Source organism: Fundulus heteroclitus, unplaced genomic scaffold (assembly GCF_011125445.2).
Source record: "Fundulus heteroclitus isolate FHET01 unplaced genomic scaffold, MU-UCD_Fhet_4.1 scaffold_59, whole genome shotgun sequence".
Lineage (NCBI taxonomy): Eukaryota > Metazoa > Chordata > Actinopteri > Cyprinodontiformes > Fundulidae > Fundulus > Fundulus heteroclitus.
The window spans coordinates 448,592-588,772 of record NW_023397022.1 but is presented as its reverse complement, the minus strand read 5'-3'; the positions used below and the strand labels follow the sequence as shown (position 1 = coordinate 588,772).

Below are 140,181 nucleotides of genomic sequence, written 5' to 3'. Positions count from 1 at the left end.
TCAAAATCCTCAGGTTCCTCAACCCGAGCTAACTCATCCTTTAACGACTCGTCTAGAGCCTGAAAGAAAGCTGCCTTTAACGGTCTCGGCTGCCAACCCGCAGCAGCAGCAAACGTACGAAACTCCACGGAAAAATCAGATACGCGTCGACCGCGCTGTTTCAAAGTGAGGAGATGACGAGACTGTTGTGCCGAATCCAACTCAGGTGAAAAAATTGTCTTAAATTCAGCAATGAAGTCCTGAAAAGTAATCCCAAACGACTGACAATCAGGGAATCGAGCCTCGGCCCACCTAAGAGCCCTACCCGTTAGTAGACGTAAGACATAAGATATCCTTACCTCATCAGAGGCGAAAGTCTGGGGAGAACGGTTAAACACCAGTTTGCACTGGAAAAGAAAACCACCGCAACTTCCACCGTCACCGGAGAATTTCTCCGGACAAGGTGACGCGCCCTCAAGTGGTGGAGTCCAAACCTGATTCTCCATGCTCGGAGCGTCGGAAGGCGGGGTCACGAGATCTTGAGTGACAGGTGACGTCTTCGCGGAAGTGACTGTGTCCGCAAGTAGGCTAACCTGAGCAGCTAATCTCTGAAGCTGTTCCTGAGTAGAATTGACAGCAAAACCTAGCGACTGCATTTGTTCCTGCTGTGCGGCTATCTGCCGCCCGAACGTATCCGCTGGACTCTGGTGGCCGGAGCCTTCTTCTGTCATGGTTTTCAGGTGACGAGTCCACATGCAGATACGAACGGGAGGCAATGCACAGTTTTAAGATTTTTATTAAAGGAAAACAGGCAGGTCTATGGACGGATCTACAGGTGACTCGGCTGGGTCAGAACGTCACGGCTGGAGAGTCTGTAAGAAAGAGCAAGTGAGTTCTTCTGAAATAAGAGCCAAGAAACTTGCTAGGAGTTGCGCTGCTTACCATTAGGCTGGGCGGACCTAACCGGGAAGAAGTAGCGTCAGGAGAACTCTATGTGACTACTCAGATGGAGATAGGTGGCTAGTGGCTGAGGGCGGCAGATGTAGCTGGCGAGGAATCCGAGGCGACCTCATCGGCAGCGGTTGACAGATGGATTGACCAGAGTGAGCACAGAACCAACAGAACCCGGGAAAGGGGATCTCAGGCCTCGCTGGGTAACTTCCAGGAAGTATGAGGGGAGCGCCAGAGCAAAATCTGAGCAGACAGGTCTGCTGGTCTGTTTCTTCGGACGGGACGTCAAGACAGGTGAGTGCATCCAAGCACCAAAATCTGGAGCAACAGAGAGGTACAAAAAATTACTCAAAAAAGAAGCGTAACAAAAAAACTCACAAGCTGGTTTCCGAGAGTTGGGACAGAGGCCACGTCGTACCACGACTGGTTAAGGCTCCGGCGTCTTCCATCTGCCAGTGCTCTGCTTAAGAAGCCAGAGGAAGCCGCCTGCAACGAGCTGCAGGTGTGGGCCACGCCTCCTCAGCCAACTAGACACACCTGAGGAGTAGAGTTAGAGCAGCCAACACAGAGAACCCTGACACTATCTATCTATCTATCTATCTATCTATCTATCTATCTATCTATCTATCTATCTATCTATCTATCTATCTATCTATCTATCTATCTATCTATCTATCTATCTATCTATCTTGTCTGTCTGTCTAAATTACAAACATATTGTAATCTTCAGGACCATCTCTGTTGCTGATCTTGTGGAAGGCATATTGGAAACAAGCAAAACCCTGACAGTTCGATTTTTGGCATTTGAGGCATCTGTCACAGGGATCACAAGTAAAGTAAATGATGCTCTTGATCATGAGGACTCATTCATCCTTACCGATGGTCAGGGAAAACGGATTTTGGATACAGAAGGAACCAGAGGTAAATTACTAAATATATAAAGGAGCATGTATAACTCTCTGATTTTAACTAAAATACTTTTGCATTATTTTATTTCTGAAAAATTTAATATATTTTATGTAATACAATATAAACTATTTTCCTTTTAAGGAGCCGCTTTTTGGAAACAAAATGCTAGGAAGGTGTGTGCTGTGAAGGAAGGAGATTTGCAGCAGTTACAAGGAAGCAAAAAAAGAAGACTGAGGTATTTAAACTTGATTTGTTAGTCGATGGCCTAGTATGAATGTTCTTAATTGACCAATTAAGAGGATGTTTTTTGTGAGAATTTAAGCCAAAATAAGCCATTCAAGTCTGTAATTTGCATTGCATGAGTTAGGATCACAATGATTATGTTGTATATTTGTGCACTGTTTTAAAGGTACAAATGGAAACACTAGCAATTAGGATTCTGTTGCTGTGATGTTGAGTTTTGAGCTCAACTTAAAACTACATCCTAAGCTTTTGTATTTTTTTATACCTTTTGTAATTCTAAAAAGGTTGAATAAAACAGTTGAAAGAAATACAGTTTTCCAAAATTATTTAACAAATCATGGCAGCTTTGTAACATATGAATAACTTCAAAGTTGTTAAGTAAAAAAACAAAATTCTTTGCTTTTCCAGTAAATCAAGCAGACTACAGGCTGTGAAAACACAACTAAATAATTTTATTTTTTCAGACATATCTTGCTGTCACATTCATTAAACAGATTAAAGCATCTTGGAAAGGAGTATCATCATTGTTTGCCACATGATTAAAAATGAGAGAGATGTCAGGGTAGTTCTCTGCAAAGATCTGCTCTGCATGGCATCTGTCTTCTTCAGATGAAAATGGATCAGCTCCAAATACAGACTCCCAAGTTAGTGAGGATCCCAAGTCTTGTTCATACAGGTTCAACAGAAGCACATGGCAGCAGCTCCTCAGACACTCTAGCCAGGCAGCCATCTGCTGCTAGTTCATTGGGTATTCCACGACCTAAAACATGTAATATCACCTAAGCATACCTGGTATCTTGTGTGCATTCCATGAACGCACAACTCTGTCAAGTCCAATTTGGCTTACTTGACATGTCAGATTTGAGATGCAGAATCTGGTGAGGTTATCCTCCATGTTCACAACCTCTTGGTCCAGCAGGTGCACCAGAGCCCGTTTAAGTGGGTAGTTACCTCTCCACCCGAAGGTTCTGTTGATAAAGTCCATGATGTTTTTAGGTTAAAGGTAAATATAAAAGCAGGAAATGTAACAACACATAATTGATTTTTCTTTTAAGATCCGTATGATCTTAATATTCTAAGTATGTGTTTGACAATAAATCATGTCAAGCCACAGATGGGATTATAGAAAACTAAACTAAAACACAAAATGTGAATAAAGATTAACAATAAAAACATACTGTGCACCATGGAAAGGTAATTGCACATGTACAGTAGTTTCAACGGGGTTTATAGAAGAGTTCAATCTTGTTTAATAATATTTAAAGGGAACAGTGCATGAATCACAAATAATTTCTATAACTTCTCACCCTTGTTGATGTGGTTTGGAGGTATGGTGGCCTGCTGAGATTGTGTCTGTATCTTGACAGTCTCTCCTGCATGTAAAGACACAGGTTGAACTCCCTGACGTGATCAACCCGAACTTGGTCCCACATGCCATGGTTCACGACCGCAGATCTGACATTAAAAAAAATTACACCACTGCATTGAATTTAAGTAATTCAATGACTGTACATGTTTTAAAGGTAATATACTACAGACAATAATAATAGTATTTGTGAATATATTCACCTATATACATCCTCGTAAATCACAAGGTTGTTTTTGATGGGCATGGTTGAATGTGCAACAATTTTGCTGCTGTAGCCATCAACAGCCAACACATGTGTAACTCCAAACATCCCAAGCTTTTCATTTTGGTCTAAATGAAGTTTATGGCCCATATATTCAGCATAGTACGGAGTAGGATTTAAATTACGAGCACCCTGGGAGGGGGAGATTAGAACACCATTTTATTAAAATGTCTTTAGAATGACTCAATTATACGTAACAATTTCAAAAATAACAAATAAACAAACAAATATTGCAGCTTTGTTTTAATTTGCCTAATTTAATTTAATGCATATATAAAGGGGAAAACAAAAACGTGTGCAGTTATTTACAGTAGAGACAACGAGCTCCATTTGTTTGGCTTCACAGCTGCTTCGCTGTCTCGGTTGCTAGGCAACATCAGTAACGCCAAGGTAAGGGTGAGTCGGGTCCATCCTTAGAAGGACCCAGTCTACGGGGGCTGCATCCTTCGTAGGACACGCTTTTGGGTCCTTCGAAGGATGCAGCCCCTTCACTCCGTGTGTAATCTGCTTTGCAAAGGTTTCCTTCACTCCGCTCATCGCTCAACTTGCATCACGCTCTGCAGAAATCACTTCACGCTTCACTGAGTCTGCACACTTCAAAATAATAAGAAACATGCACATTTATTTAACTAGAATGACGCCTTATTCAAAAGAAGAAATGGGAAGTTAAAGTAGGCTATTTGAACTGTGGCTTCTTCAATGTAAACTAACGTTTTCCCAATAAGAAAGCTTTGAGTGAGAGGTGGGAGACCCTGGCACGATTTATCCCAAGCTCCGTAGCATTTTAAAGTTCAAACATTAAGCCTATCATTACCAAATCTGTACCTTTTAAAGCACAAGAATTACCTGACGTCGGAATTCATGGTATGGCTGATGGAGCTCTCTTAGGCGTTTTCCAACCCGACCCTCTCCTGCATGCAGCCCCAGTGAAGACAGATAGCCGGTCATGAACTTCCTGCCATATGATGGTCCAGTCTGTCACAGAATAACACATTTACTATCGGTGTGTGATATAAATATAATATTTAAAATATACAGTGGAGATCTGGATGATTATGATAATGAAATCTGAAAGACAGCTTACCTCATATACAGACTGAATCAAAGCGCTGTCTAGCTCTGCGTCTGAAACGGATCCTTTTCTCCTCAGACCATGCATAGCACAGACTCTTCTGACGCTCATCTTAGAGCATTTCCTGATGCCCATCTGCTGCAATGTGCTGGAAATTTTAGTGTGTGTCAACCCGCTGTTAAACAACTCCTCAATCAACCTAGTGTGTGGTTCTAGCGCCGCCATGGTAGCCACTTCATTGGTCCCTAACCATAGACATAATATAAGAGTAGACGCGTCATTGGGCGGGTTCTGCCTGCTGTGATGCGTCAGAGCGTCCGCCATCTTAAATGTGGCAAATCTGCAGTTACTCAGTCACTTAAACAGTATCAGAGGGACTTTAATCTCTGAATATACTTTGTATTCGTAGTGTTTTTTTTGTAATATTACAAGTTTATTTTCGTATCCCTTTAGCTTCATTCTTCTGAATTTATTCTCCTAAAGAATAAAAGTATTTAAAATAATCTAACCTGGCCCTATTACTCCAGGAGTGAAATAATTCTGCAAACTGTGATTATTCTGGAAATGTTCCCCCTTAATTCTCATAATATGACGTTTTTATCATAACATTATCACTTTTGTGTTTGTTTGTTTATTTTTACTTTATTGACCACATTATTAATTTTACCTCTTTAATAATCCCCCCAAAAGTGTGTTCCTAAAGGTTCACATGTGACACGGTTTTATGAAATAATGAAGACCACAATGTTTAGACTTAACAAATTGATCCTTATATTCATAACACATACACACACAAATATATATATATATATATATATATATATATATATATATATATATATATATATGTATGTATGTATGTATATATATATATATATATATACATACATACACACACACATATATATATATATATATATATATATGTGTGTGTGTGTGTCTGTATTTATTGCAGCACCGAATGAGGCATCTTCTCTGATCCACGTTCACAATAACAGAACTCAACTTTTTTCTGCCACATACAATATGGCGGTGACGTTGACGTGCGAACCTGCGCCCTATGACGCGTCTACGTATATATGTCTGTGACCCTAACTGCCGCACAAAGAACTATTTCCGGGTCACGTAAACCCTACCGATTAAATATTAAAATCAAATTATTATTATTATTATTATTTTTTTTTATTATCAAATTCTGCCTGGGTGTCCGTTTTTTGATTTCGTATTTTCGATCTGAGCTTAGAATTGAAATATGAAAAACCAATTCGTTTTTTGTTTTTCGTTTAACCATAAAAAACAAAATAATCAGTCCATTTTTTGTTTTTCGTTTTTTTGATTTGCAATTGAAAATAGAAAGAACGGATTGTATGGGCTTGGTGAAACTCTGCGTCATTCACAAATAAGACCAACATGGATAGAATAATGATAATCTGTAGTGTTTTTTATTGCCTGGATGTGTATCTGATAATTCATATTGTGCCTTTTAAAATCAACTACAATATTTTCTTATTAAAGTCAGGAAAAAAAGATTTCTCTTACAGGGCCCAGTCAGCCACTCCCCCAGCCACGCCCCCGAAAATTAACACAATCTTACTCTTAATTTTTGATAAAAGTTGATTGGTCTGGTCAGGATTAATATTTTGGCTGGTAAAAAATATGCCTGGCCGGTTGATTTTTACATCTACCAGGAAGAACCAGGAAGTTAATTTCTGGTTCCAGACCTTCTCACCGCTCCATGGCCATTCACAGGCAGCACACAGCAGCAGTGTTTTCAGCTCTCTGCTGCAGGGAAGACACTGACTGTTCAGATCTACTCTACATAGCCTCACTATCCATGCCTACAGCTCATGCAACTGGCTCCTGTTTGAAAAAAGGGTACAGTCTGTTTCCTCACACCTCCTTCAGTTGCCTTCCCTCTCAGGACGGGTCCAGAGCAAATGTCCCAGAACTGTTAGGGCAGGAAAAGAGCTTTGGCACAAACAGAGTTACTAAATGGAGTGCAAGTCAAAAACAAGTCCAGATCCAGGAGGAAAACAAGTGTGTGTGTGTGTGTGTGTGTGTGTGTGTGTGTGTGTGTGTGTGTGTGTGTGTGTGTGTGTGTGTGTGTGTGTGTGTGTGTGTGTGTGTGTGTTGGACGCAGTTCGTTTCCTGTCAGAGAGACAGGGCGGGCGGGTGAATTGGAAACAGACCTCTCTCTCTCTCTCTCTCTCTCTCTCTCTCTCGCTCGCTCGTCTGGATCCAAGTCAGACTGAAGAGGAGCGCTGAGGAAGAGGAGATGAAAACCTGACAGAGAAGAAGAAGTGACAGAAACTCGAGGAGCAGCAGGAGAAAAGAGGAGCGAAGCATCATCTGAAGGTTTGAATAAACTAAATCTTTTCCTTGTTTAACTTCCACTGATTCTGCAGTTGTGAGGATCGGTTCCACAGGTTCTGCTGCAGATAGAGCCCGGGTTCTGCTGGGTAAACACTGGGAGCAGTTCTAACCTCTGCATTTCAGTTCCATGAGGTCACTGCGCTGCTGAGTCCAGGAGTCTGGGAGAAAAAAATCCCCCTGTGGAAAATCTCTGAGTGGAAACTGTGCGAGTGAAACTCTTCAGCTGTTTGGTTCCACCGAAGTTCTGATCCGTTTCTGTTCAGTGTTTGTCTAAAGCATCATGACGGTCAGCAAGTCAACCCAAAATAGCTTCAACATGAAGGGGAAACAGCTCTGATCATTAGCAGCAACTGGTACTGGTTCAGCCGTCACAACTCTAAACAGAACCTGCAGGTTCCTGAAGAACCCAGTGGTTTTTACAGAACCATCAGAGGCCCGAGCGTTCTGCCAGAATCACATCAGAACTGGATTGAACCTGGAGTAGATGGAAGACCCGTGAGACCAGAACATCTCAGATGTCCGATTTTGAAGACGAGCCTTCAGAGGAACCAGGTTCTCTGGATGATGCATGATGTTCGTTTTACTGAACCAACTTTATTAATAACGCTTTAGGCGTTCAGGGGGAGTGGTGGTCTAGTGGTTAGAGCAGCATGCTTCCACTCAGAGAAGGATGCAAGTACCTGGTTCAATCCCCACTGCCTGCACTCTGGGTCCCTGAGCAAGACCCTTAACCCCAGATTATTCCCCGGGCGCCGCACATGGCAGCCCACTGCTCCCCAAGGGGGATGGGTTAAAATCAGAAGTTAATTTCTGCATTGTGAGATCAATAAAGTTCTATTATTATTATTATTATTATTCTTAAAACAGGAAAACAAACACTGCTAAAACGGCAAACAATAAACATCCATTAAAAGATGGAAAAAGATATAAATGACATAAAACGCTAAAAGATTGCTAGAGGAGGTTCTGCCCCCTCTGAGCTTCCTGGTGGACCTCGGTACCTACAGGACCTCCTGCTGACCGAGAAGGAAGGTAGGGATGAAGGAGGGCTCGTCTCTGCATTTATTTATAAAACTCTTTAAAACAACCAAAGTGCTGCACATATAAAAGATGAAAGTTTTATAACATAAAAAGAACAAAAAGCAGTGATCCAAAGAATAAAACTGAGTAAAATCAACGTGTCTCAAGGACTCAAACTATGTTTTTAAAGCAGTTTTAAAAGTGAACGGTGAAGGACTCGTCTGTGACAGGAAGATCATCTCTTAGCTCTGAGCACTAAAAGCTCGGTCCCCTCTGAGCCTCCTTTGGACCTTGGCGCCGACCAAAGGTTCCCAGAGAGGGAAGACGGGGCAGGAACACGTAAAGCTCTAAAAACAAATAACAGAATCCTAAAACGGACTGTAAAATGCACAGGCAGCCAGTGGACTGAGACCAGAACCGGAGGATGGGTTCTGCTTTATGAGTACCAGTGAGAGGGCAAGGACCGACCCGCTCCACCATAGAGTCCATTTCAGAGATCCAAGCAGGACAAAATCAAAGCCTGCATGAGTGTTTGAAAGCGGAGGAGAGATTTCTCTGCAGCAGCCACCAGAGCAGCTGAACTCTACAGCTCCTCCAGTCTGACTGCAGGTTAAAAGCCTGTCATCATGTCACATCTGTAACTCCTGCCGTCTGGCCTGACACCGTTACCTCTGTTAATGACAGCGGTCAGGGCATGAGGACAGGTGAGTCCTCCAGGTAGACCTGCATGATGGATGTGGCCCACAGCCACGGAGCATCTCGACAGTAACGTCATGTGATGCAGACGTTGCAGACTGATGAGGGCCATATGCTAAGGTCCTTAGGGCCCTGCAGCATCTGTTGGCCCCATGAGGCCCTCAGGTCAGCTGTGGAGAGTGTTACCTGTCCAGGTAACCTGAGGAGAAGGAACTGATGACACTGACATCAGACGGCTTCCTGCTCCAGCTCTCTGATTGGCTGGAAGCTCGGCTGCTCGCCGCAGCCCTCAGGAAATACCTTCCTGTTTATTTTCTTCTTCTGTGGCTGCCTCACATTCCTCTTTCACCCAGAGTCTGCTGTGATTGGCTGAGCCTCCATAAGCACGAGCTCTAATTGGACGACTGAACACACAGAGTCACAAAGTGAGGAATTCATTGCCGTCTGTTTGAAGCATCAGTTTGAGCGAGCTCCACCGGTTCCACAGACGGCTCCCTCTTCCCTTCAGCTGAACAAACACCAGAACCTGAAAAGAGCCTCAGAGAGAGATTATTCTCCGCCTTGATCCGAGCAACATCAGCAGGAGCCCAACATGGAGCCCAGTTAGACGTTAACGTTAGCAGAGCTGTTGGCTAAAGGATGGATTCTGAGCCGGTTTGTTTAAACGGATCTGCAATCCCAGACTAACGGGAAGTTTAAGCCGAGTTTTCAGGTTGAAATGCTGCCAGAGCCTCACACCGTGGTTCATGTCCGTTAACTGGAGCACAGATTGATGCTCAGACCGATCAGATTAAGTTACTGAATAAATCTGATCAGGTTCAGGTTTAATGCTGACGTTTAACATAGATTTGAGGTTTAAAGGGAACCCAAGCTTCACGCTCTCGTTTGTCACCATGAGCAGACTGTTTCAGTCTGAACCATCAGAGAAACATCTTCAGCTTCTGATGATTGGACCTGTGGGCCCAGCTTCTCGTTCCACTTCACACCTGAATGACCAGATCCATGACAGACTTTTATTCTGAAATGTCTCCAGGACAGCAGCCATGGGTGCATCCATCAGAGGAGCGACAGGAAGTCTGAGCCTTCTGCACTTCCTGTTGGGTGAGTGTTGGAATTGGCCGGCCAGAACTCACCTGGCCGTCCACCAGGTGAGTCCAGCTACCTGTCTGTGACTCTTCCTGATGGTCTGAACCCTGAGGGACTCCAACCAGACTCCCATAATATGTTAACCTGTTTTTATTAAGCTGCTGTTAAACAGACTGGATTAAACTGATGGTGTGGAGCTCAGTGAGTTGTAGCTTCGCTCTTCTATGGTTTATTTTCACCAACAGTCCTGATCTGCAGCAGAGAGCAGGACTGCTGTGGTCAGGCTTAATCTGTGCAGCTGAAATCATTTTGCTGGGATTGGATTTCCTCTCAGCTCTGCCTCAGATATTCTGCACGACTAACAATGACACATAAAATAAACAAAATAAATGTCTAGATGGGAATTTGTCAGAATTTGGGAGATTTAAGCTGCAGACTTGAAAACCATCAGACTGTCTAGCTTCACTTTCACATCATTCATTAATCCGTGAACTCATGTGAACCGTCCTGACCGTCTGTGTCCAGGTGTGGTCCTAATCCGTCCTAAAGGTGGGGGGGCTCTGGAGCTGTTACCGTCCTCCTCAGAAGTTCTCCTCCAATCACAGTCCAACTTCACTGTGGTGAATATCACCTGACTGATTCTGACCTGATCTGCCTGAGTGTCTCTGTAGCGCCCCCTGTCTGTGTCCTCAGGTGTGTTCAGGGTGGAGTCAGGTGAAGTGGCGCTTACCACAGAGCTCTGATGGAGGTCCTGGGGTTGTGGTGGAGGATGAGGGCTCCAGCAGCACCCTGCGGTTCCTGAACGCCACCTGGAGGAACTCTGGCAGGTATACCTGTGAGGAGCCGTCAGCTGATCAGAGCAGGGCTGTGGACGTCTTCATACCTGGACAAGGTAACTGTCCTCTGCAGATGGGTGAAGAGAACACCTGCAGGTGGATCTGATAGCTTCCCTCCTGTGGTAAATCAGACCTGCAGGGTTCTGCTGTGGTTCTGAGGAGAAGCACCAGAACCAGTGTTTGAGTGTTCTTGTCAGTTCTGTCTGAGCAGAGAACATCTGGTTAACACCAAGCTGAAGCTAGAAGGTTCGCTCAGAGGATATAACAGAAGGTCCAGCAGATCAACTGAAAGTTCATTAGCTGGTAAAAGATCTGCCTTGGATTGAGGAAGCTCTGGTCCAGGTCCATCAAACCTAGATGAAGGAGAATCTTATGGGTGTCTAATGTGCAGGAGAAGGTTTGCAGGAACAGTCATCCGATGTAAATACCGCAGAATTGCTCTGAAAGTCCATCATCCTACACTAACCACCCATCACCGCTTCATCTGGAGTTTTATACTAAACCCAGATCTTCTGATGGTTCCCGGGCCTCCAGGATGGATCCAACCAAACATCAGACCAGCTCCTGGCCAGCTTCTCTGGTTCCTGCAGGAACTGCTCCCACTTTAAATCAGGAACAGAACTTTTCCACCATCCTGAAGGTTTTCCATACTCAGAAACTAAATGTTTATTCGGACTGGCTAAATCAAGTCCTTTGGTGTCACATGGTCCTCTACTTGGTGTGGCCATCTTCTCTGTCTGTTGGACAGGTCCATCCACTGAGCGGTGATTAAATGTCTCCACTCATTCGGGCCCAAACAGGTTGTTCTTTGGTTGGAAACGTAGTTGAGATGTGAAGAATCTGACGTTCAGTCCGGCTGTTCTAACCGTTGAAGTTGTACCTTGGTTCCCCCTCAGGTCCAGAACAATGGTTTGTCTCACAGAGTGCCTCCCAGGTGTACAAACATACAGAGGAAGGTACCATTCCCTGTGTGGTGTCCCACCCAAAACTCAACGTCTCTCTGTTCGAGCGACCCAGCAGAAGAGCGGTGGCCGAGGTGAGATATGAGCCAGCTCTGGGCTTCACGGGTCGTCTGAACGACGCAGGATATGTGTGCACGGCTGTGGACGGACACCAGGAGACGCAGTCCCAGGTGTTCCATGTCTTCACTCTCCTAGGTAAGATCACACTCACTCACCTGGGACAGGTGTGTTACGGCTGAATCGCTCTGAGCCCAGCCAAACGCCGCTCCTTCCTCTCTGAACCCCAACCATCCATCTGTCTCACTCTCATCTGTATGCCAGCCCCTGTCTGTCCATCCTATAGTCTGTCTGTCTGTGTCGTTGTCCTGTCTGTCTCTCTGTAACCCAGTCTCACTGAAAAACGTGTGATAGATTTACTTTGGCTTGCAACCAGGTTATGTGACTATCAAGTTTCCCCCCAGTGAAAAAGAGCATGGCTGCCGTTCCCGATGCTTCATGTGGAAAACTCAAGACCAAAAGAAAACAACTGAATTTATATGTATTCTGATGACATCTCTAGTGAGGAGTATGAATCATTTTTATAATCTTTGTTCAGGGAACCTAGAAAATCTTGCATTTATTGGTTTTGCAGTAGATTTCAGTGAAACGGCAGAATGTCACGTATTCTGCTGTTGGTGGCTGCTGCCATCATAGAAGGCTGCATTCCATTTAGTCCATGATCCTTCCTCTGCAGTGGGAAAGGCAACGTTTTAAGAGTCTAGACCTTCAGTCTGCCTCTCCTTCATTGTTCAAGACTCTTTCTAAAACACGCCTGTTTGACTCTCATTTATTATTTTAAATTATTCACATTTTTAACCATTTTTACTGTTTCAAACTATCTTGTTCGTCTATTTTAACTTATCTGTGTTTTATTTGTCTCTTAATCTTAGTTATTTTTAGCTGTATGTGTACAGCACTTTCTTGACCTTTGTTCTTGTAAAGTACTTTATAAATGAATATGGTATTCAATTCAATTCAATTCAATTCAATTTTATTTATATAGCGCCAAATCATGAAACATGTCATCTCAAGGCACTTTACAAAGTCAAGTTCAATAATATTATACAGATTGGGTCAGATTATACAGATTGGTCAAAAATGTCCTATATAAGGAAACCAGTTGATTGCATCAAAGTCCCAACAAGCAGCATTCACTCCTGGGGAAGCGTAGAGCCACAGGGAGAGTCATCTGCATTGTACATGGCTTTGCTGCAATTGCAATGCAATTTATTGCATGGTATTTGAATGACATTCTTGCAAGATGTACAAGGTTAAGGTGGATGATTAACAATATATGTCGTACCAGGGACAGCTGACAGTGGAATATTTAGAAAATGCTACAGGTGCCCTGGTCTAACAAAACCACGCTGAGGTTCTCTAAACTCCTGAGAGTTATCTCAGATAAAGTAGTTTGTAGACTGTCTGCACACCTGATTTTTGATTCTATACAACTTTTGCCATGAAAATGGTTAGAACAGCTGATTTCCATTATTTAGATGGGAGTGGGAATACTTTTGGCCATACATGTCCAGTTTTGGACTTTGGTCAAATTGTAGAGCCATTAGCCTGTAGCCTGGCAGCCAGACATGGAGCCTAAATCAGTTAGTGAGGCTCTACTTCCTTTGGCCCAATCACAGCGCGGTAGGCGGGACGTTACGATGCATCACTAACCGGCAGAATTACCCATAATGCAGCAGCGCTTTTCTGCTTCCATAACAGTCAAGATGCATACGCAGATTTATGTTGCTTGTTGTTTTGGAGGATTATGAAAGTAGCTGTGAGTTCATCATGTATCCTTTGATTTTATAGACAAAAGCAGCAAAATGTTGGTCACTGGAGAGTTTGCTCAACGGCATGCCGTGTTTCACGGACTACAAATTGAAGAAAGAGCCTGTCGCTTGGAGGTTTTTGCATCACATCCGCAGTTATCTGATTGGTTCTGACCTGATGATGCTGACTGTTAGTCCTGCCTTTGATATGGAGCTCTATCAGCTCCTCACCACACTGATACACCGTGCTCTGGCTACTGTGAGACACCTAGACTATCATGCTACCTTTTCCTCCTTGACCTTTAAGGTGGGCCTTTAACCATTTTTAGGAATGTGCAAGCAGATATATCCTAAATTCATCCTTTTCCCATATCAGGCCCTATCTACTTCATTCCTGTCAGGCGAGCCTGACGTCTAAGTAAACCCTCATATAAGAACATGTTGGCTCTCATTTGGTGTCTGTGTGAAGGCGTCCCAGCTACCACTGGCAGTCTGGAGTAGACTCTGTGCCACGGTTATAATGTGTAACACAGCTGGAGGTACTAATCAGGATTACAATGTAATGGTAACTTCAAAACAGGAAAGAGCTTCACCTTAAACTCTATGTGAAAACGTTTTCCTTTACAGAATCATTAATATGTGAAAGTGCAGTCAGCTCCACAGAGACATTTTGAATTAAGGACACATTTCAATCATTTATTGTATAAAAATAACATAATCACTGTAATGTGAATTTACTTTTTACATTTTTTATTAAATTCAATAAAAATATATTGTTAATCCCAAAGGGAATGGAAATGTTGGCATAACTCGTGTTATTGCAGCGTCTGCATTGAGCGGAGCATGGCTGCATGCAGGAAGGATCTCCTGCAGCCATCTGTCTATCTAACAGACTAAATCTTAACATGGATGTAATAATCATAACCACCCCTTATTTTTCTAGAAATGTGTTTTTGTCCCTTGCATCTTTACCTGGACATCTCATTGTTTAATTGCACTCTCTACCCATAAATTGACAGGTCAACTGGAGTTGATAGTGTCCATAAGCAATCAAGAAGAGAAATTTTGCAATCCATGGTAAATTTAATTTGGTGGATATCTGAAGAAGCATGCATCCGCACCCCCAACCCCCCCCCCCCCCCCCCCCCCCCAAAGAACTTATCAACCCACAGAAGACAACCCGGTCCCTTCGCTCCACTCCCTCAGACCTCCTCCAGATTCCCAGAACCAGACTGAGGACAATGGGAGATGGGGCATTTAGTGCTGCTGCCCCACATCTGTGGAATGGCCTCCCTGACACATTCAGGGCGCCTCAGTCCACTGAGTGTTTTAAAAAAAGCCTTAAAACATTTCTTTTTAGCAAAGCTTTTGGTCCCCTTTAAATGTTTTTTCTCTCTCTTCTAAAATAGCTTTTTTACTTTTTTATGCTTTTCTCTTTTTTACCTGTAGTACTTTGAGATCTTTTGATGGAAAGTGCAGTATAAATTAAATGTGTTATTATTATTATTATTATTAATGGTCTGGTGAAGGAGGAAATGACGTCACCAGTTATGCCCACGAAAATAAAAATAAACTTTATTAAAATCATTACACATCTTATTTTTCTTTAAAATATTTATTCTAAAATAAAACTGAAAGACAATAAATTAATAAAATGAAGGATTCTTGGTGGAATTAATCTTCTTTCTTCCATGCTATATAAAACCTTTATATGGAATAGAAGAACCCTAGGCTTTGCCTCTCCCTGCTCTGTGTCTTACAACTAAATTTAACTTGGTACTTTTGGGCTTCCCAGAGGAGAGCAGCGATGTTTTACTTTGTTAATGAGCAGACAACTGCTTGGGTTTCCTAACTTCTACCTTTATTCAGCTTACAGGAAGGTATTAAAAGACCAAAAATCCATTTTTGAAAAATACTATTAAAATTTGGTATGATATACATTACTACTTGGGGGAAACATTAAAAATGTATAAATTTACCCCGATTTTGACAAATTAACACCCCCCCCCCCATAAACCCTAGTTGTACTAACTAGGGTTTGAAGACAGTGTCTGATCTTTATTAAAATAACGCTCTAATGTCTTTTGAGCAACTTAAAACCATTTTTCTAACTCATCAAAGCATTGTTTCGAAAATCTTTAATTTTATTAGAACCATACAAGGCAACTTAAATCGTCCTTTATTTTTCTCTCTTGAAGGCGTGATATTTAACAACTTACGTGGTAAAGGTCAGGTCTGTGTATTATCTAAATTGCTAAGGAATACCTCCAAGGATCTTCTCTAAACATACTTGTGGCATGGAGGAATGTAGATATATCTGAGGATGAGTGGTTTGAATCATGCTCCCTAGCTCAAACTCAGACAATTAATGTGCAATCCAGACTCCTTCAATACAAATGGTTAACCAGGCAGTATATTACCCCCACATAATTGCTTTATTTTAACAGATAATGGACTTGTGTCTGTACTTGTCCTGTTAGATCTCAGCGCTGCATTTGATACAGTTGATCACAATATTCTCCTACAAAGACTTGAGCATACTGTAGGGATTAAGGGAAAAGCATTAGGCTGGTTTAAATCTGATCTGTCGGACAGATTCCAGTTTGTTTATGTTAATAATAAATCTTCCTCAAACTCTAGGGTCACCTGTGGAGTACCACAGGGTTCAGTCCTTGGACCAATTCTATTTACTATATATATGCTTCTGATTGGCAAAATTATCAGACAGCATGGGATTAATTTCCACTGTTATGCTGATGACACTCAGCTATATTTATCCATAAATCCTGATGAATCCAATCAGTTACTTTGACTGCAGTCATGTCTTGATGACATCATAAGCTGGATGACTTTAAATTTCCTGCATTTAAATTCTGACAAGACAGAAGATGTAATCTTTGGACCAGAGTCCTCAAAAAATAAACTTCTTAATCAATCACTTAATCTGGATGGCATTAACCTGGCCTCTGGTAATAAAGTAAAAAATCTTGGTGTTATTTTTGACCAAGACATGTCATTTAAATCCCATACTAAACAGATTTCCAGAGTTTCCTTTTTTCACCTCAGGAATATCGCCAAAATTAGAAACATTCTGTCCAGGAGTGATGCTGAAAAACTAGTCCATGCATTTGTTACTTCAAGGCTGGACTATTGTAATTCTTTACTATCAGGAAGTCCACAAAATGCAGTTCAAAGCCTTCAGCTGATCCAAAATGCTGCAGCAAGAGTTCTGATGAAAATCAACCAGAGGGATTATATTTCTCCTGTTTTAGCTTCCCTTCATTGGCTTCCTGTTAAATCAAGAATAGAATTTAAAATTCTCCTTCTAACGTATAAAGCCCTTAATAATCAAGCTCCATCATATATCAGAGCTCTGATTACCCCGTATGTTCCTAACAGAGCACTTTGCTCTCAGACTGCAGGTCTGCTGGTGGTTCCTAGAGTCTCTAAAAGTAGAATGGGAGGCAGATCCTTTAGCTATCAGGCTCCTCTCCTGTGGAACCAACTCCCAGTTTTGGTCCGTGAGGCAGACACCCCGTCTACTTTTAAGACTAATCTTAAAACTTTCCTTTGTGACAAAGCTTATAGTTAGAGTGGCTCATACCCTGAGCTACCTCTATAGTTATGCTGCTATAGGCTTAGGCTGCTGGAGGACATCAGGGTCTATTTCTCTCTCTCTGCTGAGTTCTCCTACTGCTCTACAATCTGCATTGTTTGTTGTTATTTCAGCTTTTAACTTTTTGCTCTCCCTCTTTTCTCTTCATAGAAGGTACACCTGGTCTGATGTTCTGTTAGCTGTGACATCATCAGGGGAGGCAGATCATCCTCTATTACCATCTACCATAGAAAGTACTCCTGGGTCAATGTGAGCTTCTGTGCTTTCTGTGTCTCTGCTCTGTCTTCTCTAACATAGAAAGTACTCCTGGGTCAATGTGAGCTTCTGAGCTTTCTGTGTCTCTGCTCTGTCTTTCCTCTCCACTGTCGCTTCATGCATGCTCAGTATGAGGGATTGCTGCAAAGCCATCAACAATGCAGATGACTCTCCCTGTGGCTCTACGCTCTTTCAGGAGGAGTGAATGCTGCTTGTCCGGACTTTGAAGCAATTAACTGGTTCCCTTATATAGGACATTTTTGACCAATCCGTATAATCTGCTTGAATTTGACTTTGTAAAGTTTCTCGAGATGACATGTTTCATGAATTGCCGCTATATAAATAAAATTGAATTGAATTGAACAGATACCTGTATCAAATGTGGAATTGAAAGGGGCTCCTTATTCTATTGTACGTGGGAGTGCTCAAAGGTGAAAGACTTTTTTTTTTAAAAAATATTGGATTTACTTAGTGAAATTACTGGTTCTACAATCCCTTTGTATCCTAAATTGTGTATTCTGAATATATACCCAAAAGACTTTGTACCGATTGCAAATGTCTAAGTGCTGTTGGAAATTGGTCTTTTGGAAGCCAAGTGTTGTATTGCAATGTGTTGGAAGGATCAAGGACTTTGTGGACTGTCTCACTGGTTCAGTGGTTTGACCTCTATTGTGGCTTTGGAGAAGATAAAATTTACCTCAAGGAACAAACTCCAAAAATTCTGGGACACTTGAACACAGCCTTACAGCTCTTTGAAAACTACAACCTTAATGCTGTTAATTTAACTTGATATAAATTAATCAACAAAGAACTTGATTTGAAATGTGAATTGTTTCTCACCCCCGTACTGTTTCTGCTTTGTTTTGTTCTTTATATACCGTGTTTTAAGAATAATATATAAAATATATGTTTAAAAAAAGGCAAAACGTACTGGCTGGCAGGTGGTGCAGGGTACAAGAACAAGGCAGAAACCAGAACAGGGGTTGCTTGACAGAGGACCTAACACTGAATGAGCCTGAACTGGTTGACTATATAGGTTGAAAGATGGCGCCTGTGGTGGCAAGCCGTCAGCCTCATCTCCTTCGTTTGCTCAGCATGCTATTTTCAGTTACACTATTGCTGTGTGTATTTTGCCAAGATGTTTCCACTTTGATTGTTTATAATCGCCAGACTCTTTTTAGCATTAAGGCTCTCAGTGAGTCGCTATTGTTAAAACCCAGATTGGGAAACCCACATAGTCTCCCACCTGTGTTTGCTGGAGTACCTGTGCACCTCCTGCGTTTCCCCTGTGCTCTTCCTCGGAAAAAGCGCTCTAGAAGACGCGGAAAACGAGGTGGCGTGATTGTGAAATTCAAGGCTTACCTGGCGACTTTTGTCGGAGGATCTGATGCTTGTCTAATCCATGACGGACGCTACTTCCCCGCGGTGCAGCGTGTACTGCATATGAGGGGCCGTTGGATTCGTCCTGTCCTCCCTGAGCTACTGACTACTTCAATCGCCGGCTGTTCGACAGTGCGCAACCTGTGCCCGGTTCTGCTGAAGTTTCCTGCAACTTCCTCCGTTCTGCCAGTGGAGGTTCCACGCTGGTGCTGTCAGCTCCGGGCCCGCAGAAGCGGCGTTACACCTGATCTCCTTAGGCCGCTGAAACGCGCTGTGTCACCGGCTACTGAGGAGCTCGATCTTCGCATGGCTTTACTAAATACCAGATCGCTGGTAAACAATACGTTTTTACTGAATGACTTCTTCACCTCACGGGATTTGGACTTTATGCTCCTGACAGAGACTTGGCTTCGGGACGGTGAGTCCACACCGTTTTCTGAACTTCTTCCTCCCGGCTGTTCATTCCTCAGCTCCCCTCAGAGCACCGGCAGAGGTGGCGGTCTGGCTTCGGTGTTCAAATCCAGCTTTCAGTGTCGTCTAATTCCCTCCGCTACCTACTCCAGTTTTGAACTACAAATCTTTGAGCTACAACTCTCCACTCTCTCTGCTATGTTTGCGGTTATTTATCGCCCTCCAAAATTTAATAAGGACTTCATCAGTGACTTTGCAGATTTTCTGTCAGGAGCCACTATGAAATATGATTATTTTCTTATTTCTGGAGATTTTAATATTCACGTCTGTTGTGAATCAAGACCACTGGTCACTGACTTCTTAAACCTCATTGAGTCTTTTAATGTTGTTCAATGTGTTAAAAGGCCGACTCACGAAAAAGGGCACATTTTAGACTTAGTTTTATCATATGATTTATCTGTGTGTGTTAATGAAATTTATGAATCGGCCTGTATCTCTGACCATTTGCCTGTGCTTTTTACTGTTTCAATCCCTTGTTCGCGGGCTAAAATCTGTGCTCCTATGCACCGGTTGCGCATAATTAATACTCAAACTGCATCACAGTTTTCAACTATGTTTAATGATGCTGTTCGTGGTGATCTTCTTGACACGTTAGGTGATTGTCATGCTTTTCAATCAATCAATCAATCAATCTTTATTTCAGACACAAAAGAGGTCCATAGTAAAAAACAAATGATAAAGAAAAAGAAAAAGACAAACAAGGAATAATATGACAGTCACTGAGCCACAAATAAATGATGACGCCAATGTTTCCACAATCTTGAGAAAAATCTCACTGTACTAAAAACAGGGTTCACTAAAATTACTATTATATTATTGTATGACACAGATAATCTACACATACATTTATACATGAGATTCCTGAGTGCAGCTGCACATGTGGAAACAGCGGTATGTACAAACATGTGGCTAGCACTGCTCCATCTAGGCACTTTAAGTAGGAGCCTCAGGCCATCATTGTATGCCACATAAAGTTTGTGCAGGCTACTTTTTTTATATCTTCGCCATAGATGGGCTGTGTAAAATGAAGTGCAAAAAGCTTTAAAAAGAGCTACCTTCACAGAGGATGAACACATACCAAACTTTCTGATCAAAATATTAGCCTGAGCATAAATCATGCAATACTGCCTACGAATGTCACGATCATCAAATAGGTCATCAGTTATGTAATGTCCCAGATATTTAATTTCATTGCGTATATTGAGGACAATGCCAGATAAAGAGAAGTCAGGGGTTATCAGATGCTTATCTGATCTACTTCTAACAATCATGATATTGCTTTTCTTAGCATTGTATTTGACATCAAAATCACATCCATATTGGGAACAGACCCTTAGTAATTGTTGAAGGCCAGCACTATATGGGCATAAGACTACCAAATCATCCGCATACATTATGTGATTGATTATGCGGTCACCAACTACACAGCCTGTTTTACAACAATTCAGGCGCCTTGATAGTTCATCCATGTAAATGTTAAAAAGGTAAGGGGACAATATACTTCCCTGCCTTACTCCATTACCAACATTAAACGAGTCAGACAATGAGTTACCCCATTTGACATACATTAGTTGATGGCCATACCAATAGGCCATTATTCTAATTAGATATTTGGGTACACCTCTGTTTTCTAACTTGCAAAACAATTTTTGATGGTTCACGCGATCAAATGCTTTAGAAGCATCAATAAAACACATAAATACTGTAGTGTTGTGCAAATTATACAGATCTAAAATCTCCTGTAGCACAAAAATACACATGTCTGTACCGTGTTTGGGTTTAAAACCGAATTGATTTTCAGAGGTCAAAAAGAACTCTTCCAGCCTATTTAGAAGGACTCTTTCAAAAACTTTCGATAAACTACTAGCTAAAGCTATGGGTCGGTAATTATCCAAGGAGCTAATCTTACCAGTTTTATCTTTAATGGTAGGTACCAGAATGACAGATAGCATTGAATTAGGTAACAGACCATGTACTAGACAGCTAGTGAGACACATAGAGAGTAATGCACAGAGTTTTTTACTTGCATTTTTCAAATGCTCAACGGAAATGTTATCCAACCCACAGGCCTTATTGTCTTTCAGTGTCATAATTGTATGATATATTTCTTGTGGGGATACAGTCACATTCTCATTACTGTGAATGTTTCCTATGTCAGGAATATCGCTTTTGACACAATTAAATAGCGTACTGTAGTGCTCTTTCCATAACTGAGTGATTTCTTTTACACCAGTAATACCATCAATAGTAGATGGAAGTGACGTTTTACAGTTGTTTACTTTCTTTATTTCTTTCCAGAAGTCCTTAACATTATTATTTCCTAACTTTCTAGCGAGAGAGTCAGACCTCATAGTATTTTCATGTCTCCTTATGATTCTTAAAGAATGTTTAAAATTAGCATTTGCTTGTTTTTTGTATTCAAACAAGGGACCATGTCTCTGTTTACCTGCGTCAGCCCATGCTTTAAGAGCCCTTCTGGCCTCTGCATGATGTTCTTTTACATAGTCGTTCCAACCCGGCTTGGTGCTATGCGAGATGGTTTTATGCAGTGGCTTACTTGAGATAAGAAGGGATTTCACAACATTCTCATACAGAGTACATAACTCAATACCATGTTGAGGGTCTTTACAATTCATATCACGACATGAGATTGCTCCCTTTGGTAAATATATATTGCTGAACATATCATTAGTTCGATAGCAATAATCTGATAGATCTTTTTCAGTCAAGTTATCCCATGCTATTTTTCCTGTACTTATATTATAGTCTACAGGCAAAACAGAAGGTATGCAATTCATGTTTACACATAAGGAGAATGGTATATGGTCAGTAGTGGCGAGGTCATAATTGACACAAATTCCCAGAATGGAATCATGAGCATCAGCTGAACAGATACAATGATCTAACCAGGAAGTTGTATGCCATGATTCACTAATATATGTGTAACTGTTGCTAGGCAAAAGTGCCTTACTAGAAAGAATTAAGGCATTACTGTGACAGAATTGCATTAAATGCGAAGCAAATGTAGAATGTTTATCTGTAACATCTGCATTTAAGTCCCCCACAATAAAAAAACAAGTAGATTGATTATCTTGCATAAAAGACATAATAAAAGCCAATCTATTAAGAAATTCGTCTTCGTTTTGAGGACATTCATAAGGTGTGTATATGTTTAAAACAATAAAAAGTTTGTCTCCACAAGTAAATTTTAGCCCTATGGCCCAATCCACACCCAGTCTAATCACCTCAACCAGTTGATCATATTTTTTGTGCCATAATATTGCAACACCACCGGCTATCCTTCCCCGAATTATTCTGGTGCTAAGGTCGGTAGTGGATTCACCAGCGCCGTAAAATTCTTTGTGTATGCAATTCAACTTCTCCAGGTCCTGTTTAGCTAAGAATGTCTCCTGCACACACAGTATATCACAAGTCTCCAGTAATTTGTCCACCACAAGGCGACGCGCTCTGTCTGTTTCACTGTGTCCAACACGCAGACCTCGCGCATTATATGACACAATATTAATACCAGTCATTTATTTATCGGGATCTGCGTGGCCTGTTGCTCATCTGCGGTGTTACAGATGCAGGTACGTTGTCTTGCTGCAGTCTACCAGTCTCTGACATATGAGCCAAACGGATGCTGTCGTTTTTTGGTCTGCGCGCCTCAAAGTAGCGACGCACATACACACCCAATGGCCAGAGTTTAGGATCGTATATTTCAGCAACTTCCGAGCACTCTGCAGTTATATGAAACGAGCTAAATCGGTTACGCATCGAATCTATCTTCCTGCATGTCACCGATTTGCCCAGTTTCTCAGTTAGGTAGGCACTCAGAGTATCAACATCAAGGTCGGGAGAGAATTTCGTAGCAAAGACACTTACCAGCTTGGTTCTAACCACTGGGATATTAGCCGCTATGTCAGTGCCAATAATTCCTCCTTTGCGCTGCTCCCGCTTTTGACGGTTTTGTGTTCCATGTTCCAATAATACTGCTCCCTTCAAGGGTTTCTGGGGCTTCTGCTTCCCTTTCCTCAAAACAGTACTCCAAGCCGGAGACAGGACTTGTTGATTGGAGGCGTCTTCTGGTTGCTGCGGTTTAGCGTCTTTCCCACGTAGCTCTTCCAATTCCGCCTCAGCCTGCGTCGATCCATGCACGGGTTCATTAGCCCGACTGGATTCATGAGGTGGTGGTTCAATATTCGTCAGCCGGCGCTCCAGATCCACCGTCGCTCGTCCAAGATTTTCACTCACAGTAGCCTGAGCTTCCATAGCTCCTCTTAGTACAGAGACTTCCTGGCTTAGACGCTCCATTCTACCAAGCAGGGCCGAGGCATCAATGTTGCCGAAACCAACAGGTGGAAGGTCGTCCAGGTAGTGCGAAACAAAACGGGGAATATTCTCACCACGCTCGTTTAACAACTTCAAACAGTCCTTTACATTATTTACGTCTTTCTGCGCTCCCTTATGTTTGATGTTACGCTGCTTTGTTGGGCACAGTTCATATAGGAGTCGTTTGGATTCTTCAATCCAGTCAGATGAAAAATTGTTTGTAGCCAACAAAACAATGTCATCGTGCGGCAGTGTTTTTATCTTAACAGAGATAAAATGTAAAAACTCATCTTCCACAATCACTTTACCGCAGGTAGTGTTATAGACATCAGGTTTTGTCCGAGAAGAGGCATTGTCAAAACGATACGCTCCTGCTGTTGTTGCCGCCGCCGCCGCCGCCATCATCATTATAACTCTGAAGATTTTTTAAGCAATTTTAATTCAGTATGTGCGGATATTCTTGATTCTGTTGCACCTTATAGAGTAAAGCGCACTAAAGCACTTTCTGAACCGTGGCTTAATGACTCCACACGCGCTCTCAGGCGTTTATGCCGGCGCGCTGAGAGAAAGTGGAAAAAAGACAAGCTTCATGTCTCTAAAGAAGTCCTTCGTGAAAACCTGTCCATCTATCAGAATGCTGTTAGAGTTGCAAAAATGGAATATTTTTCCAGTCTTGTCTCTTGTAATAGTAAGAAGCCTCAAGTCCTTTTTAATATTTTTAACTCTCTTGTAAATCCTTGTGATAACTCCCCAGTTGTACCTTCGCTTACCCTTTGTGAGAGTTTTTTAAAAAATTTTATTGATAAAGTATCTGCTCTTAGGCCACCTGCCTTCTCTTCCGTAGGCCCTAGCCTTGACCTCACCGTTCCTCTTTTAAATGCTGTTTTTGATCAGTTTCAACCTGTGTGTCTCTCCTCACTGGCCAGAATAGTTCAGCATCTCCGACCTACAAACTGTCCCTCAGACAGCATCCCCTCTCGTCTTTTTAAAGAGATATTTACTATGGTGGGCTCTGTCATACTTTTATTTGTTAATTCCTCTCTTAGTACCGGATGTGTCCCAACTGCTCTTAAACATGCTGTTGTACAACCTCTGATCAAAAAGAAAAATCTAGATCCCTCTGTGTTGTCCAACTTTAGGCCTATCTCTAAATTGCCGTTTTTATCTAAAATTTTAGAGAAAGTGTTTTTTTTATCCAGATTCAATCATTCTTAGTGGACAATGATATATATATGAGAAATTTCAATCTGGCTTCAAACCTTTTTATAGCACTGAGACAGCACTGTTGAGTTTTTAATGACTTATTGGTGACTGTTGACTCAGGAAATCCTGCTATGCTAGTGCTCCTTGATCTTACAGCTGCCTTTGACACTGTGGACCATGGGATCCTCTTAACGCGACTTGAGCAGTGGGTGGGCATTACAGGATCTGCTCTCTCATGGTTCCAGTCTTATTTGACTGATCGGAGCTTTTCTGTGCAGCTAGGTGAATTCACCTCATCTTCAGCTCCTTTGAGTTCTGGGGTTCCCCAAGGCTCCATTCTTGGACCTATTCTTTTTCTTCTATATATGTTACCATTAGGATCAATTTTCAGGAAACATAATTTTTCTTTTCATTGTTATGCTGATGATGTTCAGATCTACTTTCCTTTAGTATCAAAATCCAACAACCCTGTACAGTCATTTTCTGACTGCTTAAATTATGTAAAATCTTGGATGACCTCAAACTTCCTCAATCTAAATGAAAATAAGACCGAAATTATTACGTTTGGTTGTAGTCCAGCAGTTTTTCCTCATGGCTCCTTGGGCCCTCTTACACCTAACATTCGATCATCAGTAAAACATCTTGGTGTAATATTTGATGATAGGTTGAAATTCGATCGCCAGGTTAGCTCGGTCGTAAAAAACAGTTTTTACCAGTTAAGAATTTTATCAAAAGTGAAAGGGTACCTGCCACGCAGAGATCTGGAGACTGTAATCCATGCTTTTATTAATACAAGATTAGATTACTGTAATTCATTATATGCTGGCTTGGACCACTCACTTTTACACCGTCTGCATTTGGTACAAAATGCAGCTGCCCGTCTCCTTACTGGCACACGTAAACGTGACCACATATCACCCGTTCTAGCCTCGCTGCACTGGCTTCCGGTTGTTTTTAGAATAGATTTTAAAATTTTATTGTTTGTTTTTAAAGCTCTTAATGGTCTAGCCCCCCAGTATTTGACTGAGCTTCTCAGAATCCATGTCCCGGCCAGAACACTGAGATCCTCTAATCAGTTGCTACTGGCCATGCCTAAAACCAGACTTAAAACCAAAGGTGACCGTGCCTTTATGGCAGCGGCACCGAGACTCTGGAATAACTTGCCTTGGCATATTCGATCGGCAGGCTGCTTGGAGGTTTTTAAATCCTCTCTAAAAACACATTTCTTTTCCCTGGCTTTTAATCAAGTCTAGGTGGACATTTGGCAAATTATAATCTATTTTAATATTTTATTTAAATTGAAACATTTATCCTATTATATTTTTATCTGCATTAAATTTTTCTTTTTGCATTGTGTTTATGTATTTTAGCATTCAGTTTTTATCTTTTATCTGTACAGCACTTTGGTCAACCCCGGTTGTTTTTAAATGTGCTTTATAAATAAAGTTTGAGTTGAGTTGAGTTGAGGAAGAGAAGAGCAGGTGGCGATTAACACAGGTGAGGATAGTGAAGGTAATTTAGACCAATGGAGAGAGTGTTGATGACCTAAGGAGGAGAATGGAATCTAACAGGAACGTATGAAGAGTGACCTGATAAAGAAAAATAAATAAATAACTAAAACTGAGAACATGTTCTTTTTTGTTGGGAGGAACTAAAAAGCCACAACCCAGTCCCTCTCTACCCTGTCTGTGTGTCAGATTCTACGGACATGGATGTGGAGCTCTCTGTGTCCAGCCAGGTTCTCAAGCAGGGGGAGGTTTTGACCGTAAACTGCTCTGTCAGAGATGTGGACATGGTATTCTTCTCCTGGAACTTCCCCCGCAGACAGGTAGCCACGTTAACTTTGTTTATCAAGCACTTTAAGAACAGTGCATTTAAACAGTTATTACACACACATTAAATCACAAATACGATAAGACGATACAAAAACATGATATGAGAGCAATTTAATTTTCATCAGAATTCTTGCTGCAGCATTTTGGATCAGCTGAAGGCTTTGAACTGCATTTTGTGGACTTCCTGATAGTAAAGAATTACAATAGTCCAGCCTTGAAGTAACAAATGCATGGACTAGTTTTTCAGCATCACTCCTGGACAGAATGTTTCTAATTTTGGCGATATTCCTGAGGTGAAAAAAGGAAACTCTGGAAACCTGTTTAATATGGGATTTAAATGACATGTCTTGGTCAAAAATAACACCAAGATTTTTAACTTTATTACCAGAGGCCAGGTTAATGCCATCCAGATTAAGTGATTGATTAAGAAGTTTATTTTTTGAGGACTCTGGTCCAAGACTTTGATTGATTGATTGAAAGATTACATCTTCTGTCTTGTCAGAATTTAAATGCAGGAAATTTAAAGTCATCCAGCTTTTGATGTCATCAAGACATGACTGCAGTCGAAGTAATTGATTGGATTCATCAGGATTTATGGATAAATATAGCTGAGTGTCATCAGCATAACAGTGGAAATTAATCCCATGCTGTCTGATAATTTTGCCAATCAGAAGCATATATATAGTAAATAGAATTGGTCCAAGGACTGAACCCTGTGGTACTCCACAGGTGACCCTAGAGTTTGAGGAAGATTTATTATTAACATGAACAAACTGGAATCTGTCCGACAAATAAGATTTAAACCAGCCTAATGCTTTTCCCTTAATCCCTACAGTATGCTCAAGTCTTTGTAGGAGAATATTGTGATCAACTGTATCAAATGCAGCGCTGAGATCTAACAGGACAAGTATAGACACAAGTCCATTATCTGAGGCCAAGAGAATATCATTAGTGACCTTCACCAGAGCTGTTTCAGTGCTATGATGAGCTCTGAAGCCTGACTGAAACTCCTCAAGTAGGTCATTACTTTGTAAATGTTCACAAAGTTTATTAGCAACTACCTTCTCAAGAATTTTAGAAAAGAAGATTAGATATAGGTCTGTAGTTTACTAACTCATCTTGATCAAGAGATGGTTTCTTAAGTAAAGGTTTAATAACAGCTACTTTAAAAGCCTGTAGTAATGAAAACTGAAACACTGATACCAGTGTATTATGACAAATTAGTTTGTATATTTGCATTTCTTCTGAATGTTCAATAACCAGGATTTCTCTACAGGAAATCGAACCCCTGACAGACTTCTTGCCCAATCAAATTTGCTCGTTCATTAACATCTCCATGGCGACAGTGTTAGACTCAGGTATGTGTTTAAGCAGGGTCAGTCAGACCCTACATGTCACTGTGGTAAATAACAGACCGCTGATATTAACGGGAAATTGTGCTTCTTTATTCGACAGCTGCCATGTTACCATGTGATAATATGTGTTTCCTGCAGGTGTGTATGAGTGTAAGGCGCAGGACTCGCAGCAAAGATGGACTGTGAGGAAAAACATCACAATAACTGTTCTGGGTCAGTACACAGAAACACTCAGACAATCACACTGTTCACCAGGTACACCCGTTCATCTGTCTCCCTCCCTCTCTGCAGACAAAGGCTATGTCCACCTGTGGCCCTCAGGTGAGGCCAACATTTCCTCTCTTGTCCACCACACTGTGGAGCTAAAGGTAGAAGTTGATGCCCACCCTGCCCCTAACCTCACCTGGTCCAGACTGAACCCAACTATCACCATGGGAACCAGGTCGATCAACACCACTCACCTGGTGAACCACAGGTGGGTCAAAGGAAGCGATTCAGATTCAGATTACTTTATTCATCACAACAGTAGTGAAAGGTAAAAGTGCAATAATCTAACTTACAGGATAAAGACGGCTTCAGTAAAAAACTGTTAATCCAGTTCTGGTTCTTTCATTTTGTCCGGAGACCGGCTGAGAACGGTTCCTTCCATCAGGTTGGCTCAGGGCAGAACCAACACATTCTCACTTCCTACTCGTCACATGTTGATGCACGGGGTGCCCCCCCCCCCCCGGTCATTATTTCACATGCACGGTGCGCTCATCAAATATTATAGCAACCCAGCCTACGTTAGACATTTAAGCAAAACAACTGCATTTACATGCATATTGATGAAATTTCTAGCGAGGACTATCTATATTATTTTCATAATCTGTTCAGGGAAGGTAGACAATCTTTCATTCATTAGTTTCGCTGAAGATTTTTATCTTTATCTTTTATCTTCATTCAGGGGCGGTAGACAACCTTTACTTTATTACTCTAGCCGAAAGTTTCAGTTTCACATGTTCTAGCTCATGTAGGCTGGAGCAAAAGAAGGGGTGCATTACATTTACTCTATATCTGCCATTTTTATAGAGGGAAAGGCAACATTTAAAGACAGGGCCTGCAATTCTATACATCTTGATGAAAGATTAGACTATTTCAGTCACTTCCCTCTGGCAGGAGGCTGCGGTCCATCAGGACCAGAACCTCACGCCACAACAACAGTTTCTTCCCATCTGCTACCGGCCTTATGAACAAGGCCAAGAGCCGCCATGACTCTGGACACTGCCTCTCTCCCCGTTCAGGACCTACAAGCTTCTGTGTTACATTGACACACAGTCTACTGAGTATATAGCTTCTGTATAGATATCCATTTTATTTTATTTTTTGTCTGCACCATCAACACAGTCAAATTCCTTGTAAGTGCAAACCTACTTGGCGATTAAACTTGATTCTGATTCTGATTTCTAGCAAAGGTATGCATAATATTTTCCTATTATTCTTTCAGGAAGTGTAGATAATATATTGCTTAGTAGTGTTCATAACCCTAACCCATTTAATAAGGCTGTTTAATGGAGGCTGCTATCTTTTTTTGTCTAGACTATTGAACAAATACAGTCCAATAGTCTGTTCACAAGTCATCAAATAATTAATCAACACACAATCATAACACAACGTGCCAGGGGGTACATAACTCAGGATTTATAGGGGCTTTTTAAGGAGATGCATCTTGTATCATTATATACAATGTTGCATGTAAACCAGAGGTTCTGACAAACAAAATATGATGTGCAGCATCACCGGGCCAGTGAGCACCTAAGTGACATCATCGTTTTTAAAGGAATAAAGCTTGCATAACTTGATACACTTATAGCTGTGTGGTGGTCAAGGGTTCTGTTTCACATATAATATCATGTCACGACACTTTCCCTGACACAAAGCAGACTTAAGGCCTCCACATACTTGCCTAAGGTACACGCAGAGCTCAATATTTATGGCCGCTACGTGTACGCGGTTTCACACTATAAACTGCTTGGCAGCAAGAAGTCTTTACACTGAACTGTTTCATATGTGAAGCTGAGTTGACGCAGCATCAGTCCCTCTGTTCTCACCGACAGGTGAAGCCTGCTGGAAAAGAAATGGCTCTAGGTGCTCAGCTAGCTAATCACACATTTTACCATCTGTTCCGCTGCTTCCTCCCACTGGCAGAAAGTCTGGGAATTGTGGGAATTTGCCACAAGAAATGTAGGCAACAGTACGCTCGACTATGAAGGTTAAACATGTGGAGAGTCAGAGCAGAGTCCACCAAGCTGACAGTACGCGTACAGTACACCTAAGCATATGGGAGCCTTAAAGGTCATTTGAGTCTAGTGTCTAGAAGAAGGGACAAAGCAGACTGAACATCTTGAAGAAACGTATAGGTCCTTCAGTGTTTGTAGCAAGATGCTGCAGATCTTTTCTGTTGAGTAGTGTGTCATGTCTTGTGTAGCCTGGCCAGTCAGACTGGCTGTAGTCAGTCTGGTAAGGCTCCATTTTCTATAAGCTCCGTTGTTGTTGGACTCTAGGTCTACAACCAAAATGGTGACAATGATGTGCGATTGGAGTTGTATGAAAGTAAAGAACGGAGTCAATAGACAATCTTGGAAGAGCCCTTTGTCAAGTTTTCAGGAACAGAAAATTAGATTTTTATTACCTTCAACTCCTATGGTCTTGTAATAAAGAAGTTTTAAATCCTGTGGGAGTTGGAGGAGGGAGCCCCAGTTCTCTCAGCCTAGTGGTTGTTTTTGAAGAAGAGGGGATTTCTAGCAGGACTTACTGATTGGCAACTTGATTGGCTAATATACTGATTGACTGATTACAGGTATGTGAGCTCCCTCACCCTGCATCAGGTTCAGCTGGAGCAGACAGGAACTTACAAGGCAACTGCTTTTAATGAGGACAGCACTAAGGAAGTCATGTTCTACCTGCAGGTCACAGGTGAGATAGATAGCCTATTCATTGCTCAGCTGAGGGATATTTACCTGTCTGTGAGTTTTAGTGCCAGTATTGACCTGTCCTAACCTGTGCGTCTTTGTCCAGCCCCCCCGAGGATTGTCTCTCTGTCAGAAATTGACAAGAATACCATCTTGTGTGTCAGTGAAGGAGTTCCGACCCCATCTGTTACCTGGTACACCTGTCCAAGTTCAATCAGGTAAACATTCATGCACACACAAGGTGAAACAATGGCCATGCTGTCATGGTAACCTGCTGGTATACCTGCTGCAGGTGTAGTAATCTGAGTGATGGCTGGAGGAGCCAGTTTGGGTTCTCAGAACAGAACGTCACCATGGAGACAAGAGGAGTTACCATGGTAACATCTTAATGCCATGGGGGGAGGGTGGGGGTTACTGAGAAATGAATGAACATTGTGTGTGTGTGTGTACCCTGCTCAGGTACGAAGTGTGTTGACTCTGGAAACGCTGAGCGCTGTGTCTGCTGTTCGCTGTGAAGTCTCCAACTTAGCTGGAGGACGAGCTCGAGACCTGCGAGTCCTCAGGAACTGTGAGTAGTACTGTCCAGCGTCTCTGCAAGAACTGCTGGGTATTACTACATTACTGCAGCTGTACTGTTGACCTGTGAGAATAGAGATAAAACCCTGGTACTTCTGTGGTCCTACTCTATACAACCCTTTATTTATCCAGATAAAACCTTCAATAAGATTCAAAATCTGTTTTTAAGAGGAACCTGGAAGGTCATCTGCACATTGACATGCATTCATATAATTTCTAAAGCATATAAGCACAAAAATAATAAAATGAACCAATAAAAACAGGAAGCGACACCAGAGTAGACGAATGAAGTTCAGTCCCACCCGACTATAACTCTATGGGTTCACAGCTGATAGCACTGACCAGACTCTCTAAGACCATCTAAGCCAGTTTAGTGCTGACTGGTCTGTACTGATGTGTGTTGGTCTGGAACTAGTCAGAGCAGGAGGAAGTTCATCATGAACATGATACCTTAAAAACTGGGTGTTCATCTACAGGTTAGTGATGTCCTGCTGAAGACGTCATAACATCTGTTGGTGGTAACAATTTGCAGACCATCAAATCTCACGTCCACCTTGGCTCAGGTTAAATTATTATATAAGTGTTCATGATCTAACAGCTGCTAGACTTCAGAAGGTTCATAGCTGGTGAAGATCAGGAAAGGAGAATGTTACAAAGCAGGGGGTTCAGATGTTCTGCAGGTTTAGGACAGCAGATTGCAGAGAAGTCAAATCCTAGTTTGGGTGAAGGTCTGGGAAGTTAAAGAAACGATCTTAGACAATATCCTCTGAGAAAGATGTCTTCTGCTGTCTGAACAGAATTTACTGCAGAACTGAACTGTCCTCTCAGGTAAACTGTAGTCTATATCTGCATAAAGGTCTTAATTTCTTTTACCACTCACTTAGTTGTTCCTTCTGCCCGTCTTAGCACCATGGGGAGCAGAGCTTTTTCCCGTTCTGCGCCCACACTCTGGAAATCTCTCCTCCCTGACATCTGCAATACCGAGTCTTTACTCTTGTTCAAATCGAAACTCAAAACCCACATGTTCAAGATTGCCTTTTCATTATGATTTTATATTACTTTCCTGTGTGTAGTTTGTGTTGTTTCTTTTAACTATGAAGATGTTGCTTTTACCGTTTATTGTTTTTACCTGTACAGTGTCCTTGAGTGTTTTGAAAGGCGCTTGAAATAAAATGTATTATTTAAATCATCAGAAGATATTTATGCAAGACTCTCTCTGTATTTCTGCTTCCAGCCCTCCTTTCCCAGGTTGTAGTTCTGGTGGCAGTTCTGGTTTTGGCCATTATAGCCGTTATCTTCTTCGTCATCCTCATTGTTCTCTTGAGAAACGTCAGTAAAATCATCAGTTTGAGTATTCAGTAGCCTGTAATTACAGTCCAGAGTGTATTTAGTTTCTGTTTGTCTCTTCCTGTCTGCAGAAACCTCCTTATGAAGCTCGATGGAAGCTGATCGAGTCGGTAAGTTCTGATGGAAAACAATGTACCTACGTGGAGCCTGAAGACCTGCCCTACTGCTCAGCCTGGGAAATACCCAGAGACCGTGTGGTACTAGGTAAATTAGTACCAGAACCTGCTGCTCTCTTCAGTAGTTCTGAATCATCTCAGTTCAGCTAAAACTGAGCAGAAATGAAAAGGCCTGACTCTGGTTGGCTTTTTTGTCCAGGTCAGGTCCTGGGTTCAGGTCCATTTGGACGTGTTGTTAAAGCAACAGTTTCTGGTCTGACTGACTGTGACTCAGCAAGCAAAGCTGCAGTGAAGATGGTGAAATGTATGATTCCTACCCGGTCAGTTTCAGTGTTTCAGTCCTGAATGAAACTATAAAACATACCTCAATCTGTGATTCTGTTTCTACAGCCAAAAGGGATGGAGTTCAATCTCTGATGTCCGAGTTAAAGGTTCTGGGTTATCTTGGTCCTCATCTCAACATTGTCAACCTGCTTGGAGCGTGCACCAAGCAAGGTATACACTTTAATCATGATTTGATCTTGAATTTAAACCTGAAGAACTGCTTCTTTGGTCCAACCTTTATTCTGGTCTCAAACAGGTTAATTCTGTCTTAATCTTGGCATAAATATAGCATAAAGCCCCTTTAGATCTTAACTGATCTCTGTTTAAATATAGAGTAATTGTGCTTCAAATCTAATTTAATTTAGGGTTAGCCCTGTATTGCAGTTTGATTGTGGTTTAACTAGTATTAGATGCTTTTTTAATCTTGGCTTATTACCCATCATCCATCCGTCCATGCACCAATCAACCTGGACAGAAGGCCAACGTAGATCCTCCACTGGTTTCAAGATGGACCTTGAGATCTCTTATTGGTGGATGTGCCTAGAAAACTTCCAAAGGAAAGTGTCCAGAAGGTATATTTATCAGATACCCAAACCATATCGGGTGACTGGTTTTGATGTGGAGGAGCAGTGGATCTACTCAAAGTGGTTTCTAAATGATGGAGTTCCTCACAGCCCATTCACTTTACAAAGGCTTTCATCTACTACCACAGTGGTGGACACAGTTGTGCTCAGTGGCGTTTCTACACTGAATAACTCCCTGGGCGAGACCCACGCCAAGCGACCCTGCCACTAAAGGCCCGGTTCCAGTGGCCCGCTGTCTTTGCTCGCCCTACTTGGCTCCTCCCTGTTCAGATTATCTTTGCCTGGTTTCTACCAAGCTGTGCACCAGCATGATCAGCTCCCAAAAGCCCTGCACTGGCACCATCATCCCCAAAGGTTCTTCATGGCCACCAGTCCCTCACCTAGGTTCCTCCTGTGTCACCAGCCTCCTGAACTTAATGGGAAGACCTCCAGGTTACCACCTAAACTCTTGGTACCCCTGGGATGATGTCCGGGTCTCTCACCTGTACGCCATTCTTTGCTTTTTTAGCTCTTGCCATCCTTCTGACTGAGGCCCACTCCATCCTGGGTTGATTGTTGTTTTGGACTTTGTTCAAGGCGTCTGGGATCCGCCCGTGGGGGGGGGGGGGGGGTTTTTTTGTTCTGGCCTGGCTGTCTGCCCGCTCCTTACGCTCCATCACCACAATGGCTATAGAGATAATCTCTTGAACCTGTAAGCTCTGCTGCTGTGGTGCAATTAAGCCAGCTGCCTGCTCCAGCTCTCCAGCCTTTATATACTAGATTCCCACAGCCTCCTGTTGCCAAATGATCGAAAGCTTCTTTGTGAGTATTTGTCCACCGTTTTTAGTTATTCTTTTCATGGACTTCCCTGTACTGCCTTGCTCTCGTTTGGACCCATGATTGGACACAACTGGACTATTCTCATGACCACAATCTTTACCAGGTCATTTTTATCTGTCAGCCTATCGGACCTGCCACAAGTTTCAGCCGTGTCTGCCTTTCAGCTCTCAGCCTTTCCAAGGCTTTGTTTTATAAACTTTTAATAAACCTTTTAAAGCACAACACCAAGTCTGGCTCAAATATTGGCTTATCTGTCAGTCTGGGCATTACAATAAATTAGGATATTTACCTTTACACTCTTTCTTTACATGGAAGACTTTTGCAGCATCCATCTTAATGGAAGCCTAAATCCTTCTGTGTAGTGCATGTTCCATCCAACAATTATTGGGAAAATTACAGAAAGATACTTGAACTCAATAACTTGATGCAGAGGGTGAACCTAAATCTATAAGGAGTAATCCCCCCTGTTCTAGCTAAGCTTCCCTGGTTTTGCTGGAACGCTGGGCTGGCTCTGGCACATCAACAGAGAGAACCATCAAGAGGTTCCCTCCATCCAGACGCTGCTGCAGACGCTACCTGACCATGAATCAGACAACCAGAGACCCCCCCCCCCCCACCACCACCACCACCACCATGGACTCATACATTCAAACTAGTCCCTTTACATGGTCACTGAGTAACTGGACTGTCTGCACCATCATCTGGTCCGTTCATTGCTGCAGTGCATCCTGCTGCCACAGATACTTGCACTATTCATGTTGTCTTACTCTGTTCTGTACATGTAAAATGTCTTTTTTGGTTTGGTTTAATAATCCTACTCTGTGTGTGGGCTTAATATCAGACTGGACTAAACCTACCTACCTGTGGGGAACTTTTTAGCTACTGTAGCAACATGATCCTCGCTTGACTCAAACAAAATGTCCTTAATCAAGGACATGGTGTCCATACTGAGGAAATGCACAATAGGGTTCCTTCACCACATGATAATAACCTTTGTCCAAATGCTGCAGTTTCCCATCATTTGTCACTTTTGCAGAAGCAGGAAACCACTGGCTGCATCTGAAAACATCTATTGGGTCAGGACTCTCTATCCAGAGCAGAGGTCCATCAGCAGTCGCCATAAGGGCTGTCTGAGTAGTGCAGTCACTAGGAGGAAGGAGGTAGGAAAGGAGCCGGCATGCTTCCTCTCACAGCTCCTTTAGCTTGGGAACCTTGCGACGTCCCTTACCGGCGCTAAGGAGCTACAAGGAATCCCACAATAACTTCCATGACATGACGTATCAGCACAACTTCCTCATGGCAATCAACTAAAACCTCCGTAGAGCAGAGAGCGTCTCTCTGTAGCTCATCTCCAGAAGGCTGTAGGATCTGACTCCATCCTCCGTGTCTCTGACTCCATCCTCCGTGTCTCTGACTCCATCCTCCATGTTTCTGACTCCATCCTCCATGTTTCTGACTCCATCCTCCATGTTTCTGACTCCATCCTCCATGTTTCTGACTCCATCCTCCATGTTTCTGACTCCATTCTCCATGTCTCTGACTCCATCCTCCATGTTTCTGACTCCATCCTCCATGTTTCTGACTCCATCCTCCATGTTTCTGACTCCGTCCTCCATGTCTCTGACTCCATCCTCCATGTCTCTGACTCCATCCTCCATGTCTCTGACTCCATCTTCTGTGTCTCTGACTCCATCCTCCATGTTTCTGACTCCATCCTCCATGTTTCTGACTCCATCCTCCATGTCTCTGACTCCATCTTCTGTGTCTCTGACTCCATCCTCCATGTTTCTGACTCCATCCTCCATGTTTCCGTCACTAATGACGTCAGAGTTAAAGTCTGGAATCAGCTCAGCAGCTGAAGCTCCTTTCCTCCCTGATGGAGTTCTGTTGACCCAGGAAAGGTCAAGGAGATAGAAGCTAGAAGGTAGGAGTTAGGAGACAGGAACTAGGAGCAGGAGCTAGAAGATAGGAGTTAGGAACTAGGAGCAGGAGCTAGGAGCTAGGAGCTAGGAACTAGGAGCTAGGAGCTGTTATGTTATTAAGGGTATTCATATGGAGCCTGAGATTAAAACAGAGGGAATTAATCTGGAGAGAGCTCCAGAGAGGATCCTAAAGCAAACTAAACTCAGATTTTGGCACCACTAACAGCGTAGCTCTGGTTGTTTCCAGTTCCTCAGTCAGATCGGTTCATGGGTTCATCTGATTGACTCCAGCGGGCTATTTCATTAACGTTAAACTGAGTCAGTAAAGTTAGACAAACTTGGACCTGATTCAAGGTTTATTCATCAGAATAAAGTTTGTTGCATGTGTCCAGGTCCAGTTTACCTTATCACTGAGTTCTGTCCTCATGGAGACCTGCTGACCTTCCTGCAAAGAAGCAAAGCCACATTTGGACAAGTGGACACGCCCAGCAGGAGGTGAACCAACGCTCTGACCTGTCTCTGTCTCAGTCTGATGCTCAGCTCTTACTCTGTACCTCTCTCCACAGTAACAGTGATGGAGGCTACATGGACATGAACAAAGACGAGAGCGGACGCTGTGTTCCTCTGACGGAGCTCAGAGATACCACACCTGCCGTAGGTGAGACGGCCCATGCCCTCTGACCAGTTAAACACAAACAGGAACAACAGGATGTATGGTAGAAAACTGCCGATGGCCTGTTCTCTCTCAGACCACCAGGTGGCGACATCGCTCCTCCTCAGTGACGGCCCCCTCCTCACTCTCCAAGAACTGCTCAGCTTCTCCTTCCAGATCGCTCAGGCCATGGACTTCCTGTCCTCCAGGAAGGTACCTCCCCTTCCACTTATACAGGTTTTACAGATGTGTGGAGAATTCTAGTCCAGCTGATAATCAGAAATCAATGCATTAATTAACAAAGTTTCTGGAGGGAGAGACCTTATATTTAATATTTAATTACATTTAATCGTTTACTTCTTGGTTCAACTTGAGTCGTATTGAATTTTATTAGATTTTTATGATTTTCTCTCTTAGAGTTGTTTTTGATCTGTTGGGTTTTGGCTGTGGGTAATGGGTCAGTAAGGTATAACTGCAGCGATGTGTGGGCGTTCCTACTGTGCGTCACGTGACGTCACTCCTCCCCATTATTTAATATCTGTCTGCATGCAGCGTCGCAATTATTACAAATCACATGTGGTCCCTCGGTAAAACTAATACTGTGCGGATAGGGCAACAATGTGTTGAATTGACATAAATACTGTGAAGAAACATTTTTTCACTTTTCATAAATTTTTTCCTATTCAGCTGCACAAATATCACATTTAAACCAATCAAAGTTGTACCATACATTGTAGTGATTTATTGATATGCTGCATTATGTCCTCCTTTTTGGTGTTATGGAAATGGTCACCATAGATTACAGTGCCAAGAACAATAAGGAATTTAAAAGGGTTGGAGCAAGTAACTAAAATAAATGATATTTAGACATGTTTGTGGATATATTATATTTATTTATTTATTTTGCAGATGCAGATTTAACAATTTTCAGTGAGGAGTAATACAATTTGAAATATTAAAGAAAATATCAAAACAAGGGGTAGAGTCTTTCCACTTAAAGATTTCATGCATCATTTGCAGCTACTTAGGCATATTTAGTTACTTTAGTGCATTTGTTTCGTGTCCTACCCTGCTAACATGAAACAATTGTGCTAAAGTAACTATGCTTAAGTAGTGTATGTAATACTTAGCTAGCAAGAAAACAATGTTTACCACATCAGACGTTTGATTATCAACACCATCAACATAGTAAAATATGGTTGATTGAAAACTGTGAATTATTTGTCATTTTCAATGTAACCGTTCTTTGATGTCTCTCCAGAATGTACTCGAGATAGGACAAGTAAAAAAGTTGTTCAAGGGAATCAGCAGGACAATCACAGAAGGCAAAAACAGTGAGAATGAAGAAGATAAAGGGAAAAAATTGTAAAAAGTACTGAAGTGGGCAAATCAACGAACCAATAAGCGTTTGCGTGAACAACCCGCCCCCCACTGTCAGACCCCCCACAGGGGCGTGTGTGCTGCTGGCTGTGCCTGCAGTTATGTCCTTTTCTAATGGGTGGGAAATAGTATAGAAGCTGTAGAGAGGTGAGTTAAACTACGGCAGTGAATTCCTGGTGATATTTCTTCTCACAGATAAATCACTGTTATAATCTACTGGAGTTCAGATGATTCCTCTGTCGTCCACTTGGATTAATCATGTATTCAAAGAAAACCTTTCTGAGATACTCCAAGTTTTCTGCTAACACCTCTTTGGAGAACGGCTTGTTGGAGATGTCTCCTGTCGGTCCAACCCGGTCTCCCTAACCCTAACGTGGCGTTACAATTTGCTCCTCCACACAGGAAGGTCTGCATCAGAGGAGGGAGTTTTCACCCTCTGGATCGTGTCTCATCTGTGACATTTTAGTCCCAATGTGTCTATGTGGACACGTTTTACCATCTAACTGTCATACTGTGAGAAGAACGACCCTGAATCGGGGCAACCACGGAGACAGTTCGTAAGGTTTATGAAAAAAGTTTATTGAGGAGGATTCTGTAACGGTGCCGGGCTGGATAGTCCTGGGTTCTGCTGGGAAGGATAAGGGCAGAGGTGAATAGTTGGTCAATGAAGTGAGATAAGGTGGAGAATGCAGCACTCTCGGGCTTTGGGAGGGTGGTGTCCTGGGTCCTGATGCGTACTGCGAATCTCTCCTTTCTGATGCTGGTGCGTTGGAGGGTGGACAGGCAGGTAATTCCTGGAGCAGGGGCTGTGACTGAAAGGTGGCTTGAGGAATCCGAAAGTCGACGGAGGTCCAGGCTCGAAGGTTCGGTTGCTTGGGTGGTTCTTAGGAGGAAAAATACAAAAAAGACAGAGTTAGATCTGGCTCGGAACGCTTTTGGTCAAAAGACAATTTGGTCAAGTACCACGCTGGTAGCGAGAAAGAACTGACGCTCTGCTCCTGGTCTCAGCTCCTTAAGAAGGCACCTAATTAGCTGGGACGCGAAACACCTGCCCGTCACACCCTGCAGAGAAGAGAGAGAGACAGACCAGGCCCGAACCAGGACCAGCAGTATGACACTAACATGTTGTCCACACGTTCTGTGTTCCTCAGGTTGTCAACAGAGACCTTGCAGCCAGGAATGTGCTTGTCTGTGATGGAAAACTGCTGAAGATCGGTGACTTTGGTTTGGCCAGAGACCTACAGAAGGATCCAGATTACATCATGAGGGGCAACGTCAGTCCCCACATTAGACGTTAAGCTCTGTCTCACGACATCAGCCGCTGTGGCGCTCAGCTGTCCTGCTCCTCTTTGGTTTCAGAGCTTCCTGCCGCTGAAGTGGATGTCTCCAGAGAGCATCTTCCAGAACATCTACAGCTCTAAGAGCGACGTCTGGTCCTATGGAGTCGTACTGTGGGAAATCTTCTCTCTGGGTAACTCGTCTGACTAGTTTCCATCTATAAACTCCAACATAACTAGTCTACATCAGGTGATGCTTGTGTATTTTGTCCAAGGCTGCAGCCCGTACCCTGAGCTCCTGACAAGCCGACAGTTCTGCTCTGCTCTGAAGAAAGGACTCAGAATGGAGCGACCAGAACACGCTCCCTCTGACATGTACTACAACACGCCAATACATCACATATACTCAGTTACAGAACACCTGCTTAAACCAGCAGTACCAGCTTAAAGGCCCGAGTCCCAGTAGAACCGCTTCAACCATCTGCAGTCACTGGAGGTGAAAGTGTCCGGTTGTTAGAATAGAATAGAATAGAATAGATACTTTATTTATCTCTTGTAGAAACTATCGTCGTACAGCAGCCACTGAGACATTTCCAGGTAAACAACCTTGGTAAATAGGAAATAAAAACAGTTTAACCCTAATTATACAAACAGGGTAAATTCTCCATCATTCCTTTATATGCTGCATGATTTATAATAATTTATTAATTTGAACGAGGGGATGAATAAGAGCACCAGGTAACGATTGATTTATGAAGTAGCCAATGACTGCTGACAGGAAGGATTCTGCCCTGAGCCTTTGTAAAATATCCAGAGCATGACGTGGAAGGAGGTGTTACTGAAGATGGAGTTCAGTTTATAGCATGTTCCCCCCTCTGCCTCCTTCTGCGCTGGTTCCTGGGGAGCTCTTAGTTTCTTTATCCTTGTCTGTTGTGGAGTTCCCTCTCCCTAAAAAAGCTCAGGAAGGAGGTGTTGAGGAACCAGAGTGTCTGGACCACAGGAGGATAGCATCGATCCTCGTAGGCTGGAGTGCATGTAGTAGACGGGTTTGCCCTCCAAAAATCTGATTCATCTGCCCAACCTGGCAGCAAGTTCTGCAGGAACCTGCTGCTGATTCGGGTGTGTTCAAGCACAGAAACATTTAAAAGTGGCAACAGTCTCAGAGGACCTTCTTTCCTTTCTGGACTCTCCTTCTCCTTTCTGGACTCATATTCATTTATTTAACCTGCTGGTGGTCAGAGGCTCCGGTGGCTCCCATGTCTGGCAGTCTCTGTCAGTCCGCCCCAGGGCAGCTGTGGCTGCTAGCATAGCTCACCACCGTCAGGGTGGGAATGTGAACGCTTTGGGGTCGTTGGACTTTATAAAACGCTGTACAAGTACAATACTTTTACCATTAACCATAAACAGGAAGTCCTTGTAGATTAAAATGTACCAGCAAACCTGTTTTATCTATGATCTCCCCACCAACACCACAATAATAATAATAATAATAATAAGAAGAAGAAGAAGAGCAAGAAGAATAAAACATTGCCAAAAACATTCTAAGAAGCTGATGGTCACTGATGGCTGCTTGGGTATAAACTCTAATGCGCTCTGGAGGTTGGAGAGCAGCTCTCAGCACCAGGATCCTGGTGGAGGTGTAGCTCATCTCCTCTGCAGCTTTTACAACGCTCAGAGTCTAAAGCAGCACATTAGTCATCGTTGTAAAGGAAATATTTGGTCCTTCAGCCGTGCCAATGCATCCACAGCGCAGCTTTATGCATGAGTGGGTAGGGTTAGGGTTAAAGCAGCCTAACAGCCGCACACCTCGTCACAATAATCTGTTAATCTGTGGAACGCGTCACCATGGACATGTGAGGGTTGACAACCCAACATAGTGTTGGGTGGACTTTTATTTACATTTTAAGATGGCTTATGGGCTTTTATTTTGTTACTTTTTATAGTTATGTGTCACCAGCCCCAGCAGGAATAACACCGTAGTTCTGAATGCTGATGAGGAAGTCGTTCTATGATTAAAGTGGATATGGAGTGAAAGTGAAGTTTGAAAGGAATCATGATGCAGTTTGGCTGCGATTCGCCACTTTATCATCACTCACTCCAGTTTCCCCACCTCCATTTTTTTATAGATCCCAACTTTTGCTTCATCTGGCATCTGGATCAGGTTCTGGTCCAGATGCCAGCTTAGGAACAGCAGTGGTTGTTTTAGCTGCGGGAGCCTGAAGACTCCCAGAGAGACCAAAGCAAACCGTTTAGAATCATTTCATCACCAAACTGACACCTCCCTGTAGAGCTAACAGAACCAGAGGATGTTCCTCAGAGGAACCTGTAGGACTGAGTTTAAATTACACCACGATTACCTTGGCAGGTAGTGGTAAACAGGAAGTCCATCAATCTGCTGCTCTGACAGCTCTAACATTGGTTTTAATCCATTGTTCCAGGTATGATTTGATGAAACAGTGCTGGGAAGAAGATCCTCTGTCCAGACCATCTTTCTCCTCACTGGTCACTGCTGTGGACAACATGCTGGGCGCTGACTACAGACAGGTGAGCACACCTGTATACCTAGAGTCTGGGTCAGGTCATGAGAGTTTATCCGGACAGAAATTCTAGATAATGTTTCTTCTGGTTCTCAGCGTTACCTCCAGTTGACTGAAGACTTCCTCAAAGGAGAACATGCTGCTGTTGTTCAGTCTGCAGAAAGTTTCTCCAGAGGAGCTGAGGATGAAACGGACGGGCAGAAGAAAAACACAAAAGGTAGCAAAGGTAGTTTCTTCACAGGTCTGGTTTCTTCTAGCAAACTAAAGTCACATCTCTTTCACCTCACAGGAAGTCCTTCCTCTGAGGTAAAGGTTCTCCTGTTAGAGTCAGGGCCTTCCCACAGCAGCTACACCATCCCTGTCCCTGACGTCCCCGTGGACAGCAGCGCTGCGCTGGACGCAGTCAGGTACCTTTCAGCTCTTCTAGAGCCCTGCTGCCGTCTTGTTTAAGAGACGCCATCTAACGTAACCATCTGTCTCTTCTTCAGCCCCGTACTCTCAGATGTGGCCGCCATCTTGGAGTCAATAGAAGCTGCAGAGCTTCCTGCTTTATCCTGCAGCCACGATGAAGAGGAGAGCTGCTTGTAAAGGTCTTCGTCTGGCTCTGCTGCAGCTGGAATGACCAGAGACTGTTTCTGTGTGTAAGGCTGCAGGACCTGCCGTATATGTTTGTATATATATATATATATATATATATGTTTATACTCTGTAGGCATGTCTGTTCATCAGACCCTGCTTCAGATTTATCATGGGTAATAGCCTCCATTTAGCTCTGCTTCAGTTTGTACCTTTTCTGACTCGCATCAGAACCGAACGCTTAAATAAAATCTATCCAACAGCTTCTCAAGGTGTCATTCAGTAGGCCCTACCTTTACCTGAGTCTCCATCAGTGGACTAACCCAAGTGTTAATGGCTGAATTCACCAATGTCTTCATCACTTCACTGAGACCGTACCTCTTGGTGGCAGAACCTGTTCTGGAAGGGGGAACACAACAGCTTTATTCAGAATAAAGCAGAAATGTCCCAAGGTGTCAATAAATCTGTAGAAATTAAGTTTTCCTGTTTGGTTTCAAATGAATCCTGGAATGTGAGCAGAAGGAAGCAAAGATCAGGAGTCAGAGGGGAAGCAGATCTTAGATGACAGGGCAGGCTGTAGCGGACGGCGGGGGGTTCTGCTTCGGTTGGTATTAAAACATCACAGAACTTCTGTCTCTGCTGCCACCATCACACCCTCATGTACGCATCTTCAAGACTCTTATTTTGAAGTAAGGCAGGAAATTGTTCTAAGATTGTGTTCATTTAAGCAGCCAAGCACACCAAAGCAATGTGAAACCTGGCAGCATGTCAGTTTGGTGCAGAAAAAGGAACCAGAACCACCGTCAGCACTGACATCACTGACATTTAGCTGCTAACAATGCTTCCTGTCAGGGCTAAACTAAAAAAATCTGAATTACTGACACGGATCAGAGCTGGACTGGGTTATTCTGAATTTATTCTGTTTTAAGCACACTTAGGGATTAATTAACTATTCAGACAGTTAGGGTTCTCTCATCCTGTGAACCCAGCATTGTGGATCATGTGGTTTCATGAGGGTAGATGGATCCTCAGAGACATCGTTGATTGTTTCTGATTGATGTTCCATCACTGATCTGACCTCCAGACAACCTTTTATCTCCAGACCTGCTCTCTGAGGACTGTCCACCTCCCTGAAGAGCCTGAAGATCAGTCTTTAATAGCATGGAGGCTCACAGAGCTGTAGGTGTTCCTCCCTGTCCAAAATATTTACTCTGACCCCAACAGAGCTGCAGGAAAAAAAGCTGCAGGCGCCCAGAGGCACAACTGGGGCGTCGGATTCTCCATATCTCTGACTTTTGAGAGAAGTCATTCACTAAAGTGTAAAAAGGTGTTTGAACGGTCTTTTGAACATTTGGCTCTCCAGGTAAAGAGCCCAGTACGAACTATGTTTCTGAATGTTTACAGGCCTCCAAAGTCCTCAAACTTTTTTAATGATTTTAGTGACCTGCTGTCTGTGATATGTGTTGATTATGACTGTTTAATTATTGTGGGAGACTTCAACTTTCACGTTGACAACCCTGAAGACAGAAGTGTAAAAGAACTGTGTGACACACTTAGAAACTTTGGTTTAACTCAGAATGTTAAACAGCCAACACACAAGCAGGGGCATATTTTAGACTTAATCATCACTAAAGGTCTAAACATTTCACAGGTCAATGTAACTGATGTTGCCTTATCCGATCACTTCTCCGTTACCTTTGAATGTATCATTTCCAGTGACTCATTTAGCCAAAGGGACATCGTAAGAAAACGCACCTTTAAGGACAATGCCACTGAAACTTTTATTCAAGCTTACTCTGCTACCTCAACCTTGGGCTGTAACTCAGTAGATGAGCTAGTAGATAACTTTCAGTCTAAAGTCTCAGACATCATTGACTGCATTGCTCCAGTTAAAGTGAAGGTTCTTTACGGGAAGAAAAAATCTCCTTGGAGAAATGCTCCAGCAGTTAGATGTGAAAAAAGGGAATGTGGAAAAGCTGAACGCAGGTGGAGAAAGAACAGACTCCAGGTTCACTACGACATCTATAAAGAGAGACTTATAGATGTCATAGTGATGACTTATATAGATATAACTTACAACTGAAAAATGCAAGAGAATCTTTCTTCTCTGAGATCATTAAGAATAGCATTAATAATGCTTGTGTCTTATTTTCCACAGTCGACAGATTAACAAATCCTCCTGTATCAGTGGCTTCTGAACTCCACTCCACCAGGGCCTGCAATGAATTTGCTAACTTCTTTACTGATGGTGCTCTGGTTCTAACAGTCATGTTTCTGTAATCTGAGTGTTTCAAAGAGTTACCAAAGGCAAAATAAAATGGTTGATCATCATCAGAATGATTCAGTGAATCCTGGTTCACTGCAGATCTGAGTTAAAGAACCAAAGTTCATCTTAAAGAACATAGAATGAGGTTAAATTAGCTTAACTAATTCAGAACAACATTTGGTATGTGTTTCAACCCATTCACAATGCAAATCCAAGTTAAACATTATTTGATGAAATAACATTTTAAAGAATGATTTACTCAGTAAAAATCAACAACCTTTAAGACACTTGATTTTTCTTAATGTGATTATTTCTCATGGAAACAATGAAGACTCAAATTGGTAACTTGGAATGCTAGAGGGCGCTGTAGCAAAAGCACGCAAAAGTGGCAACTTTGTCATCAAAAACGTTTTCAGTGTGAACGCATGTTTTAAACAAGTTTTCTGCAACAAAATCGCTACTCTTGCGTGCTGTCTGCTGCTTGCTTTAATTGCCAAAATCACATCTTTTGCGTGGTTAGAAACGCGCCTTTAGCCTCACTTTGCGTCGCGTAGCTCTTGTGTTGCACCTGTACATACGGATAACATGTAAATCTTGGGCCACCACATTCGCGCTCAGTATGAACCCACCGTAACACACCCATGTTTGTTGTTTTGGTCACGTGTCCCAAGATGTGATTGGCGGTAAAACTACCTGGAGAGACGAGTGAAGGCTGGAGAGCAGCTGTCAGAAGGCTGACACCTGAGGACATCTCCTATGTTTCACATAGATGTCTTCTTTCTCTCCTTTCTCAGACCACACGTCTCTCTTGTCCAAAATATGGACAGTGCTGTCTTTTAATGAGTGTCCCTTGTCCTATAGGTGATGCCGGGGATCCTGCTGCTGAGACCCTCTGCCTGCTTTCAGATGACTCTTGTTCTTTGCACTTAACGCTTCATTCTATGTTAGCCAGGAAACTGCAGACATGAAGAGCTTCCAAACACCTGAGCAGCGAGTGGATCCATGTCCCAAAGGCTAATTCCTGTTGGCCACTCGGCGTTCTGTAATGCAGAAATGTGCTGAATGTTGGAAAACATTTCTTCATTTCCTCTAAAAGAATGAGCTCAAACTGTGACTCAGAAAGCAAAAAAAGAGTATTTCCTCATTTCTGATCCCGGAGCTAAAAGATGGCGAATTTCTGTGAAAACCAGAAGTCTGTTGATCCTGTTTAAACTCAACCTGCTCCATCTGGGTCCTGACAGGAAGAGGAGACCAGCAGGGTGAGGTGTTCAACCTTCAACCAGCAGCTGGTTCTGTCAGTCTGGTTTCAGAGTAGAAGAGAATAATAAGTTCTGGTGACCCAGTAGCAGAGGGTAGACGGACAAAACGGCTTAAAGACTATGAAAACAAAGACACTGTAGAGTTAATGATGGGTTCAGCTGAGCAGGAGAAGAACCTACAAATATTAAGCATTAAACACCAACAGACTATTGACCTTCACTCACTGAGAGGTCCAGGTTCTACTGAACCTTCTCAGCATGTAACAGAACCAACCCATAGAACCTTTTTCCAGAGGTCTGTACATTGCAGATGTGACTGATGCTGCTTTTAAAAGCTTATCCCTCGAACCAGAACTAGAACCAGAGCTGGGGTCATCACCCCGTGCTGCTGTTTAGTCTGAATGTTGTGGAACTTATGGGTGAAATTGACCTGATCAAGTCCAAAGTTGTGCCTGGAGAGAAAAGTACCCCAGGGCTCTAGGGAACTTCCTGTTTGCGGTAATGCGTGTGGTGACACTTCCTGTTGTCACGGTGTGAATTTGCGGTCTGTTGCTCCAGACTCTCTCACTTTTATCTTTAATCTCTTTGCTGTAACATCTGTTTCTAACACATAAGCACTTTTAAAACATTCTCTGTTGCTGCACATCGAGCTTCTTGGGAACTCCTCTTGTTTCACACGGTTTGCTTTGTGGCGTGGTAAAAGGGCGCTAGCCTAGCTTTAGCCTAGCCTAGCTTTAGCTCCATAATGGCTTCCTCCCTTACTCTTTCCTCCGCTTCTCCGTCTAAGTCTCCCCCTATCTCCTGCTCTCTGTGTCAGATGTTTAGTTATTCCTCTGCCTCCTTTAGTGATAATGGTACTTGTAATAAATGTAGTCTTTTTGTAGCTTTGGAGGCGAGGGTGTCAGAATTAGAGTCCCGGCTCCGTGCTGTTGAAAAACCAGCTGATAGCCGCCCCTCTGCTAGCGCGGAGCCACATAGAGTAACTTTATGTAGTGGTCCTCCAGAAGCACCCGAGCAGCCGGGTAAGCAGGCCGGCTGGGTGACGGTTCGTAGGAAGCATAGCTCTAGATTTCAGCCCCCAGGTCACCACCAACCCGTCTGCGTTTCTAATAAATTTTCCCCACTCAGCGACACACCCGCTGAGAAGCCGACCTTAATTATTGGCAGCTCAATAGTCAGAACCGTGGCACTAGAGACACCAGGGACCATAGTTAAATGCCTGCCAGGGGCCAGAACGGGCGACATAGAATCTTACCTAAAACTGCTGGCTAAGAATAAGCGTAAATACAGTAAGATTGTTATTCACGCTGGCGGTAATGACACCCGGTCACGCCGATCGGAGGTCACTAAAGTTGGTGTTGCTTCGATGTGTGAGTTTGCTAAAACTATGTCGGACTCGGTAATTTTCTCTGGTCCCCTGCCTGATCTGACCAGTGATGACATGTTTAGCCGCATGTCATCATTCAACCGCTGGTTGTCTAGGTGGTGTCCAGAAAACGACGTGGGCTACATTGATAACTGGAGAACTTTCTGGGGAAAACCTGGTCTGATCCGGAGAGACGGCATCCATCCTACTTTGGATGGTGATGCTCTTCTTTCTAGAAATCTGGCCGGATTTATTAGTTCTCCTAAATGCTGACAACCCAGGGTCCAGACCAGGAAGCAGAGCCGTAGTTTAACACACCTCTCTGCAGCTTCTGTACTGTTACCCACCCATTATCCTATTGAGACGGTGTCTTTCCCACGGCCAAAACTTAACAGATCAAAAACTGATCTAAAAGGAACAAATCATAAAAATCTAATAGAAATCAATACGGCTCACCTTGAACCAAAAAAATAAAACGATTAAATGTGGTCTATTAAATATAAGGTCTCTCCCTCCAAAGGCTTTGTTAGTTAATGAATTGATTTCTGATAATCAGATTGATTTATTTTGTCTCACAGAAACCTGGCTACAAGAGGACTACGTTAGTATAAATGAGTCAACTCCCTCCAATTATTCAAATTTCCACATTCCCAGATCTCTGGGAAGAGGAGGAGGAGTGGTAACCATCTTTCAGTCTGATTTATTAATTAGTCCCAGGCCAACTAATAATTACAGTTCTTTTGAACATTTAACCCTCGGTTTCCCTCATCCAAACTGCAAAGCAATAAAACCTCTTCTGTTTGTTGTTTTGTATCGTCCACCAGGCCCTTACTCTCAGTTTTTGGATCAGTTGTCAGACTTCTTATCTGATTTGGTGATAAACACTGACAAGGTTATTATAGTGGGTGATTTCAACATTCATGTTGACACTGAATGTTATAAACTTAGTGTAGCCTTTAAAACTATCCTAGATTCAATTGGTTTTGCTCAAAATGTGCATAAACCGACGCACTCTTGGCTTCATACTTTAGACCTTGTGCTGACATATGGCATTGATTGTGAAGAATTATCAGTATTTCCTCACAACCCTGTCCTATCTGATCATTTTTTAATAACATTTGAGTTAAATCTAACTGAGTTCTCCACCCCCAAAAGAGGGTTCCAATATAGTAGATCTTTATCGGACAATGCTGCATCAAACTTTAAACAGTCTGTCCCCCTTTTAATATCGTCAGTATTGCAGAAATACCCTGCAGATAGCAGCAATGTTGTTTCTTCCCATTCACAAATAGACGTCTTTGTTAAAGGTGTGACTTTGTCATTGTGTTCTGCATTAGACAATGTAGCTCCCTTGAAAAAGAAGGTGATTATTCACAGGAAGCTGGCTCCTTGGTTTAATTCAGAGCTGCGTTCCTTGAGACACAATGTTAGGAAATTGGAGAGAAAATGGCGCTCTACACACCAAGAGGAATCCTACCTAATCTGGAGGGACAGTCTATTGTTGTATAACAAGACCCTTCGGAGAGTTAGAGCAGCATATTTTTCATCATTAATTGAGGAGAATAAAAATAATCCTAGATTTCTCTTCAGCACAGTTGCCAAACTTACTCAGAGTCACAGCTCCGTTGATCCATCTATTCCCTTAACTCTTAGCAGTAATGATTTTATGGGATTCTTCATAAATAAAATTGATTACATTAAAAATAAAATAATTGACATCCTCCCAAACATGATTACCTCGTCCTCAGTAAGTGAGGCAGCATTGGAGGAATTTTTAGAACCTGCGCAGTGTCTGAACTGTTTAGAAGCAGTACAGCTTTCTGAGCTATCTAAAATTTTAGCTTCATCTAAACCTTCTACCTGTATGTTAGACCCAATCCCAACAAAGTTGTTTAAGGACATATTCCCTTTGATCAGTGGTCCTATTTTAGACATTATTAATTTATCCTTAGTAAATGGATATGTACCACAGGTTTTTAAAGTAGCTGTTATTAAACCTTTACTTCAGAAACCATCTCTTGATCAAGATGAGTTAGTAAATTACAGACCTATATCTAATCTTCTTTTCTTATCTAAAATTCTTGAGAAAGTAGTTGCTAATCAACTATGTGAACATTTACAAAGTAATGACCTACTTGAAGTGTTTCAGTCAGGCTTCAGAGCTCATCATAGCACTGAAGCAGCTCTGGTGAAGGTCACTAATGATATTCTCATGGCCTCAGATAATGGACTTGTGTCTATACTTGTCCTGTTAGATCTCAGTGCTGCATTTGATACAGTTGATCACAATATTCTCCTACAAAGACTTGAGCATACTGTAGGGATTAAGGGGAAAGCATTAGGCTGGTTTAAATCTGATCTGTCGGACAGATTCCAGTTTGTTCATGTTAATAATAAATCTTCCTCAAACTCTAGGGTCACCTGTGGAGTACCACAGGGTTCAGTCCTTGGACTAATTCTCTTTACTATATATATAGATATATGCTTCCCATTGGCAAAATTATCAGACAGCATGGGATTAATTTCCACTGTTATGCTGATGATACTCAGCTATATTTATCCATAAATCCTGATGAATCCAATCAATTACTTCAACTTCAGTCATGTCTTGATGACATCAAAAGCTGGATGACTTTAAATTTCCTGCATCTAAATTCTGATCAGACAGAAGTTGTAATCTTTGGGCCAGAGTCTTCACAAAATAAAGTTCTTAATCAATCCCTTAATCTGGATGGCATTAACTTGGCCTCTGGTAATAAAGTTAAAAATCTTGGTGTTATTTTTGACCAAGACATGTCACTTAAATCCCATATTAAACAGGTTTCCAGAGTTTCCTTTTTTCACCTCAGGAATATCGCCAAAATTAGAAACATTCTGTCCAGGAGTGATGCTGAAAAACTAGTCCATGCATTTGTTACTTCAAGGCTGGACTATTGTAATTCTTTACTATCAGGAAGTCCACAAAATGCAGTTCAAAGTCTTCATCTGATCCAAAATGCTGCAGCAAGAGTTCTGATGAAAATTAACAAGAGGGATCATATTTCTCCAATTTTAGCTTTCCTTCACTGGCTTCCTGTTAAATCAAGAATAGAATTTAAAATTCTTCTTCTAACATATAGTTATGCTGCTATAGGCTTAGGCTGCTGGAGGACATCAAGGTAAGGCAAGGCAAATTTATTTATATAGCACAATTCAGTACAGGGACAATGCAAAGTGCTTTACATGATTAAAATATAGCAAATTAAAACAGAATAAAAGCAAGTAGGAATAAAATGTAGATAGAAATTAGAACAAAGAAGTGGTGATTCAGTTAACTAGAACAGTTGAAGGCAATCCTAAACAAATGTGTTTTTAATCTTGATTTAAAGGAACTCAGGCTTTCCGCACCTTTACAATTTTCTGGAAGTTTGTTCCAGATAAGCGGGGCATAGGAACTAAATGCTGCTTCTCCATGTCTGGTTCTAGTTCTGGTTCTGCAGAGCAGGCTGGAGCCAGAAGACCTGAGTGGTCTGGAGGGTTGATACACTGATAACAAGTCTGTGATGTATTTAGGTGCTAAGCCATTTAGGGATTTATAGACTAACAGAAGGATTTTAAAGTCTATTCTCTGAGATACAGGGAGCCAGTGGAAGGACTTCAGAACTGGGGTTATGTGCTCTACTTTCTTAGTCTTGGTGAGGACGCGGGCAGGAGCGTTCTGGATCAGCTGCAGCTGTCTGATCCACTTTTTAGGCAGACCTGTGAAAACTGCGTTACAGTAATCAGTTCTACTAAATATAAACGCATGAATTAGTTTTTCCAGATCCTGCTGAGACATTAGTCCTTTAATCCTAGAAATGTTCCTCAGGTGATAGAAAGCCGACCTTGTAATTGTCTTTAGATGCTTTTGAAGGTTCAGGTCTGAGTCCATCACTACTCCCAGATTTCGGGCCTGATTAGTGGTTTTTTGCTGAAGCGACTGAAGCTGTGAGCTAACTTTTGATCTCTCCTCTATTGGTCCAAATGTTATTACTTCTGTTTTGTTTTTATTCAACTGAAGAAAATTTTGACACATCCACGTATTGATTTCTTCTAGGCATTTACTCAGTGCCTGAATTGGTTCATAGTCACCTGGTGACATGGTGATGTAGAGCTGTGTGTCGTCTGCATAGTTATGGTAGATGATGTTGTTGTTTTTTATTATCTGAGCTAGAGGGAGCATCAGGGTCTATTTCTCTCACTCTGCTGAGTTCTACTGTTCTCCAGATTTGCATTACATTGAAATTACTGTCATTTCAACTTTTAACTTTTTGTTCTCTCTCTTTTTTCTTCATAGTAGGTTCACCTGGTTTGACGTTCTGTTAGCTGTGACATCATCCAGAGAAGACAGATCACCCGCTATTACCATCTAATGTAGAACAGATTACTAGATCAATGTGTGCTTCTGAGCTTTCTGTGTCTCTGCTCTGTCTTCTCTAACATAGAAAGTACTCCTGGGTCAATGTGAGCTTCTGAGCTTTCTGTGTCTCTGCTCTGTCTTCTCTAAGCCCCAGTGGGTGGAGGCAGATGAACGTTCACACTGAGCCTGGTTCTGGTTCTGCTGGAGGTTCTCCTCCCTGTTAAAGGGGAGTTTTCCTCTCCACTGTCGCTTCATGCATGCTCAGTATGAGGGATTGCAGCAAAGCCATGTACAATGCAGATGACTCTCCCTGTAGCTCTACGCTTCTCCAGGAGTGAATGCTGCTTGTCGGAACTTTGATGCAATCAACTGGTTTCCTTATATAGGACATTTCTGACCAATCTGTATAAAATGATTGAATTTGACTTTGTAAAGAGCCTTGAGATTACATGTTTCATGAATTGGCGCTATATAAATAAAAGTGAATTGAATTGAATTGAATCATGGAGGAATGCCACTAATAGTTGAACAGAATCAGCCAGTTATATATTCATCTGCTCTCCTCAATTCAAACACTAGTAACTATATTAACTATTGTTGACACGCTGGCAAATCCTTCCACACCCGAACCTCCAGAACTCTGGTCCAACAGGATGTGTCTCCAGAACCTCCTGAATCATTACATCTAAAGGAGTTTAACAAACTGAGTTATGGATCTTTGACAGAACCACTTCAGAACCTGAAGTTTTATTCATCTGTGCTACTCCTGAAATATTACAGACAGTAAATATTCATTTTCTGTAGATGTTCATGTACAGAAATCAAACCTGCTCAAATAAACTAAATTTAGATGCATTGACAGTGAACAATCACAGGACCAAATCCAATCTGACTCTCTTGACAAAGATCTTTGAAAAGTCAGTCCCTTTATGGTCAAATAATCTCTTCAGGTCTGCTGTTCTTTTTCCATCACTCTTCTCTGTGTAGAAGCAAACTCAGAGGATGTTATATCGCTCTCTTCCCTTTACTCTCCTCTTTCTTTCACCTTTTCTACCTTTTAGCAGGTGAAGAATATGGCTGATTTGAAACTGCTGGGGAGGTGATCGGTAGCATCAGAACCAGGGAGAACGGATCCACGAACCCAGAAATTAACAGACAGGGGTAGCAACAGGAGATAGGATGAATCAATCCCCAGAGCAAAGGTGCCCAAGAGGGACCAACATGGGGAAAGCTGCCCCCCCCCCCCCCCACCTGGTTTCCCCCCAGGAAACCCCCCAACAGCCCCAATGGCGAATCCTCCAGGCGCCGTGGGGACGAACTGTGGGCTCCGCCGGCAGCCAGCTGGAGCCGATCCAGCCATGGGCCCCAGGGACCCAAGGCCCACCAATGCACCAGGCACCAGCCGATGGAGGAGAGCAGGAAGGGGGGGTGGCCTCCACACTTAGTGGAGACCAGAGATGTTCCAGCAGAGGGAGCAGTGCAAACCCAACCTGACAAATAGAGAAACAGAAAACCACAAACAGATTCACACGTTCCCACCCTACAGCCCCCACATGCCAACACTCCTAAAAAAATGGGACACAATACTCACACTCACCACATACTCCTCCCCGGTCCTGGCACCAGCACCCAGAGGGGTATTCTGCCCCCGGACCCAGGAGGTGACTATTAAGATGGGGAGGAGGGGGGACCACCACAACCCGAGCTACCCGGTCCTAACCCCCCACCCCGACCCCAGACCAGATGACCCAGGGGTCCATCCCACAATGTCCCACATGTTCCCTCATACCATGATTAAAGCTTTCAGCTAGATGCATTTAGGTGGATTCTAACCTGACAGTCAGAGGGACTCAGCCAATCATCTTCAGCTTTAGGAGGAGGAGGAGGAGGAGGAGGAGGAGGAGGAGGAGGTCAGTTTGTTTCAAGAGGAAGTTGCTCCCTTAGTCACATTTAGTCCGACTTCAGGCTGAGCAACAGAGAGAGAGAGAGAGAGAGAGAGAGAGATGGGGCTCCATTCACTGCTGCTGTTGCTCGCCCTCACTGGCTGCTCTGCCACAGGTCAGAAAATGCTTCATTTACACAATAATTACCTGTTTATGGAACCTTTGATACGTCTCTGATACCCAAAAGTTTGATATTAAATTCAAACTAACATAAAGAACCAGATTTATTTGGTGTTCATTTATCATCTGGTTAGAACCTGATTAGAGCTGCGTGAATAAAAGCATGAAACCTTTCAGCTGTTCGTAGGAAAAAATTTACAGTTTTATAATAGCTCTTTATTTTACTCATATGTAGTAAAATAATCAACATGTTAAACATAATTATCTCTTGTTTACTGTTGGTTTCCACTTAATTCTCTGTTTAAATGAAACAAAACAAACAGTCTCATGATGGTTCTTCAACTTTCTGTGCTTCTCAACAAACTGTTGTTATTCAGTTAAATCAAACCTAACTATATTTATCTTTAAATATATTTAATCATAAAAAACAGAAATCCCTTAGCTGTTTTAATTTTGGCAGAAAACTGTCTATTTTCCTTCAGTAATAACATGACATGCTGAGATTGACACGACAATCTCAGCTATAAAATGCTCATTTTTAACATTTAAGATTTAACAAATAATTTAAACTTAGGTAGCCATGATGCATACGTGCATCTTTCTTAAAATGTAATGCTATCTAACTTTTTAGTCGTTCTTGGTCTGCAGCTAATTGTTTAGCAGATATGGGTAAATCTTTAAATGTCTTCATTGTGTTTTACAGTAAAAGTTGTTTAAATTATATTAAAATAAGAATAATCCAGAAATGTAAAGCCTGACTGAAGTATGTTTCTCTTTCTGAAGATTTATTAGATAATAATTTACTTCAAATACTTTTTTGAGTCTTTGTCTCCTCTGAAGCTTGATCAAAGTTAGTTAAAATGGTTCTGACCCAAAGAACCTTCACAGAATCATCTTTAACTGTTTAAATTCATTAAGGGTTTCACCATTTATAACAAACCCTAATTTGATTAATTAGAGTCCCTGTTGTGATTTGGTAAACGCAACATTTCTCTAAAATCCTCTCAGAAACTGAGTGAACTAACTAACGACCTCGTTTATGAGGTAACCAATCACGCGCAGCGAAGCTGCTGATTGGCTGATGCGGTCTCTATGTGAAACAAGAAGATAATTTTCTTTAATTTCAGTTTTTATGTCGATGAGGGAAAAATAATCCCAAAAACTCTTTTTGGGCAGTTTTTCAAGTCGGGTTCTGTTTGTATTTGGACTTTGTTCCGGTCAGGTTCTGATTGTGTTTGGACAATATTCTGGTTGGGTTCTGATTGTGTTTGGACTTTGTTCCGGTCGGGTTCTGATTGTATTTGGACAATATTCTTGTCGGGTTCTGTTTGTATTTGGACAATATTCTGGTTGGGTTCTGTTTGTATTTGGACAATATTCTGGTTGGGTTCTGTTTGTATTTGGACGTTGTTCTAATCGGGTTCTGTTTGTATTTGGACAATATTCTGGTTGGGTTCTGTTTGTATTTGGACGTTGTTCTAATCGGGTTCTGCTTGTATTTGGACAATATTCTGGTTGGGTTCTGTTTGTATTTGGACGTTGTTCCAGTCGGGTTCTGTTTGTATTTGGATATTGTTCCGGTCGGGTTCTGATTGTATTTGGACAATATTCTGGTCAGGTTCTGTTTGTATTTGGACAATATTCTGGTCGGGTTCTGCTTGTATTTGGACATTGTTCTAGTTGGGTTCTGATTGTATTTGGACTTTATTCCGGTCAGGTTCTGATTGTGTTTGGACAATATTCTGGTCGGGTTCTGTTTTGTATTTGGACGTTGTTCTGGTCAGGTTCTGCTTGTATTTGGACTTTGTTCCGGTCAGGTTCTGCTTGTATTTGGACAATATTCTAGTCGGGTTCTGCTTGTATTTGGACAATATTCTAGTCGGGTTCTGCTTGTATTTGGACGTTGTTCCAGTCGGGTTCTGCTTGTATTTGGACAATATTCTGGTCGGGTTCTGCTTGTATTTGGACAATACTCTGGTCGGGTTCTGTTTGTATTTGGACAATATTCAGGATGGGTTCTGCTTGTATTTGGACGCTGTTCTGGTCAGGTTCTGTTTGTATTTGGACTTTGTTCCGGTCAGGTTCTGATTGTGTTTGGACAATATTCTGGTCGGGTTCTGTTTTGTATTTGAACGTTGTTCTGGTCAGGTTCTGATTGTGTTTGGATGTTGTTCCGGTCATGTTCTGCTTGTATTTGGACAATATTCTAGTCGGGTTCTGCTTGTATTTGGACAATATTCTAGTCAGGTTCTGCTTGTATTTGGACAATATTCTGGTCGGGTTCTGCTTGTATTTGGACGTAGTTCCGGTCAGGTTCTGCTTGTATTTGGACAATACTCTGGTCGGGTTCTGTTTGTATTTGGACAATATTCAGGATGGGTTCTGCTTGTATTTGGACGCTGTTCTGGTCAGGTTCTGTTTGTATTTGGACTTTGTTCCGGTCGTGTTCTGTTTGTATTTGGACGTTGTTCCAGTCGGGTTCTGCTTGTATTTGGACATTGTTCTGGTCGGGTTCTGTTTGCATTTGGACATTGTTCTGGTCGGGTTCTGTTTGCATTTGGACAATATTCAGGATGGGTTCTGTTTGTATTTGGACATTGTTCCAGTCGGGTTCTGCTTGTATTTGGACATTGTTCCAGTCGGGTTCTGATTGTATTTGGACAATATTCTAGTCAGGTTCTGCTTGTATTTGGACAATATTCTGGTCGGGTTCTGCTTGTATTTGGACGTTGTTCCAGTCGGGTTCTGCTTGTATTTGGACAATATTCTGGTCGGGTTCTGCTTGTATTTGGACGTTGTTCTGGTCAGGTTCTGCTTGTGTTTGGACATTGTTCCAGTCGGGTTCTGATTGTATTTGGACAATATTCTAGTCAGGTTCTGCTTGTATTTGGACAATATTCTGGTCGGGTTCTGCTTGTATTTGGACGTTGTTCCAGTCGGGTTCTGCTTGTATTTGGACAATATTCTGGTCGGGTTCTGCTTGTATTTGGACGTTGTTCTGGTCAGGTTCTGCTTGTATTTGGACAATACTCTGGTCGGGTTCTGTTTGTATTTGGACAATATTCAGGATGGGTTCTGCTTGTATTTGGACATTGTTCTGGTCGGGTTCTGTTTGCATTTGGACGCTGTTCTGGTCAGGTTCTGTTTGTATTTGGACATTGTTCCAGTCGGGTTCTGCTTGTATTTGGACATTGTTCCAGTCGGGTTCTGCCGGGTCCAGTGAAGTGAAATCTGGGCGTGACCTAACTGCTCTGACAGGATGCTGAAGTCGTAAAAAATGTTCCGGTTGTGAAATTTCTGAGTTTAACGGAGAGAGAAGCTTGAAACAGAACCGGGTCACATGACCAAACAGGAACACCTGAAACAGAACCGGGTCACATGACCAAACAGGAATACCTGAAACAGAACCGGGTCACATGACCAAACATGAACACCTGAAACAGAACCGGGTCACATGACCAAACATGAACACCTGAAACAGAACCGGGTCACATGACCAAACAGGAATACCTGAAACAGAACCGGGTCACATGACCAAACAGGAATACCTGAAACAGAACCGGGTCACATGACCAAACAGGAATACCTGAAACAGAACCGGGTCACATGACCAAACATGAACGCCTGAAACAGAACCAGGTTTTACTTCTGCATGTTTTGTTCCTGCATGTCGGGCGTCAGCTTGTTTTTCCGGCTGTTGGCTCTGCTGACGGTCCGGCTTCCTCCAGCTGACGGGACTCCTCGGCACCAGCGGTTCCTGCAGGGGCCCCTCAGTTCCTGCCATCCTCTCGGGGCCCCCGGACACACCCGTCAGGTGTCAGCGAGTACTTAGAGAGGGGCACGCAGCCCAGGCTCTGCAGCAACACGGCCTAGAAGTAAAAAAGTGTGAACAGCAAATGAAGGTCATTACATGTAGAGTCTCTAGACGTTTCCTCCGTTCACAGAGAAAACTAAAAGATGTCAAACCTCACCAAGCAGCTGGAGGAGCTGCTGCTCATCCAGTCAGTCTAACGCTGGCTGAAGGTTTCATCAAACCAAAATGCCGCGGTGGTGACATCAGAATTACTTTGTTTCCAGGGTGATTATCGCCTGAATGTAGAGACTCCACACATCAGATGGCAGCAAACATTAAACTCCTCACTTTGATTGCTTCAGGAGCCACTTTGAAAAGTTTCTCATCTCACTCATGTTATTCCTGCTCGTTTTCCTGCTTCTAGTTCTGACCTGATTCAGATGCAGAGAAACAGACTTTATCTCATCCATCACTAGAGGTTTACTCTGTGTTAGCCGTCTGCTGCTCATTTCTACGCGTCACACGATGAACTGTGCCAGAATAATAATTATCTTTATCGTCAATGCAACAACATCTCTAAGCCCCAGTGGGTGGAGGCAGATCATCCACTATTACCATCTAACATAGAAAGTACTCCTGGGTCAATGTGAGCTTCTGTGCTTTCTGTGTCTCTGCTCTGTCTTCTCTAACATAGAAAGTACTCCTGGGTCAATGTGAGCTTCTGAGCTTTCTGTGTCTCTGCTCTGTCTTCTCTAACATAGAAAGTACTCCTGGGTCAATGTGAGCTTCTGAGCTTTCTGTGTCTCTGCTCTGTCTTCTCTAAGCCCCAGTGGGTGGAGGCAGATGAGCGTTCACACTGAGCCTGGTTCTGGTTCTGCTGGAGGTTCTCCTCCCTGTTAAAGGGGAGTTTTCCTCTCCACTGTCGCTTCATGCATGCTCAGTATGAGGGATTGCTGCAAAGCCATCAACAATGCAGACGACTGTCCACTGTGGCTCTACGCTCTTTCAGGAGGAGTGAATGCTGCTTGGAGAGACTTGATGCAACCTGCTGGGTTTCCTTAGAGAGGAAACTTTCTCACCAACCTGGAGGATCTGATGGAAGCTGACTTTGGAAACAGACTTGCGATGACAAGTTTCATGAACGGCGCTATAGAAATAAAATTTAATTGAATTGAATCATGAAGGTCTATCTCAAGTCCAGAGATCCAATCTCAGAGAACCGGGCTGAGCAGGGTGGAGCTGAAAGCAGATCCCTGAGGAACCCCATTTCAGTGTTTAAACTAAAAACAACTTAATTTAGAATATTTTTATGTAAACTGAAGATGCTCCTTCAGTTCTCTCTTCCTGGGACTGTTTCACAGCAAGGAGCAGGTTCTGTGCTTTGGTTCTGTTTAAACCCATCCAGCTTCAGGAGGAAGACAAAAGCTGCTCATCTTTCTCACTTTAGCTTTATTGATGGACAGGAACCACCTGCTGACAAAGAACCAGCTGGTTCTGGGTCTCTGAGCTCGGACCTTTAGGTTCTGGTTCTGTTGCCGGTACCCTCCAGTAACATACTGAGGCCATAAATAGCAGGAGAGCCGCAGGGCGTAAACATGTTGTCGGGGTCACCAGTTCCTCCAGCGCTCCCGCAGAGTCCTGACCAAAGAAGAAGTAAGAGGAGGAAGTGGGAGAAGGACCCTCACACACAGAAACTGCTGCTGTGAGTGTGTGTGTGGTCTGTGGTAGAAATGTGTTTCCTGGCTCTCTGAGGTTTCATCACTTTTACCCCCCCGTCACGAAACCTCCTAACTGCACAACTTTCTCCAAAAACAGAAGTAGGAAATTTGGACCTACAGCCGCCCAGAGGTGCTCTGACTGGATCAGCAAAGCTCTGACTCTGTAGGTTTAGCAGCATTACTGAAGACAAATCTTGGATTATTTTTGTTCTCCTCAATTAATGATGAAAAATATGCTGCTCTAACTCTGCGGAGGGTCTTGTTATACAACAATAGACTGTCCCTCCAGATTAGGTAGGATTCATCTTGGTGTGTAGAGCGCCATTTTCTCTCCAATTTCCTAATATTGTGCTTCAAGGAACGCAGCTCTGAATTAAACCAAGGAGCCAGCTTCCTGTGAATAATCACCTTCTTTTTCAAGGGAGCTACATTGTCTAATGCAGAACGCAATGAGGAAGTCACACCGTCATCTAGAGCAGGGATCTCCCACTCTGGTACTCCAGGTCCGGTGCCCTGCAGCCTTTCTGTGTCTGCATCATCACAGCAGAGCGCAGTAATCACCAGCAGGATTCTGGGGAACAGCTCTGTTGGACCAGGGAAACATCTCACAGTTCCTCATGGACCAGAGTTGCCTCTGCTGAGTTTTCTGTGACCCTGAGGAAACGAAAAGTGACAGGATTGTCTGATAATGACCTACTAAACTGAAATGGATGCATTAATAAAGGTCAACGTGCTGCAGGGAGGAAGGCCTGCTCATGGTTCCCATCCTGTCATTGTGCTAGCACACACCTGTTGCACACACCTGTATGTTCCAGAGCAACAAGCTGACGAAGCGGCCATTATGCTGGAGGTACATGATGATGATGATGATGATGATGGTGATGGTGGTGGTGATGATGATGATGGTGATGATGATGGTGATGATGATGGTGATGATGATGGTGATGATGATGATGATGATGATGATGAAGGTGATGGTGATGGTGATGATGATGATAATGGTGATGATGATGGTGATGATGATGATGGTGATGATGATGATGATGATGATGATGATGATGATGGTGATGATGATGATGAAGGTGATGGTGATGGTGATGATGATGATAATGGTGATGGTGATGATGATGATGATGATGATGGTGATGAAGATGATGATGATGAAGGTGATGATGATGATGGTGATGATGATGATGATGATGATGATGATGATGATGATGATGATGATGAAGGTGGTGATGATGATGATAATGGTGATGGTGATGATGATGATTCAATTCAATTCAATTTTATTTATATAGCGCCAAATCATGAAACATGTCATCTCAAGGCACTTTACAAAATCGATGATGATGATGATGATGATGATGATGATGATGATGATGATGATGAGCAGCAGCGGCGCTGTACGGCCGCTCTGTCTCTGTCTGCTGAGGATCGTCTTCTCTTTTTATCTTTTTCCCTTTTTATCTTTTCTTATCTTTTCATTTCTATATCTGGTACAGCTGATAAATGACGATGCAGCTGAGGACTGTGAGGTAGAACTGTAGCCACTGCAGGTACTGTGGCCTTTATAGAACACGTTCTGGTTCTGTCTGATGAAGTGTGAATGTTAGGGTTCTCTCCAGGCACTCTGGCGCCTTGTAGTCTCTCCTCCTGTGATGGACTGGGGACACGTCCTCGTTGGACACGTCCTCGTTGGACCCGTCCTCGTTGGACACGTCCTCGTTGGACCCGCCTCCACCTTCAGACAGGAACCGGCCCTGCAGGCAGAAGTGGGACTGGCGGCTACTGTTTGGTGGTTTTAAGCTGGCCTGCTTTCTCTCTGTTCTCATGTGTGTGATGCCAGGCAGCGGTAGCAGCAGCAGGAGTAGCAGCAGCAGCAGCAGCAGCAGCAGCAGGAGTAGCAGCAGCAGCAGCAGTAGCAGCAGCAGCAGCAGCAGCAGCAGCGGCGGCAGCAGGAGTAGCAGCTGCAGCAGCAGGAGTAGCAGCAGCAGCAGCAGCATTAGTAGCAGCAGCAGCAGTAGCAGCAGCAGCAGCAGTAGCAGCAGCAGGAGTAGCAGCAGCAGCAGCAGGAGTAGCAGCAGCAGCAGCAGGAGTAGCAGCAGCAGCAGCATTAGCAGCAGCAGGAGTAGCAGCAGCAGCAGCAGCAGCAGCAGCAGGAGTAGCAGCAGCAGCAGCAGCATTAGTAGCAGCAGCAGCAGTAGCAGTAGCAGCAGCAGCAGCAGTAGCAGCAGCAGGAGTAGCAGCAGCAGCAGCAGGAGTAGCAGCAGCAGCAGCAGGAGTAGCAGCAGCAGCAGCATTAGCAGCAGCAGGAGTAGCAGCAGCAGCAGCAGCAGCAGGAGTAGCAGCAGCAGCAGCATTAGCAGCAGCAGGAGTAGCAGCAGCAGCAGCAGCAGCAGCAGTAGCAGCAGCAGGAGTAGCAGCAGCAGCAGCAGCAGCAGGAGTAGCAGCAGCAGCAGCAGCATTAGCAGCAGCAGGAGTAGCAGCAGCAGCAGCAGCAGCAGCAGTATTAGCAGCAGCAGGAGTAGCAGCAGCAGCAGCAGTAGCAGCAGCAGCAGCAGTAGCAGCAGCAGGAGTAGCAGCAGCAGCAGCAGGAGTAGCAGCAGCAGCAGCAGCAGCATTAGCAGCAGCAGGAGTAGCAGCAGCAGCAGCAGCAGCAGGAGTAGCAGCAGCAGCAGCAGCAGTAGCAGCAGCAGCAGCAGCAGCAGCAGTAGCAGCAGCAGGAGTAGCAGCAGCAGCAGCAGGAGTAGCAGCAGCATTAGTAGCAGCAGCAGAAGCAGGAGTAGCAGCAGCAGGAGTAGCAGCAGCAGAAGCAGGAGTAGCAGCAGTAGCAGCAGCAGTAGCAGCAGTAGCAGTAGCAGCAGCAGGAGTAGCAGCAGCAGAAGCAGGAGTAGCAGCAGTAGCAGCAGCAGTAGCAGCAGCAGGAGTAGCAGCAGTAGCAGCAGCAGCAGGAGTAGCAGCAGCAGCAGCAGCAGCAGCAGTATTAGCAGCAGCAGGAGTAGCAGCAGCAGCAGGAGTAGCAGCAGTAGCAGCAGCAGTAGCAGCAGTAGCAGCAGCAGTAGCAGCAGCAGCAGCAGCAGCAGGGCTGAACTCCCCCTCAGGTTCCCAGCAGGCTGCAGGAAGGCCTCCTCTTCAGGCCGTTACAGGCTGTGGTTTCTCTCAGACGCGCTGCCTCCACCTCTGAGCCACGATATGAATCTGGCTGCAGCTTCCTGCAGGCTTCTGCCTCTGCCAGAAACAATCTGACAGCAGATCAGCCTAAACTCACATCACTTCACAGACGACCTGATGTCAGAGTCTCCTGCTGCTGTCAGTCGTTTCACCTGTAAAGGTGCAAACGACTCACCTGTCCCCTGTCTCTGTCTGGGTTCTGTTAGAACTGACCCAGTCTGACAGAACCACTGCTGCAGCAGAGCTGCGTCGTGTTCAGACAGTGAGGCAGCAGAGGCATGCAGATGGAGCCCCAGACGGGGGTTTCCCTCCTGCTGCTAGGCTGCAGTTTCTGTTCCACCTGAACGGTTCCAGATCCGTTCCCCCTCCATGATGGAGCCGGTTAAAAGCTCCTTGTGTCTCTTCACTGCTGCTCACTAGCTGGAGAGTCATGGTAGGTTACCTGCAGGCCTGGGTGGTCCAGATCACCTGCAGGAAGCCTTCAAGGTTCTAGTCTGTGGTGATGAACCAGCTGCAGCAGATCAATGGGTTCCCCCTAGAACCTTGGAGTTAAATCAAGTTCTACCTAAAATGGAGAAGAGCTGGTCCAGCTGTCAGGTCCAGCTGTCAGGTCCAGCTGTCAGGTCCAGCTGCTGGAGCAGTGGAGCTGCAGCAGTCTGGATCAGCCTTGATGCTGTGAAGGTCCAGCTGTGGTTTAGGCTGCTTGAAGGCTCGCTGTTCAAACCGCCTTTTAATATTGATTAAATCACATTCCTCAGTGTGAAAGATGAGAGGGAAACTGCCCCCCCCCACCTTGTTCATTGCAGCAGAGGGACTGGACTCTGCAGTGTTGCTGTAATTTACCTGTGCAGGTGAAGCTGAACCTTCTGACACGTCACTGAGGGAGAACAAGGAAAGGTTTCTGACCTTTAACTTCGTTTCATTAGCATGTTACTGTGTGTGTGTGTTACTATGTGTGTGTGTTACTGTGTGTGTGTGTGTGTGTGTGTGTGTTACTGTGTATGTGTTACTGTGTGTGTGTTACTGTTTGTGTGTGTTACTGTGTGTGTGTGTTACTATGTGTGTGTGTTACTATGTGTGTGTGTTACTGTGTGTGTGTGTGTGTGTGTGTGTTACTGTGTATGTGTTACTGTGTGTGTGTTACTGTTTGTGTGTGTTACTGTGTGTGTGTGTTACTATGTGTGTGTGTTACTATGTGTGTGTGTGTGTGTTACTGTGTGTGTGTGTGTGTGTTACTGTGTGTGTGTGTTACTGTGTGTGTGTGTTACTGTGTGTGTTACTGTGTGTGTGTGTTACTGTGTGCGTGTGTGTGCGTGTGTGTGTTACTGTGTGTGTGTGTGTGGTTTTACTTCGCCTTTTCTCAGATTGTGAAACTCCACGTCTCCAACAGTCACATCAGGTTGTGCAGCAGACGTTCTCCTCTGCTAACAGCAGCAGCAGCAGGACCACCGTCTCCACAGCGGAGCCGCCTTTAGTCTACGCTGCAGGTCCCAGCCATATGCACCAGGTGCACCTGGGACCAGAACCGGTTCTGGTGGAGTCCAGAAGCTGAACGGCTCCCAGTGATGGTGAGAATGGTTGACTTTGAGTCAAAGATGCGGATCTTCTCCAGCTGTCGCTGTAGAGCAGCTCGGTGGTTCTGTCAGTAGAGAGAGGATTCATGGCTGCTGAGACGCCGACGCCGTGCAGAAGGCATGAAAACATGACCAGCCGTCAGGGTAGACCACAACGTAGAGTTATCTCCTGCTGCCGGTGTTGTGGAACGTGTTTTCAAACTTGCAACCATCAGGACATCAACTGCTCTGCTGCCGTTCCTCGGACATCTGATAAAGTCAATCAGTGGAACAGTTTTAATGTTCAGATTCATTTGTTTGCTCTTATTTCAGCCAGGAACTCCTCATCAGGCTGACTGGGTTTAACAGATTATATAGATTATAACAGATTATACAGATTATAACAGATTATATAGACTATAACAGATTATATAGATTATAACAGATTATATAGACTATAACAGATTATATAGATTATAACAGATTATAACAGATTATATAGATTATCAGTAGCGGACATTAACAGGGCTTTACAGAGCTTAGTGTCTTGTTTTTAACCAATAAAGACATGATTATTAGTTATTCAGATTGTGCTGCGTTTGGATGGACACTCCAGAGACTTTGCAGTCATTTTATAATTTTATAATGTGTTGACTGCTCATAATCAAGAAATATCAAACTAGAGGAAAACATCATAGATTCAATGAATCCTGACTAGATTGAGAACATCTCTTCATTAAATAAACCTTTTAAATGAATCAGAACCAGGTTTTTGGTTCCACTTAAATTTTCAACAAAAAAGGAAGACCTGGTCTGGACCTGGGTCTTCTGACTGCCCAGAGCTCTGTAGCGCCACCTGAAGGTAAAAGTCTGAACAGTTTGTGTCCAGGATGTGTGGGGTCTGCAGAGACGGAGGATCCTCTGATTGGTCCAGTCCTGTTTAGGGGACGGGCCGAACCACACAGCCGGTGCTGATAGGTAGATCTTTACTGTCTTAGTCAAAGGTACAATGAAATTTAAAAGGAAAAATATCTAAAGATATAAACGGTGACGGTTCTCATGCGGAACACGAGATGCTCCTCGGTCTCACCTGTTGCTGCTGATCCGCTGCCAGGTGGAGACCGGCTGTGAGCTGAGCTGCTGGACAACGCTGGGACTCATGGTGCTGAAGGCCGTGAACAGCATCCAGGTGGACGTTGCTAGGTGCAGGATGAAGTGACCGCATCAGCACTGGGTGACCAGCAGGGGGCGTCTGACCTCCTTCAGCACCTGTCGCTCTTTGGTGAACACAGGGCTGCTGGTCTGGAGTCGTCCAACAATGTGCTGCTGTAATGAGCAGCAGGTTAGAGAACCCGATATTCAAGCATTGAAGCGCTTAAACAGTTTATTAATAAATAAAACAGAAAAAACACCGGATGCAGAGACGCAGAACATCTAGGAAGGAGCTGAAGGCCGATGAGGTGTGTGAGCGACCGGAGATCCAGAGATACGGTCACAACCAGCAAGGCAAGCAAAGAAGGCTGGAAACATCTAGCCACACGGTGAGGCTGTGGGAAGCAGGTACATAAAGCACAGGTGGGAAAGGTGCAGGTAAGTGAGAGAGAAACAGGGATAGCTGCTGCACTTATTACCTGAATGGAGCAGAGCAGACACCAGCAGACAGGCAGGGATGATGGTGGAGCCTCTGAGCTGTGAGAACCTGGTCAGGTCCTTCACCTGATGTCATCTCCACAGAAGCAGCTGAAGCAGCTGCTGCTTCCAACCTGATTTATTATTAATATGAACAAACTGGAATCTGTCCGACAGATAAGATTTAAACCAGCCTAATGCTTTCCCCTTAATCCCTACAGTATGCTCAAGTCTTTGTAGGAGAATATTGTGATCAACCGTATGCAGCACTGAGATCTAACAGGACAAGTATAGACACAAGTCCATTATCTGAGAACAAATGTAATTAAACTAAAGCATCCTGTTAATGAACAAACTCCAAATCACAGAATAAATTTGTGTCAGGACTGGTCCTGTGGGAGAATAGGTTCATCTCATCCTCCATGAACACCATGATAAGCACAATGTTAGCTACAACGGCTAAATACTTACATGTTACAGTTATATCATTTAAATAATCTAACACATAAACTGGTTTTAGGGGTTCAAAGGAAACAGAACCTTCTGTTCAGTCCAGACTCGGGTTTTAGTCTTTGAACCAGAGCGTGTTAAAAACAGACCTTTTTAATCTGCTTTTATCAATTTATCTGTTTGGATTGTTTGATCAGTTTATAATGAAGAGGTGTGATTTTTATATTATGAAAGGTGTTACATAATATTTATATTGTCCGTATAATTATGTAACTTTATATCACCTATTTTATTTATCTTATGAGTTTCACACATCATATTTGATTTAAAGCACAGCTGTCATATAATCTAAAGTCCTCTGGGCCGTATTTCATACAACGTCAACCATATTCTTTGTTTTGAGGATTTTGTGTTAAACTAAATATTGTGTTTATATTTGTAGTTATTTTTTTTATTTCTCCTCTCAGATCTACGCAACAGACTGTCGTCATGTGATCCTCATTGTCCTCCATAATCCAGAACCCTCCCCTCTCAATAGTTTATTTATTCTCCAGCTCTGCACGTTATTTGGTCTGTTTTAAATTTGACTAAATCCATAACTTCACGCAGGTCTGACTGAGGAAATAATGAATTGTTCAGCTCCACATATGCCGTGTTGTTTTTTGTGTCTCCCATACATTCGCATTTAACTGAAAGATGAACCTTGCTCAGGCTTCTGCTTCGTCAGTTTCTGTTCTCCACACCAAGAAACTGATGAGCGTCGCTCACGGTTCTGCCAGCCGCTACATTTCTGCCCTCCGGTGGCCGTCCCACAGATCCACATGATCAGGAGGTTAGGTGCCCTACCTGAAGAGATTGAGGACATTTTCACACCTGTACAGGTTCAGCTGCACACCTATTGGAGTTTTGTCTCGTTTTTTGTCTCCATATTTATCTCCCTCCAGCCTTTCAGGAACTCTTTTGTCTCACTGGTCAAGAATTTAATTGCATCCCTTTAATTTTACAATAAATCTCTGTCCACACCTGAGTTTCTCTCACGTCTTCACCAGCAGACGCTGAACAGGTCTGAATTAGTCCGACTAACGTTTCATCGCAGGGAGACAAACGTCTCTGAACCAATCCAGGCAAACTCACCTGAACTCACCTGTCTGTAACCCTACAGCAGAAGAAGCAGGACTCTGTAAAGGTTTCACTGCATCGTCGTCTTCACTGCAGGTGATCTTCGTGACCGCCAACCCGCTGCCATGACCATGGGGGCCGCTCAGTCTCCTGACCAACCAGGCTCCATCCCCAGGATTTCAGAACTAGTTCAGAACCAGGAGCAGGAGGAGATTTGGAGAACCAAGGTTCTGGATCTGCTGACCCAGATGGTAAAGGTCCAGGAGGAGGTCGCCAAGCATCAGGCCCAGGTGGTCCAACAACTTGGCCTTCTGGTAACACAGGTGAGTGAAGTTTAGTCCAGTGTACTCTCGCTTTACTTCAGTTCAGTATAGTTTAGCCATTATTATGCAGTATAAGTCCATTTAAGCTTAGTTAAGAACATTTCAGTCCAGTTTAGCCAAATTGAGACTTATTCCAGGCTAGATCTGTCAATTTCAGTCCAGTTTAGTTCTGTTTTTTAGATGTTTTACTTGCTTAGTTGGCCTCCAGTACATATTGATTATGTTTGGTCAGACAGATTTCTTTATTTCTGCAAATTCTGGATCAGTTCAGTAACACTCCTCAGAACACAATAATGTTTCTTCTTTTATGCGTGACTTATTTTGCTGCGCTCTGATAACCCAGCTCAATGTGACGTGTCCTCAGGGCTCCCAGCAGATCCAGGACCTGCAGAGCGTGGCGCGGCACCAGAGCCTGCTGGTTGAAAACCACCAGGCTTTGCTGCTGCAGACCTCACGCATCGCCACCCAGCTGCAGGAGACCAACAGGAAACCTGATGCTGTCAGCCAATGAGATCATTTGATTGTCCACCACCAGCCAATCAGACCTGCACACTGTCTGCACATGCAGCCAATCAGATTCTTTGAAATCAGAAGTTCTTGGTTGAATCAATGAAAGCAGTTTTTTAATATGCTAAGTGTATTTGTCAACTAATTACTGTTTAATTGTGTTTAATTAATTAATTCCTTGACATCTTAAAATGTTTGGAATAAACTGAAACTTATTGGTGATCTGTTCACGTCTGTATTCGCTTTTATTCTTGAATCATCTTGTTCCTCTGATGTTAAATCAAATAAAATAAAATTTGCAGCAAGTTTTGCTTCGTCTTCTTGGTGAACTTAACTACAAATGTCTGTTTAGAGTTGTTCTGTGTGCACCTGTCAGGCTCAAGGAAAGCATTCTGTATTTAAATGCTTGTTGGTTTGATGGACTTTGTCATGTATTCTTGTTTCAGAACCTAAAGGACCCACGGTGATCTTCTTAAACTCAACCATCCAACCAAACCAGTCAGAGGTAGTTCTGACTGCTGGTTCCAGCTTTCAGCTTAGATGCCAGGGTCACGGCTCAGTGACCATATCCACCACTGCCATTAAACACCTGCCAAAGGGTAAACTGAATCCCTTGGAGGTCCTAAGGGTGACCCCCAGACACACCGGCACATACCATTGCAGGTATACCAACCAGAGCCTGACCCACCTGAACACCTGGATACACCTGTATGTCAAAGGTAAGCGGGGCAGCAACCCTCTGATAGAGCAAGAGCAGCTACTCTCCTCCAGGTCACCTACCTACCTTTGTTTACCTCAATGATACTCTAAAATAACCTCCATTTTCCCATGATGCCCCTCTGTCAGACCCAGGTGACCCCTCCACCGTGTTCGTCACGCCTCGCCTCACGTTGCCTTCTCATAAAGAGGATGATGACGTTCAGTTCAGATGTCTTCTCACCGACCCATCTGTCACAAATCTCACCCTCCAGCCAGAGGAAAGGGGGAGGGACCTGCCCCCAGGTATGAATGTCACCTTAGACCCCCGAAGAGGAGCCCTGATCACACACCTGAGGACTTCCTTTAAAGGCGGATACGCATGCTCAGGTTGGAGGAATGGAACTGAGTTCAGATCCAAACCATTTCACCTCCTCGTTGCTCCAAGTAAGACGATTTTGTCTAAATGCGTCTCTCTTCCTTTCTGATGATATCATGGTTCACCTGTCTCCCTACCTGTCTGATGGTTCACCTGTCTGATGGTTTACCTGTCTCTCCACTTGTCTGATGGTCCACCTGTCTCTCCACCTGTCTGATGGTTCACCTGTCTGATGGTTCACCTGTCTCTCCAACTGTCTCCCTACCTGTCTGATGGTCCACCTGTCTCCCTACCTGTCTGATGGTCCACCTGTCTGATGGTTCACCTGTCTCTTCACCTGTCTGATGGTTCACCTGTCTGATGGTTCACCTGTCTCTCCATCTGTCTCCCTACCTGTCTGATGGTTCGCCTGTCTCTCCATCTGTCTCCCTACCTGTCTGATGGTTCGCCTGTCTCTCCACCTGTCTCCCTACCTGTCTGATGGTCCACCTGTCTCCCTACCCGTCTGATGGTCCACCTGTCTGATGGTTCACCTGTCTGATGGTTCACCTGTCTCTCCACCTGTCTCCCTACCTGTCTGATGGTCCACCTGTCTCTCCACCTGTCTCCATACCTGTCTGATGGTCCACCTGTCTGATGCTTCACCTGTCTCTCCACCTATCTGATGGTCCACCTGTCTCCACCTGTCTCAATACCTGCCTGATGGTCCAGCTGTCTCTCCACCTGTCTGATGGTTCACCTGTCTCTCCACCTGTCTCCATACCTGTCTGATGGTCCACCTGTCTCTCCACCTGTCTCTCCACCTGTCTGATGGTCCACTTGTCTCTCCATCTGTCTCTCCACCTGTCTGATGCTTCACCTGTCTCTCCACCTATCTGATGGTCCACCTGTCCCCACCTGTCTCCATACCTGTCTGATGCTTCACCTGTCTCCCCATCTGTCTCCCTACCTGTATGATGGTCCACCTGTCTCTCCACCTGTCTGATGGTCCACCGGTCTCTCCACCTTTCTCCCTACCTGTCTGATGGTTCACCTGTCTCTCCACCTGTCTGATGGTTCACCTGTCTGATGGTTCACCTGTCTCTCCATCTGTCTCCCTACCTGTCTGATGGTTCGCCTGTCTCTCCATCTGTCTCCCTACCTGTCTGATGGTTCGCCTGTCTCTCCACCTGTCTCCCTACCTGTCTGATGGTCCACCTGTCTCCCTACCCGTCTGATGGTCCACCTGTCTGATGGTTCACCTGTCTGATGGTTCACCTGTCTCTCCACCTGTCTCCCTACCTGTCTGATGGTCCACCTGTCTCTCCACCTGTCTCCATACCTGTCTGATGGTCCACCTGTCTGATGCTTCACCTGTCTCTCCACCTATCTGATGGTCCACCTGTCTCCACCTGTCTCAATACCTGCCTGATGGTCCAGCTGTCTCTCCACCTGTCTGATGGTTCACCTGTCTCTCCACCTGTCTCCATACCTGTCTGATGGTCCACCTGTCTCTCCACCTGTCTCTCCACCTGTCTGATGGTCCACTTGTCTCTCCATCTGTCTCTCCACCTGTCTGATGCTTCACCTGTCTCTCCACCTATCTGATGGTCCACCTGTCCCCACCTGTCTCCATACCTGTCTGATGCTTCACCTGTCTCCCCATCTGTCTCCCTACCTGTATGATGGTCCACCTGTCTCTCCACCTGTCTGATGGTTCACCAGTCTCTCCACCTTTCTCCCTACCTGTCTGATGGTCCACCTGTCTCTCCACCTGTCTCTCCACCTGTCTGATGCTTCACCTGTCTCTCCACCTATCTGATGGTCCACCTGTCCCCACCTGTCTCCATACCTGTCTGATGCTTCACCTGTCTCCCCACCTGTCTCCCTACCTGTATGATGGTCCACCTGTCTCCCTACCTGTCTGATGGTCCACTTGTCTCTCCACCTGTCTCTTCACCTATCTGATGCTTTACCTGTCTCTCCACCTGTCTCTCCACCTGTCTGATGGTCCACCTGTCTCTCCACCAGTCTCTCCACCTGTCTCTCCACCTGTCTGATGGTCCACTTGTCTCTCCATCTGTCTCTCCACCTGTCTGATGCTTCACCTGTCTCTCCACCTATCTGATGGTCCACCTGTCTCCACCTGTCTCCATACCTGTCTGATGGTCCAGCTGTCTCTCCACCTGTCTGATGGTTCACCTGTCTCTCCACCTGTCTCCATACCTGTCTGATGGTCCACCTGTCTAATGCTTCACCTGTCTTTCCACCTATCTGATGGTCCACCTGTCCCCACCTGTCTCCCCACCTGTCTGATGGTCCACCTGTCTCTCCACCTGTCTCCCCACCTGTCTGATGGTCCACCTGTCTCTCCACCTGTCTCCCTACCTGTATGATGGTCCACCTGTCTCTCCACCTGTCTGATTGTCCACCAGTCTCTCCACCTTTCTCCCTACCTGTCTGATGGTCCACCTGTCTCTCCACCTGTCTCCCTACCTGTATGATGGTCCACCTGTCTCTCCACCTGTCTGATGCTTTACCTGTCTCTCCACCTGTCTGATGATCCACTTGTCTCTCCACCTGTCTGATGATCCACCTGTCTCTCCACCTGTCTGATGATCCACCTGTCTCTCCACATGTCTGATGCTTTACCTGTCTCTCCACCTGTCTCGCCACCTGTCTGATGCTTTACCTGTCTCTCCACCTGTCTGATGGTCCACCTGTCTCTCCACCTGTCTGATGGTCCACCTGTCTCTCCACCTGTCTGATGATCCACTTGTCTCTCCACCTGTCTGATGATCCACCTGTCTCTCCACCTGTCTGATGATCCACCTGTCTCTCCACCTGTCTCTCCACCTGTCTGATGATCCACCTGTCTCTCCACATGTCTGATGCTTTACCTGTCTCTCCTCCTGTCTCTCCACCTGTATGATGGTCCACCTGTCTCTCCACCTGTCTCTCCACCTGTCTCTCCACATGTCTGATGCTTTACCTGTCTCTCCACCTGTCTCTCCACCGGTCTGATGGTCCACCTGTCTCTCCACCTGTCTGATGCTTTACCTGTCTCTCCACCTGTCTCTCCACCGGTCTGATGGTCCACCTGTCTCTCTGCAGGGCTGCGTCACCCCCCCTCCCTGTCAGTCAGCCAGGCTGAATTGGTCCGTCTGAAAGGAGAGCTGTTTACAGTCACCTGTCAGGCCTGGAACCCTACCCACTTCGTCACCGTCACCTGGACACACCCACACATACAGGTGAGCATTCACCTGTGACGTTCTGCTGCTGGTCAGCCCACCTGTCTGACTCTGGCTCTTTGGTTTGTTTCAGAACCTACCGGTCAGTGAAAGCCAGACCTATGCCAACAGGCACTTGCACATCAACAGTACTCTGACCATCTCCGCCATCAACCGGTCCCACAGTGGACTGTACACCTGTACTGCTGTTAACGAAGCTGGGGTGGCCACTGCAACCACCCACCTGAGTGTGCTGGGTTAGTAATCAATCAATAACATAGAGGGGACAACTGATCAGGTTCTTTATCAAACCGAATCAAATATCCTATAAGGAAAGTGGGATTCTTCATCTCTTGTCTCCATCCTCTTCATTAGATCAGCCATACCTGAGAATCTACCTGAGCCTTCAGACTGCGGATTCCCAACAGGCCTCTGATGACCAGTTTGGGAACTTCAGCGGGGGAATAGAGGAGACAAGCGAGGAACCAACTAATATCAGCGTCGCTTCAGAGGAACAGCAGGGGGAACTTGCTTTTAACGTCACTGGTAGCAGCACAGGCAGAGACAGCGGTGGTAACATCAGTGGATCCAGGACAGTGGAGGTGCATGAAGGTCGAGACCTTACCTTCACATTGATCATGGAGGCCTATCCTCCAATCAGACAGCATCACTGGACGACACCACAACAAGTAAACAATAACGGCAGCAATGTGTTTGAGACAAGCTACACTGCTAAAGGCTACAGGTGAGATATTCTACCACTGTGTGCTAATATCTGCTGCTGCATCTCTGAGGGAACCACTCTAAGAAAGTCTGGTGGTCAGCTATTTCACTTAAAGGCAACAACAATGATTCAGTGTATGAAAACCATAATTAGTTTTCAGGAAACGTCATGACAGCTGTCCCAAAGCCACTACCAGCCATAACACCTTAATAACTAAACAGCTACAATGCCACTCTGACAGACCAAAGAAAATACCTTTACAGTTTTACAGTACAACAACCCAGCTGACTACAGCCTCAACAGCTACTGCAGTCATTTTAGGGACCACCTTAAAAAACAACATACCACCCCACAATCCATGACAGTATAACCACCTTAACATGTAGAAAAAAAACCATGAAAACCAGTTCCAGTACCAAAGGCATTTCATGGTGGTATTGATGGTGACAGTTGTTTAGGTTCAACATTATTGTTGACATTTTTAAAGATGGCAGTCAGACTGCTGTCTAATGTGTTATAATAAAGCAGTTCTGAGACATATTCTTAGGAGGTATTGTTGTTGGAGCAGGTCGGAGGCAAGCATTCTGCTGCGGCGGGTGCGTCAGGAGGATGGAGGTCGATATTCTTTCCGTTTTTCAAACACGTTCTTTAATGGGACACAGGACATGGAACTGCGGATCTACCGTAAGAACCTGTTGCCTTTTTACAGTGTTTGATTGCATGGTTGACCGTCCTCCATTTTTCCCAGTGCTGGTGAACCTTTAAATGTGGTTTGGACCCTCCAGGTACTCCGACCGTCAGGATCACTCAGCAGAACCACTCCCTGGTGTGCAGCAGCTCTGGTTACCCGTCGCCAACCCTCTTCTGGTTAACCTGCACTGACATGTATGTAAATAAGGAGGGGAAAGCACCACCATGCATGTTATGGAGTTAATATGATGTGTTGAGACCAAGAATGTGTCCCAAAGGGAGCGCTGCAGTCAGTAGCATATGAAGGCACCAGATGTGTCGTTTAATGTCCGATTGTGAAATTCTGGTTTTGGTCATAATTACTGCAGCCAGATCATAAGATCAGATGCAAAGATTATAACCTCTCCTGCAGGTGTGACAACAGCTCCACCTATCAGGTGTCTCCATCTGCTGAAAGCTCAGAGGAAGGGGGGGAGGTGAGGACGCTCTTCCCACTGTCTGCTCATGATGAACACATCACCATCATGTGTAAGGCGTACAACCTGGTGGGCGAGTCTGATCAAGTCTTTGTCCACCGTAAGTATAAACACAAACTGAATCTAACTCAGTGAAGCCAGTTTCACAGAATTAGCATAATCAGAGGAGTAATAGTAGGTATAACACAGAGAAAAGTCAATGAGTGCTGGTGCTGCTGTCAGGTTCTACAGGACTTCCCACCATCTTCACTCCGGCTATGATTGGAGCTCTGAGTGTTTCCTTCGTCCTCCTCCTTCTCCTGTTGGTTGTGTTTCACAAGTACAGACAGGTGAGTCCACATCAGATGGGTCGGTACCAGTCCCGATGTAGTTTGTCAGATCTTCAGGCTGCAGAGGGAAATGAAACAGAGACAAATTGCCTTTTCTTCTTCAACCAGAAACCAAAGTATGAAATTCTGTGGAAGATCATTGAGAGCAATGATGGGAACAACTACACCTTTGTTGACCCTACACTGCTGCCGTACAATGAGAAGTGGGAATTTCCTCGAGACAAACTACGACTTGGTAGGATTCCTCAGCCCATTCTATCATCCCGTGTGTCATCAGTGGCATTGAATTATTTCACATAGAAACCTTTCCTCAGCCTACCTCAGTCTCTCTGCTTTCCCTGTCAGGTGCCGTCTTGGGCTCCGGAGCGTTTGGAAAGGTAGTTGAAGCCACGGCGTACGGTCTGGGAACAGAGAACAAGGCCACCAGAGTCGCTGTCAAGATGCTCAAACGTGAGTCCGCCAGCGTTTACAATCACTGACACATGTAGAGATGTGAGGAAACCTGATCATGTTTCATGTGTTTACCTGCAGCGAGCGCTCACTCAGAGGAACGGGAAGCTCTGATGTCAGAGCTGAAGATCCTCAGCCATCTTGGTTACCATGACAACATAGTAAACCTGCTGGGAGCGTGCACACAGGGAGGTGAGAGGGTTCATCAATCAGCGTTAACCCAAAGAGCAAACGCTGACGTGCCATGATTACGTCTTAGAACAGTTTAACATCATTCTATAGCGTTCTATTCTATCACAAAATCTGTTCAAAATGAATGACATTTTCAACAGTAAATTACCAACAATTCAAATCAGAACTAGTGCCCAGTCTGAACCCCTGTGAGCTTGTCTATGCCAGTGTGAAGCCGGGGTGGTATCGGTCCAAACCTTCACCAATGGAAGCTGGACTCGATTTAGCTGCTGTCTTTAATAAACCAGGAATGAGTTCTGCTGAGTCTGAAATCTCATAAAAAAGTTCAAGACATCTTAGCCAATCTCAGCGCAACAGAATAAATCTCTACTAATGTAAAATGGCCACGGACCTTTTTAACCACACATAAAGTTCCCTGAACTAGTCCAAAGTGGATTTTTTAGGATGACTCTCAAAGGCGAGAGAAAAGTCTTACAACCATGTCTCCCACCAGGCCCCATGCTGATGATCACAGAGTACTGCAGCCATGGTGACCTGCTCAACTTCCTGCGGGCTCACACTCAGGACTTCATGGCGTCCATGATAACCATTGACGAGCTTGGGGACGAGGTGTTCTATAAGAACATGCCACCTCAGCAGGAAAAGCTGCGCAGGTCAGAGGGCCGCTGTCTCATCCAGAGGTTTTATTTGGCTTTCAGTCCGCACCAGGAGGCCTTCTGTGAGGTCTGATTAGTAAACTTATCTCAATGTCTGGTCTTCAAGAAAGCCAAGCTGTTAATTGGAGTGATTGGTGGTTGTCATTCCATTCCTTTGAAGAAAATATTTGACTTTATTTTAGTTTTAGTGTCTTGCCAGGTATAAGGGGCATAGCAGAAACAGTTCATTTAAACTTCAGGTAAATCTTAACATTCAGTCATGTGACCTGCAGTGACAGTGGGATCTCATGTTGGTCAGAGTACCAGGAGATGCAACCGGCCCTGAGTCCACGTCAGATTGACTCTGGTAAGACTTAGTCCACCTGAATGCATCTGGTTTTACCTGCACCTTCACCTGAGCTTACCCTATAGTTTATATTTCTGTCAGGTGATCACATGTTGAGTCTGTCTGTCTGCGATCTCATGAGGTTTTCCTACCATGTGGCGCAGGGCCTTGACTTCCTGTCCTCCAGAAATGTAAGAACACACTCATACAAGCATAAACAATGTTTTTAAATGATGTTTAGAGTCACAGAACCTAAAACCTAATTAAACCTGGTGATGATGATGGTGTTGATGATGATGGTGATGACGATGATGATGATGATGATGATGATGATGATGATGATGGTGATGATGATGGTGATGATGATGGTGATGGTGATGATGATGATGATGATGATGATGATGATGATGATGATGATGGTGACGACGACGATGATGATGATGCTCATGATGATGATGATGATGGTGATGGTGATGATGATGATGATGGTGATGATAATGATGATGATGATGATGATGATGATGATGATGATGATGATACTCATAATAATGGTGATGATGGTGATGATGATGATGATGGTGATGCTCATGATGATGATGATGGTGATGATGATGCTCCTGGTAATGATGATGATGATGATGATGATGATGATGCTCCTGGTGATGATGATGATGATGATGATGATGATGATGATGCTCCTGGTGATGATGATGATGATGATGATGATGATGATGATGATGATGATGATGATGATGGTGATGACGATGATGCTCCTGGTGATGATGATGATGATGATGATGATGATGATGATGATGATGATGATGATGATGATGATGATGATGATGATGATGATGATCCTGATGATGATGATGATGATGCTGGTGATGATGATGATGATGATGATGATGATGATGATGATGGTGATGATGATGCTCATGGTGATGATGATGATGATGATGATGATGATGATGATGATGCTCATGGTGATGATGATGATGATGATGGTGATGATGATGATGATGATGATGATGATGGTGATGCTCATGATGATAATGATGATGATGATGATGATCCTGGTGATGATGATGATAATGATGATGATGATGATGATGATGATGATGATGGTGATGCTCATGATGATAATGATGATGATGATAATGATGATGATGATGATGATGATGATGATGAAGATGAAGATGATCCTGGTGATGATGATGATGATGATGATGATGATGATGATGATGATGATGCTCCTGGTGATGATGATGATGATGATGATGATGATGATGATGATGATGATGATGATGATGATGATGATGATGATGATGATAATGATAATGATGATGATGCTCCTGGTGATGATGATGCTGATGATGATGATGATGATGATGATGATGATGATGATGATGATGATGATGATGATGATGATGATGATGATGATGATGATGATGATGATGATGGTGATGATGATGTTGATGCTCATGATGATGATGATGCTCCTGGTGATGATGATGATGATGATGATGATGATGATGATGATGATCCTGGTGATGATGATGATGATGCTCCTGGTGATGATGATGATGATGATGATGATGATGATGATGATGATGATGATGATGATGATGATGATGCTCCTGGTGATGATGATCCCGGTGATGATGATGATGATGATGATGATGATGATGATGATGATGACCTGTCCATTCCCTGCTGCTCTTTCAGTGCATCCACAGAGACGTGGCGGCGAGGAACGTCCTGCTGACGGACTGCAGGGTTGCAAAGATCTGTGACTTTGGTTTAGCTCGAGACATTCGAAATGATGACAGCTACATCGTTCAGGGAAATGTCAGTATGGTAGCGTCCCAGGTCGTTGCCTCTAGTCTCTCTTATAATCCAGACAAACAGTAATGGATGCTGTGAACTCTGACAGGCCCGGCTGCCGGTGAAGTGGATGGCTCCAGAGAGCATCTTTCAGTGTCTCTACACAGTGCAGAGTGACGTGTGGTCCTACGGAGTCCTGCTCTGGGAGATTTTCTCACTGGGTAAGCACGGACACTAAAAGCCCAAGCCCAATCAGAAAAGGTCAGACATCTTTGACTCACTTCTATGTTTGTCTGCTCAGGTAAGAGCCCATATCCCAATGTTATTGTGGACACCAACTTCTACAAGATGATCAAAGATGGTCACCACATGGAGCAACCAGAGTTCGCTTCAAATGAAATGTAAGAATAATTTAACTGGAATTATTTAGAATATAATATCAACAATTTTGTGGGGTATTACCTAATGTTAACCCCTTTTGGTCTAGTGATGCTAATTAGCATCATACCTGTCTTGTTTTCAGTTCAGGTAAGATGGTAAATACCTCCTGAATGTTGGCCGACACATCTGCCTCTCATTCTAGAGATACTATTAGAAGTGTTCGGTACTATTTAGTAGTTTTAAACACTTGGTTAATGGAAGCAGAGGTGCACAATGGTCAGACCACATAACTGAGCTCCGTAAATAGTCTTAACGCTGATGTATCAGAATAGACTACATGTGACCACATTCAATCAGAGTTTGAAGCTTTTTAACAACACTAGGCCATTAAGGACTGAAAATGAGTAATTCTAGCATATAATATTTATATGTATAATGTGGGTATGATTATAGAGTGTAAATTATGAGATTTTATTTCTATAGTTAGGGTTTTGGCAACAGTTATTTTATTTTATCGCTTACAGGGTTACTGTTGGCCGTAACCACAGCAACAACTAGCAGACCAGCCGCCTCAAACAACCCAAAAACGAAAACGGACTTTAACAGCAGAACTCCCTTAGCTCCCACTTTATTCTGCTACACTTCCTTTCCTACTCTTGACACCTTTAGGGGGGAGTGGTCTATTTATGGGGTCACTAGAATATTTTATTGTGAAACAGGAGATTAAAGCTTCTGGAACTGTACAGTAATGTTAAACTTCGTTTGATACATTGCAGGATGCAAAAGCATTGAAGTTACATTTTTAAGTTTCTCATAGTGACAAAAAGGAATCAGAGCTCATGGGACTGTTTTGCTAGGGAACTAAACTATTTAAAGACTGATTATGAAAAAGCAATGGCTGTTAAAAAACCTACATTTTGACCAAACGGTGTGGTTGGCCATTACTTTCTGTGACATCTGCACTTTAAACACAGAACCTTTTCTTCTGGGCTAAGATCTGTTGAACAGGTGAGCTCCATTCATTGACTGCCATCATGGTCCTCTTAGGGGCCCAACAGGAGGCCCCAGTCCTCCTACTCCTGGTGGTGGACAGTCTGCAGCAGGTGGACTGCTCAGGCGAGCCCAAACAAGTCCTGCCACAGCTCCTAACTTTGGCAGAGCCAGCCTCCATGGCCCAGCAACCAAAGAACATCTCTTCACAGTCACACATCTTTCCTTTGCTCGCTTCAACACTCTGGAGTTGAACCCTACAACCCCAGAGTGGCCAACAGAGAACTTCTTCATGCCAGACGTTCTTCTGGCTCTTTGGTTGGAGAAGTCTGCGATCAGTAGAGTACTGTACAGCTCTCTGTGCCAAGAAAAAAATAAAACGCAGCCATTACTTGCTCTCAGCAGACTGGCATCGCCGAGTTATGAAAACAACGGGGGGGGGGGGGGGGGGGGGGGTGCATACTTGATGCACAGATTGGCACAACTCTCTGATCCTTTCAGCATTGTGGAGAATTTACATCCTCCAGTGTTTGTTGGTGCTGATCTTCTGGTACTTCCTTCCTGGACACCCTGAAGTCGTGCGGTCAGGGCAGCCTACCTGGTGGCCAGTGGAATAACCGTTTAGATGCACTGTTCTTAAAGAATACCAGACTGGAACTGATGATAAAGGGTACACAGTTGTTTTTAAAGTATTCGGAGAGGAAAGGTAAATGAGGCAAAGATCATTGTATTTTTTTACATTTGTTCCGTATAGCAGTGATTATGGCAGTAGAGCAGTTCCAGCAGTGAGGAGTGAATTATGGAGGTTATGACTGGAAGGAGAGCTTGAAGGCAAGTTTGACCAGAGCTGCTGGGACTGGATCAAGCAACCAGGTGGAAGATGTACAGATGATTTCAGAGATGGTGGAGATGCTTGGAAGTTGAAAACGTGACAATGGCTGAGAGAAATGCAGAATTTCACAGACATCGGTGAATCATGTGGATTGAAAAACTGTTTTATAGAATAAAAGGAGGATGTAGAGAACTAGTTGGGGGGGGGTGCATTTGGTCACTGGGAAGTGTTGGTATACAGTAAGAACAAAGTCTTGGAGTTACCTTCACTGATTAAATCAGAAAGTGACTGAATTTAGTTCTAGTAATTCATGCTGTGCTATTTTAGTTTTGTGCATTTATTTGAGAATGATTAGTGAATTATTAGATGCATTCACCTGTCTCCCAGGTCATATTATGACACAATGAATTGGCATTTCTCTGAGCCTGCCCTCACCTACCAAGCGGCCCATGCTCTGCCAACCATTGAGGACCATGCAGCTACTGGAACCATGATTAACCAGCTAATTGTGGCTTCTTCACACTAAGCCCTGCTAGACCTCATGAACAATGGCTATTTGTGCAACCCTACAAAGAAGGAATGCAAAGTTAATGAAGTTCATTTAAACACTCACCTGTCACTTCAGGTATCACCTGATGAAGCTCTGTTGGAGTCTGGAGCCCACACACAGACCGACTTTTAAAACCATTGGTCAGCTCATCAGTAGGATCCTCCCGTTGGCCAATGACACTCTGCCTGATCCCAGAGACCAGGTGATAAAACCAAGAGTTGTTTTAGCCCTCAGGGTTGTCCTCTAGGCTTCTGCTCTATTCTTACACTCTTCTCTCCTCAGGTGATGTATAAAAACATCGATGAAAGCAGACCGGAAGATGAGCAAGAGGAGGTCAGAGGTAGAACACTGAAGAGAAAAGAAGAAGAGCAAGGTAAGATTTTATAAAGTTGCTTCAGTCCTTCATAAAACTGCAGGTTTGACTTGATTTCCAGTTTTCTTGCTCACAGATCGCCGTGACAACCATGAAGGCGGAGAGGAGAGGGAGCCGATGATGAACAACATCTACCAGCTCTCCTGATCCTGCTGTCTGTCACCTAAACCTTACAGACATGCAGTGAAGTCACATTAATAATAGAAAGTCAGTGTCAATTTATTTTAACACCAAAGTGCTTTATCAATCAAAGAAAAGAACCATATAAAAAGTCAATAAAGCATAATCTGGTGTAGAAAGCTCCCAGACTGCTGGAACTAAAAGCTAAGGAAAGAAATTAGAAACGTTTCCATGGTTTTTATTACAGGCACCATAGGAGCAGAAAAGGTTGAATTTCACTATCCACCCTCAGATTGTGGTCGAGTCAACCAACCTTTACTTTGTGGAGAAATTTCAGAAGTTTAGATTGGCGCTGTCTAGTTTAATAGGCTGGGAAACCTGAGTGTGATCTACAAACCAATGGAAAGCGTGTTTTCTAAAGACAACATGTACAGATTAAATATTAGCAGACCTAGAATGGACCCATGTGGTACCCCATATATTAGACGTGCTGCAGAAGAGGAGTAGGACCAAGAAACATCTGTTAATCATGATGTAAAGCAGGTTAAGATGATGAGACTCCAACAGCAAACAGCTGCTGGAGCAGCAGCATCAGAATATTACAGCTAAAACTAAACTATGGTCATTAGAAACTCTTCAGCTGGTCATCTCTGTGCTATGGCCAGATCTAAAATAAGACAAAAACCTTTAATTGATGCTCTTGGATCTGAACCCTAGAGCTGAATAAAAACTACGTTAGGCTAGTTCAGATATAAAAAGCTTATTTTATGACTGCATGTTTATAAGCAGCTAGAACAGAACATGAAGAAAAGCAGATATGATCCGACTCACATTTTTACTTTAATTTTCTAAGAAGAAATCATTTTGTCTGATTTTGATGATTTTATTCTTGATGAAAGATGTCTTCATTTTTGTATTTTAGTCATATATTCTTCAGTGTTTTATGTTAAACTTGTGTGTTCCTTCTTGTTTGAAACATGTTACATGTAATATGTTAAAATAGTGTTTGAATCATACTGTGTCATAAACCAAACAGAAAATGACCTTCAGAGTAAAAGTCTGGGTCTGTCTGTTCTCAGCATTAAATGTTTTTACCTTACTAAGTTCTCAGATGTTCTCCTGAGGTTCTCACCACAGATGATCTTCTTGAATAAATTCAGATGAATAATGTTTTGTATTGTTTTTATTTCAAGATTTTACAAAGATTCAAACACAACTAAATTCTTCAGACAGTTTCTGATGACTGGAGGAAATGCTTCTGGGCTTAGGTTTTGTTTCTTTTGCAACATGATCTTTTAGGTTTTATCAGTATAAAACTGAAGGTCCTGCAGGTCTGTGGGTTAGAGTTAGAATCTATGACCTGCTATAATGAGACGGTGGATGTGATGGACAGACGCCTGAATCGGCCCACAGCTGCTGGACGCGCTGAGCCCAGACAGAACATCTGGCTGACGGGGCTACAGGCTGCCACACAGCGGCTCTAAACAAATAGACAAAATGGTTGAGGAACAAATGGATGGATGAGCAGACAGCTACTCCTTCAAAGTGCACGACGGTCTCTCAGGCGTCTAATGGATCACTTCAGATCGGCCGGATCACTTAGTTTGACCTGCAGGTGTAAATCTGCCTAAGCAAATACTTTCTGTGAAACTAATTTAATTTGAGGCAGACGTTGAAAGGATCGGTGAAAATACTCCCCTGTTCCTACCTTCTCCTCTGAATAAAGTCTTATCTGGTACAGACTGCAGATGCTGCTCTGTCTGCCTGTTTTTTTTTTTTAAATGATGCGATCGCTGGAATCCAAAGTCAAATTTCTTGTTTGTGTCCACAAACTTGGAGAATAAAGTTGATTCTGATTCTGATCCAACTCTCTGTTCAACTTCCTTCACAACGCTTCTCAGCAAGCCCTCTAATTCTGATTCCTCTGCCTATTACCCCCCCCCCCCCCCCCCATCATGATTCCTCAGCAGACGTAACTGCTCCTCACCTTTCAGACGCCTTCTCATAAATACACATTCCACATCCTGCGTCCTGAGCTTGATTCTGCATGTGGCTCAGGAAAATATCACAAAAGACGACACCGGAGACGACAGAGGTTGTTAAAAAGCTCCTCGGTGGCAAAGCCCCGGGGGTGGATGAGATTCTGAGTACTTTAAGGCTCTGGATGTTGTGGGGCTGTGTTGGTTAACGCGGCTCTGCAACATCGCGTGGACATCGGGGGCAGTTCCCCTGGATTGGCAGACTGGGGTGGTGGTCTCCCTATTTAAAAAGGGGGACTGGAGAAGATATTAGGTGACGATATTAGATTAGATTAGATTAGATTAGATTAGATTCAACTTTATTGTCATTACACAGGTACAGGTACAAGGCAACAAAATGCAGTTTAGTTCTAACCAGAAGTGCAATAGCAGCAAGTGCAGGATAAACAATGGTTCCATGAGTACAGGACATGATTTATTACTGAATAAATATAGAGATGAATACTATTATGAACAGAATTTAAGATAAGCAGGATTTACAGGTTCTAACAGCTGATAAAATGCTGCTGCCACAATGTTTCCTGGATAAAAGCAGCAAATCACAGATGCTTCTCTTTCTCAGTGTGTCTGATCCACCCTGTTTTTCTGCTTATCACCTTCCTTGGATAACAGTGCCATGTGATGATGGATCACAGGCTGCAGGTAACCCTCTCAGGTGTGTCTGTGTGACAGGTAACGATCAATGAGCTAATCAGAGGAAAACAGAACAATAATCATTAGAAGACGTCTTCCAGTCTGCTTTTATCACAGTTTTATTTCACAGTAATCTACCTGTGGCTCCACAGGTGAGCTTCCTGCTGCAGGAGCAGGCGGGAACAGGGGGCGGAGCCACATGACCTGCCAGCTTTACAGCTGCTGGACTTTACATTGAGATAAACAACAGACAGCAGCTGACGTCACTCCCCTCCTGCAGAGGTTATACGACCGGATTACAAACACGGGGATCCAAAGCTGCTTTCAACAACACGTTAAAAACATGCTAAAAACAACACGTTAAGAACATCTGATGCCTTAGACCCTGATTATTGGGTCAGAATCTGAAACAGACTGACCGGGTTGATCTGGAGCCGCCTGCTGATTTGTTATCAGCGTTATTTATTACCAATGAGTCAGTGATCAATAAGAGGTTGATAAAAGAAGAGATCCTCGGTGAGAGCAGCAGCAGAGCTGCCTTCTCACCTTCTCACCTTCTCACCTGTCAGAGAGCTGATCTGAGTTCTGCCACAGGTAACACAGCATTAAAATAATCCTGGTTCTGGGCTTTGTGGGTCGCAGTGGATCAGACTTCAACCGGCGCTGTTACTCTGCATCTGATTTAACTCCTAACTAATTAAACATGTTTAATGACAGTGATCAACATGAGGTCCCAGTCAGGAAATTAAGTTAAAAGGCTTGTTACTGTTTCTGGTGGTTTTATTCCTGGGTTCTGGTTTCTGAATAATGTTTTATAGTTTATCAGAGAAACATCAGTTTTCAAAAGACTTTTTGTCTGGAGGAAGCTGTTCTGCCTGTTTTAATACAAGCTGACTATATGATCCTGTGAAAATCTGACTAATTGTACATCAATGAATAAACTATGATGATTATTCTCAGGGACACATACTAATATATGAGCATGTTAAAGGAATTAATGACTTCTCTAAGTGTTCCTCCAGACAGGACGAGTCATGTGGGGGGTGTAGCGGGTTCTTTACGGGTTTATTTACCACTCTGAATCCTGTTGGGTCCACCAGGATGTCTCGGCGCCTGTCGTCTCTGGAGATCCTCCTCTCCGTCATTTCCTCCCTTCTCCTCATCTGTTGTATCGCCCTGATCGTCGTTTCTTGGGTCAGCCTGAAGCCTGAAGGTAAGCGCCCCGGTTTCTGCCACCTGATCTCTGGTTTAAGCGTGATGATGTCACCAATGACGTGTCCAGGTGCTGATGATGCTGTGCAGCTGTCCGGTCAGATGGTCATCACAGCAGGAGCTGAGTTTTCTGACGAGCTGAGAAACTCCAGCAGTGACAAGTTTAAATCTCTGGCCTTCGACCTTCAGCAGCTGGTGAGAACACAGAGGCTTTTATTGTGAAAGTTCACAGGAACACCGCCGAGGCTTTTATTGTGAAAGCTCACAGAACACAGCAGAGGCTTTTATTGTGAAAGTTCACAGGAACACAGCAGAGGTCTTTATTGTGAAAGCTCACAGGAACATGCCAGAGGCTTTTATTGTGAAAGCTCACAGAACACAGCAGAGGCTTTTATTGTGAAAGTTCACAGGAACACACCAGAGGCTTTTATTGTGAAAGCTCACAGAACACAGCAGAGGCTTTTATTGTGAAAGCTCACAGGAACACGCTAGAGGCTTTTATTGTGAAAGTTCACAGGAACAGCAGAGGCTTTTATTGTGAAGGTTCACAGGAACACAGCAGAGGCTTTTATTGTGAAAGTTCACAGGAACACACCAGAGGTCTTTATTGTGAAAGCTCACAGGAACACACCAGAGGCTTTTATTGTGAAAGTTCACAGGGACACACCAGAGGCTTTTATTGTGAAAGCTCACAGGAACACACCAGAGGCTTTTATTGTGAAAGCTCACAGGAACACAGCAGAATCAGCCCCCTAGCTTTAACTGTAATAACTTGAAATCTTCGTGACAAAGTTTGTTGAATTTCACCTCAGATCTGATCAGGTATGAGTTAATCAGTTAATTAGACTCTGAGCCCTGATTGGTTGACAGGTGTCAAAGGCGTTCAGTTTTGGCGACCTGCTGCAGTTCTACAGATTCTGTCAGGTTCAAAACTTCAGGTAAGACATCTGATCAATCACACATCAGTGATACATGAATTGATCTTTAGTAAGAATCACATTAATTCTGCCGATCATTATATTGGTTGCATTTATTGATAAATTTGTTATTTACCTTGATTATTAATAATCTGAAGTTTGGTCCTGATCCATCTTCAGTCCTGGCAGCGTGGTTGTGACCTTTGACCTGTGGTTCAGCCAGTGGATTGCCACAGAAGAGGTGGAGCAGCAGCTGGGGGCGGGGCTTCAGATGACAGGGGGCGGGGCCTTGGTGATAGATATCCACAGCATCCAGATCACAGGTAAATCCCTTAAAGTTTACTGTGTTTCTCACTGAGCCTGAGAAAGGTGGGTTTCTTTTAGTCTGGATTAGAACCTTTTGTTAGAAGAATCAAGAAATTCTGTCCATAAAAGTTATGAACAGAATCAGTGACAAAGGGCAACCTTGGCGGAGTCCAACTCTCACCGGAAACGAGTCCGACTTACTGCCGGCAATGCGGACCAGACTCTGACACCGGTCATACAGAGACCTGACAGCCCTTATTAAAGGGTCCGGTACTCCATACTCCCGGAGTACCCCCCACAGGATCCCTCGGGGGACACGGTCGAATGCCTTCTCCAGATCCACAAAGCACATGTAGACTGGTTGGGCAAACTCCCATGCCCCCTCCAGAATCCTGCTGAGGGTATAGAGCTGGTCCAGTGTTCCACGGCCAGGACGAAAACCACACTGCTCTTCCTGAATCCGAGATTCAACTATCCGACGGACCCTCCTTTCCAGAACCCCTGAATAGACCTTACCAGGGAGGCTTAAGAGTGTGATTCCTCTGTAGTTGGAACACACCCTCCGGTCCCCCTTTTTAAAGAGGGGGACCACCACCCCAGTCTGCCAATCCAGGGGAACTGCCCCCGGTGTCCACGCAATGTTGCAGAGCCGCGTTAACCAACACAGCCCCACAACATCCAGAGCCTTAAGGTACTCAGGGCGAATCTCATCTACCCCTGGGGCCTTGCCACCGAGGAGCTTTTTAACAACCTCGGCAACCTCAGCACCAGAGATGGGAGAACCCGACCCAGAGTCCTCAGGCTCTGCTTCCTCAATGGAAGACGTGTTGGTGGGATTAAGGAGGTCTTCGAAGTATTCCGCCCACCGAAACACGACGTCCCGAGTCGAGGTCAGCAGCACACCACCCCCACTGTAAACAGTGTTGGTGCTGCACTGCTTCCCCCTCCTGAGACGCCGGATGGTGGACCAGAATCACTTCGAAGCTGTACGGAAGTCTTTCTCCATGGCCTCTCCGAACTCTTCCCACGCCCGAGTTTTTGCCTCGGCGACCAGCCGAGCTGCCTGTCGCTTTGACCGCCGGTACACATCAGCTGCTTCCGGAGTCCCACAGGCCAAAAAGGACTCCTTCTTCAGCTTGACGGCTTCCCTCACCGCTGGTGTCCACCAGCGTGCTCGAGGGTTGCTGCTGCAACATGCACCGACAGCCTTGCGGCCACAGCTCCGACTTGCCGCCTCAACAATAGAGGCGCGGAACATGGTCCATTCAGACTCAATGTCCCCCGCCTCCCTCGGGACGTGTTTAAAGTTCTCCCGGAGGTGGGAGTTAAAGCTCCGCCTCACAGGGGACTCTGCCAGACGTTCCCAGCAAACCCTCACAGTACGTTTGGGCCTGCCAGGTCTGACCGGCTTCCTCCCCCGCCATCGGAGCCAACTCACCACCAGGTAGTGGTCGGTAGTTTTGTATATTGATAGAGGTTTTATCAGCACTCTAACATTTGAAAGCTGTATGATATCGGTCTGTATCAAATCAAGGATGAATGCTAACGGTTTTAATTAGCTCACACTGATTTACATGAAGGTAGATTTGATCGGTTTTATTATACAGATTGTTTTATTTAATGGGGTGTATATATTTCCCAACCTGGAATGAGTAGATCCAGCCTCCTGCGAAGGCGAAGATGTATAGCAGCCTGGCCATTTACAATTTTTAAACTCAACCTTCAGCTCTTTTTGTTTCTGCAGAGAAACCTGAACAGACGACACCTCTAGCTACAACCATCACTTCTACAGCAGGTGAGTCTTCTGCAAGTACTCTTTCCAAAGTCAGACTCCATCAGATCCTCCAGGTTGGTGAGAAAGTTTCCTCTCTAAGGAAACCCAGCAGGTTGCATCAAGTCTCTCCAAGCAGCATTCACTCCTCCTGAAAGAGCGTAGAGCCACAGTGGACAGTCGTCTGCATTGTTGATGGCTTTGCAGCAATCCCTCATACTGAGCATGCATGAAGCGACAGTGGAGAGGAAAACTCTCCTTTAACAGGGAGGAGAACCTCCAGCAGAACCAGAACCAGGCTCAGTGTGAACGCTCATCTGCCTCCACCCACTGGGGCTTAGAGAAGACAGAGCAGAGACACAGAAAGCTCAGAAGCTCACATTGACCCAGGAGTACTTTCTATGGTAGAGAAGACAGAGCAGAGACACAGAAAGCACAGAAGCTCACATTGACCCAGGAGTACTTTCTATGTTAGAGAAGACAGAGCAGAGACACAGAAAGCTCAGAAGCTCACATTGACCCAGGAGTACTTTCTATGTTAGAGAAGACAGAGCAGAGACACAGAAAGCACAGAAGCTCACATTAACCCAGGAGTACTTTCTATGTTAGAGAAGACAGAGCAGAGACACAGAAAGCACAGAAGCTCACATTGACCCAGGAGTACTTTCTATGGTAGATGGTAATAGAGGATGATCTGCCTCCCCTGATGATGTCACAGCTAACAGAACGTCAGACCAGGTGTACCTTCTATGAAGAGAAAAATGACAGAGAACAAAAAGTTAAAAGCTGGAATAACAGCAAATAATGCAGATTGGAGAGCAGTAGGAGAACTCAGCAGAGAGAGAGAAATAGACCATGATGTCCTCCAGCAGCCTAAGCCTGCTGACAAATGCTGACAAGGATGGTCTGGACCCTGGGTTGTCAGCATTTAGGAGAACTAATAAATCTGGCCAGATTCCTAGAAAGAAGAGCCGCACCATCCAAAGTGGGATGGATGCCGTCTCTCTGGATCAGACCAGGTTTTCCCTAGAAAGTTCTATAGTTATCAATCTGTTATCTCAATGAGTGGGTGGTTAGCTGACTATTTTATGCTCCGGATCTTAGCACAGAGACTTTCCACAATGGAGGTGATTTAATAATAATGCCCACAGAGGGGAAATCTGTCTCTGTGTTTAAGCCATACCTTAGGGAGCAGTGTGCTGCTACACTAGATGGTAATCTCAGGGAGCCAGAATAACAGACTGCATTTTGAGCCACCAACCTTTGGGGCCTCTCCAAGATGCAAACACCCAGCTCTCTAACCACTATGCCACCACTGCCACTCTTATTTACACTTTGACCTATATCAGCCTGGATTTCTCCACAGATATTTCTGAATACTTTACTTCTTTGTTGTTGTGATCTACATGTTCCTTTCTGCCAGCATCCTACACCCTGTTGTATGCTGAGTTGTACAAGGTTCTTGGTACAAACCATAGTTCATCTGTCTGGGTCCCTTAACGAGACTCTGACCACAGATTATCACCCTGCTCCGTCTGGGAAGGCTTAAACACAGAGACAAATTTCACATTAGTGGGTCTATGAAGGAATATATTGATTCTGTTATGTTGCGTAAAGAGTAAATGGTCAGTCACTTTTGAACAGTTCTGTTCAGTCTGCCAGCCTCTGCCAGCCCTGTTTAGTCTCTAATAGATCTACTTTTTGTTTAGTCTCTAATAGATCTACTTTTTGTTTAGTCTCTAATAGATCTACTTTTTGTTTAGTATCTAATAGATCTACTTTTTGTTTAGTCTCTAATAGATCTACTTTTTGTTTAGTCTCTAATAGATCTACTTTTTGTTTAATCTCTAATAGATCTACTTTTTGTTTAGTCTCTAATAGATCTACTTTTTGTTTAGTCTCTAATAGATCTACTTTTTGTTTAGTCTCTAATAGATCTACTTTTTGTTTAGTCTCTAATAGATCTACTTTTTGTTTAGTCTCTAATGGATCTACTTTTTGTTTAGTCTCTAATAGATCTACTTTTGTTTAGTCTCTAATAGATCTACTTTTTGTTTAGTCTAATAGATCTACTTTTTGTTTAGTCTCTAATGGATCTACTTTTTGTTAAGTCTCTAATAGATCTACTTTTTGTTTAGTCTCTAATGGATCTACTTTTTGTTTAGTCTCTAATAGATCTACTTTTTGTTTAATCTCTAATAGATCTACTTTTTGTTTAGTCTCTAATAGATCTACTACTTTTTGTTTAGTCTCTAATGGATCTACTTTTTGTTTAGTCTCTAATAGATCTACTTTTTGTTTAGTCTCTAATAGATCTACTTTTTGTTTAGTCTCTAATAGATCTACTTTTTGTTTAGTCTCTAATAGATCTACTTTTTGTTTAGTCTCTAATGGATCTACTTTTTGTTTAGTCTCTAATAGATCTACTTTTTGTTTAGTCTCTAATGGATCTACTTTTTGTTTAGTCTCTAATAGATCTACTTTTTGTTTAGTCTCTAATGGATCTACTTTTTGTTTAGTCTCTAATAGATCTACTTTTTGTTTAGTCTCTAATAGATCTACTTTTTGTTTAATCTCTAATGGATCTACATTTTGTTTAGTCTCTAATAGATCTACTTTTTGTTTAGTCTCTAATGGATCTACTTTTTGTTTAGTGTCTAATAGATCTACTTTTTGTTTAATCTCTAATGGATCTACTTTTTGTTTAGTCTCTAATAGATCTACTTTTTGTTTAGTCTCTAATGGATCTACTTTTTGCAGTGACTTGCCCTCCTGGTCAGACGGCCTGTTCTGATGGGTCGATGTGTGTTCCAGCTGATTGGCTCTGTGACGGCCTCTCCCACTGCTCAGACTCATCTGATGAAGCTCCCTTTTCCTGCGGTCAGTGAAGGCGTCTGTTAATGAAGACTCTTTAGGTGATGCTGTGATGACTGAGGCTGAGCTGACAGCAGGACTGGCAAACGTCTCTTCCTGTGTCTCTGTAGCGACAGCATGTGATGGACAGTTTGTGCTGGAGGGGCCGAGCGGATCATTTACATCATCAGCGTCTGACGTCTACAACAGCAGCATCTTCTGCCGCTGGATCATCAGGTCCCACACCGACACAAACGCGGTCCTCAGAGAGATTTCCTCTTTAGGCTGAATGTTGTATTTTTCTTCTAATGTACTCAGGGTCAGCAGAGGACTATCAGTTGAGATTAACTTCCATCAGTTTGAGACTGAAGCAGATTTTGACATCCTGAGGCTTTATGAAGGCGTTGGACTGGACAAAGTTCTAACAGGTAGGAGGTGAAGACATGTTTGATGCTCTGTTGAACTGAGCTGGTGTCTCAGTGGGGGAACCAACATAGCTGGGAGTGGTTGCAGCGTCTGTCACCCTGAGAAAGACCGTTGACCACTGATTGTTCCCTGGGCGCCACTCAGTCGTGACAGCACACTGATCTCTAAGGGTTAAATGCAGAGACACATTTTGTCCTCTGTGGGACTATAAAGGGGTATGTTTGTTTAATGTTTCTCTGCAACCTGCTGAACTACGGCCTGCTGTCCATAAGGTGGGTGGAGGACTTACGGAGTGGCACAACGGGCAGCATTGTTGCCCTGCAGCAGGAAGTTCAGAGGTTCCACCTGATCTTTCTTTATGGTTACCCTGAGGACATATGGGTTCTCTGCAAGTACTCCAGCTTCTTCTCACAGACCAAAAACATGACTGTTAAGGTGCGATCACACTGAGGGTGAATGTGGCTGAGCGATAGATTTACACGATGTCCCTGTGTCCAGGGGAGCGACGTGATGCTATGCAAAGCCACAGAGGCAATTCTAGTGGCACGATTTTGGAGATTAAGGTGAAGCCAGAGCGACAGGAGACCTGCGAGGAATGCAAAGCAACAGTTGTTGGAGTTCAAAAAGCTGAAATGTTGTGTCTAGTCACGCCGTGGCATCCAATCAGGAACTGTGAAGGACTGTGCCAGAGACAAAGCTGTTTTTATTCAACATTAATGACAAGCTGATAGTGGCGGTCTGTGGTCGGCCTAAGTTGTATGAAACAACCAATCATTACTATTGAGACGAGTCCAGAAAGGAGCAAGCCTGCAGAAGAGTGAGTGGCGAGGCTGGAGAGGCGGGGAAGTGAAAGCGTCACTAAAGTGTACTGCTGTATTTCTGGTTTGTCGCCCACTGTGTGAACAGCTGGCGATAATGGCAGAAGTGGCGACGCACATTTAGCGTCATTGGTGATTTGCCCTCAGGTGTAAGTATGTGCATGGCTGTGTGTCTCTGTGATGGACTGGACACCTGTCCAGGGTGGACCCCACCACCCTGCAGGGATGAGCAGCTTTAGATGTTCCTGCTGTGACTCAATGTGACGACTCACCTGTTTATTTGATTGGCAGCTGAACTCTCAGGCTCCGCCCCTCCTGGTACTGTGTGGCTGCTGACCGACCAATCAACTGTGGAGTTTTCAACGGATGAGTTTAACAGTCTGTCTGGGTTCAAAGCTACCTACAAGGCAACCGACACCTCAGAACTATCCAGTAAGACATTAGACAGAAACAGAATAGGCTTCTGTTTAATCCTGTCACTGACGTGTTTCTGTTTTTAGACCAAGATAAGGTCAGCTGCAGCTTTGAGGACGGTGTATGTTTCTGGCGACAGTTGCAAGATGATGAAGGTGACTGGATCAGAACCAGTGGTTCCACCTTTCCTCCGTCAACAGGCCCGAGTGCTGATCATACTTTGGGGAACAGCTCAGGTGAGTAAAACAGTTCAGGTAGGTTTGATCAAGAGATCATCACCAGTCATGTTTCTGTCTGGAAGTCTTAAAGGAAAATTCTGCACAGAAACCGTTGTTGATCTCTGATAGGTTTCTACCTCGTCACACCTTTGAGTCCTGGCCAATGGCAGAAGAGCTTCAGGATCCAAAGCCTCCCTCTGACTCCACCCACACAGGCCATGTGCCTGAGCTTCTGGTAAAAAACAACAAACAAATGTGTAAACAACTGAAAATAGAACATAGATGTGAAATGGTTGATTTAAAGTGAGACCTGGTGTGACGCATCACAACCTGGCCAACCAGATTGATAACGTGCAGCGCTCTACGTTCTGTACATTAACAGTCTGGGTCATTTAATGCGTTTGGGGAAAGGAGGGACATTCAGTACAACTGGTGTCACCTCGCCCAATCATCATACGAGCCTATTGGTCGGTCTAATCCAGCGTTATTGTTCCTGACTGACCTGTTGATGTTGACCTGATTTGCCCCCTGGTTCTGAGCCAGCCTGACCCTGTGTTTCCTGTTTTTTCTGTTTTTCCTGTGTTTCCTGTGTTTTCTGTTTTTCCTGTGTTTCCTGTGTTTTCAGTTTTTCCTGTTTTTCCTGTTTTTCCTGTGTTTCCTGTTTTTCTGTGTTTCCTGTTTTTCCTGTGTTTCCTGTTTTTCCTGTGTTTCCTGTTTTTTCTGTGTTTCCTGTTTTTCCTGAGTTTCCTGTGTTTTCTGTTTTTCTGTTTTTTCTGTGTTTCCTGTTTTTCCTGTTTTTCCTGTTTATCCTGTTTATCCTGTTTTTTCTGTGTTTCCTGTTTTTCCTGTGTTCCTGTTTGTCCTGTTTGTCCTGTGTTTCCTGTTTTTCCTGTGTTTCCTGTGTTTCCTGTGTTCCCCTGTGTTTCCTGTTTTTTCTGTTTTTCCTGTGTTTCCTGTTTTTCCTGTGTTTCCTGTGTTTCCTGTTTTTTCTGTGTTTTCTGTGTTTCCTGTTTTTCCTGTTTTTCTGTGTTTCCTGTTTTTCCTGTGTTTCCTGTGTTTTCTGTGTTTCCTGTGTTTCCTGTTTTTCCTGTGTTTCCTGTTTTCCTGTGTTTTCAGTTTTTCCTGTTTTTTCTGTGTTTCCTGTGTTTCTTGCCTGATTGACTGTCTGCCTGTATCACCTAACCTGATCCGAACCTGTCTGACTCCTGTTCTGATCTGTCTGCCTGCCCGTTGCCTGACCAGACCTGTCTTTGGCGATTGGCGCTAGCCTGTCTCCTGTTTTTGTTTCTTAAGTTTGCCGTTTGTCGGCTCTAGACTGTTTTTAGTATTCTGCCTAAGTTTATGTAAGTTTTGCTTTCATTAAAAATCTCCTTTTTTCTCACCACCCTCCTGCCTCCGCCTCCTCACCTCCAGCAAACATGACAAAAGTGCTAGAATATTTAGAACCTTTGCTAATTTGCAACACATCCCAAATGGCCTTTAATACAGAACAGCTTACAAGACAAAAATAGCAGAATAAAATATGTGATAAAGTTTAAGATGACCTTACAACAGACTGCAAATAAAGAATTTAATGTCATGATACCAAAGACGTCATAATATTTTTATGTTGTCTTCTTTCCTGTCCGAGCGAGCATTATGATCTTGGGTCAGGCCAATGAGACGACCTGTTCCCTGTTACCATGACTACCATGACATACTACCAAGGCGTGTGGGGCGGATTACCCAACATGCCGCTCTGCTCTGTGCGGTGAATCCAGTGAGCGTCTCCAATGCTTCTCTGAGTACAGATGAACATGTGTGCAGGTATCACATGTTTGGAGACGACGTGCACCTCCTCAGAGTCCTCCTCGCTCCATCGCTCCCAGACGCCCACGCCGTGCTGCTGTTCCAGAAAGACGGCAACTATGGCGACACCTGGAACTACGGCCAGGTGGACCTGAACCTGACCTCAGCGGCTGCGGTCAGTGTCTCCATCCAGGAAGTCACCCAGGACTCCCCCCCCCCCCCGCCTCCTCACTGATCCTGTGACTCCTGCAGGTGGAGTTTGAAGCTCTGAAGAAGGGAGGCATGAGGAATGACGTAGCTCTGGACGACATCCTCCTGACGGCCGGCCCCTGTGGCCCCGCCCCCCCTGAGCCGACCAATGTCCCGCCTCCCACCACTATGCCACCTGTACCAGGTGAGTCACAGGCCACAGGTAGAGAACACGCCTCCCTGCTCCCTGCAGGAGGAGCAACTATTCAGCTCCTGGGTGCTCCTCTCCCTATAGGAGGAGCAACTATTCAGCTCCTGGGTGCTCCTCTCCCTGCAGGAGGAGCAACTATTCACCTCCTGGATGCTCCTCTCCCTGCAGGAGGAGTAATTATTCAGCTCCTGGATGCTCCTCTCCCTGTAGGAGGAGCAACTATTCAGCTCCTGGATGCTCCTCTCCCTGTAGGAGGAGCAACTATTCAGCTCCTGGATGCTCCTCTCCCTGCAGGAGGAGTAATTATTCAGCTCCTGGATGCTCCTCTCCCTGTAGGAGGAGCAACTATTCAGCTCCTGGATGCTCCTCTCCCTGTAGGAGGAGCAACTATTCACCTCCTGGATGCTCCTCTCCCTGTAGGAGGAGCAACTATTCACCTCCTGGATGCTCCTCTCCCTGCAGGAGGAGTAATTATTCAGCTCCTGGATGCTCCTCTCCCTGTAGGAGGAGCAACTATTCAGCTCCTGGATGCTCCTCTCCCTGTAGGAGGAGCAACTATTCACCTCCTGGATGCTCCTCTCCCTGTAGGAGGAGCAACTATTCACCTCCTGGATGCTCCTCTCCCTGTAGGAGGAGCAACTATTCAACTCCTGGGTGCTCCTCTCCCTGTAGGAGGAGTAATTATTCAGCTCCTGGGTGCTCCTCTCCCTGTAGGAGGAGCAACTATTCAGCTCCTGGATGCTCCTCTCCCTGTAGGAGGAGCAACTATTCAGCTCCTGGATGCTCCTCTCCCTGTAGGAGGAGCAACTATTCAGCTCCTGGATGCTCCTCTCCCTGTAGGAGGAGCAACTATTCAGCTCCTGGATGCTCCTCTCCCTGCAGGAGGAGTAACTATTCAGCTCCTGGGTGCTCCTCTCCCTGTAGGAGGAGCAACTATTCAGCTCCTGGATGCTCCTCTCCCTGCAGGAGGAGCAATTATTCAGATCCTGGATGCTCCTCTCCCTGCAGGAGGAGTAACTATTCACCTCCTGGATGCTCCTCTCCCTGCAGGAGGAGTAACTATTCAGCTCCTGGATGCTCCTCTCCCTGTAGGAGGAGCAACTATTCACCTCCTGGATGCTCCTCTCCCTGTAGGAGGAGCAACTATTCACCTCCTGGATGGTCCTCTCCCTGTAGGAGGAGTAATTATTCACCTCCTGGATGCTCCTCTCCCTGTAGGAGGAGCAACTATTCAGCTCCTGGGTGCTCCTCTCCCTGCAGGAGGAGCAACTATTCAGCTCCTGGATGCTCCTCTCCCTGTAGGAGGAGTAACTATTCAGCTCCTGGATGCTCCTCTCCCTGTAGGAGGAGTAACTATTCAGCTCCTGGATGCTCCTCTCCCTGCAGGAGGAGCAACTATTCAGCTCCTGGGTGCTCCTCTCCCTGCAGGAGGAGCAACTATTTAGCTCCTGGATGCTCCTCTCCCTGCAGGAGGAGTAATTATTCAGCTCCTGGGTGCTCCTCTCCCTGCAGGAGGAGCAACTATTTAGCTCCTGGATGCTCCTCTCCCTGTAGGAGGAGCAACTATTTAGCTCCTGGATGCTCCTCTCCCTGCAGGAGGAGCAACTATTTAGCTCCTGGATGCTCCTCTCCCTGTAGGAGGAGCAACTATTTAGCTCCTGGGTGCTCCTCTCCCTGTAGGAGGAGTAATTATTCAGCTCCTGGATGCTCCTCTCCCTACAGGAGGAGCAACTATTCAGCTCCTGGATGCTCCTCTCCCTGCAGGAGGAGCAACTATTCACCTCCTGGATGCTCCTCTCCCTGTAGGAGGAGCAACTATTCAGCTCCTGGGTGCTCCTCTCCCTACAGGAGGAGCAACTATTCACCTCCTGGATGCTCCTCTCCCTACAGGAGGAGCAACTATTCAGCTCCTGGGTGCTCCTCACCCTGCAGGAGGAGCAACTATTCAGCTCCTGGATGCTCCTCTCCCTACAGGAGGAGCAACTATTCAGCTCCTGGATGCTCCTCTCCCTGCAGGAGGAGCAACTATTCAGCTCCTGGGTGCTCCTCACCCTGCAGGAGGAGCAACTATTCAGCTCCTGGATGCTCCTCTCCCTACAGGAGGAGCAACTATTCAGCTCCTGGATGCTCCTCTCCCTGCAGGAGGAGCAACTATTCACCTCCTGGATGCTCCTCTCCCTACAGGAGGAGCAACTATTCAGCTCCTGGGTGCTCCTCACCCTGCAGGAGGAGCAACTATTCAGCTCCTGGATGCTCCTCTCCCTACAGGAGGAGCAACTATTCAGCTCCTGGATGCTCCTCTCCCTGCAGGAGGAGCAACTATTCACCTCCTGGATGCTCCTCTCCCTGCAGGAAGAGCAACTATTCAGCTCCTGGATGCTCCTCTCCCTGCAGGAGGAGCAACTATTCACCTCCTAGATGCTCCTCTCCCTGCAGGAGGAGTAATTATTCAGCTCCTGGGTGCTCCTCTCCCTGCAGGAGGAGCACCTATTCACCTCCTAGATGCTCCTCTCCCTGCAGGAGGAGTAATAATTCACCTCCTGGGTGCTCCTCTCCCTGCAGGAGGAGTAATAATTCACCTCCTGGGTGCTCCTCTCCCTACAGGAGGAGCAACTATTCAGCTCCTGGATGCTCCTCTCCCTGCAGGAGGAGTAATTATTCACCTCCTGGATGCTCCTCTCCCTGCAGGAGGAGCAACTATTCACTTCCTGGATGCTCCTCTCCCTGCAGGAGGAGCAACTATTTAGCTCCTGGATGCTCCTCTCCCTGCAGGAGGAGTAATTATTTAGCTCCTGGGTGCTCCTCTCCCTGTAGGAGGAGCAACTATTCAGCTCCTGGATGCTCCTCTCCCTGCAGGAGGAGCAACTATTCAGCTCCTGGATGCTCCTCTCCCTGCAGGAGGAGCAACTATTCAGCTCCTGGGTGCTCCTCTCCCTGTAGGAGGAGCAACTATTCAGCTCCTGGGTGCTCCTCTCCCTGCAGGAGGAGCAACTATTCAGCTCCTGGATGCTCCTCTCCCTGCAGGAGTAACTATTCAGCTCCTGGGTGCTCCTCTCCCTGCAGGAGGAGTAACTATTCAGCTCCTGGATGCTCCTCTCCCTGCAGGAGTAACTATTCAGCTCCTGGGTACTCCTCTCCCTGCAGGAGGAGTAATTATTTAGCTCCTGGGTGCTCCTCTCCCTGCAGGAGGAGTAATTATTCAGCTCCTGGGTGCTCCTCTCCCTGCAGGAGGAGTAACTATTCAGCTCCTGGATGCTCCTCTCCCTGCAGGAGTAATTATTCAGCTCCTGGATGCTCCTCTCCCTGCAGGAGGAGTAATTATTCAGCTCCTGGATGCTCCTCTCCCTGCAGGAGGAGTAACTATTCAGCTCCTGGGTGCTCCTCTCCCTGCAGCAGGAGTAACTATTCAGCTCCTGGATGCTCCTCTCCCTGCAGGAGTAACTATTCAGCTCCTGGATGCTCCTCTCCCTGCAGGAGGAGCAACTATTCAGCTCCTGGGTGCTCCTCTCCCTGCAGGAGGAGTAACTATTCAGCTCCTGGATGCTCCTCTCCCTGCAGGAGTAACTATTCAGCTCCTGGATGCTCCTCTCCCTGCAGGAGTAATTATTCAGCTCCTGGATGCTCCTCTCCCTGCAGGAGGAGTAATTATTCAGCTCCTGGATGCTCCTCTCCCTGCAGGAGGAGTAACTATTCAGCTCCTGGATGCTCCTCTCCCTGCAGGAGTAACTATTCAGCTCCTGGGTGCTCCTCTCCCTGCAGGAGGAGCAACTATTCAGCTCCTGGGTGCTCCTCTCCCTGTAGGAGGAGCAACTATTCAGCTCCTGGGTGCTCCTCTCCCTGCAGGAGGAGCAACTATTCAGCTCCTGGGTGCTCCTCTCCCTGCAGGAGGAGTAATTATTCAGCTCCTGGGTGCTCCTCTCCCTGCAGGAGGAGTAATTATTCAGCTCCTGGGTGCTCCTCTCCCTGCAGGAGGAGTAATTATTTAGCTCCTGGATGCTCCTCTCACTGCAGGAGGAGTAACTATTCAGCTCCTGGATGCTCCTCTCCCTGCAGGAGGAGTAACTATTCAGCTCCTGGGTGCTCCTCTCCCTGCAGGAGGAGTAATTATTCAGCTCCTGGGTGCTCCTCTCCCTGTAGGAGGAGTAATTATTCAGCTCCTGGGTGCTCCTCTCCCTGCAGGAGGAGCAACTATTTAGCTCCTGGGTGCTCCTCTCCCTGTAGGAGGAGCAACTATTTAGCTCCTGGGTGCTCCTCTCCCTGTAGGAGGAGCAACTATTTAGCTCCTGGGATGCTCCTCTCCCTGCAGGAGGAGTAATTATTCAGCTCCTGGGTGCTCCTCTCCCTGCAGGAGGAGCAACTATTTAGCTCCTGGGTGCTCCTCTCCCTGCAGGAGGAGCAACTATTTAGCTCCTGGGTGCTCCTCTCCCTGCAGGAGGAGCAACTATTCACCTCCTGGATGCTCCTCTCCCTGCAGGAGGAGCAACTATTCAGCTCCTGGATGCTCCTCTCCCTGCAGGAGGAGTAATTATTTAGCTCCTGGGTGCTCCTCTCCCTGTAGGAGGAGCAACTATTCAGCTCCTGGGTGCTCCTCTCCCTGCAGGAGGAGCAACTATTCAGCTCCTGGATGCTCCTCTCCCTGCAGGAGGAGTAATTATTTAGCTCCTGGGTGCTCCTCTCCCTGTAGGAGGAGCAACTATTTAGCTCCTGGGTGCTCCTCTCCCTGCAGGAGGAGCAACTATTTAGCTCCTGGATGCTCCTCTCCCTGCAGGAGGAGCAACTATTCAGCTCCTGGGTGCTCCTCTCCCTGCAGGAGGAGCAACTATTCAGCTCCTGGGTGCTCCTCTCCCTGCAGGAGTAACTATTCAGCTCCTGGATGCTCCTCTCCCTGCAGGAGGAGCAACTATTCAGCTCCTGGGTGCTCCTCTCCCTGCAGGAGGAGCAACTATTCAGCTCCTGGGTGCTCCTCTCCCTGCAGGAGTAACTATTCAGCTCCTGGATGCTCCTCTCCCTGCAGGAGGAGCAACTATTCAGCTCCTGGGTGCTCCTCTCCCTGCAGGAGGAGTAATTATTCAGCTCCTGGGTGCTCCTCTCCCTGCAGGAGTAACTATTCAGCTCCTGGATGCTCCTCTCCCTGTAGGAGGAGCAACTATTCAGCTCCTGGATGCTCCTCTCCCTGCAGGAGTAACTATTCAGCTCCTGGATGCTCCTCTCCCTGTAGGAGGAGCAACTATTCAGCTCCTGGGTGCTCCTCTCCCTGCAGGAGGAGTAATTATTCAGCTCCTGGATGCTCCTCTCCCTGCAGGAGTAACTATTCAGCTCCTGGGTGCTCCTCTCCCTGCAGGAGTAATTATTCAGCTCCTGGATGCTCCTCTCCCTGTAGGAGGAGTAATTATTCAGCTCCTGGATGCTCCTCTCCCTGTAGGAGGAGTAATTATTCAGCTCCTGGGTGCTCCTCTCCCTGCAGGAGTAACTATTCAGCTCCTGGATGCTCCTCTCCCTGCAGGAGGAGCAACTATTCAGCTCCTGGGTGCTCCTCTCCCTGCAGGAGGAGTAATTATTCAGCTCCTGGATGCTCCTCTCCCTGCAGGAGGAACAACTATTCAGCTCCTGGGTGCTCCTCTCCCTGCAGGAGGAGTAATTATTCAGCTCCTGGATGCTCCTCTCCCTGCAGGAGGAGCAACTATTCAGCTCCTGGATGCTCCTCTCCCTGCAGGAGGAGCAACTATTCAGCTCCTGGGTGCTCCTCTCCCTGCAGGAGGAGCAACTATTCAGCTCCTGGATGCTCCTCTCCCTGCAGGAGCAGCAACTATTCAGCTCCTGGATGCTCCTCTCCCTGTAGGAGGAGTAATTATTCAGCTCCTGGGTGCTCCTCTCACTGCAGGAGGAGCAACTATTCAGCTCCTGGATGCTCCTCTCCCTGCAGGAGGAGCAACTATTCAGCTCCTGGATGCTCCTCTCCCTGCAGGAGGAGTAACTATTTAGCTCCTGGATGCTCCTCTCCCTGCAGGAGGAGTAATTATTCACCTCCTGGATGCTCCTCTCCTAATTGATTTCTTATAACCTGTTTGTGCTGCTGTACCTGAGAATCTACCTGCCTGCACAGGTGTTGTAAATGTAACCTGCATCTTGTCTCTGATTGGCTCAGCTGACTGTGGAGGACCTTTTGATCTCTGGGAGCCAAATTCTACCTTCAGCTCTCCAAACTACCCACGTTCTTATGGGAACCTGGCAAAGTGTGAGTACCTGCGGACTCCACCTTGGTCCTCACCTGTTCTCACCTTCTACCTTCCTGATCAATGAACGGATGAATCTGCCTTCTCACGCTTACCTGTCCTTCATCGGTCTGCTGGGCCCACGGTTGGCGGCTGCAGGTGTCTGGACTCTGCACGCCCTGCAGGGTCACAACATCCAGCTCCACTTCCTGGACTTTGATGTCGAGGCGACCTATGACATGGTGGAGGTGCGGGATGGGGCGGGGCCTAACTCCACTCTGCTGGGTGAGTAGACGCTTTACCTGTCCTCCTGGAGTCCACCTTCACTGACCCAGCCGATTTCTCCCAGCTGTCCTCACCGGCAGCACAGGCCCCGCCCACGACCTGTTCTCAACAACCAATCAGATGACGGTATGGTTCTTTACGGACAGCGAGGGCCACGGCCGAGGATTCAGAGGCAACTTCAGCACCGGGGTGGCCCTGGGGTCTCCAGGTGAGAGCCCGTTGCTGTGAGGTTCTGGTTGTTGCTGTGAGGTTCTGATTGTTGCTGTGAGGTTCTGATTGTTGCTGTGAGGTTCTGATTGTTGCTGTGATGGTTCTGGTTGTTGCTGTGATGGTTCTGGTAGTTGCTGTGATGGTTCTGGTTGTTGCTGTGAGGTTCTGTTGGTTGCTGTGAGGTTCTGATGGTTGCTGTGATGGTTCTGATTGTTGCTGTGAGGTTCTGATTGTTGCTGTGATGGTTCTGGTAGTTGCTGTGATGGTTCTGGTTGTTGCTGTGAGGTTCTGTTGGTTGCTGTGAGGTTCTGATGGTTGCTGTGATGGTTCTGATTGTTGCTGTGAGGTTCTGATTGTTGCTGTGATGGTTCTGGTAGTTGCTGTGATGGTTCTGATTGTTGCTGTGAGGTTCTGATGGTTGCTGTGATGGTTCTGATGGTTGCTGTGATGGTTCTGATGGTTGCTGTGAGGTTCTGGTGGTTGCTGTGAGGTTCTGGTTGTTGCTGTGAGGTTCTGTTGGTTGCTGTGAGGTTCTGATGGTTGCTGTGATGGTTCTGATTGTTGCTGTGAGGTTCTGGTGGTTGCTGTGAGGTTCTGATTGTTGCTGTGAGGTTCTGATTGTTGCTGTGAGGTTCTGATGGTTGCTGTGAGGTTCTGATAGTTGCTGTGATGTTCTGATGGTTGCTGTGATGGTTCTGATAGTTGCTGTGATGTTCTGATGGTTGCTGTTATGGTTCTGATTGTTGCTGTGAGGTTCTGATGGTTGCTGTGAGGTTCTGATGGTTGCTGTGATGTTCTGATGGTTGCTGTGAGGTTCTGATGGTTGCTGTGATGTTCTGATGGTTGCTGTGAGGTTCTGGTTGTTGCTGTGAGGTTCTGGTTGTTTCTGTGAGGTTCTGATGGGTGCTGTGATGTTCTGATGGTTGCTGTGAGGTTCTGGTGGTTGCTGTGAGGTTCTGGTTGTTGCTGTGAGGTTCTGATGGTTGCTGTGAGGTTCTGATGGTTGCTGTGATGTTCTGATGGTTGCTGTGAGGTTCTGGTTGTTGCTGTGAGGTTCTGGTTGTTTCTGTGAGGTTCTGATGGGTGCTGTGATGTTCTGATGGTTGCTGTGAGGTTCTGATTGTTGCTGTGAGGTTCTGATGGTTGCTGTGAGGTTCTGATGGTTGCTGTGAGGTTCTGATGGTTGCTGTGAGGTTCTGGTTGTTGCTGTGAGGTTCTGATGGTTGCTGTGAGGTTCTGATGGTTGCTGTGATGGTTCTGATGGTTGCTGTGAGGTTCTGATGGTTCTGATGGTTCTGATGATTTCTTCGAGGGTTCTGATGGTTGCTGTGAGGTTCTGATAGTTGCTGTGATGTTCTGATGGTTGCTGTGATGGTTCTGATGGTTGCTGTGAGGTTCTGATTGTTGCTGTGAGGTTCTGATTGTTGCTGTGAGGTTCTGATTGTTGCTGTGAGGTTCTGATGGTTGCTGTGAGGTTCTGATGGTTGCTGTGAGGTTCTGATGGTTGCTGTGATGGTTCTGGTTGTTTATGTGAGGTTCTGGTTGTTGTTGTGAGGTTCTGGTGGTTGCTGTGAGGTTCTGTTGGTTGCTGTGAGGTTCTGATTGTTGCTGTGAGGTTCTGATTGTTTCTGTGATGGTTCTGATTGTTGCTGTGAGGTTCTGATTGTTGCTGTGAGGTTCTGATTGTTGCTGTGAGGTTCTGATGGTTGCTGTGAGGTTCTGATGGTTGCTGTGAGGTTCTGATGGTTGCTGTGATGGTTCTGGTTGTTTATGTGAGGTTCTGGTTGTTGTTGTGAGGTTCTGGTGGTTGCTGTGAGGTTCTGTTGGTTGCTGTGAGGTTCTGGTGGTTGCTGTGAGGTTCTGTTGGTTGCTGTGAGGTTCTGGTGGTTGCTGTGAGGTTCTGATTGTTGCTGTGAGGTTCTGATGGTTGCTGTGAGGTTCTGGTTGTTTCTGTGATGGTTCTGATTGTTGCTGTGAGGTTCTGATGGTTGCTGTGAGGTTCTGATTGTTGCTGTGAGGTTCTGATGGTTGCTGTGAGGTTCTGGTTGTTTCTGTGATGGTTCTGATTGTTGCTGTGAGGTTCTGATGGTTGCTGTGATGGTTCTGATGGTTGCTGTGATGTTCTGGTTGTTGCTGTGAGGTTCTGGTGGTTGCTGTGAGGTTCTGATTGTTGCTGTGAGGTTCTGATTGTTGCTGTGAGGTTCTGGTTGTTTCTGTGATGGTTCTGATTGTTGCTGTGAGGTTCTGATGGTTGCTGTGATGGTTCTGATGGTTGCTGTGATGTTCTGGTTGTTGCTGTGAGGTTCTGGTGGTTGCTGTGAGGTTCTGATTGTTGCTGTCAGGTTCTGATGGTTGCTGTGATGTTCTGGTTGTTTCTGTGATGTTCTGATGGTTGCTGTGATGTTCTGATGATTGCTGTCAGGTTCTGATGGTTGCTGTGATGTTCTGGTTGTTTCTGTGAGGTTCTGATTGTTGCTGTGAGGTTCTGATGGTTGCTGTGAGGTTCTGATGGTTTCTGTGAGGTTCTGGTTGTTGCTGTGATGTTCTGGTTGTTTCTGTGAGGTTCTGATGGTTGCTGTGAGGTTCTGATTGTTGCTGTGAGGTTCTGGTGGTTGCTGTGAGGTTCTGATTGTTGCTGTGAGGTTCTGGTGGTTGCTGTGATGTTTCTGATGGTTGCTGTGATGTTCTGATGATTGCTGTCAGGTTCTGATGGTTGCTGTGATGGTTCTGGTTGTTGCTGTGAGGTTCTGGTGGTTGCTGTGAGGTTCTGGTGGTTGCTGTGAGGTTCTGGTTGTTTCTGTGAGGTTCTGGTGGTTGCTGTGAGGTTCTGATTGTTGCTGTGAGGTTCTGGTGGTTGCTGTGAGGTTCTGATTGTTGCTGTGATGGTTCTGATGGTTGCTGTGAGGTTCTGATTGTTGCTGTGATGGTTCTGATGGGTGCTGTGAGGTTCTGGTTGTTGTTGTGAGGTTCTGGTGGTTGCTGTGAGGTTCTGATGGTTGCTGTGAGGTTCTGATGGTTGCTGTGAGGTTCTGATTGTTGCTGTGAGGTTCTGGTGGTTGCTGTGAGGTTCTGATTGTTGCTGTCAGGTTCTGATGGTTGCTGTGATGTTCTGGTTGTTTCTGTGATGTTCTGATGGTTGCTGTGATGTTCTGATGATTGCTGTCGGGTTCTGATGGTTGCTGTGATGTTCTGGTTGTTTCTGTGAGGTTCTGATTGTTGCTGTGAGGTTCTGATGGTTGCTGTGAGGTTCTGGTTGTTGCTGTGATGGTTCTGATGGGTGCTGTGAGGTTCTGGTTGTTTCTGTGATGGTTCTGATGGTTGCCGTGATGGTTCTGATTGTTGCTGTGATGGTTGCTGTGAGGTTCTGATTGTTGCTGTAATGGTTCTGATGGTTCTGATGATTTCTTCGAGGGTTCTGATGGTTGCTGTGATGGTTCTGATTGTTGCTGTGATGGTTATGATTGTTGCTGTCAGGTTCTGATGGTTGCTGTGATGTTCTGGTTGTTTCTGTGATGTTCTGATGGTTGCTGTGATGTTCTGATGATTGCTGTCAGGTTCTGATGGTTGCTGTGATGTTCTGGTTGTTTCTGTGAGGTTCTGATTGTTGCTGTGAGGTTCTGATGGTTGCTGTGATGGTTCCGATGGTTGCTGTGAGGTTCTGATGGTTTCTGTGAGGTTCTGGTTGTTGCTGTGATGTTCTGGTTGTTTCTGTGAGGTTCTGATGGTTGCTGTGAGGTTCTGATTGTTGCTGTGAGGTTCTGGTGGTTGCTGTGAGGTTCTGATTGTTGCTGTGAGGTTCTGGTGGTTGCTGTGATGTTTCTGATGGTTGCTGTGATGTTCTGATGATTGCTGTCAGGTTCTGATGGTTGCTGTGATGGTTCTGGTTGTTGCTGTGAGGTTCTGGTGGTTGCTGTGAGGTTCTGGTGGTTGCTGTGAGGTTCTGGTTGTTTCTGTGAGGTTCTGGTGGTTGCTGTGAGGTTCTGATTGTTGCTGTGAGGTTCTGGTGGTTGCTGTGAGGTTCTGGTGGTTGCTGTGAGGTTCTGGTTGTTTCTGTGAGGTTCTGGTGGTTGCTGTGAGGTTCTGATTGTTGCTGTGAGGTTCTGGTGGTTGCTGTGATGTTTCTGATGGTTGCTGTGATGTTCTGATGATTGCTGTCAGGTTCTGATTGTTGCTGTGATGTTCTGGTTGTTGCTGTGAGGTTCTGGTGGTTGCTGTGAGGTTCTGATTGTTGCTGTGATGGTTCTGATGGTTGCTGTGAGGTTCTGATTGTTGCTGTGATGGTTCTGATGGGTGCTGTGAGGTTCTGGTTGTTGTTGTGAGGTTCTGGTGGTTGCTGTGAGGTTCTGATGGTTGCTGTGAGGTTCTGATGGTTGCTGTGAGGTTCTGATTGTTGCTGTGAGGTTCTGGTGGTTGCTGTGAGGTTCTGATTGTTGCTGTCAGGTTCTGATGGTTGCTGTGATGTTCTGGTTGTTTCTGTGATGTTCTGATGGTTGCTGTGATGTTCTGATGATTGCTGTCGGGTTCTGATGGTTGCTGTGATGTTCTGGTTGTTTCGGTGAGGTTCTGATTGTTGCTGTGAGGTTCTGATGGTTGCTGTGAGGTTCTGGTTGTTGCTGTGATGGTTCTGATGGGTGCTGTGAGGTTCTGGTTGTTGCTGTGAGGTTCTGGTTGTTGCTGTGATGGTTCTGATGGGTGCTGTGAGGTTCTGGTTGTTGCTGTGATGGTTCTGATGGGTGCTGTGAGGTTCTGGTTGTTTCTGTGATGGTTCTGATGGTTGCCGTGATGGTTCTGATTGTTGCTGTGATGGTTGCTGTGAGGTTCTGATTGTTGCTGTAATGGTTCTGATGGTTCTGATGATTTCTTCGAGGGTTCTGATGGTTGCTGTGATGGTTCTGATTGTTGCTGTGATGGTTATGATTGTTGCTGTGATTGTTGCTGTGAGGTTCTGATGGTTGCTGTGATGTTCTGATAGTTGCTGTGATGTTCTGATGGTTGCTGTGAGGTTCTGATTGTTTCTGTGATGTTCTGATGGTTGCTGTGATGGTTCTGATGATTTCTTCGAGGGTTCTGATGGTTGCTGTGAGGTTATGATGGTTGCTGTGAGGTTCTGATTGTTGCTGTGATTGTTGCTGTGAGGTTCTGATGGTTGCTGTGAGGTTCTGATGATTGCTGTGATGGTTCTGATGGTTCTGGTGGTTGTTCTGATGGTTGCTGTGATGTTCTGGTGGTTCTGGTGGTTGTTCTGATTGTTGCTGTGATGTTCTGGTGGTTCTGGTGGTTGTTCTGATTGTTGCTGTGATGTTCTGATGGTTGCTGTGATGTTCTGATGGTTGCTGTGAGGTTCTGATGGTTGCTGTGATGTTCTCTCTGTGAACAGCTCCATGTGCCGTTGCTCAGTTCCAGTGTGACTCCGGCGCTTGTATCCACGGCGGAGGGCAATGTGATGGCGTGGTCAACTGCCCTGATGGTTCTGATGATTTCTTCGAGGGTTCTGATGGTTGCTGTGAGGTTCTGATTGTTGCTGTGATGGTTATGATTGTTGCTGTGATTGTTGCTGTGATGGTTCTGATGGGTGCTGTGAGGTTCTGATGGTTGCTGTGAGGTTCTGATTGTTGCTGTGATTGTTGCTGTGAGGTTCTGATGGTGCTGGTGGTTGTTCTGATGGTTGCTGTGATGTTCTGATGGTTGCTGTGAGGTTCTGATTGTTGCTGTGATTGTTGCTGTGATGTTCTGATGGTTGCTGTGATGTTCTGATTGTTGCTGTGAGGTTCTGATGGTTGCTGTGATGTTCTCTCTGTGAACAGCTCCATGTGCCGTTGCTCAGTTCCAGTGTGACTCCGGCGCTTGTATCCACGGCGGAGGGCAATGTGACGGCGTGGTCAACTGCCCTGATGGTTCTGATGAAGCAGACTGTGGTACGTCACCGGCTGGTAATCAGTCAACCGGGTCAGAACATTTGTTCTCTGCATTGCTAACTGGTTCAGGCAATGTTGCCTGGATGAGGCGTGGAGGAAGAGGAAGTCAGCCCTTTAACACCTTCTCACCTGTCTGTCAGTTGTTCTGCAGGTAAACGGGTCCGGTCGCCTCCAGGTGCGGGTCGTCTCCACTCTGCACACTGTGTGTTCTGACAGCTGGAACCCTCACCTGTCCAGCTTTACCTGTCAGTACCTGGGACACAGGTAACGCTCTCATGTTGGCTGCAGAATGTTCTAGCAGAATCAGAACTATGAGTTTGAAGTTGCTGTTCTGCAGGTCTGGAGAAGCGTCTCTGGTTCCAGCTCTGCCTCAGGACTCACCGTTTGTCACCGTCACCGTCACCAGCAACAGAACCCTGGAAACCAATGTCAGGTAAGAAGAACCAATGTCAGGTAAGAAGAACTAATGTCAGGTAAGAAGAACAATGTCAGGTAAGAAGAACCAATGTCAGGTAAGAAGAACAATGTCAGGTAAGAAGAACCAATGTCAGGTAAGAAGAACCAATGTCAGGTAAGAAGAACAATGTCAGGTAAGAAGAACCAATGTCAGGTAAGAAGAACAATGTCAGGTAAGAAGAACCAATGTCAGGTAAGAAGAACCATGTCAGGTAAGAAGAACCAATGTCAGGTAAGAAGAACAATGTCAGGTAAGAAGAACCAATGTCAGGTAAGAAGAACAATGTCAGGTAAGAAGAACCATGTCAGGTAAGAAGAACCATGTCAGGTAAGAAGAACAATGTCAGGTAAGAAGAACTAATGTCAGGTAAGAAGAACAATGTCAGGTAAGAAGAACCAATGTCAGGTAAGAAGAACCATGTCAGGTAAGAAGAACCAATGTCAGGTAAGAAGAACAATGTCAGGTAAGAAGAACCATGTCAGGTAAGAAGAACCATGTCAGGTAAGAAGAACCATGTCAGGTAAGAAGAACCAATGTCAGGTAAGAAGAACAATGTCAGGTAAGAAGAACCATGTCAGGTAAGAAGAACCAATGTCAGGTAAGAACAACCAATGTCAGGTAAGAAGAACCAATGTCAGGTAAGAAGAACAATGTCAGGTAAGAAGAACCAATGTCAGGTAAGAAGAACCAATGTCAGGTAAGAAGAACCATGTCAGGTAAGAAGAACAATGTCAGGTAAGAAGAACCAATGTCAGGGAAGAAGAACCAATGTCAGGTAAGAAGAACCATGTCAGGTAAGAAGAACCAATGTCAGGTAAGAAGAACCATGTCAGGTAAGAAGAACCAATGTCAGGTAAGAAGAACCAATGTCAGGTAAGAAGAACAATGTCAGGTAAGAAGAACCATGTCAGGGTAAGAAGAACCAATGTCAGGTAAGAAGAACCATGTCAGGTAAGAAGAACCAATGTCAGGTAAGAAGAACCAATGTCAGGTAAGAAGAACAATGTCAGGTAAGAAGAACCATGTCAGGTAAGAAGAACCAATGTCAGGTAAGAAGAACCATGTCAGGTAAGAAGAACCAATGTCAGTAAGAAGAACCAATGTCAGGTAAGAAGAACAATGTCAGGTAAGAAGAACCAATGTCAGGTAAGAAGAACCAATGTCAGGTAAGAAGAACCATGTCAGGTAAGAAGAACCAATGTCAGGTAAGAAGAACCAATGTCAGGTAAGAAGAACAATGTCAGGTAAGAAGAACCAATGTCAGGTAAGAAGAACCAATGTCAGGTAAGAAGAACCATGTCAGGTAAGAAGAACCAATGTCAGGTAAGAAGAACCAATGTCAGGTAAGAAGAACAATGTCAGGTAAGAAGAACCAATGTCAGGTAAGAAGAACCAATGTCAGGTAAGAAGAACCAATGTCAGGTAAGAAGAACCATGTCAGGTAAGAAGAACCAATGTCAGGTAAGAAGAACCAATGTCAGGTAAGAAGAACAATGTCAGGTAAGAAGAACAATGTCAGGTAAGAAGAACCAATGTCAGGTAAGAAGAACCAATGTCAGGTAAGAAGAACAATGTCAGGTAAGAAGAACCAATGTCAGGTAAGAAGAACCAGAACCAGGGCGGCGCTGGAAATGAGAAGTCACTGATTTATGACTCTAGAGAAGGGAAGAGCCGGCGTCTGAAAGACGTGGATGTTCCCCTGCTTCAGCACATCTGAGACGACGGTAAACGTTCTCATTGCTCAACATCAGTCACCTCTTCCATGGGGGCTGCAGCAGGGATTTAAACCGGCAACCCACCAATTACAAGACAAACTCCTGATGATTGGGTCACGGCCCATCTCAGGTGTGTTAAGGTCCTGAAGGGCCAGTTTCCTGCATGGTTCCCATGTTCTCTTGGTTCTACGCACCAGAATCTGGGGGTCGGCTCTTATGTACGCTGCAGGATATTTTCAGTCGTGGTTCTAAAGCTCTGTAGGATCAAACCTCGGGGTTTAAAAGCTCTTATATCTGTTCTTACCCGACGCTCTGATGACCTGACTGCTCACACCCTGCGTTCAAAAACCAAACGTCAGACTCAGCCCCGCAGAGAGGTGGCGCTGCTCAGACTCGTCTACCTGGAAGCCAAATATAAACAGTAGAAGAAGAAAAAGACAGAAGTGTTGATGTTCTCTGTTAAACATGAGGCTCACTAGAACCAAACGCTGCTTTGGTAATTCTACAGGTTGCTGCTCCGTAGTCTGACTCCATGTCACACGTACCGCCGTCATGCTTCTCTCCTGTTTTCCTCTGAGAAGACGAAGAAGAATCTACTTGAGCGTAGAGCGCAGAGCGCAGAGGGCAGAGGGCAGAGGGCGAGGTCGGGGGAAGACGGTCTGATTCCTGATGGGGAGGAGGAGGTGAGAGGAGAATCGCCCTCGTTACCCCCTGGATGCTACAGGACGCAGGATGGAGCTGAAACTCCTCCCCATCTGAAACATTCTGGCACGACTGAAGAATCATCCTGAAAAGGGCAAAAACTGTAAAAACTGTAAAAACTGTAAAAACTGTACGGCCGGCTTTAACAGGCCGCCACAGACCGGCGGACATTCAGCCATTTGTCTGCTTTGCTGGAAAAGGAGCACATGTGACATGAGGACCACTAGAGGACAGGCTGTCTCTAGGTCTCTGTCTGTCCTACAGCGCTCCTTTTATCTGCTCTCGTTTTTATTTCCCTTTGCAGCGTATGAGCTCCATGTTTTCTGACTGATCCCCATAAACAGGTTCTTCTAGCTCAGTGGATAAAGTCAGGAGGACGGTTCTGACCCGGACGTCCTCTGGACCAGAGCAGGAGGTGGAGACAGGAGGACTGGAGGAGAACCGCATCAGTCATCTGATCTTTATCCGTTACACTGTCCCCAGATACTGATGTCTTTAAAATATTTATTTACTCTGATATTTTCTTTTTTATCTTCTACTCTTTGTGTTTCCTTAGAGCTAATTTTAAATTAAACTGGTTTGTTCATTTATTCTTCTTTTTCCTTGCTAGTAATTGTGTAACTGTCACGCCTGAATTGTCCCACAGCGACACATTAAAGGAATTATAATTTTCCCTGTGGAACCAGAAGCAGAGCATGTTCAGGGAAGCTGCAGGTTGACGCTCTAACTTGTCTCCACAGTGAAAGCTGCAGCAGTCAGGAGGTCATTTCTCTCACCTGCTCCAACAAACGTGAGTAAATCTGTGTAACGGGTGGGAAATGTTTAACTTTTCCACTTTTAATGAGCCTGCTTGTCTTCTCAGCTTGTGGACTGCGTCTGATCAACAACGTGACGGGAGATTTGGACCAATCAGAAAACAGTGAACCTGCTGACGGTCCGAACCTGAACGTTATTCTATCTTTGACTTCTTTGGGCTCTGCTGGGGTCTAACAGCACCTTCTTTGTCAGGTGAGGACAGAGTTGTGGGCGGAACCGATGCAGTGAAGGGGGCGTGGCCTTGGATGGTGTCGCTGCACTGGAAGGGACGCCATGTCTGTGGAGGCTCGCTGATCAGCAGCGATTGGGTGTTGACCGCTGCACATTGTGTCTATGGGTGAGAGAAGATGATGAATTAGGTGAAGATGGTAAATGTGGCGTCTAGGTGGGGCTGTCTGCTCTATTGTCCTCCTCTGGCCAACAGGAAGAACATCCACCAAGAGTTCTGGTCCGCTGTCCTTGGTCTTCACACTCAATCCAACATGAACTCTGAGGATGTTCAGACCAGACGAGTCGATCAGATTGTCATCCACAGAGAATACAACAGACTATCCAAACAGGCTGACGTGGCCATGATGCATCTGCAGCAGCCAATCAACTTCACCCGTTAGTGACACCAGTCTGTCAGCTGACACCGTCAGAGAGCCACTAGTGAACATTTAGTTTGTATCTGCAAATCCAGCAGAACGTTCAATAACACTGAACTGAGCACATTTAGCTCCAAGTGCTGTGTGTCAGGTTTAAGGCGAACCCTGCTTTACCACAGAAACATTAATCTGCCGTCTGAACATTACTTTATAAAACCTGCAGAATGTAAAGCTGTCAGGCTGATGATGGCTCTGAGTGAATCCTTCCTGTTTTGCAGAGTGGGTGCAGCCCGTGTGTTTACCTGCTGAAGGCCAGAGTGTCACTGCAGGAAGGAAATGTTTCATTGCAGGCTGGGGACGGGAGGCAGAAGGAGGTCAGACATGATGACACATCATCACACATCATCACTATGATCACACAGCAGGGTTAGAGTTAGGTTAGATATTATTTCTCACTGATCTGTCTCACCTGGATGACCCCACATGTCTCTCTTTCAGGTTCTCTGCCTGACGTTCTCCAGGAGGCCGAGCTTCCTCTGGTCGACCAGGATCAGTGTCAGCACCTCCTGCCTGAGTACACCATCACCTCCAGCATGCTGTGTGCAGGTTACCCTGAGGGTGGCATGGACAGCTGTCAGGTAACAGCTCACCTGGAGAAGAAATGAAACCAGTGACCTAACATCTACTGGCTGGTCAGGCTGACAGCTGATTGGTCAGACACCTGTTTGGGGGACTGAGGTGTTTTCTCTGTTTCACCTGTTCGCAGGGAGACTCTGGTGGTCCTCTGATGTGCATGGAGGACAGACACTGGACTTTGATTGGTCAGTCTCTCTCTTTCTCACACACACACTACCACACACACACACCTTACGGGTCTGCTCCCTGATTGGTTCCCAACAGGTGTGACCTCGTTCGGGGTGGGCTGTGGACGTCCTCAGAAACCTGGAGGCTACGCCCGAGTCTCAGCCTTCGTCTCTTGGATTGCTCAGATCAGACGTTCCTCCTCCTCCTCTCCATAACTTGAAGGACTAAGAAGAATCTCATAACTGGACCCACTACTGGATGAGATGTTGATCAGAGCATTAAACTTTGACTGATTCTACTAAATCTGAAAAATGTCATTTAAGTAATAAAATGTGCTGAAATCCTGGAGTTCTTTGTTCTGATTGCTGCCTGCTCACTGTTGGGGGTAAAACCTGACCAAAGGCTGTGGCCACAGAACTCATCAGGGTTGACTGCTGGTTCTGCTGGAAACAGGCCATCTGTGGGAGTGTTCGTGCAGAACATGATGCAGAACATGATGCAGAACATGATGTGCACAGGAACCCAGAGGAGCCTATTGTAGCAGAGATGATGATGTTACTTTGGTAACCCAACCGTTTTGGTCCAGGGACATGTCTAAAACGTAAAGACGTCTGGTTTAAAGTCTGAACCATGTTTTGTGGTACTGAAAAATGACCTGGACCGTTTGGGACCGTCATATGGGTGTTTATCCAGCAGGTGGTGCTGCTGCCTCATCAATCCAGTGGGTGCAGAGATGCTTGGATGAAGTTTGGGTCAGATTGTCACAGAGAAATGGCCCACATGATAAATAAATATTTCCTTTTCTAGGCCCTCAGATGGTAAATTTCTCTGTGTAACCCAGTCCTCAGGGAGCATTGTGATGTCACACTGAACGCCGCACAGGGACCAATCTGTGCTCAGGGACCCAGAGGGACTGAATTTTGAACCCGCAATCTTTGCAGCCTCTCCAAGATGCAAAGGCCCAGTTCCCTAACCACCATTCCTCCTGTTTAGTCTGTTGTCACAGCTAACAGAACACCAGACCAGGTGTACCTTCTATGAGGAGAAAAATGACAGAGAAGAAAAGGTTAAAAGCTGAAATAACAACAAACAATGCAGATTGGAGAGCAGTAGGAGAACTCAGCAGAGAGAGAGAAATAGACCCTGATGTCCTCCAGCAGCCTAAGCCTATAGCAGCATAACTATAGAGGTAGCTCAGGATAACATGAGCCACTCTGACTAGAAGCTTTGTCACAAAGGAAAGTTTTAAGATTAGTCTTAAAAGTAGACGGGGTGTCTGCCTCACGGACCAAAACTGGGAGTTGGTTCCACAGGAGAGGAGCCTGATACGTTTTCCGTGGAGTAGAACTCCATATGGGATTGTGATGCACGAAGCTGACGCAGTTTGATGAAATATTTGCTTTGTCGTGTCAATCAGCCTATTTTGTTGGCTAATATTTATTGGGTTAGTTTACTGGTTCATTTCACTAAACAATGTCTAAACGCCTGGAGCAGCAGGAGGACCAGCAGCTCAGGGCTCAGAGGACCTCTGGTACCTCCAGGACAAAGAAGACACTGCTGAGGACCATGAGGTCCAGATGTTGGACAGGGAGGACAGATGTTAGAAAGAATCCATCTTGGTCCAAAGAGCAAAGCCATCAGTGATCAGAGGAGGAGGATGGAGCTTCAGCTCCTCAGAGTTTACAGCTCGGTTCTCCATCACGTTCCAGAGAGATTACATCAGCATCTCATCATGGTTCAGGAGGCCAAGTCCTCCTCTCACACCAAGCAGCAGCTTCTAACCACCAGGACAGAGATGGTGGCTCACTGGTTCTGACCTGGTTCTAGGAGGATGGACCTCCATGTGCTTAGAACCAGCAGCGCTCCACCTGCAGGTAGATCAGAACCTCCAGAACTGATAAAGACACCTGGACAGGTGAGGAAACGTCTTCAGAACTGAGTCCTGCTGCCTCTGGTTTGAGCCTGATTGCTGATGTCAGAAACATTTTACAGTCTTTTCAGATTCATGGTTAAAATCTGAAAGCTGAGGATGAAGGAATGAACTGATCAAACACATCCTCCATGTCTCTTTTTTAACTCTGAGTCTAAACCTTCTTTGGACTATTGTGTAAAAAGTCCAGTTTCTGTGGGGAGGAGTGGAGGCCATGGGTTCCACCTGGTTGAGGATGACGGCTGGTTCTATCACATCACCAGCCAGTGGATCCCAAAGCTGGAGTCTGGACCTTACTGGGGATTACAACGTCTTCAGAAATCCAACTGAGCAACAGTTATCTTTAATAAAGCAAAATTCCATCATAACTCGTGCAGAGCTGAACTTTGAATGGGGCAGAACAACATATTGGGAGTAAATACCCTTTCTGCACCTTCTTGATGCCGTAGGTTTTGGTTTAAACCTTGGTCCAGCTGGACAGAAATAAATGAACATTTATTCAGAATCAATCATTTATTCATAACTGAATAAAGTCTTCATCCTGTTCTAAGCAGCGGCGCAGGTCCAGCTGCTCCTCTTCATCGCCACTCTTCGGTAGAAGGCGCTGAAAAGTCTAACCACAGCGCAGGCGCGTAGAAGAAGTCTAAACCCGGAAGTGACGTCAGACTGGCCGGTTGTCTGACAGCTTTTCAGGTGAGACGGAATAACTTTGCTGTTTTTACTCTTTAGTCACTTTAACTTGCAGAGAGACGTCACGGTGATGACATCACTCTAACCCGGTAGGCTTCAGACGGCTGACGTCACGGCGTGGTACTTTAGCCACAGTTAGCTGTTAGCATTTAGCTTCTTCTGGCTGCTGCCTAAAACAGGCCTGGTGTACCGCAGTTAGTGCTCAGCCAATCACGGTAGAGCTGCAGGGAAACAGGAAGTAGACCAGAACAACCGGCCGGCGACAGGTGACAGGTGACAGGTGTAGTGTGGTTCCGGTCTGCTGTTCATCTGGACTCCGCCTGCAGGAGTTCGCGTCTGAGTCAAAGTGTCGTTTCAGCTTCGGGATGAGCAGCCGAGGAGGAGAGCAGGAAGGCCGGGGAGCAGCTCCACAAGCCGGGGCAGCTGAGAGGGAGGACGACGAGGAGGACTTCTATGACTGCCAGGAGATCATGGAGGCTCCTCACTCCCCGGAGGAGCAGCAGGAGGACAGCCACAAGGACGCTTCAGGTTCAGAGGAGGTTCCTCCAAAAAACCCGGACAGCATACCTGACCATGGAGACACCGACAGGGAGACAGGAGGAGGACGGCAGGAGGAGGAACCTGGTGAAGAGAAGCTGGAGGAGGAGGAGGAGGAGGAAGAGCATCAGGACCAGGACTCAGACTCTGAGCTGAAAGATGAGGAGATGCCCAAAGGAGTAGAGTTTGATGATGACTACCTGAGGGAGGTGGAGAAGGAGCTGACAGAGGAGGAGAAGGAGGTAACGCGTTGTTATACATGTTTACACCTGTGGAGAGCAGTTTACACCAGTTTATATCGTTTAGACCTGTTTACATTGTTTAGAGCAGTTTACACTTTTTTGGAGCAGTTTAAATTTTTTACACCAGTTTATAACTTGTTTACGCCTGTGGAGAGCAGTTTAGACCTGTTTACATTGTTTAGAGTACATTTTTTAGACCAGTTTAAATGTTTTTTAGACCTGTTTACATCTTTTTAGAGCAGTTTACAGTTTTTTGGAGCAGTTTACACTTTTTTACACCAGTTTATAACTTGTTTACGCCTGTGGAGAGCAGTTTAAACCTGTTTACATTGTTTAGAGTACATTTTTTAGACCAGTTTAAATGTTTTTTAGACCTGTTTACATTGTTTAGAGCAGTTTACACTTTTTTGGAGCAGTTTAAATTTTTTACACCAGTTTATAACTTGTTTACGACTGTGGAGAGCAGTTTAAACCTATTTACTTTGTTTAGAGTACATTTTTTAGACCAGTTTAAATGTTTTTTAGACCTGTTTACATCTTTTTAGAGCAGTTTACAGTTTTTTTGGAGCAGTTTGTTTAGACCAGTTTATACTTAGAGCAGTTTGGACCTGTTCAGACTGGTCAGGCAGTTGGCCAGAGTATTTGTAGAGCATGAGTAGTACACTAAGTAACAGGAAAGATTTTACGGATAATAGAGCATTAATAGAAAAACTGTAATATTAAAGTGATAAAGTAAATATACATGCAGTAAAATAGCCAGTAGACTGCTAAAGTATTCATGGGTTAGCTGCAGTAAACTTTAGCGGTAAAACACAGCCACGTCTACTTTTCAAGCTGTGATTAATAAACGCAGGGACGTAACTCAGAGCTAGCTCACAAACCGGAGAGACGCTGTTTCATGAAATCTTTATTCAGATTCGGAAGAGATCGGCAACACACAAATAAAAACACAAGCACTGTTTCTGTTAGGATAATAGTGCCCATATTTATTATTACCCACAGAATACAGCAACACAAAACAGCAAGCAACTTCTTAAACACTATTTCTGCTAGAATAACTATGTCCTTCATTATTCCCCACATAATATAGCAAAGTAGCAAGCATCAAAGCCGACAAGCTTTCAAACAGGCATGATGTTCATCTGGTCTCTCACCATGGCACAGAACTGGGAAGTCGGTCAGTCCGGTTAGAGCAACATCCACACGGCCGGGCGTCCTCCCACGGCAGACTTCATTGACTGAGGGCGGGTCCCTCCTTTTTATACCCATAAACAAAGTATCAGATGGGAGCCACAGTGGCCAGTTCTTTTTTTTTTTTTTGAGCTCTAGTGGCTCGCTTTTTATTACAGTAGGCTGACAGGAAGGGGGTGGAAGAGGGGGAGAGACAGGCAAGAAAGGACCGCGGGTCGGATTGGAACCCGGGTCGACTGCGTTGAGGACTAAGGCCTCCGTACATGGGTCGGCTACCCGCTGCGCCACCAGCACGCCCGAGAGTGGCCACTTCTCTCTCCTATCTGAGCTGTTCGTCCCGTTTCCAAAACAAAAACCATTCCAAGCATCTCAGCAGTGTGTGAAGCAAAATAACGTTGCGACATGGCACAGAACTCAGAATACAGCAAATATAAGCAAAATAAGGAATACAGAGATTGAATCAGTCTTTCTCACAACACATTGTCATAAGTTCCACCACAAGTTAAAACAAGTTATAGCAAAATATCACATGTTGTTCTTAGTTTTATGTGAGCAACATAATAACAGAGCACGAGCATATATGTTGCTCTTAGTTTAAAACTAACCAGTTTTTCCCAAAATACATTGTCAAAGAACAAAATAATTATTTAATATATGAGAAGCTCCGACACAAACCGGAGAGACGCTCTGACACAAACCTGGACATCTGGAAATGTTTCCAGATGACCTCCTGAATTGTTTTATCTTAATTATTGAGAAGGTTTCAGGGCGTTTTCAGACGACTTCCTGATGACAGTTCAGCTCAATCTTATCAGCAAAGTAATTTTAAGAATATTAATTGGTCAGTGATGTAAACCTCCACCAAGTATGTAGTTACCTACAGGGTGTTTGCTTCAAAATGATTAATTAAATAATAATTTGTGACAACTAATTAACTTTCAATAAAGGGTGTTATTTTTAGTTGTTAAAAAGATTGATTCCATCAGGATCACCTCAGTTTAACTCGCTGAACTCAAACGTCTCCCTAGTTTAATGGGAGCTTCCTGTCTACGGTGTGAGTTATGTCCCTGGTGGCTCCCCCTGGAGGCAGTTAGTGGTGCTGCCTCTGTGCTGGGTGTCAGGTCCATTTAGTGCCAGGAAGTTCATAAACCCAACAGGTTCTGTTAGATCTGGACCTGTAGGACTGACCGATGCACCTGCAGGACGAAGCATTCAGGTGACAGGGTTTCTGCAGTAAAACTCAGTGTTTCTGTTTCAGAGTCGTCGGCAGCAGAGTGTCGCTCTGAAGGAAACTGGAAACAGCCTCTTTAAAGCTGGAGGTGAGTACCAAGCAGTTCATGTTTTAGGAACCTGAAGCGTCCTGAACAGGACCTGCACTTTAAAGGAGACCTATCATGATTTTCAGTTCTTCCTTTTCTCATAGAAACCATCTTGTTGTGATCTATCTACAGTGCAGCTGCAAAGCTTTGCTCTGAATTCCTCGTTTTTGGTGCCCCAAAGCCTCCCTTTCTACTCTTGTTCTGCAGAGTGTCTGAGAACAACTCGTTTTGGTGCCGTCTCTCTAAATCTAAAGGATTTTAGACCCGCTTAGACATTTTTTTAATACACTGGGGGTAGGGCTGCATGATTAAAATACATCTTATTGATTTATTTGGATTTGCAATTTATTAAAATGTCATTTTTGGAAAATCTACAGAAAATAAATTTGGCAATGTCCTCCTTAGACTTTCATGCAATTTTGCACTCAGGTTCGTTCACACCGAACACGAGGAAGGCACATTTTTTGCGATGATCGCCTGGTTGGTCATGTGACCTCTCGACAACTCAGCCATTCCCCTCCGGCTCCCAACGGCGTGTAGTCTAGTAGGAGGAGCGGTGGTCCTGTTGCTCCTGTCTGTTTAACTCACTGTGGGCTGTATGTCAGGTGGAAAGCTGAACGTCGGCGCCTGGGTCCACCAGAGACGCTGCCGGCAGGTATGACCACCTGGAGCTGCGTCTGGATGACGGCCGCTTCCAGCAGTCTGTCCAGGACCCAGACTGACGGCTACGGATCATCTGGGACACAAACTACAGGCGTCCTCAGTCATTAGACCCGTCGTTGCTCAGTGGACATGGAGCCTAATTGTACCGTCTAAATATGTTACGCATAAAACACATTTTGGTGCTTAAATAAATGGATGAGGAGCAACTTTACCAGAATTAACAGAAAAGTTTAGATTGTTGAACTCAAGCGGAATCTCGCTTGGCTCCATTTGCCCAATCGTTTGCAACTCTCTCCTGAACATACCTTCACACGCGATAACGTGGAAATCACTCGCTATGTTCGCCTTGTTCGCGTACCTCAGCAGTCCCTAAAGGGGGAAATATTTAGGAAAATATGTTGTCGGAATACTCAAAAACCTTTTTAGACTTGGACTTAGACATCTTTATTGTCATTCTGTATGAACAGAGTGCATACAGCACACGACAGTGTAGTGGGATTACAGGTGGAATAAGGTGTGGGAGATTACTTAACTATTAAACCGTAAAAAAGAAAGAAGACACGGGGAAACGAGGTCATTACAATATAAATTTAACGTTGGGTTGTGTACTATTTAAATGGATAATAAAGTTCAGCAACGTTGGTAATGTCAGATAAAGATGCAATATGGCGCACAGTCTGATGGCAGCAGGTGAAAAAGCTTCTGCAGAACCTGGTGGACCTGCAGCGGATGCTGTGGAACCTCTTCCCAGAGGGCAGCAGGGAGAACAGTCTATGGTGGGGGGGGGGGGGGGGGTGTGAGGGGTCCCTGATGATGTTACGAGACACACAGCGCTGAGATGAAATGTCTTTAATGGAGGGAAGAGGAGCCCCGATGATCCCTTCTGCTGTCCTCACCACTCTCCTCACGTTCTTCCAGTCGGAGGCACTGCAGCCTCCACACCACACAGAGAGACAGCTGGTCAGAATGCTCTCTATGGTGCTTCTGTAGAAGGTCGTGAGGATGGGCGGGGGCAGGCGGGCTCTCCTCATCCTCCGCAGGAAGTACAGTTGTTTCTGTGTCCTCTTCACCAGTGACGTGGTGTTCTCAGAGCAGCTGAGGTTCTCCGTGATGTGCACCCCCAGGAATTTGGTGCTGCTGACCACCAACACTTTAATTTCTACATTTACTTCTTGTTCTGCGTTATTCTGAAGTTACACAACTGAAGCCTTTGTTGGATGTAAAGTCATTGTGTAAAACCACTAGCAGCAAACATTATGCTGTCAGTGTTTACAGGGCGGCCATCTTGTTTTATAAGCGTTTCACAGCTTGTTGCTCGTTGAATTCAGGACAACTCACTGACCAGATGATGGAGAGAAAAGCACAATTTTACAAATCATTTCTGTAATTTCCTTTTAATCGAACAAAAAGCGGGAAAAATCAATTCGTCAGATTTGTTATGTTATGATTGTAGATTTAATTTTAAGCCATATGGTGGCGCCCTGGGTGGGGGTGATGAGATGAATTGTGGGATAATTCACCCAACAACCCAACATTTCTCATCCTCTTTTTGCTTCGGCTTCCTGCAGCTTGAACCACAAAATCACTGTGAAAAAAATAAAAATGCCGGTTTGTGAAACTGTTCGGCTGGAAAATTGTTCAAAAAACAGAGAAAGCTGAACAGGTTGAATTATCGGACCCAACCAGAACCTAAACATGTCTGCAGCTTCTGGAGACTCAGAAAGATGGATTTAAAGGCTAAAAAGTGGATTTTGGATGAAATGTCCCTTTTCATACAGATCCTCTGCAGATTTATGTTCCTGCCAAAGCTGAGCTGATCCAGAACCCAGAACCGGACTCTGAAGTACCATGCCACCCAGCTTTTGGGTCTGGTGAGGGTGAACCTGTCTGGTTCTGGTCAATTCTGATGAGACTCTTGGAAGAAAGGACAGTTGATAATGTTGTGGAAGGTCTAACAATAGAAATGTGTATAAAAAGAAAAGGACTTTATTGTAAATTGTGTAAATGGATCGCCGGTGTTGATCCGCTCAGCGACTGCAGGGAGAACACCTGCTGTGTCCACCAGGTGTTCTCCACAGGTACACTATGCATTTATCAGGAGTTATACAGCGGAAGCATTGGGAACTATTTGGTAGCATAGAACTGGGAGGTTATAAAACAATTATATTAATGAAGCTTATGAAAAGTTTTTAAAAGTTTAAAACTGTTGATTTTTACAAGTCGTTCAGGAGATCCAATGAAAACAGCTAAAGTAACTCCAATAAACAGAAATAGGGATTACAGGCCGATTTCTCTGCTGCCACTAATTAAACTGAATTAAACAGGTTTATCTACAGGAATAAATCTCTTAATCATTTCTAGCCCCCCCACCCCCAGTTTAACCCTGTTGTGTTCCTGCAGACTGGAAGGAGGCCGAGGAAAGCTACACGGAGGCGCTGGCTGTGTGTCCTGTTGCCTTCAGCAGAGAGAGGGCCGTGCTGTTCTCCAACAGAGCCGCTGCCAGACTGCATCTGGTAGGCCTGAATCGGCTAATATTTATCATAACAATTTGGTTTTATCTCCACAACGAGAAATTCCAACTGGTGGTGTCTGAAAACCCCCAAAACTGCCAGTTTTGTTATTTTTGCTGTTTCCTCCACCAATAAATATCAATAAATTCAAAAATATAAGTAAATTCAGTTACTGTGTGCAGTGTGGTAATAAAATCAGACCAGAGTCCTGAGGAAACATTTTGTTTAAACATAGGTTACATAAATGTTTTTAAGGACAGTGTTTGTGCTTATGGGGCGATAATTGACATTGAAAAAGAAGCAGTAAATAGTCTTTTACCATAATTTTTACCATTATCACACATTACCACAATATATGGTGATAAAATGTAAAGTCCTTTTGGCCCCCCCCCCCCGCCCCACTAGAGCTCCTTCTGCATACCAAAGGGAAACTAAATGTTGCTGTAGATGCTGATGGCAGGAAGGATCTCCTGTAGAGGTCTAAGAGCGGCTCTGAGAACATCTGAAGAACCTGATGAAGAGGAGGCTCAGGTTGTCCTTCATGTTCTTCATCTTATGAAGGACCCGTCTGTGCCAAGTCATCTCTAGAGGTTCTAGACAGTTCCCCAGAACCTTCTTCATCAGCCGGCCGTCCATCTTCTTCCGCTTATCTGGGGTCGGGTCGCGGGGGTAGCAGCTTCAGTAGGGAGGCCCAGACGTCCCTCTCCCCAGCCACTTGGGCCAGCTCCTCAGGAGGAATCCCAAGGCGTTCCCAGCAGAGAGACATAGTCTCCAGCGTGTCCTGGGTCTTCCCCTGGGTCTCCTCCCGGTGGGACGTGCCCGGAACACCTCACCAGGGAGGCGTCCAGGAGGCATCCTGACCAGATGCCCGAGCCACCTCAACTGGCTCCTCTGGACGTGGAGGAGCAGCGGCTCTACTCTGAGTCCTCCCCGGATGACTGAGCTCCTCACCCTATCTCTAAGGGAGAGCCCAGACACACTACGGAGAAAACTCATTTCAGCCGCTTGTATCCGGGATCTCCTTCTTTCGGTCACGACCCAAAGCTCGTGACCATAGATGAGGGTAGGAACGTAGATCGACCGGTAAATCGAGAGCTTGGCCTTTTGGCTCAGCTCTCTCTTCACCACAACGGATCGGTACAGCACCCGCTTCACAGCAGACGCTGCACCAATCCGCCTGTCCATCTCCCGCTCCATCTTCCCCTCATTCCTGAACAAGACCCCAAGATACTTGAACTCCTCCACTAGGGGCAGCACATCCTCCCCAACCCAGAGAAGGCACTCTACCCTTTTCCGGTTCAAGACCATGGTCTCGGATTTGGAGGCACTGATTTTCATCCCGGCCGCTTCGCACTCGGCTGCGAACCGCTCCAGTGAGAGCTGTAGATCACGCCCTGATGAAGCCAATAGGACCACGTCATCCGCGAATAGCAGAGACGCAATCCTAAGGCCACCAAAGCGGATCCCCTCAACACCTTGGCTGCGCCTAGAAATTATGTCCATAAAAGTTATGAACAGAATCGGTGAGAAAGGGCAGCCTTGGCGGAGTCCAACTCTCACCGGAAACGAGTCCGACTTACTGCCGGCAATGCGGACCAGACTCTGACACCGGTCATACAGAGACCTGACAGCCCTTATTAAAGGGTCCGGTACTCCATACTCCCGGAGTACCCCCCACAGGATCCCTCGGGGGACACGGTCGAATGCCTTCTCCAGATCCACAAAGCACATGTAGACTGGTTGGGCAAACTCCCATGCCCCCTCCAGAATCCTGCTGAGGGTGTAGAGCTGGTCCAGTGTTCCACGGCCAGGACGAAAACCACACTGCTCTTCCTGAATCCCAGATTCGACTATCCGACGGACCCTCCTTTCCAGAACCCCTGAATATGTGTATATATATATATATATATATATATATATATATATATATATGTGTATATATATATATATATATATATATATATATATATATATATACACATTTATGTATGTATATATACACATTTATGTATGTATATGTGTGTGTGTGTGTGTTTATGTGTTATGAATATAAGGACGAATTTGTTAAATCTAAACATTGTGGTCTTCATTATTTCATAAAACCGTGTCACATGTGAACCTTTAGGAACAGACTTTTTGGGGGAGTATTAAAGAGGTAAAATTATTAATATGAGAAAAAAAGTCCTAGGTCAATAAAGTAAAAATAAACAAACAAACACAAAAAAGATAATGTTATGATAAAAACATCATATTATGAGAATTAAGGGGGAACATTTCCAGAATAATCAGTTTGCAGAATTATTTCACTCCTGGAGTAATAGAACCAGGTTAGATTATTTTAAATATTTTTATTCTTTTGGAGAATAAATTCAGGAGAATGAAGCTAAAGGGATATGAAAATAAACTTGTAATATTACAAAAAAAAAAAATACTACGAATACAAAGTATATTCAGAGATTAAAGTCCCTCTGATACTGTTTAAGTGACTGAGTAACTGCAGATTTGCCACATTCAACATGGCGGACGCTCTGACGCATCACAGCATAGGCAGAACCCGCCCAACGACGAGTCTACTCTTATATTATGTCTATGATATTATGTCTATGATGCTAACTGCAGCATGCTAACAGCAGCATGCTAACAGCAGCATGCTAACAGCAGCATGCTAACTGCAGCATGCTAACAGCAGCATGCTAACAGCTTTGTGTCCCTGCAGGAGCTGAACGATGAGGCCATCTCAGACTGCAGCAGAGGTACGTCAGTGACGTCACGTTTGCTGAATAAATTAACCAATCAGCTCATTGGCTGACGCACCGTGTGGTTACTGTAGCCATAGGTCTGGATCCAGACTACCTGCGGGCGCTGCTGAGGAGGGCGGAGCTTTATGAGAAAACCCAGAAGCTAGATGAAGCCCTGGAGGACTACAAGCAGGTTCTGGAGCGAGATCCAAGCAACAGCGGAGCCAGGCGGGCCTGCATGGTGAGTTCATGACTGGATGCTGAACCTGTGGGGCTCCTGGGCTCTGAAGCAGGCGCTCTTCAGGTGGTGAGCGCTGACACGTGTGAGGATGGCCTCAACATGCTTCTGCTCAAACTGGCCTCTGTGACAAAAGGCGGCATGTTTACTTTCCCTAAACTCTCCAGTTTTAGCTCATTGTCTGACTCTTGGTGCTGATTTCTGCTCGTGGGAATCGTCCTGAAAGTATCACGGTTGTTCTGTGATGCTGAAGGTCACCTTCTGCTCTGGGGTATGAAAAGGAATCAGTTCTGATGATTCCTGTCCTACAAAGGACAGACGAAGCTTCGTAGGTCAGATGGAGAACGTGCTAACTCCACACAGAACGGCCCCTGCCGAGCCCGGGATTCAAACCCGGGACCTTCTTGCTGTGAAGCGAGAGAGCTGACCACTACAAACGTTTTTCTCATGCTTGAACGTCCCTCACCTGTCTCCCTCACCTGTCTGTCCACCAGAGGCTGCCTCAGCAGATTCAGGAGCGAAACGAGAAGCTAAAGGAGGAGATGATGGGTACGTGCTGCACCTGAACACATCGCCTCTCACTCATTCCCCTGAGACTCCTGGTCCCTGAACATGTCGCCCGTCTTGTGTCACAGATAAACTGAAGGACCTGGGGAACCTGATCCTGAGGCCGTTTGGACTCTCCACCAGCAACTTCCAGGTCAACCAGGACCCCAGCAGTGGATCCTACTCCATCAACTTCGTCCAGAACCCCAACAACAACCACACCGGATGACGCCGTCTTTTAATCGGCGACAGGTCGAGGCTCCTGGTCCGGTTCCTGGCCCGTTCCACCGGACCGGAGCCGTAACCTGCTGCTATGGATGCTTCAGGTACCGCAGGACATTGTGGCGTTGCTCAGACTGAGGACTGAAGCAGGCTGACACCATCTGCTGTATCAGCTGTTAATAAAGGAAACAGGAAATGATGCAAGCATGTTTCTGTGAGGGCGGAGCTTAATTGGTTTATTATGAACAGGTGAGGCGGAAACAGGAAGTCAAGGTGATTGGTCAGTGAGCTCTCCTGGACAGCAGCATCTCTCTGATGTTGTCCTCCGCTTCTTTGACGCTGCGCTCCAGGTACACCTTCTTCTGCTGAAACACAGAGGTCAAAGGTCAGGGAGGCGGGTTCAGCCCAAAGTTTCCATCCAGAGCATAAAAACACAGTTTTAGGATCTATTCTGTTTGCTACATGATGGTAATTACTTCTACATCACAGGTTTTACTCTAAGATCAGTAGAGACTGACATGATGATGTCATGGCTTTGTGCCAATCTGATAGGTTACCTGGAGGCTTTCAGATGAAACGTCAGAACGTCGCATTAAACGGGAATAAAAAGATAAGTTTCCTGTTCTGGTGTCGAGTTAAATCTGCCTTTCTGTTTAAACCATGATTTTAAAATAAAGCTTCATCTTGATTCTGAGCATCTGAATATCAGGCGGGTCTGAAAAAGTATTTATTAGGTCTTAAATATCTTACATTTAAGGCGACTTCACATGCATGACCAATGCTCTGTTGACTCTGAGTTGTTTTATTAAATGTATTTAGAACTAAAAAGGTGCAGCCAGCCAATCAGAACTGATGACGCTGATTTAGCAACAGAACCAGGTTAAATCCTCTGAGAATAGCAGCTTCTCTAAAAACATGAAGGTGGGACTTCAGGCAGCGCTGGTACCGTGAGAACGGTCACAGACGACGACTATCAGCCGGTTCTGCTGCTCTGGACCCGACCCAGGACCAGCAGTGGTTCTGCTGCTGTGGACCCGACCCAGGACCAGCAGTGGTTCTGTAGCTCTGGACCCGACCCAGGACCAGCAGTGGTTCTGCTGCTGTGGACCCGACCAAGGACCAGCAGTGGTTCTGCAGCTCCCGTTAACGACCTCCGTGTGTTTTCGGATCAGAACCGACATTACGAGGTTCTCTGGATTCTCCACACGGTGACCAGACGCCATCGAGGCATTTAGGATGAAACGGCTCACAGAACCGCGTTGGACTGGTGGACTGGAATCAGAACTGGACCTGTCGGGTTTCTCTTCAGTTAACTCTGAACAACCAGAACCAAAGAGTCGGGTCAACGGCTAAACGAAGCTCGTTAAAGTGTTTTAGCAAACAGAATTATTACTGACATTTATTATATTTAGGTATTTGGTAAAACGGCTTCTCATGTAGCAACTTAAATCATAAAATCCGATTCATATTTAAAAATGACCAGACAGAGACATTTATAAGGTTATGCTCAAATATAGAAATCTTAAAAGGTACTGGTGCCAAAAGTATAATTCATAAAACACAAATTCATGCAGGAGAAACTTATGAAAACAATAGTAGGTAATATATTAATCAGAAGATTTCTTCCATTCATAATATCTGCTGTTTACAGTAAATTTATCTGAGCCTGGGCCAAACAGGAGGGACCATATCTATCTATCTATCTATCTATCTATCTATCTATCTATCTATCTATCTATCTATCGATAGATAGATAGATAGATAGATAGATAGATAGATAGATGTGTGTGTGTGTGTATATATAAATAAAACTTCTCATCCCCGCTGAAATGGTTACTCAAGTTTGCTGGAAAAAGCCTCTGACCAATCGGTGAAGCTCTGATTCAGTGCTGTGGCCTTTTTTCCGCCGTAGAACCGCGGCGGTTCTCTCCAGGAACCCTGAAAGCTCTCAGTGATGCAATTTTAGGAGAAATCTTAGAAGTTTACCTCAATGAGATTAAAGTTATTCTGAAAGCATCTCAGGCCTTCAATGGAAAATGTTAGGAGCAGGAAGGTGGAGGAAACAGAGAGCTGATTGGCTGAGCCACTGGACAGAGAGAGCTGATTGGCTGAGCCACTGGACAGAGAGAGCTGATTGGCTGAGCCACTGGACAGACAGAGCTGATTGGCTGAGCCACTGGACAGACAGAGCTGATTGGCTGAGCCACTGGACAGACAGAGCTGATTGGCTGAGCCACTGAACAGAGAGAGCTGATTGGCTGAGCCACTGGACAGACAGAGCTGATTGGCTGAGCCACTGAACAGAGAGAGCTGATTGGCTGAGCCACTGAACAGACAGAGCTGATTGGCTGAGCCACTGAACAGACAGACCTGGGAATCTGGGCTCCTTACCTCCAGCTCTTTGATCTTGTCATCGACGGTCTTCTGTTTGTCCGTCAGCAGGCTGTCGATCTCCTCCTTGGACTGCAGGATGAACCTGAAAGAGCGACACGCGTCACTCGCCACCTGCCGACGGCAGCTGGTGATGTCACAGCTCAGGTGGGCGGACTCACATGCGGCCGACGCCCTCGTAGAGGCGCGTGTTGCTGGGCAGGGTGGAGATCTCGGCCTGGGTCAGCTTGGTGTGTTTGTGGACCCGGCTGAGCTGATCGATCTGCAGGTCGGCCAGCTTCACCTTCTGCTGCGTGTCGATCATCTTGACCTGCAGCTCAGAGAAGGCCTGAGGAGACAGGAGGCGTCACTCTGAGCACAAAACGCAGCCTGCACAGTTACACAAGCTCCACCCTCAGCTCCACAGCAATGAGCAAACCCAGCAGGATAATTAGGACAGCTCCACAAAACAGACCATTTACAGGAACCTGGTATGCTGGAGGCTGCGGCGCCCCCTGCTGGTTCCACCAGTGATTGTAGGGAACAAACTGCTCCTGTTCTTCACCCATAACTCTTCTTTTCTGCGTTTGTTCCACAAACTGGTGAATAAAGATGACTTCTCTGCTTTCTTCCCTTTGCTGTAAACTGTCTGTTGGGCTTTTTGTGCTTTAATCACATTTATTAAAACCAGCTCCACGTTTAACCTTCTAAACATTTAGAATAACTACAATACTGCCTCTATGTGATCACATGGTTACAACCTACATTTCTACAAACTACTAAATTCTGTTAAATAAGTTTATTCACATATTTTACTGGTGACTTTAGCCTAAATGTTTCTGGAAACCTCAGTAAAAAGATCAGAAGGACATTAATCCCAGATTTAGACTCTGAATTATCCTCCTCTGGTCCTTCTGCTGTTGACCTTCTGTTTTATATATTAGTGTTATATCTTAGATTATATATTAGTGTTATATCTTAGATTATATATTAGTGATATATCTTAGATTATATATTAGTGATATATCTTAGATTATATATTAGTGTTATATTTTAGATTATATATTAGTGATATATCTTAGATTATATATTAGTGTTATATTTTAGATTATATATTAGTGTTATATTTTAGATTATATATTAGTGTTATATTTTAGATTATATATTAGTGATATATCTTAGATTATATATTAGTGATATATCTTAGATTATATATTAGTGATATATCTTAGATTATATATTAGTGATATATCTTAGATTATATATTAGTGATATATCTTAGATTATATATTAGTGTTATATTTTAGATTATATATTAGTGTTATATTTTAGATTATATATTAGTGATATATCTTAGATTATATATTAGTGATATATCTTAGATTATATATTAGTGATATATCTTAGATTATATATTAGTGTTATATTTTAGATTATATATTAGTGTTATATTTTAGATTATATATTAGTGTTATATCTTAGATTATATATTAGTGATATATCTTAGATTATATCGTAGTTTATATCTTTATTTCACTGCTGACTTAATGGGAGCTTAACTTAAATCTCACACGCCTTGGCGGCTCTACTGTCTCTCCCTCCTGGTGTCGGTTCTGGTACTGTTAGCCCAGTCTGGACCTGCTGGGTGACCGGAACCTCCCGCTGAGGAACAATGAGGTTCTGTTCTAGCCGAACTTTAGCCTGCAGCCAGAGACCCACTGCTCTTCTCAGCAGGGCGGAACAGAGTCAGGTATCAGAACCGTACCACCAGAACCCTTGCTCTCTAATCAGAACCTCTCGTTGATCGATACATCTCTGCTTTTGGTTCTGGTTCTGATGCAGCACTCACATGTACCGTGTCTGCAGGCTAGTAGGTAGCGGCTAACTGCTAGCCGCTACCTACTAGCCGCTAGCGGCTAACTGCTAGCAGTCTCTAAGAACAGGGGAGTTGCACAAATAACAGAGAATACAGTTCAGTATGCGACCGAACCACAAACAGAACCGGTACCTTCTTCAGTTCCAGATCAACGGGGGCTGCCATCTTTAGCGGAACCAACGCGCCTCCTCTTCGTGGCAGTTAGCAGCATGTAGACGCCGGCCGCTGGGCTCATTACTGCCCCCCAGAGGTGAAGACATGTCAGCGGCTGGTTCTGGTCTTCTTGACCATAGACATCAATCACTGAGCTCAGTGGTCGTTGGGCGCAGGTTTGCACGTCAACGTCACCGCCATGTTGTATGTGGCAGAAAAAAGTTGAGTTCTGTTGTAGTGAACATGGATCAGAGAAGATTCCTCATTCCTGTGCTGCATGGAAATGTATTCTGGCTGATTCACTACTTCTATCTGCCTTCTATAAACTAAGGCTGCACCATGTTGCAAAACTGGACACACTAAAGCTGCAGAGTGGTAACACCAGAAAAAGCTGTGCAAGACCATTCTTTTTCGAGGTTTTTAGCTTGCAGACAATACAGTAAAAAAATACAATAAAGTAAAAAAAAAACATAAAAGTGGTAATGTTATGAGAAAAACGTCATATTATGAGAATTAAGAGGGAACATTTCCAGAATAGTCCCAGTTTGCAGAATTATTTCACTCCTGGAGTAATAGGGCCAGGTTAGATTATTTTAATTATTTTTATTCTTTACGAGAATAAAGTCAGGAGAATGAAGCCAAAGGGATACGAAAAAGAACTTGTAATATTACAAAAATAAAAATATTATGAATACAAACGTATATTCAGAGATTAAAGTCCCTCTGATACTGTTTAAGTGACTGAGTAACTGCAGATTTGCCTCATTCAACATGGCCGACGCTCTGACGCATCGCAGCAGAGGCAGAACCCGCCCAACGACGCGTCTACGTAGATTATGTCTATGATCTGGACCTAAATGCCTGCTGCCCGTCCAGCAGAAACCTTCACCCGTGATTTACTTCACAACAATCTGGAACTGAACCATCATCCTTTCCAGAAGACGTCTCTGTTGGCTTTATCGCTGCCTGCATGTGGAAACAAAGACATTCATGTCCTCACATGCTCAGGTTCCGCATCTGCAATATAAACATCCGGTTAAAGCTTTTCCAGATTGCATGTCAGCAGCTTAATTAATTAATTAATTAATTGACCCCAGAGAGCCAGACCCGAACCCACAGGAACCTGTTGGTGGCGCTGATGCGCCATTCTGCGGCCTGCACAGATAAAGACAAACAATAGAAGAAGAAGAAGCTCCGCCCCCGGAAAGAGAACTCTGCGCGCCGAGTTTAATCTGCGAAGCGGCTCGCGCGCTTTTCAAGCTCATTCTGTGTCCCCGCGCGCTCAGAGAAGGTTCACCTGAGCAGGTAAACCGGCGCAGCCTGCGAGAATCCTTCCGCCATCAGCGGCCAGACATGGCGACTCCTCCCAAGCGGCTCCGCGGAGCTCCGGCCGGCTCCCCGCTCCGCGGCTCCCGCAGACACAGGAAGGTCTCCATCGAGGGAAACATCGGTGAGTTCTGCTGCGGGTCCACAACGTCTGAGCGTCGGTAGCCAGAGGTAGGGCCAGAGCTGGCCAGGTGAGTTAACCTGTGTGTGTGTGTGTGTGTGTTTGCGCGCGCGCAGCTGCAGGTAAATCCACCTTCGTCCGGATCCTGCAGGCCGCCTCGGAAGACTGGGAGGTGATCCCAGAACCGATCGGGAAATGGTGCAACGTGCAGAGCGACAGCACCGATGTTTACCAGGTGAGGATGAGGAGGGAGTACTGGTCATGGTGAAGGTTAGAGTCCAGCAGGAGGTCCAGCAGGAGGTCCAGCAGGAGGTCCAGCAGGAGGTCCAGGACTACATGGAGCCTCTGAGCAGATGTCTCCTGCTGCACAGATGCTGCCTTCCATTGCCCTCGGAAATCCGGCCTCCGCTCTGATCAATCAATCAAAGGCCGCCATAGTCGATTTAAGGCGGATTGTGGGATCCAACATGGCGGCTCCTGCATGAACAACAGGGAGCTGTGATAAATATTACTAGTAATATAGTAATAATAATAAGTAGTAATATCATCTCTATTGTCATTGAAACATACATTATAATAAAATGTGTTCTCTGCTTTTAACCCATCACCCTTGGGGAGCAATCTGGGGTTAAGGGTCTTGCTCAGGGACCCAGAGTGCAGGCGGTGGGGATCGAACCGGGTACTTGCACCCCCCCCCCCCCCCCCGTAGTATTACACTACACCGCTATAAGAGTCTAAAATCTCTAAACTAAACACATTAAACGTGGTGTTTGCATGTGGAGCGTCTGTTTATACGAGCAGCAGCTCTGCTGGCCGTCGCCATGTTGGATTCCTGACCTTCAGTTGTTTTTACTTTGAATCCCGACTTGTCTGACTGCTAACCGGAAGGCTTTTTACTCGGGTTCACCTCATTCCCTGCCCTCGTTCCGCTTTCCGAGGCACATTGAATGCACCAAGAACCTCCAGAGTGGGAGGAGCTTAGGAACATTCCCATTAGAGCAGGTGTACGAAGACGTTACCTGTAAACGGCTTCGTCAGAGCAGAAGCACCTGGTAGATCTTTGTGGTGTTGCCAGGTGGAGTGACCGCAGCACAGGTGAGTCTGTTGTGGAACAGGACCAGTGTCAGCAGGTAACTCTCATCGTTGCACGCACCTGGACGGGACACACACCTGCTGGCCCGCTCTGACCCAGTTCACCTGTGTGTGTCCATGTGTTCAGGAACTGAGCTCTTCCCAGAAGAGTGGAGGGAACCTCCTGCAGATGATGTACGACAAACCCAGCCGATGGGCCTACACCTTCCAGGTAGCTACACCTGACGCCTTCCCCTGCAGTCGTGCTGCTGAGCCACCTGTTTCACCTGTGTGACTCACCTGTGTGCAGACTTATGCTTGCCTCAGCCGGGTCCGAGCCCAGCTTCAGCTTCCATCAGCCAAACTGCAGCAGGCGGAAAATCCGGTTCAGTTCTACGAACGCTCCGTCTACTCAGACAGGTAACTGTTACTGGGACAGGTAACTGTTACTGGGACAGGTAACTGTTACTGGGACAGGTAACTGTTACCGGGACAGGTAACTGTTACTGGGACAGGTAGCTGTTACTGGGACAGGTAACTGTTACTGGGACAGGTAACTGTTACTGGGACAGGTAGCTGTTACTGGGACAGGTAGCTGTTACTGGGACAGGTAACTGTTACTCAGACAGGTAACTGTTACTCAGACAGGTAACTGTTACTGGGACAGGTAGCTGTTACTCAGACAGGTAGCTGTTACTCAGACAGGTAACTGTTACTCAGACAGGTAACTGTTACTCAGACAGGTAACTGTTACCGGGACAGGTAACTGTTACTGGGACAGGTAGCTGTTACTGGGACAGGTAGCTGTTACTGGGACAGGTAACTGTTACTCAGACAGGTAACTGTTACTGGGACAGGTAACTGTTACTCAGACAGGTAACTGTTACTGGGACAGGTAGCTGTTACTGGGACAGGTAACTGTTACTGGGACAGGTAACTGTTACTGGGACAGGTAACTGTTACTGGGACAGGTAACTGTTACTGGGACAGGTAACTGTTACTGGGACAGGTAACTGTTACTGGGACAGGTAGCTGTTACTGGGACAGGTAACTGTTACTGGGACAGGTAGCTGTTACTGGGACAGGTAGCTGTTACTGGGACAGGTAACTTACTCAGACAGGTAACTGTTACTGGGACAGGTAGCTGTTACTCAGACAGGTAACTGTTACTGGGACAGGTAGCTGTTACTGGGACAGGTAACTGTTACTGGGACAGGTAACTGTTACTGGGACAGGTAACTGTTACTGGGACAGGTAACTGTTACTGGGACAGGTAACTGTTACTGGGACAGGTAACTGTTACTGGGACAGGTAGCTGTTACTGGGACAGGTAACTGTTACTCAGACAGGTAACTGTTACTCAGACAGGTAACTGTTACTGGGACAGGTAGCTGTTACTCAGACAGGTAACTGTTACTCAGACAGGTAACTGTTACTGGGACAGGTAACTGTTACTGGGACAGGTAACTGTTACTGGGACAGGTAACTGTTACTGGGACAGGTAACTGTTACTGGGACAGGTAGCTGTTACTGGGACAGGTAGCTGTTACTGGGACAGGTAACTGTTACTCAGACAGGTAACTGTTACTCGGACAGGTAACTGTTACTGGGACAGGTAGCTGTTACTCAGACAGGTAACTGTTACTCAGACAGGTAACTGTTACTCAGACAGGTAACTGTTACTCAGACAGGTAACTGTTACCGGGACAGGTAACTGTTACTGGGACAGGTAACTGTTACTGGGACAGGTAACTGTTACTGGGACAGGTAACTGTTACTGGGACAGGTAACTGTTACTGGGACAGGTAACTGTTACTGGGACAGGTAGCTGTTACTGGGACAGGTAGCTGTTACTGGGACAGGTAACTGTTACTGGGACAGGTAACTGTTACTCAGACAGGTAACTGTTACTCAGACAGGTAACTGTTACTGGGACAGGTAGCTGTTACTGGGACAGGTAACTGTTACTCAGACAGGTAACTGTTACTCAGACAGGTAACTGTTACTGGGACAGGTAGCTGTTACTCAGACAGGTAACTGTTACTCAGACAGGTAACTGTTACTCAGACAGGTAACTGTTACCGGGACAGGTAACTGTTACTGGGACAGGTAGCTGTTACTGGGACAGGTAGCTGTTACTGGGACAGGTAACTGTTACTCAGACAGGTAACTGTTACTGGGACAGGTAACTGTTACTCAGACAGGTAACTGTTACTGGGACAGGTAACTGTTACTGGGACAGGTAACTGTTACTGGGACAGGTAACTGTTACTGGGACAGGTAACTGTTACTGGGACAGGTAGCTGTTACTGGGACAGGTAACTGTTACTGGGACAGGTAGCTGTTACTGGGACAGGTAGCTGTTACTGGGACAGGTAACTTACTCAGACAGGTAACTGTTACTGGGACAGGTAGCTGTTACTCAGACAGGTAACTGTTACTGGGACAGGTAGCTGTTACTGGGACAGGTAACTGTTACTGGGACAGGTAACTGTTACTGGGACAGGTAACTGTTACTGGGACAGGTAACTGTTACTGGGACAGGTAACTGTTACTGGGACAGGTAACTGTTACTGGGACAGGTAACTGTTACTGGGACAGGTAGCTGTTACTCAGACAGGTAGCTGTTACCGGGACAGGTAGCTGTTACTCAGACAGGTAACTGTTACTCAGACAGGTAACTGTTACTCAGACAGGTAGCTGTTACTGGGACAGGTAACTGTTACTGGGACAGGTAACTGTTACTGGGACAGGTAACTGTTACTGGGACAGGTAACTGTTACTGGGACAGGTAACTGTTACTGGGACAGGTAACTGTTACTGGGACAGGTAGCTGTTACTGGGACAGGTAACTGTTACTCAGACAGGTAACTGTTACTCAGACAGGTAACTGTTACTGGGACAGGTAGCTGTTACTGGGACAGGTAACTGTTACTGGGACAGGTAGCTGTTACTCAGACAGGTAACTGTTACTGGGACAGGTAACTGTTACTGGGACAGGTAACTGTTACTGGGACAGGTAACTGTTACTGGGACAGGTAACTGTTACCGGGACGGGTAACCGTTACCGGGACGGGTAACTGTTACCGGGACGGGTAACTGTTACCGGGACAGGTAACTGTTACTGGGACAGGTAACTGTTACCGGGACAGGTAACTGTTACCGGGACGGGTAACCGTTACCGGGACGGGTAACTGTTACCGGGACAGGTAACTGTTACCGGGACAGGTAACTGTTACCGGGACAGGTAACTGTTACTGGGACGGGTAACTGTTACCGGGACGGGTAACTGTTACCGGGACGGGTAACTGTTACCGGGACAGGTAACTGTTACCGGGACAGGTAACTGTTACCGGGACAGGTAACTGTTACCGGGACAGGTAGCTGTTACCGGGACAGGTAACCGTTACCGGGACAGGTAGCTGTTACCGGCAGGAAACGGCAGGTGTCAGCATGAAAGACTTCTAACATGTTTAGTCTGTTGCTGTCATTTCTAAGTGACACCTGGCAGGTGAGTCCTGGTGTCACCTGGCAGGTTTCTGTGGATCCAGTCTGAAGTGATTAAAGCCGAGGGGACTGGGAGTGTTGGTGTGACGGCAGCTGTGTTCACCTGAGCTCTACCTGTCTCTCAGGTACGTGTTTGCTTCTAAGCTGTTTGAGAGCGGCGACCTGCTGGAGACGGAGTGGAGCGTTTATCAGGACTGGCACACCTGGTTACTGAAGCAGTTTGAAGCGGATATCGCCCTGGACGGCATCATCTACCTGAGAGCCCCCCCACAGGTAAGGATGCCCCTCACACCTGCAGTCTGGGAACGTTTGGGGGACGTGGTTCATGTGCAGCAGCATCCACCTGTTCCTCAGGTGAAGAACCAGGTTCTGTGGAGCTTTTCCTCAGATCTGATTACCGACCTGCAGCTGAGATCCGAGTCAGAGAATTGGTCTGAACACCTCACCTGGACACACCTGTGAAACCACAGATCCACTGCTGTACCTGTCCTTGTCTTCAGGTTCCTCTGCCCTCTGAGTGTTTGGTGGTGCCTTCAGGTGTCTGTGTATTTTGCAGCGCTGCATGCAGAGGCTGCTGCACCGCGGCCGGGAGGAGGAGCAGGGGATCCCTCTGGAGTACCTGGAGCAGCTTCACCTGAAACACGAGGCGTGGCTCTACCACAGGAACCTCAGGTAACCGAGCATGCTCAGACGGTGTCTGCTGCTGCCTTCAGGGTCAGTGGGAGAAGCCATTCAGCTGTCTGTGTCTGCAGGCTGGACTTTGAGTACCTCGGTGAGCTTCCTGTTCTGGTTCTGGACGTTGACGAAGACTTTCAGAGCGATCGGATCAAACAGGCGGACATCGTTGATCAGGTGAGTTTTGGTTCTGAAAACCCGACGCACAGCCGGTTCTGAAGCTTGACCAGGACTGCGTTGATCTGCAGGTCCGGGAGTTTCTCACCGCTCTATGAAGCTCCACCAATCACAGCTCAGGGCGTCGGCAGCAGGCCTTCTGGTTGGATAACAGCTGCTCATGATGTCATCTTTTAATGACTTTGTAAAGTTTTGTTTTTCCTGTGTTTTTTTTTTTTTGTTGTTTTTTTTATATATATATAGTTGATGTTAAATGTTGGGGGGGGGGGGGTATTTAAGCTTCAGTTTCTGTGTGTGCTCAGGTTTCCTACACACTGAGGTGTCAGTGAACCTGTCACAATGCCTTTAGGCTCTCTGTAAATAAACTGAAATCAAACCCAGCCTGTGTGCTGCCTCTGTATGAAGGTTATTTTGTTCCAGAAGTATTTGTGCCTTGTAAGCATGAATTTGAAGTTGTAGAGAGAGTTACGCCTTCATTTTCATTTTTAACACAAATGTCTCACAGGTAAAAATGATCTGTAGCTTGTGGGTTGTACCCTTGATCAGACAGCAGGGGGCGCTGCCTGCTCCGTCAGTCTGTACCAACCAGAAATACTAATGTGGTTACTACCTTGTTGCCTTGGAAGAACAGCTGTCACTGTCTGATCCCTGGTCGGTGTACCTTCAGGCAATTCGTTTTATTTCTGGAAAACCAAAAACGGAAACTACTTCCGTTTTTCCATTTGCAAATCAAAACAGAAAAACTGAAAACAAAGCCGTTTTTTCTTTCCTGTCACCACAATTTAGAAACGAAAAACGTTATGAAAAAAACCGGCCCGTTTTAGGCTTTCGCCAATTCATTCAATTCAATACAAGTGAAATAAAAACAGAGTATTAGGTAAAATTTGGATAATATTTTTAGTAATATATATTTAGTAAAGTATTTAAGTACTTTATAACTTTAAAAAAAATTAGTTTAGCACATTTTCCCAAAGTAAGAGTTGTAGTATAAACTAGATGAGGTTATCTATACTAAAAGTTTGGTGGCACTACAATGATCTGTGGCGTGGTCATTGCTCATTTTATACTTATTCTAATAATAAAATAGGTGCCATTTGCCATTTAGGCTTTGGGAAATTCCTCAAAAAATGTATTATTTTCAAATCCAATAAATGTGGTGTGATATACATGAGATCAGATACATATAAAATGAATTTGATAATAATCCACCCCTCCTTGGTGACGCTGTTGAATATTTCTCTATTATTATTTTTCTGGTGTAGCAACTTGCAGACGGTCCCTAAGCATCTGCGGAGCCGCGAGCTCTGCATAGAGTCCAATGTAATTCTCGCAGCGCGGTGGGAGACTCATTCTGAGGAAACTACGGTTGTAGCTGACTGTCTGCCTTGCTGTGGTTACAGAGAGGAGTCTGCTTTGTAGAATAAATCATCCGCAGATTAGTTACTGATCCGGAAAAGCCAAATCTGTGAATATCTTTCTAACTTTACTGAAGTCGCAAACAGCTGTTTCCGGGTCACGTAAACTGTACCGATTAAATATTAAAATCAAATTCTGCCTGCTGTCCGGGTCCGTGTCTCTTTTGGTCATTGGATTTTCGTTTCAGAAACAGGAATTAAAAAAAAACAAATGGCGATTTGATTTTTTGTTTTAAAATAAAAAAAAAATTGAAATATAAAGCGTTTCTCTTTTTCATATTCAAAAAGGGAAAAGTGAAAAATGATTTGAATTTCATTTTCCATTTCGGGTAATAAAAAACAAAAATGCTTTTAGTCAGAAACGAAAAAAGGCTCGTTTGTTTATATTCAGAGACCGGAAGTGTTCACGTATGTTTGGCAAAAGCACCACATTTTTCAGAATAAAATGTCTTTAGAACCTTACGCAGATTTGATTTTAGACACAACAAATAAAGGTTGTCATCCATAGAACTCTCAGTGCAGATCTTCCAGGTTCTTCCTGTGCATGGAAGAACCCATTGCTTGGGTTCCCTTAGCTGTAAACTGGAGGTTCTTCCATGACCTCGGGTCAAAGTGCTCCAATAAGAGCACTATAATAGAGCCGGTGGCGTAACTGAGCTTCTGTAGAGCAAAGTGGGTCAGTAGAAGAGCCGGATTAAACTTTCACTGCTGCTGCGTTAACGCTCCACTGACATTGCTGAGTCACCGTGAACCGGTCGGCCTCACTGAACCGTTCAGAACCGGGACCGCCCGAATCTACGGCGCTAACCCAGCGGCAGCTCGCAGCGGTATTTAAGACATTTAGTACTTTAAGATCAAACATGGAAAGAGTGAAAAGTCAAACATTTTCAGAAAGTAAAAACTCATGATTTTGCCATTTTATGCTGCAGCTTTTAATCAGTGAGATGATTTCTGTGTTTCTGCAGAGCTCCTTCCGCTATGATGTCACTACATGCTGGTGGGGGCGGGGCTAAAGGCTCCTTACCTGACAACCTGCTTTTCTCTCATCTACCTGCAGTGAACTTATGGAAAGCTGCCGTTAAAGTACCGCTGCTCGGCCCCAACACAGGCAATTATTTTCATGTCACTACAATCATCCGCTGTATCAGCTAATGGAGATTATATTAATGCCTTTTTTATTGTCCTTAATTATAGAATAATTGGTGCTGCACATAAGAGAGGCTCCTTCACTGCCCACCTTTAAAACTGGCCTTAAAATCTATTATTATTCTTAGTTTAGTTCATGAGGAGTAACGGAA

General features: G+C 45.0%; 7 protein-coding genes across 15 annotated transcripts; 5 read left to right on the top strand and 2 right to left on the bottom strand.

Moving 5' to 3' along the window:
* Window positions 1-2,872: 2,872 nt before the first annotated feature.
* LOC118561265 lies at window positions 2,873-5,046 on the bottom strand. Its single transcript, XM_036133234.1, has 5 exons — window positions 4,798-5,046; window positions 4,560-4,688; window positions 3,652-3,845; window positions 3,390-3,537; window positions 2,873-3,050 (listed from the first exon to the last, which is right to left on the bottom strand). Exons 1-5 carry the CDS (start codon window positions 5,008-5,010, stop codon window positions 3,030-3,032), a joined length of 705 nt encoding a protein of 234 aa, XP_035989127.1. The 5' UTR covers window positions 5,011-5,046; the 3' UTR covers window positions 2,873-3,029.
* Window positions 5,047-7,004: 1,958 nt separating this feature from the next.
* Window positions 7,005-43,340, top strand: LOC105922340 (platelet-derived growth factor receptor beta). 3 transcript variants are annotated; one of them, XM_036133208.1, is made up of 27 exons: window positions 7,005-7,140; window positions 9,908-9,975; window positions 10,486-10,580; window positions 10,654-10,852; window positions 11,693-11,953; window positions 26,521-26,651; window positions 27,935-28,016; window positions 28,152-28,226; window positions 28,305-28,488; window positions 30,853-30,968; window positions 31,071-31,182; window positions 31,257-31,341; window positions 31,424-31,532; window positions 32,775-32,869; window positions 32,959-33,091; window positions 33,203-33,307; window positions 33,394-33,498; window positions 37,045-37,147; window positions 37,219-37,310; window positions 37,402-37,517; window positions 39,836-39,958; window positions 40,044-40,155; window positions 40,237-40,336; window positions 42,400-42,505; window positions 42,595-42,715; window positions 42,788-42,905; window positions 42,987-43,340. In XM_036133208.1, the coding sequence occupies exons 2-27, from the start codon at window positions 9,918-9,920 to the stop codon at window positions 43,084-43,086; spliced, it is 3,036 nt and encodes a 1,011-aa protein (XP_035989101.1). In that variant the 5' UTR covers window positions 7,005-7,140; window positions 9,908-9,917; the 3' UTR covers window positions 43,087-43,340. The 3 variants fall into 3 exon arrangements, with proteins under 3 accessions (XP_035989101.1, XP_035989098.1, XP_035989100.1); XM_036133205.1 differs by having other exon boundaries at window positions 42,595-42,905; XM_036133207.1 differs by lacking the exon at window positions 26,521-26,651 and adding an exon at window positions 24,552-24,613 and having other exon boundaries at window positions 42,595-42,905.
* A 10,939-nt stretch (window positions 43,341-54,279) lies between these two features.
* On the top strand, window positions 54,280-83,038 carry csf1rb (colony stimulating factor 1 receptor, b). 4 transcript variants are annotated; one of them, XM_021311139.2, is made up of 22 exons: window positions 54,280-54,401; window positions 69,119-69,391; window positions 69,519-69,815; window positions 72,841-72,977; window positions 73,051-73,213; window positions 73,332-73,701; window positions 74,246-74,364; window positions 74,466-74,565; window positions 74,783-74,946; window positions 75,069-75,175; window positions 75,284-75,410; window positions 75,521-75,625; window positions 75,707-75,817; window positions 76,311-76,470; window positions 76,746-76,819; window positions 76,901-76,989; window positions 78,524-78,646; window positions 78,732-78,843; window positions 78,924-79,023; window positions 81,451-81,577; window positions 81,658-81,748; window positions 81,810-83,038. In XM_021311139.2, the coding sequence occupies exons 1-22, from the start codon at window positions 54,347-54,349 to the stop codon at window positions 81,893-81,895; spliced, it is 3,090 nt and encodes a 1,029-aa protein (XP_021166814.2). In that variant the 5' UTR covers window positions 54,280-54,346; the 3' UTR covers window positions 81,896-83,038. The 4 variants fall into 4 exon arrangements, with proteins under 4 accessions (XP_021166814.2, XP_035989061.1, XP_035989059.1 ...); XM_036133168.1 differs by having other exon boundaries at window positions 54,281-54,401; window positions 74,249-74,364; window positions 81,825-83,038; XM_036133166.1 differs by having other exon boundaries at window positions 54,281-54,401; window positions 74,249-74,364.
* A 2,603-nt stretch (window positions 83,039-85,641) lies between these two features.
* Window positions 85,642-113,714, top strand: tmprss15 (transmembrane serine protease 15). The gene is made up of 27 exons (XM_036133193.1): window positions 85,642-85,753; window positions 85,823-85,947; window positions 86,623-86,690; window positions 86,850-86,992; window positions 88,720-88,770; window positions 91,507-91,626; window positions 91,731-91,836; window positions 91,918-92,027; window positions 93,135-93,275; window positions 93,344-93,493; window positions 93,605-93,710; window positions 95,282-95,438; window positions 95,516-95,657; window positions 101,809-101,898; window positions 102,035-102,160; window positions 102,225-102,368; window positions 108,175-108,285; window positions 108,426-108,549; window positions 108,623-108,718; window positions 111,900-111,949; window positions 112,022-112,093; window positions 112,168-112,312; window positions 112,400-112,581; window positions 112,841-112,936; window positions 113,061-113,200; window positions 113,329-113,383; window positions 113,463-113,714. Exons 1-27 carry the CDS (start codon window positions 85,642-85,644, stop codon window positions 113,579-113,581), a joined length of 3,081 nt encoding a protein of 1,026 aa, XP_035989086.1. The 3' UTR covers window positions 113,582-113,714.
* Window positions 113,715-115,864: 2,150 nt separating this feature from the next.
* ttc1 (tetratricopeptide repeat domain 1) lies at window positions 115,865-126,880 on the top strand. Of its 2 annotated transcripts, none has more exons than XM_012853584.3 (8): window positions 115,865-115,989; window positions 116,345-116,765; window positions 119,215-119,275; window positions 122,339-122,451; window positions 125,165-125,201; window positions 125,279-125,427; window positions 125,919-125,973; window positions 126,060-126,880. In XM_012853584.3, exons 2-8 carry the CDS (start codon window positions 116,352-116,354, stop codon window positions 126,197-126,199), a joined length of 969 nt encoding a protein of 322 aa, XP_012709038.2. In that variant the 5' UTR covers window positions 115,865-115,989; window positions 116,345-116,351; the 3' UTR covers window positions 126,200-126,880. The 2 variants fall into 2 exon arrangements, with proteins under 2 accessions (XP_012709038.2, XP_021166817.2); XM_021311142.2 differs by having other exon boundaries at window positions 115,975-116,259.
* pfdn1 (prefoldin subunit 1) lies at window positions 126,402-130,710 on the bottom strand. Of its 2 annotated transcripts, none has more exons than XM_012853586.3 (4): window positions 130,571-130,710; window positions 128,745-128,911; window positions 128,584-128,668; window positions 126,402-126,557 (listed from the first exon to the last, which is right to left on the bottom strand). In XM_012853586.3, the coding sequence occupies exons 1-4, from the start codon at window positions 130,601-130,603 to the stop codon at window positions 126,474-126,476; spliced, it is 369 nt and encodes a 122-aa protein (XP_012709040.1). In that variant the 5' UTR covers window positions 130,604-130,710; the 3' UTR covers window positions 126,402-126,473. The 2 variants fall into 2 exon arrangements, with proteins under 2 accessions (XP_012709040.1, XP_012709042.1); XM_012853588.3 differs by having other exon boundaries at window positions 126,402-126,554.
* A 732-nt stretch (window positions 130,711-131,442) lies between these two features.
* Window positions 131,443-137,849, top strand: LOC105918498 (deoxycytidine kinase 1). 2 transcript variants are annotated; one of them, XM_012853585.3, is made up of 8 exons: window positions 131,443-132,041; window positions 132,155-132,273; window positions 133,258-133,341; window positions 133,420-133,529; window positions 136,742-136,889; window positions 137,173-137,288; window positions 137,369-137,468; window positions 137,540-137,849. In XM_012853585.3, exons 1-8 carry the CDS (start codon window positions 131,945-131,947, stop codon window positions 137,564-137,566), a joined length of 801 nt encoding a protein of 266 aa, XP_012709039.2. In that variant the 5' UTR covers window positions 131,443-131,944; the 3' UTR covers window positions 137,567-137,849. The 2 variants fall into 2 exon arrangements, with proteins under 2 accessions (XP_012709039.2, XP_021166818.2); XM_021311143.2 differs by lacking the exons at window positions 131,443-132,041; window positions 132,155-132,273 and adding an exon at window positions 132,764-133,133.
* Window positions 137,850-140,181: the final 2,332 nt, after the last annotated feature.

Excerpts from the sequence above, each read along its gene's own strand:
- LOC118561265 (XM_036133234.1), bottom strand. The coding sequence starts at position 5,010 with ATGGCGGCGCTAGAACCACACACTAGGTTGATTGAGGAGTTGTTTAAC. Across the intron at positions 3,538-3,651 it reads ATTTACGAGGATGTATATAG|ATCTGCGGTCGTGAACCATG; the intron begins GTGAATATATTC and ends TTTTAATGTCAG. Across the intron at positions 3,051-3,389 it reads TCCAAACCACATCAACAAGG|AACCTTCGGGTGGAGAGGTA; the intron begins GTGAGAAGTTAT and ends CTTTATCAACAG.
- LOC105918498 (XM_012853585.3), top strand. The coding sequence starts at position 131,945 with ATGGCGACTCCTCCCAAGCGGCTCCGCGGAGCTCCGGCCGGCTCCCCG. Across the intron at positions 132,274-133,257 it reads ACAGCACCGATGTTTACCAG|GAACTGAGCTCTTCCCAGAA; the intron begins GTGAGGATGAGG and ends CCATGTGTTCAG. Across the intron at positions 133,342-133,419 it reads GATGGGCCTACACCTTCCAG|ACTTATGCTTGCCTCAGCCG; the intron begins GTAGCTACACCT and ends ACCTGTGTGCAG.
- ttc1 (XM_012853584.3), top strand. The coding sequence starts at position 116,352 with ATGAGCAGCCGAGGAGGAGAGCAGGAAGGCCGGGGAGCAGCTCCACAA. Across the intron at positions 119,276-122,338 it reads CAGCCTCTTTAAAGCTGGAG|ACTGGAAGGAGGCCGAGGAA; the intron begins GTGAGTACCAAG and ends GTGTTCCTGCAG. Across the intron at positions 125,428-125,918 it reads GAGCCAGGCGGGCCTGCATG|AGGCTGCCTCAGCAGATTCA; the intron begins GTGAGTTCATGA and ends TCTGTCCACCAG.
- csf1rb (XM_021311139.2), top strand. The coding sequence starts at position 54,347 with ATGGGGCTCCATTCACTGCTGCTGTTGCTCGCCCTCACTGGCTGCTCT. Across the intron at positions 75,411-75,520 it reads TCGAGACAAACTACGACTTG|GTGCCGTCTTGGGCTCCGGA; the intron begins GTAGGATTCCTC and ends TTTCCCTGTCAG. Across the intron at positions 75,818-76,310 it reads GGGAGCGTGCACACAGGGAG|GCCCCATGCTGATGATCACA; the intron begins GTGAGAGGGTTC and ends GTCTCCCACCAG.
- LOC105922340 (XM_036133205.1), top strand. The coding sequence starts at position 9,918 with ATGGGTGCATCCATCAGAGGAGCGACAGGAAGTCTGAGCCTTCTGCAC. Across the intron at positions 10,581-10,653 it reads CACAGTCCAACTTCACTGTG|GTGTGTTCAGGGTGGAGTCA; the intron begins GTGAATATCACC and ends CTGTGTCCTCAG. Across the intron at positions 40,337-42,399 it reads GAACACGCTCCCTCTGACAT|GTATGATTTGATGAAACAGT; the intron begins GTACTACAACAC and ends CCATTGTTCCAG.
- pfdn1 (XM_012853586.3), bottom strand. The coding sequence starts at position 130,603 with ATGGCAGCCCCCGTTGATCTGGAACTGAAGAAG. Across the intron at positions 128,912-130,570 it reads TTGATCTGGAACTGAAGAAG|GCCTTCTCTGAGCTGCAGGT; the intron begins GTACCGGTTCTG and ends CTGTCTCCTCAG. Across the intron at positions 126,558-128,583 it reads ACAAGATCAAAGAGCTGGAG|CAGAAGAAGGTGTACCTGGA; the intron begins GTAAGGAGCCCA and ends TCTGTGTTTCAG.
- tmprss15 (XM_036133193.1), top strand. The coding sequence starts at position 85,642 with ATGTCTCGGCGCCTGTCGTCTCTGGAGATCCTCCTCTCCGTCATTTCC. Across the intron at positions 91,837-91,917 it reads TTCTGCCGCTGGATCATCAG|GGTCAGCAGAGGACTATCAG; the intron begins GTCCCACACCGA and ends TAATGTACTCAG. Across the intron at positions 108,719-111,899 it reads ACCCTGGAAACCAATGTCAG|TGAAAGCTGCAGCAGTCAGG; the intron begins GTAAGAAGAACC and ends TTGTCTCCACAG.